At 41.3% G+C, this 140,437-nt stretch overlaps 10 protein-coding genes and 2 long non-coding RNA genes across 18 annotated transcripts in view; 9 read left to right on the top strand and 3 right to left on the bottom strand.

Moving 5' to 3' along the window:
* gli3 (GLI family zinc finger 3) overlaps positions 1-9,455 on the bottom strand; it is a 104,067-nt gene extending 94,612 nt beyond the window's left edge. The window contains exon 1 of the mRNA XM_030398642.1: positions 8,982-9,455. The gene's annotated coding sequence lies outside the window, so the exon portion shown is untranslated. The remainder of the gene's footprint in view (positions 1-8,981) is intronic.
* An 18,406-nt stretch (positions 9,456-27,861) lies between these two features.
* cry-dash (cryptochrome DASH) lies at positions 27,862-34,490 on the top strand. The gene is made up of 14 exons (XM_030399073.1): positions 27,862-28,207; positions 29,084-29,256; positions 29,678-29,771; positions 29,898-30,028; positions 30,152-30,300; positions 31,017-31,105; positions 31,194-31,267; positions 31,369-31,458; positions 31,833-31,912; positions 32,012-32,071; positions 32,182-32,339; positions 32,507-32,626; positions 32,804-32,980; positions 33,901-34,490. The coding sequence occupies exons 1-14, from the start codon at positions 28,010-28,012 to the stop codon at positions 34,006-34,008; spliced, it is 1,701 nt and encodes a 566-aa protein (XP_030254933.1). The 5' UTR covers positions 27,862-28,009; the 3' UTR covers positions 34,009-34,490.
* Positions 34,491-35,801: 1,311 nt separating this feature from the next.
* myd88 (MYD88 innate immune signal transduction adaptor) lies at positions 35,802-41,195 on the top strand. The gene is made up of 5 exons (XM_030399037.1): positions 35,802-36,303; positions 37,659-37,790; positions 38,773-38,947; positions 39,684-39,775; positions 39,881-41,195. The coding sequence occupies exons 1-5, from the start codon at positions 35,991-35,993 to the stop codon at positions 40,033-40,035; spliced, it is 867 nt and encodes a 288-aa protein (XP_030254897.1). The 5' UTR covers positions 35,802-35,990; the 3' UTR covers positions 40,036-41,195.
* A 1,109-nt stretch (positions 41,196-42,304) lies between these two features.
* On the top strand, positions 42,305-86,815 carry oxsr1b (oxidative stress responsive kinase 1b). Of its 4 annotated transcripts, none has more exons than XM_030398552.1 (19): positions 42,305-42,835; positions 52,640-52,752; positions 59,420-59,528; positions 66,858-66,999; positions 74,048-74,103; positions 74,361-74,470; positions 74,981-75,082; positions 75,215-75,348; positions 75,477-75,525; positions 76,649-76,714; positions 76,803-76,925; positions 77,104-77,181; positions 79,809-79,844; positions 81,299-81,472; positions 81,579-81,634; positions 81,789-81,841; positions 82,148-82,216; positions 82,352-82,416; positions 83,679-86,815. In XM_030398552.1, exons 1-19 carry the CDS (start codon positions 42,766-42,768, stop codon positions 83,751-83,753), a joined length of 1,680 nt encoding a protein of 559 aa, XP_030254412.1. In that variant the 5' UTR covers positions 42,305-42,765; the 3' UTR covers positions 83,754-86,815. The 4 variants fall into 4 exon arrangements, with proteins under 4 accessions (XP_030254412.1, XP_030254411.1, XP_030254414.1 ...); XM_030398551.1 differs by having other exon boundaries at positions 42,306-42,835; positions 81,296-81,472; XM_030398554.1 differs by lacking the exon at positions 77,104-77,181 and having other exon boundaries at positions 42,313-42,835.
* On the bottom strand, positions 56,243-65,986 carry LOC115570176 (uncharacterized). Its single transcript, XR_003981714.1, has 3 exons — positions 65,900-65,986; positions 61,501-61,598; positions 56,243-56,866 (listed from the first exon to the last, which is right to left on the bottom strand). It is a non-coding gene; the product is annotated as an uncharacterized LOC115570176 (long non-coding RNA).
* Positions 86,816-90,128: 3,313 nt separating the features above from the next.
* LOC115569603 (solute carrier family 22 member 13-like) lies at positions 90,129-96,958 on the top strand. 2 transcript variants are annotated; one of them, XM_030397607.1, is made up of 10 exons: positions 90,136-90,591; positions 91,949-92,052; positions 92,180-92,334; positions 93,105-93,276; positions 93,368-93,488; positions 93,593-93,687; positions 93,774-93,988; positions 94,786-94,894; positions 94,986-95,180; positions 95,270-96,958. In XM_030397607.1, exons 1-10 carry the CDS (start codon positions 90,217-90,219, stop codon positions 95,334-95,336), a joined length of 1,608 nt encoding a protein of 535 aa, XP_030253467.1. In that variant the 5' UTR covers positions 90,136-90,216; the 3' UTR covers positions 95,337-96,958. The 2 variants fall into 2 exon arrangements, with proteins under 2 accessions (XP_030253468.1, XP_030253467.1); XM_030397608.1 differs by lacking the exon at positions 95,270-96,958 and having other exon boundaries at positions 90,129-90,591; positions 94,786-94,899; positions 94,986-95,080.
* Positions 96,959-99,218: 2,260 nt separating this feature from the next.
* LOC115569657 (solute carrier family 22 member 13-like) lies at positions 99,219-104,026 on the top strand. The gene is made up of 10 exons (XM_030397686.1): positions 99,219-99,593; positions 99,716-99,819; positions 100,223-100,377; positions 100,700-100,871; positions 100,995-101,115; positions 101,195-101,289; positions 101,483-101,697; positions 101,816-101,924; positions 102,574-102,768; positions 103,155-104,026. The coding sequence occupies exons 1-10, from the start codon at positions 99,219-99,221 to the stop codon at positions 103,222-103,224; spliced, it is 1,611 nt and encodes a 536-aa protein (XP_030253546.1). The 3' UTR covers positions 103,225-104,026.
* Positions 104,027-104,599: 573 nt separating this feature from the next.
* On the top strand, positions 104,600-110,921 carry LOC115569656 (solute carrier family 22 member 13-like). 3 transcript variants are annotated; one of them, XM_030397684.1, is made up of 10 exons: positions 104,602-105,407; positions 106,879-106,982; positions 107,458-107,612; positions 107,763-107,934; positions 108,029-108,149; positions 108,864-108,958; positions 109,114-109,328; positions 109,428-109,536; positions 109,633-109,827; positions 109,949-110,921. In XM_030397684.1, the coding sequence occupies exons 1-10, from the start codon at positions 105,033-105,035 to the stop codon at positions 110,016-110,018; spliced, it is 1,611 nt and encodes a 536-aa protein (XP_030253544.1). In that variant the 5' UTR covers positions 104,602-105,032; the 3' UTR covers positions 110,019-110,921. The 3 variants fall into 3 exon arrangements, with proteins under 3 accessions (XP_030253542.1, XP_030253544.1, XP_030253545.1); XM_030397682.1 differs by having other exon boundaries at positions 104,600-105,407; positions 109,114-109,536; XM_030397685.1 differs by lacking the exon at positions 108,864-108,958 and having other exon boundaries at positions 109,247-109,328.
* A 95-nt stretch (positions 110,922-111,016) lies between these two features.
* On the top strand, positions 111,017-114,891 carry LOC115570301 (solute carrier family 22 member 13-like). The gene is made up of 10 exons (XM_030398782.1): positions 111,017-111,391; positions 111,535-111,638; positions 111,860-112,014; positions 112,438-112,609; positions 112,724-112,844; positions 112,924-113,018; positions 113,165-113,379; positions 113,495-113,603; positions 114,327-114,524; positions 114,616-114,891. Exons 1-10 carry the CDS (start codon positions 111,017-111,019, stop codon positions 114,695-114,697), a joined length of 1,626 nt encoding a protein of 541 aa, XP_030254642.1. The 3' UTR covers positions 114,698-114,891.
* Positions 114,892-115,002: 111 nt separating this feature from the next.
* On the top strand, positions 115,003-120,320 carry LOC115569718 (solute carrier family 22 member 13-like). The gene is made up of 13 exons (XM_030397771.1): positions 115,003-115,081; positions 115,436-115,506; positions 115,607-115,838; positions 115,940-116,383; positions 116,539-116,642; positions 116,956-117,110; positions 117,511-117,682; positions 117,798-117,918; positions 118,000-118,094; positions 118,237-118,451; positions 118,567-118,675; positions 119,697-119,894; positions 119,986-120,320. The coding sequence occupies exons 4-13, from the start codon at positions 116,009-116,011 to the stop codon at positions 120,065-120,067; spliced, it is 1,626 nt and encodes a 541-aa protein (XP_030253631.1). The 5' UTR covers positions 115,003-115,081; positions 115,436-115,506; positions 115,607-115,838; positions 115,940-116,008; the 3' UTR covers positions 120,068-120,320.
* Positions 120,321-120,901: 581 nt separating this feature from the next.
* Positions 120,902-123,275, top strand: LOC115569719 (uncharacterized). Its single transcript, XR_003981616.1, has 3 exons — positions 120,902-121,314; positions 121,856-122,053; positions 122,145-123,275. It is a non-coding gene; the product is annotated as an uncharacterized LOC115569719 (long non-coding RNA).
* A 3,237-nt stretch (positions 123,276-126,512) lies between these two features.
* On the bottom strand, positions 126,513-137,764 carry LOC115570490 (xin actin-binding repeat-containing protein 1). Its single transcript, XM_030399102.1, has 9 exons — positions 137,624-137,764; positions 137,128-137,347; positions 136,522-136,567; positions 136,058-136,417; positions 135,620-135,644; positions 135,412-135,489; positions 133,000-133,136; positions 132,010-132,057; positions 126,513-131,623 (listed from the first exon to the last, which is right to left on the bottom strand). Exons 2-9 carry the CDS (start codon positions 137,253-137,255, stop codon positions 126,773-126,775), a joined length of 5,673 nt encoding a protein of 1,890 aa, XP_030254962.1. The 5' UTR covers positions 137,256-137,347; positions 137,624-137,764; the 3' UTR covers positions 126,513-126,772.
* Positions 137,765-140,437: the final 2,673 nt, after the last annotated feature.

Raw genomic sequence — 140,437 nt, 5'->3', positions numbered from 1 at the left:
CTTATAGAGTAGTATGGAGATATACGGCAGCAGAGGAGATCAAAGACAGCTGAAGCTCAGAGGGAGTCCCGGAGACTTCCAGCTCCCTGACGGCTCTCCCAGCGGCAGCGTCGGGAGACAACTCTCTCCCTTCACTTTCATATCAGCCACAGAGCCCTCCCATCCCTCTGCGCTCCACACACACACACACACACACACACACACACACACACACACACAGGCAGTCTCTGAGGATTTGCTGCCAAACCTGCACCCCAACCAGATAGACACACACGAACACACGAACACACACACTCATGCTGTTGCTCATCAGAAACCAGTGCATCAAAAAACACACAGCTGAATATTTCGGTTGGGGGTTTTGAAAGGCTGAGTTGGGAAAGAAAACCCAGAGTGAGGGAAAGTCTCACGCAACTCGAATACCAGGACGAGATCACGCCACACGCACAACACTGGAAACGAGACGCCGTAAAGCTCAACGACGCTAAAAAGAAAAAAAAAACAACTTCCCGTGAACTCCAAAGGGCGCAGTCACAAAATGGCCCCCTGAAAATCCCCGGCATTAAGAGCAAGAACAAGACTGTCATTAGACGAGGCGGCCCCCCTCAGGCCCGCCGACTTGATCGCGAAGGAAAGCCAAACATCTGGGTGTATTTACCCGTTTCAGCTGTTTGCAACCCCGCCTCGAATAAATCTGGGAGCCGCAACGCCATCGCTCAGGACAGCTCTTAAACAAACACGCTCACTGCTCACCGCCACGCTCCAGCATCCCAACCAGGAGTCGTGGGGGCCTGGGCTAACGCATGCAGGGGGAAATAAATTTGCGAAGAGGAGGAGGAGGAGGAGAGGGAGGAGGAGGAGGCCTTAATTGGAGCATTTGACGGGTGCCTGGGGTTAATTGGGAAGCATGGAGAGCAGCTGGCTCCACGGTGGAAGTTGAGACAGGGATAATAAGTTCACCCTTTGCAGGAGAGACAGTTAGTGATGAATCAGATCAGAGGGAACAGTGTACAGTGTAATCATCCTCACATCTCCCCTCCTCCTCCACCACCACCACCATCACCCCCCCTTTGCTCTCCTGACAAGCAGAGACAACCTGGCTCCCAGCTACGCAATCTGGCACCTATCACACAGGACTGGCAGTCGCGGGGAGGAGGAGACGGTTCACACACACTCTCTCTCTCTCCTCTCTCTCTCTCCACCCCGAGAGTTCATTCAGCTAATCAACTCGCGCGCACAATCATTCCTACCTCTAGGACACGGAACCCAGTTTATCAGTTCGCCCGGTCGATGTATGTAAATCTCCCCCAACAATGTGTGTACTAATGGCTTATTACCCTGCGTTAGCCGGTTTGCATTGATCTCTATGCCAGAGGGAGACGGTGGGGGAACTGGAGCAGTGTGCTGCTCATATGTACCGAGCAGGACTATAATCACATCCCAGCTTGTTTCAATAAAGGCAACATTAACATAAACCATCTCAAACACACTAAAACCTTCACCCCCACTCTGTCCGTGCAAGAAAAAGAGGAGAGAAGAAGAAGAAGGAGGCGAAGAAGAAGAAGAAAAACTTTCCTGGATTACAGGCTAATTAAGGCCAGATGGGATGGGTCTGCGTAACTTTCTCTGAAGTGTTTGGATTGTGTTTGTCTCCTCGGATTATGACGGCAACGAAAAAAAAAAAAGAAGAGACTTTTTCCAAAGGAGCAAAGAAAGCGATTCTCTCCGGAAAACTGGTAGCTGGTATGGGGGGGGGGGGGGGGTTTAGGTTTACGCCGTGCTCAGTTCGCTGGTTGCTGGGAGGGTCGGCTGAGGGAGCCCAGGTAGAGTCATAGGCAGTAATGGGAGGAGACAGCGACTTAGAGCGCCACACAAAAGCCAGGCTTTATAAATAATTCCAAAAGCTAACAGCATCCCTTGTATGTGTGAATGTGTGAAATACATTCACACATGAATGCACACACACACACACACACACATGCACACACACACACACACGGAGCTTGCCACCAGGGGGGAATAGGTTATTCACACTGCTCCACTGGGGCTGTTATGAGTCTGACCTGCCTGGATTGGTTAAAAAAAAAAAAAAATCAAAAATGGGGCGAATATCTTTCTTGCATAAAATGAAAACAAGAAAAAAGAAAAATGTAAAAAAAAAAAAAAAAAAAAAGACAAAAAATCAGCAACACACACACACACACTCACATTTACACACTCACACACTCACTCACTCATAATGCAGGGCAGCAAAGCACACCGGAGACCTGTCTTGTAAATCTCTTTGTGAAAGCAGCTTTGGGGGGTAGACAGGGGCTTACACACTGAGCCCTGAGGTAGAGCTACAGACTCCACTCCCTCTAACCCCCCCATGGTCTTTCTCCCTCTCCCACACACATGCTCGGCGCTCCCGTCTTCCCTCTTCCTCACTTTTTCCGTCTACCCTCCTTTCCTCACCTTCTCCTTCTCCTTCTCCCCTCCCCTCCCCTTCCTCCCCTCTCCGTCCCGGCCCGGGCTCCGGAGCACTGGTCCTTTAGCCCCCGCAGGCTCCCGTGGCGTTGCAGTGACTAATGTCCTGCCTTTGCTCAGACAATGAGTTTGAGAACTGAGCCGGGAAAGTGTTGAGGAGGGGAAAAAGACTCCGGCACCTTTGACAAATGGAACCCTTCGCACTCCCGTGCCCACTGAGGGAGGCTTTACAATGTCGCGCTCCACGCTTCGCGTCCTCCGAGGGGACGGCTGCAACCAGCCAGGCCGCATCTGGGGGGAACATAATGAATTCTTTGGGAAGTCTAACCTGGCTTTTTCTTCATGAATAAGATATATTTCCAAAGCATGTCGACCCCTCTTAATAAAAACACCAGTCTGGCAGGAATAGCCAAAGCCGTTTTAGGGGCCCCATGTACACGTTAATATTTCTGTTTCTCTATAAATTTTCTCGGGCCCGGCTTCTTTTTTTTTTCCAGGCCTGTCACCGCGAGGCCCGGCCCCCGCGTTCTCCCTGGAAGGTGGAGCAGGGCCGCGATGACAAACTGTCATTAAAAGCGGCTGGAGTCCCTCTCTTTCAAGGAACTCGAAAAAACTCTTGGATGCTACCCTCCTACCCTGCCCCCCCCATGCAACCCCTGAAAGGAACCGGGCTTTGTCTGAGGAGCAAAGGAGAGAGGAACCCCCCCACCCCCCCAACCCACCCCTTCAACCCTTACCTCCCCCCCTCTCCTCCTCCTCCTCCTCCTCCTCCTCCCCCCCGAACCCTGTTCCTCACTCCCTGCGGAGTATTGTTAAAACACAGCCCCCTCTCTTCTCGGCGGCCCGGGCTCTTAAAACAGCGTGCTTTGCATGAGAAAAAACGATTAGTCTTCAAATGCTGCGCTGTCAAAGGAGGGCTCTTTCAGGTTGGGGCAGAAATTTGCTCAGATAGTAGAGTTCCCCCTTTTGTTTTCTCCGGGATGAGGCATGATTAGAGCCGGGCTCCGTTAGCATTCATTGCAGAGGAGAACACACTAGAGGGGTTTATACGGGATGCCCTACCTCCTCCTCCTCCTTTTTCCAACTTGCCCCCAAGTCCGCATCAGACGGAAATGAAGGAGCAAAGTGGGGGAAGAGCTACTCATCTAAACATGTTTGGAGAGGAGAGAGAATGTCTGGCTCTGTGCTTCATTCAGGTATTAACCTTGGGATTTCCATTTTGACATTCAAACAATAGACCCCTCCTTGACCTCCACTCCAGGATGCGGCAAGACTTTCGGGGATAACTCCCCACTGAAAGACAACTGCGAGCAGCATGGGACCGCAAACACACGGGGTCCGCATTGGCATGACAATGCATAACTTAATCAAAGTTGTGAGGGCAGGGGTTTTTTTTGTTTGTTTAGAGAGTGCAGTTAATAGTGTAGTTTTTTTTTCTTCTTCTTCCTCCTCCTCCGTGCGCCTGACTCATGGCTTCACACACCGAGAGGCAGGGGTAAGTGACAGATCATTGTTCACAGCGAGCGGCCGGCTCATCCGTCCCCCCAATCACCTCCCCGGACGAGAAAGCACAGACCCCCTCACGGATGCCACAACCGGCTCCCATCAAAGCTGACACAATGCCACATCTGCAATAACAGCCGACCCCGGGCCCCCGCGGGAAACTGTTTGTCTTTAGGCGCTCAACTTTTACACACAAGCTCACGAGCAAATGGGGCCCCGGAGCGAAGCACTTCACCTCTTGCTGCTATACTTCACACCGCAGACTTAAAGACATTTTTACGGCGGCTACAGCAAACAGAGGAGGGGACGAGCGGCGCCCACATGCAGGCGTGACCTGTCCTGTTCCTCCTCAAGTATGTGAGAAAAGAAAACGCACACTCTGGCACCCGAACCGGCACCAAAATCTACCTTTTTAATCACATTTTCACCCTTTTTTTTCCCCCCCCTCCTTCTCTTTTCTCGCCAGTGCCTCTCAGTCGGCCAGACTAATTGTCAGGTCCAGTCTGAGTTTCCAACAGGCCACAGCCACGGAAAACAGACCGGCCCTCCCCTCAGCCCCCTCGCTAAGGCAACTTGAGCTCCCACTTTTTTTCTTCTTCTTCTTCTTCTTCTTCCTCATTTCTTCAGACAAATGAGAAGAAAGTTGCTTCCACAGAGAGGAAAAAAAAAAAAAATTGGAGAGAGAAGTGCGAATGAGCGTGTACATGCATGCAAGTGTGGTGAGGTGTGCGACTGTCAGAATGCTGTTTGCGCAAAAGCCCCGAGTGTCTTCGGATTCCTGCATGTGTGTAATATACATATCTGAAATTACAGCACGATACCATCGAGTCTCACACCCTCTCCGTCACCACTCCGCCCCCCCCCACCCACCCACCCTTCGCCCCGTACGCACGCCTTATCCAAAGACATCACCCCGGCTTGAAAGGTGCCTTTAGCAGGCTCCTTGAAGCGGGGAGCGGGGGTCCCGCTCTGGGACAATGATGGTGGAGGTGGAGGGGGGGAGCCGGGGGAGCAGGAACACATAGCATATTAAATCTGCTGGCGGAGCTGGGTCGTCCGCGCGGAGAGCCAGAGAGCCAGATCTGAGGCATGCCCTGAAGGGATGGCTGGGCCTGGGGATTAGGAGGCCAAGGAGAAGCCCTCGCACACCCGAAGACCCCTTCTTGTCTCCGCTCGCACGCAAATGCATCCAGACGTTTTGACGCTTCTCAGGTTCGCCATCTCGGCCCAACTTTTTTTCCTTTTTTTCGCAGCGCTCCCTATCCGAGCCACGCAAAAACCTGCAACCGTCACGCGCACACACACACACACATTTCCACCAGCTTTTTTTTTTTCTTTCTTTTTCCCCCCCTCAATCACTACCTCTGTCTGACTTGTCCTCCTTTCTTTCCCCCACTGTGTCTGTTTCATTTGATGTCAGCATATCAAAGTAGCAAATCATCAAAGTGAGAGATTTTCTTTTTTCGGGGGCCATCGAGTCAAACTGCGGCTGGTTGTGTGCGAAAAAGGGGGGGGGGAAGCAACTGCTAATCAAATTATACAGGGGGAATTACTCCAAACTTTCAGCGGTCATGTGGTTATACTGTGGATTCAAAAAAGAAAAACTTCCTATTTACACCTCACCAAAAAAAAAAAAAACTGCAAGACACACAAGCTGAAGGCTGCAAAATAAACTCAAATTCTGGTTATCTTAAGGAAAATCAACTTCCTCACGCCTAACCCTCGTTCCAACATAACATGTGGCACCTCTTTGAAAGGGGTGCCGGGTCGCGGCGTTAGCACAACAACGCAGCTCATTAGGGCTCCTGCATACAGGCCTGATAACAGGTATTATTCCTGCGGGGCGCGAGAGGCCCGAGGACACAGAACCTGCCTTTAGCTGTGGATGCAGAGGAGGAGGAGGAGGAGGGGGGGCATACCTCAAAAAAAGCTAATAGCATGTCATCTCCCTGCATTAACATGACAGCCACTATTCTGCCGGGGGTCGCCGGGGGTCACGGTGGGTGGGGGTGTGTGTGCTGCACAGGGGCCAGTGTTGCAATGCATATATATTTTTTGTTTTACTTAAAGGAGTGTTTCGAAAAAGTTGAGATAAAGCGGCACGCTGCTGCTTCTCCTATCTGACGGACAGACTCCTGCAGAGTTATCCGCCCTGCTCCTCACGCGTGGAGCTGAGGAGGCAGAGGGAGAGCGGCGGTGATACATCTTTGCTGGCTACAGTAAGCGGAGTGGCTCTGAGCGGTGCATCTCATTCCAGCAGATTAGCATCTTAAACACTGCTGCATTCATCACCGCTGCTGCATCATAATGAGGCAAAGTGGTGCTGCTTTCTTTTTATTTTGGGGGGGGGGGGAGAAAGGTGCACCTGTTTGACATCAGGATCCCTCCTGCTAGCGTGTTTTACGCTAATATAATAATAACAAGTGTTCTCATTTAATATTCATGCACTTTTTTTTTCACTGCATAGTGATTTTCCCCACAATAAAAAGCTGTTTTAGGTTTTATAACATATCCATTTATTTATTAAATGCACTGACATCCACATGGTGTGTAAAAACAGGAATTAAAGAAACAAACTACTTAATTTTAAGAGATTTTTCTATACATTTTAAAATCCACACTTTGATTTAATCAGACTTGATCAAACGCTTGTATAAAAGAAATCGGATGTTTGTAAATTAAGGCAGATGGCTTCATAATTTTGACCTCAATTAATAAATATAATGAAGGAATCAGATGATATTTTTAATTATAAGGTTTATTTTTAAATGATTAAGCCACAAAAGGCAAAACATGTAGGGGAAAATGTGCAGCTCCATTTGTTTTATCTCAGCAAATATGGCTGCAATTACAAATAATTCCCATGGTGTGATTTTAAAAAATATAAAATATTAAGGCCCTGAAATCTGAGATGTTAAAGGCCTGTCCGTCTGCTCGTTATATTCCACGTTAACTGAGCTGAATCGTTGACATGACAGTGATTAATCTCCCTCTCGCAGGCCCTGTGAAATGTTATTCTGTTATTATAAATAAAATAGAGGACATATTAAATGACTTTTTTCATTTTATTGGACAAACCTAGCCAAGACCTCTGCAAAAAACTCTGCTCAAAAGCCAAATCCACATCCTCTGATGACTGATGGACGAGCCTCATAAAAAAACAGCTAAAAGGAGATTTTTATCTGCGCGAACTTGCGCTGTTAAACATCTCAGTCGGTGTGTTTTAGCTCGCTGCTCCGTCTCAAGGCGGCCCAGACCTCCGTTAATAATTTGCCAAGTGTCAAAAAAAAAAAAAAAAAAAGGAGGATTTGAGCTGCACCGCATGGCTGAGCACCTCGGACCCTCGTCGTCTTGTGTGAAACCGGAGAGCAGACAAGCAGATAAAATGTGGAACAGCTGGCGAGGACAGGAGGGAAAGTTTCAAACAAATATCCGCACATGTGGAGGCTCGAGGGTGTGTGTGTGTGTGTGTGAGGGGGGGGGGGCTCCTGAACCGTTTTCATGTCCCCGGACCCCCAAAAAAGAAACACACACACTTCTGTTGGAGGGATTTTTTTTTTCCCAGCCTGAACAACTCCATGTGAGTTTGTTTCTCTCCCGGTGTGTGTGTGTGTGTGTTTGGATTTTATTTTCCACCTCTCAAATTAGCCCTTCTCTTCTATTTTGACTCGTGATAAATCCGGTGAATTCCGCTCAACTAAAACTACAGTGACTGTACGCTATTTCTAATTTTTTTGCTCGGGGCCCCATAAAACTCCCCACGAGGACCCCTGCGGAGCCACAGACCCCACTGTAATGGGCTTAAATTTCTCTGAGCACATGCACATGCCTTCAAACACGCTCTGATGTACCCTCAAACACACTTTCTTTTTTCCCCCCCTTTTCCAGGTTAAGCACATAATCATTTAAAAACCTTTCCCCCATGCAAATCAAATTTCCAGATTAAAACACTGACACTTAATTAAAAAAAAAAAAAAGTGCACCAGGAACACAAGGAACTGTAAAAAAAAAAAAAAGAACTGCCATTTTCATCTGTTTAAATGCAAAGTGTTATTTTTTGTGATGCAATTATTTCTTGTGTGCATAAGAAAAAGGCCTCAAATTGATTTTTAAGGCTTGGAAATATCAAATGAATCATAAACAAAACAAAACATGAAACATGTGACGTTCGTGCTGTGAGGTGGTTGCTCAAATCAAATATCTCTACATGCCAGAGGTCAAGGGTCAGCCACAGGGAAAACATAATGTAAAAAGCATGCCCGTGCGTGTAAAACCTTTGCTGCACAAATCAATAACACACACTTGAAATATGATCACACGTGCACACAAATATGCATCTCCAGCTCCCTCCCTCCCTCCCTCCCTCCTCACCCCCCCACCCCAAAAGAAAAAACTTTGCAAAGTTCATAAAGTTTTGTTTTTTTTCCTATTCAAAACTCCCATTAGAATTACACGTGTTTTTATCTGTAGTACACCAAAGAGCCAAAGAGCCAAAAAAAAACCTAGTTTCTTATTACAACTTCAAAACTAGTTTTTTTTTTAAAAATGCACATCTGTCTGTCGGTGTTAAGTGTAAGTGTGCCATCCCGGGTTGTTTCTTCTTCTTCTCCTTCTTACAACCAACACTTATTTCACAGAGAATAAATCACACCCAGGCCAAAGTGTTACACACACTCTGCTGCCTCTCTTTTTTTTTCTTTCTTTCCCGTGGCTGTTTTGGAGATCCCAGCTCGAAGCCTTTTTTTTTTTCTTTTTTCTTTTTTCTTTCTTCTTCTTTCTCCAAATAGCTGCTTTTTTCATACCAGTGTTCGACTCCATGTCTACATCTAAACTTTGTATGAAACACGCATCGTTCCTCCTGAAACGTGAAACCCTCTCCAAAGTCTGACCGCCTCCTCCTCCTCCTCAGCTGCCCCCCCCCCCTCCAAAAAAAAAAAAACTTTTTAAAAAAGACAAATACGCGCAAAAGACGCACAGAAAAAACAAACCAAAACTGCGTGTTCACTTACTTGTTTCTGGGTTGATTCCCCTCCACTTCTTTGAAAGTCTTGACAGGGAATTCAAAATAAAAATAATAATGAAAAAAGAAGTGATGCGTCTTCTTTCTTCGTCCTCTTCTCCTCGCTAAGTTGCAGATGTGCCTCTCTGGAGTTGCCTGGGACTTTTTTTTTTTTTTTTTTTTTCTTTTACGCTGCAACTCCAACTCCAAAACGGCGCTGCCAGAGTTTTTCCTCTCGCCTGTCTTTCTCCTCCTCCTCCTTCTCACAGTTTGCTGTGTTCAACCACCGCCGGACCAACACCATCAGCCTGCCCCGGTGATATCTGCCGACCCGCAGACGCGCGTGTTTAAAAAAAAAAACCCAAGCCCGACAGAAGCGTCAGAGAAGCGCATGGAGAGTTGTTATTACATTTAGTGCGCTTATTTCGAGGAGAAGAGAGAGAGGGCGAAGTGTGGGACTCCAGCTGCTCCTTCCCTCGCTTGACTCCTCCCTTCGGATTTGCTCCCTCCTTTACTCACTGCCTCCCTCCTTTTTTTTTTTTTTTTTTCCTGATTTTGTGTACCCCCCCCTTTTCTTTCTCTCTGTCTTCTCCCCCCTCTTCTCTTCCTCCTTTTCCTTATTTATTTAACATATTTGGAAACTTTTATCCTGGTTTGTCTCACCATTCGTGCAGCACGAGTTTAATCACCTTTTTATTCCTCACAGGCCTCGTAGGAGGCACATGAGGAAGTGACCCAAGTTATTAAAAAAATTGGAAAAATGTGTCTTCAGTGACAAGAAAGTTAGATTTTGTATCATTTTTGGCATCATTTTCCCGTTTGTCACTTTGTTACGAGTGTCTGAATGAGGTGTTGCAGCCGGTGAACCACACCGTGGACTCTGCCGGGACTTACAAGACTTTTTGTCTTCACCCTCCGAAGCTGCATCCCTGCAGTGCAGCCTCATTTAGTTTTATTTACAAGTTTAAAGGGGCACTATGTACGTTTTTGGAGAAGAAATTCCAACGTAAAATTTTAATATTCATGACGCGAATGAGCCGATGACACGATCTCAAATATTCATCGTGTCCGTAGGTGAATAAACAGGCTGTTCTCGGAGGAAAACGAGGTCCTGAGCACCGTTTGAGGCTGGAAAAGGTGGCAGGGTCCGCCACACGTAAACAAAGTAAAACAGTATGAAACTGTGTTGTCCTTTAAGGTCAGTTTGTTTATTCGGTTTATTCAGTCGTGAAAACAAATAGTTTGTTTATTTTGTTTGTTAAGGCTTAAAAAAACTACACAGTGCACCTTTAAAGTTCAGCTCCTCATACGTTACGTAAATACCTCTGTGTAAACCTACTAGACACATTTAACATTAGATTCAGCACAATGTCATCCTGAACAACAAATTACGAAGTGATTAATTTCTTCATTGATTAACCTGTTGATCATTGTCTTCATTAACTGATCAGTTCTTTGGTCTATAAATTGGTGAAAAAGTCCAAGATGACGTCCTCAAATGTGTCAGTCCGTCTGAGGTGCTGTCACGATATCCGATTTTCACTACACTATAATCAATATCGACAATGATATTGCTTCAAGACATGAAAACGAATAATGCCATCTGTGAAGTCCAGCTTTGACTTTGTTCACTGTGTGTTTTGTCTCTTTGTGAGCAAATCAATTACACTAAAAATGGGAGTGTAGGGAGGTGAAGAGAGTCTGTAACTGTGCAAAAAGATGGAAAAGTGAACCAGATGAACAAAAGATTCACAAGGCAATTATATATCACCGGCCTGTCTGTTATTTACATGATGATAATTTTATATCATATCACAACACTTCTTTCCACCACCCAAAGATATTCGGTTTAGTATCATAGAAGATGAAAGAAAAAATCCACATTTAATAAACTGGAATCTGAGATTTTCTGTCTTTTATTCCATTAAAAAAAATGACCCAAACTTATAAACTGATAATCCAAATAGTTAGAATGAATTTAATAGCTGACAACTCATCGATTAATCAGTTCATCGTTGCCAATCTGGTTTGAATAATTACCGCCAACAAACAAAAAACAATCACATCAAATGAAACATAATAATTAGCTCGCAAGAGTCGCACTGACCAACAGACATGTGGATTTGTTCTTTAATTATGAGTGTTAGCGTAATTGAATTCGGCAGCGATCCTCTCGGATCCAGGTATTTCACGCAGCTCCTCAATTATCCACCTTTATTTTTTCTTTTTTAATTTACATCATGGTGCAAATACGACTCCCATATTTGAAAACTTGTCGATTTTTATGAGAGCCGAAACAGTCCCCCGGGGGCTCAGCCTTCAGAGTGATACCTAATGCGGCGGCAAAGCAGAGGGGAAGCCTTCCTGTAGGGTTAGGTTATAATCAATATACATAATCAATATACAGGGAAATGATGTGGTAAGAGAGGTCTTTAGGGTGCTGTCACAATCAATGAAGAGGTGGGAGTTTGGAGAGCACGATCGCCCAGTTAATCGTTTTAAAACCAGGATTTGAATGTGTATGTGTGTGGCCGAGAGGTCAAGTCCATCAATGCCTGTGTGTGTTTATCCTGACACACACACACACACACACACACAACACACGATGAGCTGCGAATGTGTCGAATTAAATAATTTAAAGGAATTTTCAGCTTCAAAAAAAAGAAAAAAGAGATGTTTTAGAGGCAGTTTCCCGACGCTTATTACGCCAATAAAGTCTGCGCCGACTAATTAGCGCCTCGATCAATCGGAGGCTGAGATCTGCTGTCACGGCTGTCGATGCCTTTGTCGTCGATAAAGCTGTAAATGTTTGAATTTGTCAGAATGTGAGGACAGATTTTGGATGTAGAAGTTGGGGGCGACCGTGAGGAGTCATTGAGCGACCGTTTTAAATATCCCACTGTCTCTGTTTGTCGATAAATCCACAGATGCATAATCAGTTTCTGCATTTAACTGATCATAATCCATAACATGTCAAAATAAAAGCATGATGTTTTTTTACATCTGATGATTTAAAATAGAATACAGACGTAAAAATGTGGTTATGTGCAAAGAAAACAGGAATAAATCACGTGCACATCGATAGAAGAATATGAGCCGTGATATAAATCAGTGTCAGCTCGATGAAAACGCTCGTGTCCGCGACGACAGGAAGTCGGGGCCGGGAGAGAGGAGACAGTCAAAGGTGCTCTGTAAGACACGACTAATTCTCCTGTCAGTTTGTCAGGCGGTGCTCATCTGGCCCGGACTACACAGAGATAAAGTCCTTGTTATGAATCTCTCAAAGAGAATCCGAGGAACGTGGAGGTGGGGGTGAGGTGGGGGAGAACAAGAGGGTAAGGGAGGAGGGAAGGGGGGGGGTGCACATGGGCATCAGTAGGGTTAGCGGCTCCCGAAAGTATTTCATCAAAGGGGGCCAGGATCCTGGGGATTGAGATTCTGCCTGGAGGCAAGTAACCAATGGTCTCCCAAGAACATATTCCAGAGTAGGGCTCGCAGAGCCAAAGCACACATCAAAAGCACCTCTGTAGCCAAAGCGATTCTGGAGGAGGAAAAAAAGGGGTTCGGGTCCCTTCTTGGCCCCCTTTAAGCCCCAGATCTCACCCCAATTAAGAAGGAACTACTGTTTGTTCCAGACCCTGAGATCTACAGACAGGGAGGTGTACTCACCGAGGTACAGGCATGCTCACAAACACACACACACGAAAACCAATCGCAAGCACACACACACGCGCTCATGTATTGTCACTTTCCGACACAGCACACTCAACAATCTTGAGATGCCGAGCACTGACGATCACAGTCTACATCTTGTGCTTATTTATCAAAAAAAAAAAGAAGAAAAAAAAAAGAAATAACCGGCTGACGTTTCGGAGAGCGTTTCCAGCTTCGGCCGTGATCTCACTGAGCTGATATGTGAGTGCTCAGCGTGTCCACGTATGTTACACGAGCTTACAGTAAATCAATACTTGGCAGATTGTTGTGTAGGCATTTGGATTTTTGCCTTTAATTCTCTCGCCCGCCGGACAGATGTCACTGTGAAATGGATATGGCGGAATAAGCATATTATATCCACACAGATGTGACCGCTGGAAATGCACTGGCTGCACGAAACAGAGGAACGACAGAGGGTCCTGTGTTGTTCGCTGCAGAGCGGCAGCAGTTTGAGATAAAGGAACATTTGAAGTGTCCTCAGTGAGTATAAAGTATCAACACCACTGTATGAAAATACTCTGAGAGTCCGGCAATCATATCTGAAGCAGGCGTACGAAAGTTAAAGCCGGAAAATGTACTTTGAGTATCAAAAGGAAGAGCTGTGAGTGTTTTTTTTCAACTGAATCTAGACTTTATCACATTTCTATTTTCTGTAAGCAGCCTTTTAAAAGCATCAATGTGGAGATAATTGTGACTTTTGCATTAAATTGTGTTACATTTCATGAAACGATCACAGGTCAGACAAATGTAGAGAAGAGTTGGAAGTCCAACACTTGAGTCAACGTACTTGGTTACTTACTACCACTCAAATAGAAACTACATTCCAGTCTCTTAAGGCGGCTTTAAACTTCTTAGATTGCATTTTAAATCATCAGATAACAGTGGGAACGGAAATCCAAATATTCTAATGGGTCACTCCGGCTGAACTGTAACAAAACATTACGCATTTGGAACGAAAATTTCTACCAAATAAAGAAATTCCCTTTATGCAAACCGTATAACAGTATTTTTACATACGTTCTCCAAAACTGGCAATAAATAAGTTAATAAGTTATTGTCAGTCAGATTGCACAATGTAAGAGCTGAAGAATAATAATACCATCAGTGTATAGATTAGTTACGCCGGGCACAAAAATCCCCCGGGAAGATAAAGGCTGACTGGCGATCCAGTGGCATCATTTCTATCTGCTCTCACGTCTACGTAACGTATGAATGACCTCAGAGTTTGTCCTGTGTTGTTGGTTGTAACTCTGAGGAAATCACAAATGATCCAGTTGTCTTTGCAATAATAATACTTACTGGAAATGCCAGGGGGGGAAAGACATCTGTTTTCACTGTAAATATGAATTTGTAATTGTTATTATCTTCTGGATTATTAATAGTAATAAGGATGAGACTTTCTGGTGGCCGTTTAACTGCAAATTTTCCGGTTAGTCATCCGAACTTGGACCTTTGAATCATGCTATTAACCCCTCTGAGCCTCCATGTTTCCTGTCTGTCTCATAATCTGTTACCATTTAATGAAAGAAAAAGGGGGCGAATAATCCAGAAAGTGCAGTAAATCTTAAAAAATGTATCAAGACACTGTTAACAACAATATTCCACTCAGCTCACCTGTATCGGCGTGGAGACTGATACTGTATCTTAAAACTTGGGCTAATAAAAACAATGTTTTTATGCATTTTAAGCTCGATGCCTCGAAGGGTTTCATCTGTATTTTGGGTGAATGGACCCTTTAAGTTGTGCACTAGAAGGGAAAAACGCTTTTAGTCGTAACATGGACACAGCGTGGAGTCGACCATGCTACGAGGTGTGCCGTTGCTTGGAACATTCAAGCCGCACGTCAATATCTGTTTCCAGTTTCTGAACAACCTCACTTCATATTCAATTAAATGTTTCCATGCGCGTGACGTCAAAGTGGGCAAGTCGCGCGCCAAATTCTTTGCCGACTTTCTGAGCTGATATTTCTGAATATTTCGACGCCACGTCGATGAGTTATCAGTCAAAATGCTGTCCGTATTCATTGTGTTCTTCTAAATCACACATTTCAAATTAATGGATTCCAAGATGGCTCTAACAAAAGTCCGTCTACATGCAGCTTTTTCATGATGATCGTCGCTGTATCTCCAAAATGTCAACTTTTCATGAGTGAAGATAAACAAACCCCATTGTTCTGCCACGTTTTCCGACTAATAAATAGTTTCTTTGACTCGTGAAGTTACGGAATTTTCTTCGGATGCGGCAACAATAAGCCACCAAACAACTTGCCAGGGGATCCATGTTTCCCGTCTGCGTCTACACCCTGTCTTGAGAGGGCCCCGTAGCATTTTCTCCACTCTTAGTCTTCGGGCCGACAAGTGTTAAGTGTGCTCAAACAAGTGACTGCAGCCACCTGACACTGGGCCTGATTGCCAAACAAACATACCACAAAGGAGAGCTTCAGTGACCTCTGGTCTGATGTCAGGAGTGTATCAGAGCGTTATCCATCCTTAGCGCTCAGAAAGTCAACCTCTCCGACTCCCTTCTGTTGTTTCTCCTTTTTTCCTCACACGTACCTGTACACACTTGTACATTCAGGACACTAAACCCCACACTCCCCTCCCCTCCTCTCCTCTCCTCTCCTCCCCGACATGCCTCCCCCCCCACCCCCATCCTGCCGGAGGTATCGGGTGGCTTGAGTGGGGCCCATTAGTGCGAATGACTGATAAGACTCTCAGCCTCCCAATAATCGGGGGAAAAAAGGGATATTTGCAGTTATTTTGAATCTGTCAGAAATAATAAACGCCAAACTATATCCACTTGGGCTATTTAAGCAATTTCCCCACGATAACATCCCGTGGGGATTTCATGTGGAATCCAAATGACGACATAATAAAAAAAAAAAAAGAAAAAAACACGACGCCTGCACCGCCTTATCAGGGCCGGATTAAAAGGGAATAATGAAACAGAGAGGGGTTTTGGGAGCCTTGTGTGGTATGAATATGATTATCTAATGGACTCCAATGGAAAGGCATGTTAATTCCACTTTAACGCGAGACCTTTCCCAGACTATCTCCTGCCCCTGGCTCCTCCTCAGACCCCCTCCTCCCTCCTTCACCCCCGTTTTCTCTGCGTCCGTCTCCCCTTCCTTTAAGTTTGAATAATCGTTCTGCTTTTTTTTCTCCGCACAGAAGTCATTATGCCCCGCCGTCTATCTCTGTGTATGAACGTGAGCATGGGAGAGTGATAAATCCAAACCCCCTCGTCTGTCACCCTCTCTTTTTCTCCCCGGTCTTGATTGGAGCGCGTTGGCCTCATAACTTTCAGACAAAAGCACTCTAGGCAATTATCAATATTCAGATTTTTCTTCTTTTTTTTTTTTTTCTCGCACAGAGATCATTGTTGCTTGAAGAATGTGGGTCACTCACACAAACTCGAATCAAAGTTTCTGAGCAGCCAGTTGAAAATCATATTACATGGTCTGATGCCGGGCTTTAACAAGGCCTCAGCGTTTGAATGCCGAGACGCTTTGAACATGTGCGTTTATTTATTTGTCCACTTGTTTAATAATTTTTTATTTGAAAGTTTGCTAAATAATTATTATTTCTAAAAGTGAAATACGTCAAATATCGCGCTTACATGACAAGTATATGAGCTGAGTTTCATGCTGAGAGGTGGAGGTGACGGTGGGAGCGGTTCAACATTTGTAAGCGTGACGCCGCTGGACAAATTTTAAGGAGGCGTCTGCACATTTCCCAATGTTAACAGTAATGAAACCACATTTTTTTGACGAGACGTTTGGAACTTTTCAAGCCACGTTACTAGTAGTAACTGGCAATAACTTCGGATCTACATTTGTGTTCCTGGGAACAAAACCAGATATTTTTATTCAGAGACAAGGAATTTTTAAACTGTATTAATGTTAATGTTTCAGGTGAGGTGTCAGGACATTTCCAGCCATGTTAGGGTTAGGGTTAGGGTAATGGCCTTACCCAGCTGTGTTAGTAATTACAAAACCGAATACTTTTGACGAGGCACTGGGACTTGTTTCAGCCATGTTTGTGTCAACAAAACTGGATTCTTTTGGTGAGATGTCGGGACATTTTCCACCTTAATAGTAGCAATGAAACTGGATAATTTTGACAAAATAAATGTATTTTTTCCAGCCTTATTCCGGATAACAAAGCCGGCTCTTTCTGAGGACACATCAGGCTTTTTTTGTCCATGTTAGTGATTACAGAACTGGGTATTTTTTACTAGAAATCGGAACATTGTCCGGTAATGTTAGTTATCGCAAATGTGGATATTTTTGGTGAGACATCGCAACATTTTCCATTCGTTATTGAGGCAATAAAACCAGACTTTTATTCATAAGACATCCGCACATTTTCCTTTCATGTTAGTAACACAAAACATAAAATATTTGACAAGAAACAGGACATTTCCAGCCATGTTAAAGGCAATAAAACTGACTTTTTAATTATAATTTTTTTATGACAAAGAGGAACATATTCCAGTCGTATTAGTAACAACTAAAGTTAATAATTCTGACGAGATATCGGGATATTTACAGTTGTGTTTGTGGTAACAGAACCTGATATTTGTGACGAGATATCAGGAAGATTTCCAGGCTTGTTTGGTGACGCAGAACTGGGTAAGTCAAAATCTTTTCCTAACCCTAACCAATTGGTTTATGTGCCTCAACCTAACACGATCATTAGCACAGCGTTGTCACAACATACAACAGGAAAATGTAAACAAAATAAATGTGGAGTTGCACCATAAAGACACTGAAAGTTTTAGCATATATGTGGGTTGAATTAACTCGCATCAGTGATACTTTGTTGATTTTTAAGTTGTCTAATCTAGATTAAAACGGATGCGTTCTACAGTAATGAATGTACGTGACAAGGCGTACAGCATGTTTACCTGAAGCTGTTGCACCTTTGTTTCAAGGGCAAACTACCCCTCCAAAAAAAAAAAAAGCCGTCCAACACAAAATAAAGATTTAAGTCATGTGCAGGCTTTGCTGTCAAGAATCTGTAAAGATGTTGTCAGACACACATCACTTGTGCGTGTTTTTCGGAATAGGTCTGGACTGATTAAAAACACCTCTCCTTTTGATCAACAAGAGAAAAGGTCCCTGACCAATTCAGGCCCGGAGTGGGGGGTCATCATTAGGCCCATTAGGACCGATAAGACTCCTTGAGCCGAGGAGTCAAGTCCGTTCTCATCTAGCGAAGGCGCCGAGCAGTATTGTGGATCAGCGCACACATCCTGAGAGCAGACTGAGCTCCCACAGGACTCAGTTAAAAAAAAGAGAAAGCATCAATATTTCATCAAACTACTCTCTCTTTCTGGTCCAGATCAAAGCCTCGACTCCCACAGTCCTACAGGTAGAGATGGCTCTTTTGTTTTCGCTCCTCAGGTAGAGCAGCAGTCAGACTCTGTTCGCTTTTGGAAAAACCCTTGCAACGCTCAGCCCATCCATCTCGCAGCTTACCGACTCGCGCTTGGAAGAGGAGGTAAAGGGAAGGGTGGAGAGCGCGAGGGTGAAAACATGTTCCAGAGATGTCCAGAGACTGAACTTCTTGGCCCTGTAGCGCTGTATTGTTTCCTGTTCTGTGTTTTCTAGGTTGGCCTCGCAGTGAGAGAAATGGTGAAAGCAAAAGGTGTCGAACTAGCGCTGCCCACTTTACTCCTCACTTATGTCTGGATCTTCATCATTACCGCTGTTTTATGAGCATTTAAAAGATCCCGTCACGTCAGGGGTCGTCCAGGGCTTGACGAAAATATCAACATTAAATCCTCATAAGAAATAAAACATGAACATACACCTAGAATCCACCAGAGTGAAAGCAAAAAGAGGAAAATACACAAATTATTCCCTAAATTATTCAAAAGTTTAAGACCGAATCACACGTTGGTTTACAATTCACAGCTTGTTTCCCAGTTGGCTAGAAAAAGCAAGTTTTTTAAAAGCCAGTTTAACTAAGTTGGGTCCTTCAACACACATGTTGACTGACCAATTTTAAGAAATGCAAGGTAGGCAAAACTTCAAATAAACACTAGTGATTTAATAACAACAATTGACAATGTGGAAAAACCCAAAGTAGCCTAATTGTTTGAAAAAATAGCTAGATTAATGGCAACATACGTTATAGTGTTATCTCCCAAAAGTCCACTGTTGCAGCAGCTGTTTGGTAAAGTCCAGAGCTGTGGAATTAAAAATGTTTCAGTCACTTATTTCATTTAAATGAAGCAGATTAAATTATTTTATTATTTCATCAGACAGAATTTCAGCACCAGGAGCTTTTAAACATCTTGGAGGCACAGTATCTGCAGTGTGCGATCTATTTACACAGCTGAAATGTGTGTTCAAAGTTAGTGATATTAAGCCTTTGTATTTACACTATTAGCCACAGCTGATTTTTTGAGAAATCTTGAAAAAGTTCTGCTGTGAACAATGGGAAAACAACACTCCTCATAAGACTCGCATCGTCACTGGAGGAGCACATCTGGCCCACTGGCGCTTATTTCATTATACCGCTAATTAGGGGAATCCGACGTGATTACTAACATTATGCTGACCATTTAATCCGCAACATAACTACCTTATTTACCACCAAATCCATCAAGAGGCCTGTATTCACGGATGAGCTCACCTAGACGGTCTTCGGAGTAAACACTGAGAAAAATGAGGTTAACGTTTTGTTTGGTGGTCTGTTATTTTAAGACGATTTCCAAGAAAGTGAGTGATATTTAACTTTAAATATTTGGGAAAGGTTCCTAGAGATTTGGCGCCGATAAAAGTGGAAAACAGAACTCCAGTTAAATGCTCATATAGTTTTAGTCTGTAGGCAGCAGAACAATAACTTTGTCTTTATTGCTCCTTTGTCATTAAATGGGCACTATGTTGTTATGGAGAAGGAATTACAACTCAGAATTCTAATATATTATTGAGGTAATAATATCTATTTTGTTTCCCATGACTGAATAAACAAGCTGTTCTCAGAGGAAAATAAGGTCCAAAGAACACTTTTTGAAGCTAGAACGCTGGCAGGGTCCGCCACATATAAACAAAGCAAGCCAGTATGAAATTGTGTCAATGACGATCTTTCTCTTTCTGATTAAAACCTCTCCACAAGGTCATTTGTACCTTTTAATACCAAATAGGAACTAAACACATTTCTGCAAATTATGATCTGCATGTGATCCCCCATGTCCCCTTGATTGTGTCGCTACAAAGACTCCTCTCTTTTAATCCACCCTGAAGTGTTCGCGTTTCCCTGCATGGGCTTTGTGTTTGTCATTTGTGTAAACGTGTTTCCTGCCTCCCCTCTCTACATCAACCATTTTTTTTTTCTCTGTCGTCTCCCCCCCGCCGACCGAACACGCCAAAGCCTCTCCTCCTCTCATCATCAGCGTCAATCTGTGGCTGTCACTCGGAGCCGGACAGTGACTAACGACACTCCCAGTCAGTCAAACACTTATCACCGCACAGGTAACACACAGGCCTGGAAATGACTGACATGAAATGGAAACGTCTCTCATTCTGTGGGCCCCGGAGCTGAAGTGAAATATTAGCTGGGGGAGAGATGGCGGATGATAAGAGGGCTCCCTGTTTGGGGCTGAAATTGTGGAGGTCCAAGTTCCATTACATTTCTTTCTTTGCAGCCGAGGAGAGGCACGAAGATCCTGCCTGCCCGGATAAAGGATCCATTTTCCCTTCTCGTATGCACCATTTTCCTCGCAACACGCTAGAAATTTGCCAATGAGCCGCATTGTAACTTTTTCACGAGGAGCTATTTATGACTTGTTGTAGTAGTAAATGCTGCTCGTAGCCGGTGGGGCATTGCTGAGACATAAGCCACCGTCCCCGAGGGTTTTTCTGTAGCCCACAGAACCAGATCACAGGCCAGCTGAAACCAGACTGCAGCCCGCTCAATGTCAATGGGTCACATATGCTTACACTGTCTCTCCTATTACTCACAGACTCCGGCACGTCCTCCCTTTATTTTCTCTCACACATCTCCTTCATGCACACACGCACACAATTCCCCCTGTGCAGAAAGATGGATGGGATGTTCCCAAACCACAGGTGCTGCTCCACTTGTGAGTCTTTCGCATTCTTCACCACCACACACTCCAGAACCAGCTCAGTTTTGTACTTTTTTTTTTTTTTGCTGTTTTCCCCAGTGGTGATTACCATTGTACTTCAGTTGCGGGATAATGAGGAGCGTGGAATATTAGCGACGCGCCGCGCGATCAATCTGCTTGTCTATTAGCAGCTCTTTGGGAGTGAGGCTCGAGACACAAACCTCACGAACTTGGTGTCCAACGCTGCTCCCCGAGACGCGGCCTCCCGTCCAGACCGCCACTAGATGGGGTCAGTTTTTCATTTTCCAACTTGAGCGTTTGCTGGCAACTCTGCCTGAAACTTAAAGAGCACAGGTTGAATCTGGTGTGCAGGCTGCGCCACCTTGTGGTGGATGTTACCAGTTGCCCTTTTTTAAAGAAAATCATACACTGTGTGTTTTAACAAGCTGTTTCTCCAGACAGTAAAACACATGATAACACAATTACTCAGTAGTTTTACTCCTTGAGGAATTGTGGATGACTCACTCTGAACTTAAGTACATCAATTTCCATTTCCGTTTTACTTCCAATCCACTATATTTTGGGGGAACAAACAGGCATGTCGGTGGTGGTGGTTTCAGGCTGTGGGGCTGTTTTGCTGCTATAAAGAAAGTAAATTCAATAATGAAGAAGGAGGATTATGCCCAAATTCTTCAGGAAAATGATTAATGGATTGACTTTGGTACACACACTCATAGATCACTACATTAGGTACACATGTACAATCTAATGTCTAAATTCTACTTTTATGAAGCTTATACACTTCGTATACACTGTTAGAAAGCTAACAATTGTACTTTTGAATATTGAAGAAATACCTTTTGCCACTCATTTAAGAAAAGGTATGTAGATGAGATGGACCAAACTGTATGTGTACATATAGATTGTTTTTACATTAATATAAATCTAGGTTTATGTTGAGAAAAGCATCCTATCAAGACACTGTTTTGGTGAAAACTGTCTTTTAAATGTTTTACAGCCCTTTATATTTTGAGTTATTTCTATATTTTACTCATGTATATATTTAGGGATCTGTTTCATAGGCATACTTATTTATGTAATGTGCATATGTATGTATATGATATTAAGTTACATAGCATTCCATGTGGAGACAAATAAAACAAGATGATTAATGGATTGACGTTGGTACACACACTCATAGATCACTTCATTAGGTACACATGTACAATCTAATGTCAATCAACTCAACATAAATTGAATATAACAAAAAATTCTACTATTATGAAGCTTCAACATTTTGTATACACTGTTAGATACCTATGAATTGTACTTAAAAACACCTTTTGTTACTACTTTAATAAAAGGTATGTACATGTAGAGATGTCACCTGTCCCGTTTTTCCCAGAATTGTTCTTTTTTTTCAACAGCTCCACAACAAACATAACATGATAAGATATTAGAAACATTTTCTTATTTAAGACTGATCAGAATATCACGTCACTGACCTCCTCATGCAATTCCCATGAGCGTGATTGACTCAGAATCAGAATCAGAATCAGAATTCCTTTATTGGTCCTGCAAACCGGGAGATCTTCGTTTCACAACAGCCTAATCAATAAACATTAATAAAAGTACAAAATAAACAATATATAATAAAAAGGTAAGAAATAGATTCTTACATACATAATATGTACTCTTTTTATCTTAACTTTTGACAAGAGAAGTTACAGTAAATATGATTTGGGGACTCAAACTCAGGATAAAGCAAATTGTCTGAACACAGAACTCCTACTCTACTGACTGAGCTAAACAGCTTTGAATGGCTGGAGAATCCTCTGGTTGAAATGAGGTAAACCACCTCAAATAAATCCAGCCCACAGATTTTCTGACGAATCCAGGTGGTGCGTGCCAAAGGGGGCAGTCTTGCTCGTTTCCCGCTTGAAATTAGCGCATTTCCCTCCAAAATGTCAGATGTGTATAATAATGGCTGACTGATCGTCACTCTGTTTGGAGCAGCTCTTCTCTGAAGACACGAACACGGTGAGAAACTGTTCTGTACGAATCTGCTTTTTGTGTCCAGTTACCTGCTCAGTACAGGTGTATTCATGTCTGTGTGGGAGGTGTACAGATAGTTAATACTTATTGATCTAAGGTAATAAGTCCAGGTGATGTTCCTTCATATAACAGCAGCTCCACATATTAACTACCTTCATGCGCTGTCTAAGCCCAGTAAGTTCTAAAATGTGCGGGTTAAAATGGAGCCAGTCTCCCTCTAATGTCGGTGAGAATTGTTTCGACCTCAAATGTTTCTGAAATAACTCTGAACAGAAGCTGAAGACATCTCATTTAACAGTTAACTGTCAGGTAAATTCAGCTGGAACATAATCCTTTAATTACAGCCAATGAAATCTGTGATGGACATTGTGTTTTGTTCCATGCACCAAACTCCATTGTGATTTTGGTCGGTTTTATCTCTGCCATGTTAATTACATAAATAATGCACAGTTAACTAAACTTTGGCCACTATCTAAAAACAAAACGGTAGTTTGGGTAAAGTCGGCATGAAGTCTTTTTAAAATGTATTTATTATTTAGAACGGCATGAAAGCTGTTTAGCTAATGTTATACTGGTCAGTGTAAGTGATTGGTTGTGTTATGTCAGCTAGCTAACTTAAAAGTTGTTGCAGATGCACTGCAGGTTTGGGAAACACATTAGCAGCAGCTCAGCTGCCTTCATTAACGGGTACTGACACTATAACGAGCTTATAAAGACGTCTGAGTCATTTAATCGTCGTGTTTTTACAGCCAGGTTTGCATGTTAGCTAACGTGTGTGTCTGTTGGAGAGTGTTAGCATAACTTGTCAATACTAGCATTGTTACAGATGAATATCTGAGGACAGCACCGTTAGCTAACAGGCTCCAAGTGTTGTGTGTAATAATGTCTCAGTATGTTAGTATGTCAGCATCTAGAAGGTCATTTTGAGCAGCTAAAGCAGTGTATACATACAATATGCAGCCTCATTGTAGCCTGCACAGAATGGATTTAGTGTGTTTGTCTCAGTTCTGGTATACTGTGTTATTTAAATCACTGCACTGACTCCCTGTGTGTCAAAAGATAGACTTTAAAATCATGTTACTTGTCTATAAAGCACTAAATGTTCTCAGGATTTAATACATTTGGTTTACTTTTGGTCTACCTTTAAAAAACACATTTATGAAATCAGATTATAGTAGATTTTACAGTGCAGAGTGATGTGAGACTCCTAAAGTGATGTCATGCACATGGTTACAGACTGCTATACCATTCTTTATTATGAAATTATAATCCTGTAAGAAATACCCCTTTTGCCAGATGTGTTTGTAATCTAATCTGATTTTTACTGCTATAATCAGAATATATATATATACGCAAACACACACACACACACACACATATGCATGTAGTCATTATGTTATATTAAAGTACTTCCTCCTCTCTCCAGGTGAACAGTGGGACTTGTCTTCAGCTTCAGGTGGAACAGCTCTGACCTGTATGGTGATCAGACCCGGAGAGGAGAGACACCTGGAAAGTGTGAGATGTATCAGTTGCTGTTCATTAATACTCTAAAATCAGTAAATGATTCTCGAGGGTAGTCGAGTTTCATTAACAGGTCGTTGAATACCGACAGTTTGGGTTGGTAGAAGCCACTATAGTGTCTCTGTTCGGACACGGCTCTTTAAATTTAGTAGTATTTTAAATGTTTTTTGTTTACTGAGAGGAAATATAAACAGTATGTCTGTTTAGAACACCTGCATTTATTTGATTTCATTTATATATAATATAAATGATATAATCATATTTTATTTAACATGTATATCTACACTGTTCAGCCACAATATTAAAACAGCTGACAAGTGAAGTGAGCATTGGTCATCTTGTTACAATCAAATGTTCTGCTGGGAAACTTTGAGTTCTGTCATTTCTGTGGATCCTCTTTGACAAACACCAGTCACCCAAACACCGTTCAGACCAACTACACCCGCTCATGGCAAAGAACCCAAGATGTCAAACTGGCCTCCTCATTCTCCAGATCCCAATCCAATTGAGCATCTATTGGATGCGTCAGAACCAACTCCCATCCACGTTGGGGCCCCCGTGGATCGTTCTTGGCTCTGACTGCATCCAGTGGAAGCTCAGGTGGATTGAGATCTGGGGAATCTGGAGGCCAGGTTGACGCCTTGAGCTCTTTCCCACGTTCCTCGGGTCGTTTCTGAGCAGTTTTTGCAGCGTTGCAGGCGCGTTGTCCTGCTGGGGGCGCACTGCCATCAAGGAGTGCTGCTGCCATGAGGGAGTGTACTCGGTCTGCAGCTGTGTTTGGGTGACTGGTGTTTGTCAAAGAGACATCCACATGAATGCTAGGACTCATGGTTTCACAGCCAAACATGGCATTGGAACAAAATGATCCATGTTATTAATTTCAACTGTCACTCGTTCTAATGTTGTCGCTCTCAGTGTATACATATTTAAATACTTTATTAATTAGATCAAATAAATGCATTTAGGCACTGTAACCAGACTTGTTTATTTTTCCTCTCAGTAAAACAAAACCTGTAAATGTTCAAATTTACTTCCAAATTAATTAAAACTCCATGTAAATAAATTATGAAAAGTGATTTCAGGTTAAATACAACTGAGTTAGGGACTCAAACCTCATCAAAAATAGACCCAGGTCTAGGACAAACAACTACCACCAAAACAAAACCTCCACACACAAACAAAACCTCCAAAAACAATAAAAACCTGCACAGACACAGAAACCTCTAAAAAAACGAACACTCAAAAACCCCTTAAACAAACAAAAACCTCTAAAAACCAACACACAAAACCTCTAAAAACCAACACACAAAACCTCTAAAAACCAACACACAAAATCCCTAAAAACAAACAAAAACCTCTAAAAACCAACACACAAAACCTCTAAAAACCAACACACAAAACCCCTAAAAACAAACAAAAACCCCTAAAAACAAACACAAAACCTCTAAAAACAAACACACAAAATCCCTAAAAACTAACAAAAACCCCTAAAAACAAACACAAAACCTCTAAAAACAAACAAACACAAAACCTCCATAAAGAGACATCAAACTACCACTGCTCCTCTTCCTCTTCCTGCAGGTGACGGACGAGCAGCTAAGACAAATAAAACGAGTTGCCACAGGACCTGAAGCAGGAAAACTGAGTATCCGTCTTCTGATGAAACTCCTTCAGGTCGTGCAGTTGTTTGTTGACTCTGGTTTTACCTGCTCAGACAGTGAGCACTGTTGTCTTTGCTGGTTATTAACATAATAAAACCTTTTTTTGAATTACACTCTATTGTGGTTTTTATCGATTTTTAAAGAACGTGTTGAGTCTTTTGATGGAGTCCACTGTCTCCTCTCAGTGGCATTTTCAAAGCTTTAACTATATTTGATGTATACATTTTCTTTCTGTAATGGAGAGCAGGGCTTCCATTACCTTCATTAGCTATTCCTATTCTGGGAATGACCGATTTAGAAACCATGTGTTGTATAATGTCTGAGTAAGTTAGCCTCTCTCCATCTCTTATCACATGAATGAATGCTAACAGCAGCTCTGTGAGAGGTTTATAACGTTTTACCAGCAGCTGATATGAAATATACCTAAAGTGCTGCCTGTGACATCACCAAGCAGACAGATAAAAGAGCAGCTACAGTAGTTTATATGATCATTATGCAGCCTCATTGTTACCTGCACTTTAAAATCATATAACTTGTCTGTAAAGCACTAAATGCTCTCAGGACTGAACACATTTGGTTTACTTGTACGGGGATCGGGAGGGTTGTTTAAAATGTTTGTTCTGATACAGTTACTTATTTAAAAATAGGCAGTAATGTAATTGAAGTAAAACTGTCTACTCATCTAATTCATAACTGTTCACTGTGTATTTCAAATAAGTACATTCATTTAATGCATTTTTTTATCTGTAGCTTATTATATTAGCTTTTTTTTCCGTTCTGTCTTTCAGATGCTGTTTTAATGTCTTAACGTTTTAGTTTTGATTACTTTCTATGTCTCTGAATGGATCTCTGAATGAGGCTTTATTTGACTGGAGGTTTTTACATGTCAACCTTGTTTTAAACCAAGTACTTATTAATATAAAATAGAAAACGGAACCTGAAATAAATCCAAAAGGCCTTGTAGTCAGGATAGTTCACAGGCTCCTCAGCTGCACCAGTAATGGTCAGATTCTTCTCTGAATGCTTTTTTTCCAGACTCACTTCACCTGTTTGTTTTCAGCTAATTCAGTCTGATCCTAAATATGCTCTCTGAACTTTAAATAATAATGTTCATGTTTTTAATGTGATCACAGCAAAGGAAAAAGTGCGTGTGCGTCTTGTGGTTTTACTCTATGAACAATTTGAACTTACAGAAACAATATGGTCCTCACACAGATAGTGCTCGGGCCCTAATAATACAAAAAATAAATGAAAGTCTGTCAATTTGATATTTTAATTTGGTCCTTGGATGTAGCAGCAGTACCCAATCACTAACACACTAACGTTACAGCCGATCAAGTGGAGAGCAGTCAGGGGAAGAGAAAATGACAGTTGCAGCAAAAAGTTATCTCTGTGTTAGTTTGACAAACAGGAGTTGAGGTAATTGGTAAGTTCTTGTCTTGTGATCTGATTTCCAGGTTGTTTTTTGCTGTTTCTTATGATTTTGCATGTTTAGATTTCGGGTCTTTGACTTTATGGTCCTCCAAGGCCCACTTTCTGTTTCGTGCAGCTAAAGGACACAAATGAGAACAGGGATGGTTGAGAATAAGCTGCTGATTTTGGAAATGTTGTATAAATCCGTATGATTAAAGCCTGACCAGAACTGGACTTTTGAGGCCAGTACCAATATTGAGATTTGTTTGTTTATATCAGTAAATTTTTTAAACATTAACAGTCTTGATACAAATACCTTAGACTTTATCCAGGCTAGTAGCAGGACTATGAACAGCAATATTAGTCTGTCAGCTAGTTGAGTGTCCTTGTTTTCCACAAATCCAGGGTGGGCCTATGTACATGTGATGGACCTAAAGTGGTTAGTGTGTGTTTGTGTACATATAGATTGTTTTTACATTAATAAAGATCTGGGTTTATTTCGTTTTAAAAGAGCAGTTTTGGCGAAAACTGTCTCTTAAATGCTTTACAGCCTGAGGCAGCTGTTGGCTGTTAGACAACCACGTTACACAAGCTGATGTTTGGTAACAGCCTGGCTGGAAACGTGACGGACCCACCGGCTCCACAGACGGGAGGACGCTGCTGGCTGACACACAGGACCGTCGATGTTTCTCGTACAACTACTGCTCCTTCATCATTAAAAACAGCAACCATGTCTACCGCCCGCACAGTTATCTGTTTACTAAGAAACGACTTACGCCTCCACGACAACGAGGTACGACTGCATTTTATATTTAACGTGACGAATCCATTTAGTTATGAAATACGACGCTTTTTTTTAACTGTAAAACACCTATTAAATGTACAAGTTAACTTGTTTGTTTACCTTACGTGTGGTATTTGTTTTGATATTGCCACTGCGAGGACATTTGCACCACATTATGTGTGTTAGCTGCTAGCATCACGCTAGTTTTGTTTTGCTAGCAGCAACTACAATGTTACTTCCTGTTTGTTTTACTCCTTCAGAGTAAAAGCCTCCTCTTTAAAGTTATGTTCACAAAAAGAAATAATTGAAATTAGTCACACAAACGGACCAAGTTATCAGTCATAATGTCTTTCATGATCTCTCTTTTTTATGTGTAGGCACTCAATGAGCCATTCTGTAGAGTAACATTAGTGAAAATACTCGGTTTCCGGTTGCGTTTTTCAAAATAAAAGACCGATTTTTCCAGATACAATCCTTTTAAGGCAATGTGTATTTGAATTTGCAAGTAAGATTTATTGAATTATGGGATGAGTTTTTCTTTGAATCAAGTGTAGATCAGAGTATTGAGGCTTATTTCCAATCTAGAAAAAGGCAATAATGCAACATCTTGCTCTCTAAAAAATAAACCAAAGAAGAACAAAATGCATGTGCATACTTGTAGTGACCTTTTAAGCATCAAATTACACATCATCACCAAATGTAATAGTATGTGTTTTCAACCCTACCTGGTGTGGTTAGCAGTTTGCAGCAGCCAATGTTTGTAGTTCCAAAACAACATGCTCATAGAACCAAATGTGCTAAATATTCACTGCCACTGTAAACATGACACGACTTTTCCTAAGAGATGATGTTATGTATGACCCGTACTGTTTTTGTCGCCTGCAGCTTTTCCACTGGGCTGAAAGAAATGCAGAGTACATTGTCCCACTGTACTGCTTCGACCCCAGACATTATGTGGGAACGCGCAACTACAACCTGCCAAAGACTGGGCCTTTCCGCCTGCGCTTCTTAATGGACAGTGTCAGAGACCTCAGAAACACACTACTCAACAAGGGCAGGTAACTAAACTGTTGTTTGTCGCCTGGTCTTCCTGTATATCACCTTAATTGGTGTGTTTTACATTGCGATAGTGTGGACTTTCTCCACAGCCCGGCTCTGTCCATAGAAACATAATCTATTTATAAGCTTTGAAAGTAACCACCAACTTATGTATAGTGTTTGTGTTACACGTGGTGCAGAATTGGTCCTCAGCTTTCTAGGAATTAACCAATACATATGTAACAAGATCAGGACTCACCTGGGCTAACAGGAGGTTATGTTCACATTAACATTGGTGCTGCATACACTGGTTCCCATCATTATTTCTGCTCAGCAGGGGGGAAGTTATCAGCTCTCTACGCAGGATACTGCTGACATCATGTTTTTCTTTTTCACTTTTGTGTGTGTGTGTGTGTGTGTGTGTGTGTGTGTGTGTGTCAGCAACCTCGTGGTGAGACAGGGTAAGCCAGAGGATGTAGTGGCTGCTCTCATCAAGCAACTGGGCTCTGTCAGCACTGTGGCTTTCCATGAAGAGGTGGCTGAGGACACTTTCACTTATTGTCACTGCTTTATTATATTGTCCTGTGTTTTTAAAAAATAAATTAATAATTTAAAATTAAATTGTTTAAAATAATTTAAAATGTTTTCCCTAATGTTTAAGATAACTTCTGAGGAACTGAATGTCGAGAAAAGTGTGAAGGATGTCTGTGCACAGATGAACGTCAAAGTTCACACCTGCTGGGGATCTACACTGTACCACAGAGACGATCTTCCATTTCACCACATGTCCAGGTGACCAAACATCCAATTTCTGCTGGACATCCTGTCTTTTCTTTATTCTGCAATCTTATGAGAAATAAATGGGAAGAATTGAGTACTCGGAATATCCTCTAACCTTTCCTCCTGGTTTGTTAGGCTGCCTGATGTGTACACTCAGTTCAGGAAGGCAGTGGAGACCCAGAGCGAGGTGAGGCCTGTGTTCCCAACCCCTGAGCAGCTAAAGCCTCTTCCTCAAGGGCTGGAGGAAGGAGCCATTCCTACAGCAGAGGACCTGCAACAGACAGGTGAATTATGTCTGTGCACTTCGACAAAATTAATTTTCACTTGCGAGGACCGGTGTTTCATGTTTCATTTTATATGGCTGCCTTTTATAGACTAAATCAAGAAGATAAACCCATGACTCCAGCATCTGTTCCTACATTCAGTCAAAATCACAGTACAATTACTAATCAGATTGATTGATACATTTATTGATTCTAACATGTAAAACGAAACAATCAGAAAAAAAAAGCTTTCTAAAAAGTAGTCAAGCACAACAAAATTAAAACGTAATGGACTGTGAACCTTTTCAGCTAATGCAATAAAGAAACTCTCTCTTTGGGTCTTTTTTGTTGGGTAATTTTCTTAACTTGCAATTTCATAACAGGGCATCTGCAAAATTAATTCCACGAGTAGTGTAATAAAGTTACAAATCAGTGGGACAGATGTCTGCACATTTATTTTCTGTGCTTATTAAATTGATTTTCACTTAATGTCTTTACATGCTGTTAGCAAATAGGAAGCTCATAACACTCATTTAATGCAGCGCGTCTATTGAGTAAATCCATTCTGCTGCTACTTTGACATTTCAATAGACAAATGAAAAAAGATTTCCTCATTAAGTGCCAGTCAGGTGCAGTTTCCAGGTATGCCATAAAGCTTTTATGATTCAGTGTGTCTTCACTGTACATCAGGGAGTGTTTAACATGACTGAGATGCGTCTTTTGTTTTATTGTAACAGAGCCTGTGGCTGATCCTCGCTCAGCTTTTCCCTGCAGTGGTGGTGAAAGTCAGGCTCTGGCTAGAATCAAACACTATTTCTGGGACACTGTGAGTACAACTCCCTTGAGATATGGTCATGTGTTATCAACATTATACTGCAGGTGTCTTAAATACACAGTATGTGTCTGTTTTGTAGGATGCAGTTGCTACTTATAAAGAGACTCGTAATGGCTTGATTGGTGTGGATTATTCTACTAAATTTGCACCTTGGTGAGTGATCGTTTCCTCTGCTGGTGAACGTGTACTAGAGTAGAATTTTCCTTGCAAGTAATTCCTATTAATATATCTGTAACCGTGCTTTACTTCCACAGGCTGGCAATGGGTTGCATTTCACCCAGATATATTTATCATCAGATCCAGCAGTATGAGAAGGAGCGCACAGCCAATCAGAGCACGTACTGGTGAGTCTGGAGTTAGAAAGGACCGCCTTGCTAGCTTCTAACAGTGTTCTGTGGACATTATTTTCCTTTGAGGAAGGCTAATTTAATCAGTTTTGGAAATTATAAATATCTCCTTTATTATTACCTTATCATTTCAAATATTACCTCTTAGGGTTTCTGAATTTATTTTCCATGACTACACAGTGCCCCTTTAAATGTGCGAGACACAAAACAATAGATGCTGTATAATAGTTGTATACTGTGTCTAATATTAGAAGGATGATCAGTTTTCAATGGAAATTAAATACATTCTATCATAGGCCACTATTTATTCACAATTCACTTTCATAATATACATTTGTCTTCACTTTCTGATCTTCATTGCTGTTGTCCAGGGTCATTTTTGAACTTTTGTGGAGGGATTACTTCAAGTTTGTAGCTGTCAAATACGGAGACAGACTGTTTCAGATTGAAGGTAAAATCAGCTCAAGTTATTAACAAATGTACTTTGAAAAAAAAACAAAAAAAAAAACAATAAAAAATAAATGTAAAGATAATTGTAATTGTATCCCAGGACTTCAGGAAAAATCAATTCCATGGAAAAAGGACATGAAGCTGTTCGATGCGTGGAAAGGTTTGCAGCATTTCCTTTCCTCTCATTGTCCACAGAATACACTAAGTATAAGAGGTGCATTTAAAGTCTTTTGAATTATAGCTGAAATTATTTTTCTTTTATAATTACAGAGGGACGAACAGGAGTGCCCTTTGTGGATGCCAACATGAGAGAGGTGGCAATGACGGGCTTCATGTCCAACAGGGGGCGGCAAAACGTTGCTAGCTTCCTCACTAAAGATCTGGGCCTGGATTGGAGGATGGGAGCCGAGTGGTTCGAACACCTCCTGGTATGTATTGAAGGCCTGGTTATAAATCAGTTCATATCAAATCATTTAATGCATTTTTTAATGATCAAGATTTCTTTGAATAGCAGAATAACATGTTTTAGTCTTTTTTTTATTTATATGCAAAGATGACACCGCTTCCCCTCATTATTTTAACATTTCCTCCAAAGATCGACCATGATGTCTGCAGCAACTATGGCAACTGGCTGTACAGCGCTGGGATAGGAAACGACCCCAGAGAGAACAGGAAGTTCAACATGATCAAGCAAGGCCTCGACTATGACAATAACGTACGTTTGAAAAGACGAAGATGCACAGATTGTTAGTTCCTTCCTAGTTATCTGTGGGTTGCCCATGGCTTGTGTTCATGATGGCGCTGCTGTCACATGATGGTAATGAAACTAAAACTGTAAGAGTGAAAGTTCAGTTATTGAGTAATCCCTCGGTTGCCCTCGCATCTGCTTCAGGGTGACTATGTGCGGCAGTGGGTTCCTGAGCTGCAGGGGATCAAGGGAGCTGACGTGCACTCGCCATGGACCCTCAGCTCTGCCGCGCTGTCTCATGCTCAGGTGACCCTTGGTGAGACCTACCCAACCCCCATCGTCATGGCCCCCGAATGGAGCAGACATGTTAACAAGAAACCGGTGGGTCTTTGAGAAAAAGGGAAGTGGATGGTTTGATATATTTTTTTAAACCCTGATGACTACAAACAAAGGTGGTGGAATTTAAGAAAGAGCAGTTACTGCTGCACTGAAACTAAGAACACTTTCTGAGGTACTTCTGCTTAACTTAAGTATTTCTATTTTGGTTATTTTTTTCAACTCCACTACATTTATTTGACAGATAGATTACTATTTTTAAGTTTCAGATTTGGTTAAACAACAGATGAGACGCCCTAAAATTATAATGTTTTGGTAAATATATTATATAAATATATGGTAGATATTTTTAGCTTGTTTTGGCCCTGACAAAAAAAGAGAGATTTTTAGCAGATCCAGAGAAGAGAGATTTTTCTCTCAATGTCAGAGGTCAAATCATGCAGTATTTCACAACAAATTTGATTACACAAACTTTGATAACAATTTGTGAATTATTAGCCTGTGAATCATCTCACGTGACCCACCCAGATTTTAAAAAAAGGCAACACCTTGTCCAGCTACAACAGTGAAATACTACTTAAATATTAATGCATACCCATTGACAGTCTAACAATGTAATTATATAATTACATGAGTTACACAGTAACATGTGACATTCTTCGCGGAACAAAGTTTTACTGAATTTTACCAAGAAGTCTTCCTTATTTTATATCTGACAGAGCCATCACTCACCCTATTAAAACGCACTGTACTATCAACATTATTTTAAAGCTGATATTTTAAGGTAAAAAAGTTGCACAACGTTGCTTTAAATTTTGAATGCAGGACCTTGCATGGCAAACAAATATGTTTTCCACCACTGCCAAGCAACAGTGGTTTTAATTTTAAATGGAAAGGCCGTGTTGCCACACTTATGTCTTATAAACCATCACAGTAAGGTCAATTCTTTATTTGGTGTTTTCCAGAGTGGCGCAGGGCCTTCCCCCAGAGGGAAGAGGGGTCCATCTCACACACCCAAGCAGCATCGCGACAGAGGCATCGATTTCTACTTCTCCAAGGGCAAACAACAGTGATTTGTAAACACTTGACATGTGAAGAGATGCTCAGGGGACGGAAGCTGAAATGATTCCAAACATGGACTGTTGCTGTAAAATCTGGTTTGCACACTGACGTGTGAAGTTGATTTGAGGAAATGTATGGTTCTATTTGAATATTTCAATTAACCGATCTGTTCTCTAGAAAAGTAGACCTCATAAACGCCTTTCATGAAGTCATTTCTGTTTCCTGTTGCTGCAGTGACTCTGAAAACCCACACTGTGGTTTTTGTTTTGAGCAGTGAATTGATAACAAGGGATGTTGTTGTCCTCTGATGTTTCTATGCAGATTGTTTTTCTTATTTTCTTACGTCTTTGGATATTTTGCGATTATTTTCCATTCATTTTCAGAGTTTGCCTTTTTGTTTCCCGTTGAAAAATAAAAACTTATAAATCGAAGACTTTACGTCATGCAGTTTTGTTACGCAATGCAGTAAATAAAACCTTTTTCAGTTTCAGAATTGATACTGATGTCTTGATTTTAGTTTTCCATTCTACAGTTACCAATACAATATAGGATATCTATAAATTGATCAATGTTAAAGTTGTAGAGTTAGAATAACTAAGCTCCACCCGTAAAGACGGACTAGTGAGATGAGTCTCCGTGTTCGGTGTGATGATCTTTGATGTTGCCGACAACTTCTGTAGTCACATTTAGCCACTTGTTAGCAACCGCTGTTAGACACTTTTGTGTTTTATAATTCACTTGTGGGTCATTTAATTATGGATTTTCATAATCATTAAAAAAACTCACAAACTATCATTATGACCAGTTTGAATACTAAATACAAAATTGACATCACCGTTTCCCCCCCCGGACGGGCATCACGCCTACAATACCCACAATGCAGCGCACTCCTGAGTGACATCACTAGAGGCAGTTAATCAGATTACATGCATCTGGATCCCCAAAATGCTTAACATTACCTTTAATTTTCACATATGCAGCAGTGCTCTCCAAGACCTGTAAACACACTGTAATGTGTAGAATTAGTGGACTCGCCCGTTAAATAGGTTGTTATCAAAATGATGGAGGACTTGGAAAAAGCTTTCACGGGGGTGTTTACGAGGAAAAGGGAACTAATTCTATTGTTGGCCAACATTTTCTCATGATGCCAACTGCTGGCAGCCAATTCACGCAAGTAAAAAATAGGGGTGGGCGAATTGATCCAAATATCGATAGTATCGATACCAAGGTGAGTATTGGTATCGGATCGATACCAGCGTGATGAGATCAATATTTTTTTTGTAGTTTCTCTTCCACAAATTCAGCAAATCACTTGTATTTCTTCACAGAGTTTGTGTGATCGCAGCGTCTCTCTCAGTCCTTATGCACAGTGCTCCTCTCCACCTCTCTCTCTCCGCTCACTCAGGTTCACTCTGAAGTATGAATATGGCCGAATATAATAACCCTCTTGTGTATCTGTTGAAGGAACATTAGTATTCCTATTTAGGCAACATGCAGATTATAGGTTATAGATTTAATTATGTTAAATATAATTTTCTTATTCGGCTAAAATCTTTGTCCTGTGTTTTATTATTATCATAATCATGATCAGCTAATTAAAGGCAAAAGTACAAAATCATTCAATGATCAGGAATTTTCAAGTAAAAAGTATCGGTATCAGTATCGGTATCAGCAATACTGGCCCTGTAATTACATGGTATCGGATCGATACCAAACTTTGCAGTATCGCCCACCCTCAGTAAAAAAATAACTTTAATCAACAGCAAGCTAACTTTTTTCCCCTTACAGTGGTGTCAGGCGGTGAACAGGACGCCTCCTCCGGCTGTGGGTGGGTGTGTGTGACGCAGAGCAGACCGTTGCACACATCACTTCCTTGTTCTCCGTAGTCAGGTAACTCTGAAGACACTCGCGACTGTCAAATCTGTCGCGACACAAAACATGTTTTAACCGGAGCTCTGACATTTCATGGAAGTCTCCGGAAGACTTTCCCAACATGGCGAGCTGCTCGGAGTCCCAGGTGGACCTGGATACCATCCCTCTCGTCGCGCTCAACATGAGCCTGAGGAAAAAGTTGGGACTGTATCTGAACCCCAGGAACATGGTGGCCGCGGACTGGATGGCCGTGGCGGAGACCATGGGCTTCACCTACCTGGAGATTAAGAACTACGAGGCGTCCAAAAGCCCCACGGAGACGGTGCTGGAGGACTGGCGGGCCCGCAACAAGGACGCGACCGTCGGGAAGCTGCTGTCCATCCTGGAGGAGGTGGAGAGGAAAGACATAGTGGAGGACCTGCGACCTCTGATAGGTGAGTTGGCCCCAACTGAGATTTTGTCTTTGTTTACTTGTTTGCGTCATTTCAGTGGTGCAAGTTTGTAATATTCACTCATATTGTAACTTCCGCTTTGTCCCCCCGTGCTCCAGGAAATGATTCAGGTGCCTGGACCACAGTGTACATGTACACATGAGTCACAATACATTATGTCCAAACGTTGTTTTTAGTCATGTGAACATACTCACGAGACCTTAAAGGGGAGCTATGTAGTTCTACAATATTAATGAGGTAATAACACAAACTCAGAAATGTATACTTTTTTCCAAAATTGAGTAAACAAGTTGTTCTCGGAGGAAATTAAGGTCTCAAGAACACTGTTTGAAGCTATAAAGGTGGCAGGGTCCGCCACATATAAACAACTGCATGTCACGGCTGAGACTATTTGCTGGAAAATAACCGATCACACCCGTTATATTAAGTATGTGTTCGTGAATGTGTCAGTCTTGGCATTTCATACATAACCCCAACCTGCTGAGTAGGGTTAAATCCGATATGGGACATTACAGATAACATTCTTAAAGTTGTCTTCTTATTTTGACCATGTTAAACTTCTACTGTGTGTGTGTGTGTGTGTGTGTGTGTGTGTTCATGCCCATTTCCACCTAAAACACACTGGATATTCGAGCCATCTTTTTCCCAAACACTGGTGTTGCCGCTGCAGAGTCCAGAGATTATACGCCAGGGTCCTTCTTTCGAGTAACATGTTGTTTTAGGGGCAATTTACTGCCTGAATAAATCCAGTTATGCCAGAGCTCTTTTGGAGGGGATTAATCAGCATTATGAGGCTTTTAACCTACGTCCCTTACAGAAAAATGGGGAGAAAGACTTGAAGTCTAATTTGCTGTGTAACATGGTCAATAACACGTTGTTTGAACCAGTCTGGATTGAATCCACAGGTTAAAGGGGCCACTGTGTAGTTTTGGAGAAGAAATTCAAACTCAGAATTGTAATATTTACAGTATTAATGAGGTAATAATACAAACTCAGAAACATTTATTTTTTTTCCATAACTGAATAGACAAGCTGTGGCAGGGTCCGCCAAATATAAACAATTGTGTTGTCCTTTAAGGTCAGTTTGTTCATTTGGTTTATTCTGTCATGAAAACGGAGAGATGTTGTTTATTTAAATTGTTTTCAGCATGACAAAAATCAGTCAGTGAACATCTTTCTCCTCTGATTAAAATGTCTTCTCCAAAACTACGTAATGCTCCCTTAAGTTAAAACTTGACGTAACTGTAACATATCCCTCAAGTTACTGTGTGCACACTTATGTATTTATGTCTTGTTTGCACTTACACATCTTTTCTTTTCTTTGTTTTTGGCACTAGATGAGAACGTCAAGAAGTATTGTGAGAGTCTGAAGAAGAAGGCAGAGCCCCCGGTCCAGGTTGCCGAGGTTGACAGCTGTCTCCCCGTCGTTCCGGAGAGGGTCGGCATCACCCTGGAGGACGACCCTGAAGGTCCATATGTGTGCAACCTGTACTTTTTTCTTGTTTTGAAGAGAATGTATCAGTAGGACGCAGGGCCAAAGGTTAAACACGCATTGATTTTGTTAATATACATATACCAAAAAAAAATCTGCATTCTGTCCCCTGTCAGTGTTATATAAGAGGAACTTCTGCATGACACAACTTATCATTTCATCTCTAAATTAGTTGTATAAGATTGTTCCAGTTGGTGTGGAAAGGCTGCGTTTTGCCTCTAGATTTATCTCACAGCTGTGCCTTCAGGTTACTTTTCATATTAACATTTTACACACACAGCTATCGTCAGAAACAGTAAAACAGAATAAAATATGATGACGTGCCCAGCAGTATATACAGTCGTTGAATTTATCTACGCACCAACTATAACAGTAACTGTAACAGTAAAATGCCAATTAGATGTTAATAAAACTGACATCAAAATGTCATGTGATATGCATGATAAAGCCTGAATGTGGCCATTTAACATAAACGCTGATGGCGTCATTTAAAAAAATATGTATATTTTACAGCCATTGCACTGTGCAAATAATCTGAGTTAAAGTAATTATTCCAAATTAAGCTTGTAACAAATCGCTAACTTGCACTATCAAACCACACTTTGAGCTGTCGTGTTAGAACAAACAAGACGAGACAAAAATGCACCATATGCTGTATTCTGTCAAGTCAAACTTGCTATTGTGCAAGATCACTTTCTGTGGTAAATTATCGCACAGGAAAAGCTCCAGTCCGTCTATTAATCTGACGAGTCATCTGCAGCTCTAATCACATGTCTGCGCTGCTGCACCGTTGCACTTCCCTGCACAGCTTTGGGTTCCCATCATTAATGCTTATGATGCTCTTCCGTGGAATACTAAATTTATTGCACGTCCTGGGTTACAAGCTGTTGCGCAATACAGGCCTTGCAATGAAAAGTTCAGCTGTGTTACTGACATTGATCTCACTGAATTGAATGCAGCCCCGGAGCTGTTCGATGCCTTCATCTGCTACTGCCAGAGTGACTTTGAGTTCGTCCACGAGATGATCCGTGAGCTGGAGCAGACGGAGTACAAGCTGAAACTGTGCGTGTTCGACAGAGACGTGCTGCCGGGCTCCTGCGTGTGGACCATCACCAGTGAACTCATTGAGAAGAGGTGGGATGTCCACTCGTGCTAACCATGTCGAGGTTTACTGTGTCGATGTGTGGTTTTTTTTTTTTTTTTACTTTTGAGGAAAAGTTCATCCAAAAAAGTGGAAAAGTCGGGTGAAGTTTCAGAGTCCACAAACAAATTTGCAGTAGTCTCCTAAAGTACTGAAGGAGATGGAGACTTGTTTTCAATTTTATTTAAACAACCCCCCAAAAACACCTTAACCCAAGTCTGGAAGCCCTGAGACCCCAAACTGATTAGAAAAGATGTTATTTACATTCTTCTTATGCCAAAATCGTCCCTGTAGCTGCTGAGCTAAGAGCGTCACTTTGCACCTCTTCCGAAGTGAATGCATGAGCTCGACCCCTCACCGAGGCCAGGGTATGGAGCACTTCTGTATTTTTTTAAAAACAAATTTTATGTATTTTATTTTTATCTTTGATTTTTCTCATTTTAGTGCAGACTTATCCCTTAAACCCTCAGAAGATCAGTACAAACACATAGGGCAGAAGTTGTGGCTCTATAAATAATCTGTGTGGACACAAAGATTGAAATTGGAAAGTACCAAGGTACAGAAAAACATGAAAGTTTCAGTTATGGCAGAAAGCTCAACTATGAGTGTAAATGTAGATATAGAAAGCCACTTGAAAGAATGTTTGTTCTATCAGACCACACATCCTCAAATCTCCCCTCATTTCTATCTCTCAGACTTTGCATCTGTAACATGTGTCCGTGTGTGCAGGTGTAAGAGGATGGTGGTGGTGATCTCTGATGAATATCTTGACAGCGACGCCTGTGACTTTCAGACCAAGTTTGCTCTCAGCCTTTGTCCCGGCAAGTTGCATTTGTACATCCTCTTTCTCTCTGACATACAGTCTGTGCAATCTGTGCATGCTTGTAATATACATTTTTTTTGTTTTCTTATTCATGCTGTCACAGGAGCACGAAATAAACGTCTCATTCCAGTGAAGTACAAGCCGATGAAAAAGCCGTTCCCCAGCATCCTGCGCTTCCTCACCCTCTGCGACTACACCCGGCCTTGCACCAAGAGCTGGTTCTGGGTACGGCTGGCCAGAGCTCTCTCACAGCCATGATCTCGGACCGGGCTGTTAGCGGTGTTTTAAACGTGCCTTTTTATTCCATCAAAAGGAAATATTGAACAATGGGGCAATGTTACAGTTAATGTGTGCGCTATTGCTTGTTATCTATGACAAAGTTACCATTGACTGTGTGAATACAGCTCATATTGCTATGCAACCGGTGGCGTTTCCAGTGATGATCACATCATGATTTCTGAGCAGCATCATTGCGAAACTCGCGCTGCACAGTGATTGGAAATATCAGCAAAGTTCTCACTGCACAAATCCATTACTATGTTATTAAAATGTCAAGAGTGACATAGTATGTGCCTGTGTTTTCTAAATAGATAGATAGATAGATAGATAGATAGATAGATAGATAGATAGATAGATACTTTATTTATCCCGAGGGAAATTCAAGTGTCCAGTAGCATACGAAATACAAAACATACATTAGACATACATTAAGCATACATTAAACTAAACTTAAAAACCCTAACCTTAAGAATAAAATAAAAAATAGAATAAAAGATAAAATATAAAGTATTATATACATATATAATATATAAAAAGAACAGTAGCTGCAGTACACAGTGCAGTATGGTAGACTATGGTAAATATTTGCAGTGTATTGGAGAAAGAGGATCTGTTTGCATTTCAGGCAGTGTACTAAGTGTCAGATAAAGCTGTTTTTTGCGTGCTGGTCACTTCCTCTTATGAGATAGCCTCTGTCAGATTGAAGCTAAAGAGGAAGAGACGTTGCGATTGTGATACTTCCACTTCTGAACATTTTAATTTTACTGACTGCTGACACCTGCTTTACTCTCACACTTTCTTGATATGTCACCACGATGTCAAACGCTTGATTTTGTATTTTTGATATGGTCTTTTTGAAACAGTTTTACAAAATGTGGACTTATTCCATCATGAACGAATGCTCTGAATATTAATTCCTCAAAATAAATGTAATACTTTTTTTCAATTGCAGTATTCTTTTATTCAAGAAAGTATGTATCAAATCAACTTCATTTATATAGCCCAAAATCACAATCCCATTGCCTCAGTTGCCTTTACAAACTGTACAGTGAACGATATCTTCTGTACTTAGAGCACCCATCACTGTACATATTGCACCTGTTGTCTTGTAAATAAATTGAACTTGAACACTGAACTTACACCGTGTTTGGGTGTCGGTTATTTATGTTAGGCTCGGCTCCCTAGACCGAGCGTAACACCCTCAAATAGAGTGAGGAAAAACTTGCCATGTTGAGAAACACATGCTTTTAAATGAAAAAGAAAAAGATTGCTCTCCCAGGATGAACAGTCATGGACTCGATTGTGCATGTTAAGAACAGAACAACAAAAATCCCAATTTACAAATTGCAAATGCAATTTTACAGATTATCTGATACAAATGACAGTTGACTGAGACCGCTGTGGCCCCGCCATGTTGTGCCTGAGCCGTTGCAACCTGGATGAGGGCAGGCCGTGCAAGATAATAAGCAGTAAAACAGAACAGATCAGAGTAAAGAGGCATCACATATTATAGAAATACAGATATAAGGAGATCAGTCAAACAGAGGAGAGCAATGATCCAGTGGAGCCCAGGGTATGAAAATCCGTATGAGCCAGGAGAGGTAGATGGTCCCAGGGGTCAGTGGTCCATAAGAAGGAAGCCTGAATGAAAAGTGAAGAGGAGGAGGAGGAGGAGGAGGAAAAGGAAGCTATATAGAGAGAGAAAGACATAACTTGAAGCTCAGTTAAACCAAACTCGAGAAAGCGCAGTATGTTCTGCTCCGCAGCAGGTGTCGCGTTTGTGCAAGTCCTGCATGTTGCAAAATGCACCAGAAGCGGCCCAGTGCATTTTCCTACTTGACACATGTGCATCCAATCAAAGGGCGGCGTACGTGGTACCGACCAATCAGATGACAGGATGTTCTTGGAGCAGCACGCCTCTTTTCATACACTTTAAAGTTGTGATACTTCTTGCCCTGAGTACGGTCTGTCAGGCAGCACATCCCAGCCTATTTTTATTCTGAGAGCATGCTCTGTCAAACAGTCTTCTCTGTGCGAGTTGTAGCTGGGAGTGAAACGTGCTAATCCGAATAAATAATGAGGTTTGTGTGGTCTATGAGAAGCGCGAATGTCTGCGCCTGTAAGGCAGAAGTCTGGGTGTTAAAACACTCTTACACAGCAGTCCGCCATTAAAAGAGTGGCGGAAATCAAAGGCTGGTCCGATTTACTCAATATTTAAACATTCATTGTCGTGACTTTTGTGAACAATTTAAACAAATTACCATGCAAAAAATTTATTTGAGAACAGATTATGGTTTTGTGTTGCTAACGTCCTAAATAACGGGCTAGTGTTGCCACATTTGCAGCATATTTAACCACCATAATTAGCCACCGACGAGTCAAGATAGTGATTTCCTCTTTACTGATCTATCGTGAACACTCCGGGGAATAATCAAAGATTTTATACACGTATGTGCATAGTGCGATCTGACGTCCCACACTCAACATGTCCGCCGGGAGGGTCCACATTTGCTCAGCAGGAATGCGGTAGGCGGGGCTGCTAGGCTAGTGTAAAACTTTGGGAATGACAGGAGTGCTGCAGGATTCGCAAAGAAGGGGGAAGTGTCGCCCTTGTTGGTCCTGTTTGGATTACTTTGACTTCTTTTTACGCGCAGCCTTTGGATTCAACATCTTCCTCCAGATAGCACGGCCCGAGCAGACTCCTCAGCCATGTCGGAGGACCCGTGCTCCCAACCCTGGTCCATCAACAAAGATGATTATGAGCTACACGAGGTGATTGGTATGTGATCCCCCGGCTTGTTTAGATCAATGTATGTGTTGCCCCGACAGCCTGACAATGGGAGCCCACCCTAAAGAAAGAAAGGCTCGCCCACAGCTAAACACAGCGTTAAAACATCTCAAGTGTGAAGCGAGAAGAAGGCATCTTCTTTCAGTTGAGCTAGGTCGAGTTCACCGCTTTTGGCAACTTGGCGATCCCGGCCGGGCGGTGTTGTGACTCGGAGTCGGTGGAATGCTTAGCGAGAGCGGTTACCCCCCGTCCGCTGGGGCTACGCCGGAGTCGAAAACGAGCGTTGTAACGTTAACGTTACTGTCTAGTCAGGCTGTGACTATTTGCTGGAAAATAACCGCTTTCACTTAGCGCTCTTTATTTTTGCGAACAGCTAGCTTAATACTTTGTTAAATGTACTCTGGAAAAAGGGCGTTGTACCTGTAAAATTACCAGAATATTAAGTATGTATTAGTGAAATGTGTCAGTGTTGGTATTTCATACATAACCCCAACCTGCAGAGTAGGTTTAAATCAAATGTGGCATTACAAACAACATATTCCTGAAGTTGGCTTCTTATTTGGGGAAGAAACTGCTTTGTAATTGCTAAAACCAGGTTAAACTTGTACTCTGTGTGTGTGTGTGTGTGTATGTGTGTGTGTGTGCTCACGCCCATTTCCACCTAAAACACACTGGATATTCGAGCAAACTTTTTTTTTCCAAAACACTGCTGTTGCCGCTGCAGAGTCCAGAGATTATACTTCACGGTCCCTCTCGGAGTAGCATTATTGTTTTGGGGGCAATTTACTGCCTGAATTAATCCAGTTATGCCAGAGCTCTTTTGGAGGGGATTAATCAGCATTATGAGGCTTCTAACACAAGTCCGTCACAGGAAAATGGGGAGAAAGTCTTTTCATAATTTGCTGGGTAACATTGTCAATAACACATTGTTTGAGCCAGTCTGGGTCAAATCCACGAGTTAAAGGGGCCACTGTGTAGTTTTTGACAAGACAGTCGGACTCGGTTAATATCTGCAATATTGATGCGTTAGTTATACAAACTCAGAAATATTTAGTTTTTTTCCCCAGAACTGAATAAACAAGGAAAATAAGGTCCCCAGCTCCAGAGTTCGAAGCTAGAAAGGTGGCAGGGTCCGCCAAATATAAACAAATCCAAACAGTATGAAACTGTGTTGTCCTTTTTTAGGGTCAGTTTATTTATCCAGGTAGAAAACGAAGAGAGTTTGTTTATTTCGGTGAAGATCTTTCTCTTCTGATTAAGATGTCTTCACAGTGCACCTTTTTATTGTTTTCAGTCTAGAGACGTTCTCTTTAAAAACACAATACTTGCTTTGTATGTACACCCACCTTTTCGCTATCAAACCCCTCCAGTGTGTTTGACAGGAGGTTTTGTTTTTTTCCTGTGCAGTATCAAGCCTTTCTGACCCCTGAGGACGGCTCACCGGTTAGGAATGACAGCTTTTACTTGTGAACTTCTGAAATGTCCCACCCCGCAAATAGCTGACCCCGTCCTACCTTCGCCTGACTTTGTTAAGGCTGAGCATATGAAGGGAGTGTGCAACACATAAGCAAAGTATTGTTCCCTGAAAATCAGTCAGTTTGTGCCTCTGGTTTGCTTTACCTAAGCAGTGCGTGCTTCCTCCACAGGGGACCTGTGTGTTTATAGAGGGTCCATTCTGCACGCCCTAAATTGACCTTTTTGTGTATTTTTAAAAAGTCCCAGGTTTAACTTTAACCCCATTTCTACATTTCCTCCCTCAGTTTCCTGGAAAATGTGATCTGGGGCACCCCGCAAGATGGCACCCAGCAATTTAGCATGCACGCAGAGATAAAGCCCCTCTTGTATAGGAACCAGTTCTGTTGCATTTTTCAGCTTAATGTTTGACACTAATTGTCAGCGTAGATTCAAAACTGGTAAGGCTATTCCCAGGTTGGACTGCAGCGTGCTTACTTGTGGCGAGGGATCATGATTATCAACTTAGCTTTGGAAGTGAATTGTGCCCTTAGCCTAGTTTCTTCCCCTCATTTTCCCCTGATTACCAGCAGCGCTCTTGATTCTGAAGCAGTCGGTCTACCTTGTGTTTCATCTAAATTAGCAGAACCCTCTGTGTGTGCCTGTATTTCCAGGCTCCTGGTGAGCACAAGGTAAACAAGACATAGTCTCCTGTTTGGCATCTGCTTCTGTTCATAATAATCCTCGCCAACAGTCCTGTGCAGCTTTCTCTCTGCTCCCTCAGACAGTCTTTGCTTGATTATGACCAACACAACTTTTTTTTTTTTTTAAAAAGCTGAGCTTTAGGTCTGAGTTTTTGCAATTTCCTCTGTCAGGCCCGCTAGATCAGTGATTGGATAAAAAACGTCCACTTTCCATGAGGGAACATTGGGGCTTTCATTATAAATGAATACACAGAAGAGCTCTGGCTGTTCTTATCATGTAGACAGGGGATCACACTCAATTGGAGTCACTTCCTCATAGCAATTCACTCAAGTTACCATCTTGACCTTTGCTGTCAGGATTTCCAGGAACATATTGCCCGTTCCTTAATAGCAGTAGAGAACGTACCTTACTCTAACCCGTGAGATAGAAGCCTCAATGCGGAGGATTTGGTCACTTAAATTGGCAAATAAAATGCTTGAGCTTTAAAGCGTGGGGTCATGTTTGGATGGCATACTCTCGAGGTTGCACAATCGGCCAGGGGGTGGGCTGTGGCGGTGTTATGTAGTGTGTATTCAAGGAGGGGTGTGGGTAAACACAAATGCAGTTTTGAGGACTGCAAATAATTACAGGCCACCGTTTGTGCAAGAAAAGTTCATATAAAAGTAGACGTTGTTTTTAATTCCGATCTTTTTCTGATTGCAGCGGCAGGTAGCTGGTGCGTTGTGGGACTGAAGTTCTAATTGCTTTAAGGCGTCGCTGATTTAATCAAAAGAGTGGGTTTTATTAGCTTGGCAATTTTCCTCACAGCCAGTTAATATAGCACCGTGACGTACGGAACAGCACCCGCACACAGACTGGTAGAAAATGATAAAGAGAGCAGTGAGAGTCGATGTTTTCCCAGGACAATCAATGTATAAGCGGTATGTATTGAATAGTAGGCCAATTATTGTCTTGATTAGTCACGTCAGGAAGTGGTGAAAGATTCTGTCAAATTGCTTGTTTTGTTCGCGCTTCAAAACACGACAAAAGAATGACCTTAAAGGTGCAACATGTAAGAATTTGCCACCTGTGGAGTTCATACGCAATTAGAATAGAGGGAAGCATACCGCTAACTGCTGCTAGCTGTACCATAGCTGGGTTAGCTCAGTTTGCAATTCAGCTAGCTGTTCAGACTTGGAGCTTGAGGAGTTTTAGCGTTTACATTGCAACACAGGAGCTCTCTACCAGGCCGGGTTGGGGCTAGCTCATTAGCGTGCCAATTTGATTACATATCTCTGCAACACAATACATAAGTATCATGATGTCAAAACCGCTAATTATGTAGCTTCTGCACTTTCAACAGAAACTCCTACATATTGCCTACATATTGCCTACATGTTTAGAAACCTCACCAACCTAGCTAAACTGCTACTACAGGTTTCCCTGCCTCAGGAGAAACTGACTGTGGAGATACTGTATGAACTGTTTCCTGCCAGAGAGATGTTTTCTGCAGCTCTTATGCGCAGCTGGAAGGTTGGTGTTGTGAGGATGGCCCTGCATACCCAGAACGCCCGGCAGAGCTATTGTTTTGGTAACTTCCCCAGGGAAAGAGGACTTGTTATTACATGGTTCACACCCACTCCTATCCACCAAACATTGGATCATACTGGACAGTGCCCATAGGAAAAAAAAAAAGTAGTCCAGCTCGCTCTCTCATTTTGGATCAGACTTTGGATCATTCGTATTGGCAAATCTGGACTGGAAACTTTTCTGCTCTCACTGTTTGTATCCACCGGCAACCATGTTTCCTCCCTGTTCCTCGTCCTGCACTCAAACATCGGTATGATTATGTCCTAGGAAACTCATCACAATGGAAAGCAACCCCCCCCCCCCACCACATGCTAGCAATTCTCTGATTTAATGTCAACCTCAATGTTTAGGCCACGTTAATTAAACCTAATTAAAAGTAGGTTTTCTAGTCATGTCACTTGTCATTGTACCTTTTTAAAGAATGTGAGGAATGTCAGCAAGGTATGCAGAGATAAATGTAATCAAAGATGACTTACATGAGGAATCAAGCTGGTCTGGTGAGTGTGTGAAAAGCAAACCGAGAGCTGCTGCCTACTCCATTAAGAGACCAATTCAAAGCCAAGCTAATCTGATAAGATAATATTGTACTGGGCGCCACTATGTGATTTTTTTTTTTTTTTTGCAGTTAAAAAAAGATCTACAGCAGTGAATATTTTGCCAGTTTTGTGACATGTTTTCACCTTTTTCATCAGGAAAGTGTCGACACATCAGCGTCGGGTTTATTTCCAATCTGTTTTTCACATGCGAGAATTTTGTCCTGGTGTTCTGGTGCATAAAAAACCAAGATAAAAAAGCTAGTACTGGAAGTCGAGAAGCAATAGGAAAAAATATACATTTGAAATGTATTACCAGCTCTTTAAAGCTGCAATATGTAACCATTTTAAGCAGCGGGCCTTAAAACCTCTTTTAACACTCCCCTGGATGTCCAGCTAGCTGCACTGCTAACTCAGCTAACAAAGAAACAGTAGCTACAGTCATGGATGTATAAACAGCACACAGTAAGCAGCCATTTGGAGTGAAGTGCTGTCTCTTAAGTGTTGGAAGTATGAAGTCAACAGGTGGCCAATTCGTCCATCTGCACCTTTTAATAAAACCTTGAGAATTAAAAGATACCTCTTGGTATCTAAACGGTCTTTGAGCCAGCCGGAATCATTTTAATCAAAGTGTAATGATCTTTGTTGAAGTCGGAAGTAGACCTTTTAAATTATTGACTATTATGCTGTCCTGTTTGTTTAACAACACTTCATAGAGACGCGCCAGAAAACGAGAAAACGCAAACATTCCATACTTGCATGTCAGCTCGAGCAAACATAGCTCCCAGGTTGATGACAAGAGGCCCTCACTGGATTATTTAGGCTTAAACACTTCGCTGCCAAGAAAAAACACTGTGGTCAGGCGTGTCCCATTCACACCGCACCAAGTTATAGTATAAAAATGCTCATAAAGTCTTCCATGCCAAGCTGCGTTTGTTTTGTGGAAACATGCTTACAGAAAACACTCAAAGATCAGGATTGTTTTGTCAATGTTTCCCCCGCAGGAGTGGTCAAGTAGTTTGACCCTGTCTCCTGCTTTTTTCCTGCCCTTACATAAAGAGCTGTAACATATTGAGGCACATGGAGTCTATTAACTAAACAAGATGGCCAATAATTTCATGAAAATGTAATATTCCTTAGCCTTAGCTAAGATTTGTTGTGTTAAAACAGTGTTTTTTTACTTCTTCTTCTTCTTCTCGATGCTTCGCTTGTTCAGTGAATGAAAGCAATTTGGCTATCAGGTCATTTATCAGCATTGATCAGTTTCCCAATATCAGACTGATAATCTATAGTCTGATATTTGCATCCCAAATATTGATGTTAACATCAATGTAAGGAAATTAAGTCTAAACAAAATCACATTTTAACAATTACAGAGTGAAATTGAAACCGACATCTAAACGCACAATAAAGGGACGTCTTGATATTTGTGAAACTCGACTGTATGTGACGGGAAGAAGATGCAAAGAGGGAAAAAAAGCGATCAGACATGGGAACACAAATGGAAATCAACAAGCCAGAACAGCTGTTTGTCCCTCGGCCACGTCAACACGCCGCATTTTCAGCTGACAGTCGCATCATCTTCATTTGATTTCGCCTAATGTGGTAACTTAATATATAGATTTGATTTAGCCGTCCGCTTTTCCAGAACACGCTCAGCGGTGTTGTTGTTGAGCGTTCGGAAATATAAAATACAGACCTGAGAGCTCAAAAAGTTTGATTTGTATTTATAAAGAGCGAACTCTTCCCTCTCGTACCGTTCACCCGTTGATTAATTAATTTAACAAAAATGGGGAAAACACCCCCTGCTTGATATGCAGCCTTTATGTCTGTGCCAGACTGTTTAGCAGATTAGATGTTGGCCTGACTTTTTTTTCCTTTTTTTTTTCAAAGCCCTGACGCTCGCTGCAGTGCTTGGCTTTGTGAGGATGGCTCTTTTGTATGCTTCCTCTCATTCTGAAAGAGGTGGGCGGCGACGGTGTTGTCAGTGAGGACGACAGAGATTTGACGTTGGGTGGCTCGTTTTGATAATATCAGATGCTTTTTGTGACTTGCGTCTGTATTTAATGACTCATAATAAGGTCTCCATTTTTTTTTTTTCTTTCTTGTGGAAACCTCGCCGCTGATTACCGGTACAGATGATGACGGTAATGGCTTGCATCATGGAATAATTGCTCATTTTGCAGGTTTGGCTCGAACCTCAAAGGCCCTGTGAAATATTGAATAATCATGTAAGCGGATGCAAATAGTAGAGACATGACTACCTTGGGCAGAATAAGCTTGTGCTAAGCTTGCAAGAGCATCGGGTCTGTGATAACTCAAGGTCCCAACTCGCTGGTACATTGGTCTTCCTCTTCTTCTACTTCTTCCTTAATGACTTGCAGAACCTTGCTGCCCCTTGACCTTGCCCGCTTCAAACCCAACAATCTCCCCGAAGCACACATGCTCTCCAGCTTGTCTGGCCACCCCTGACGACTGGCTGTTTGTTTGCTCGGAGAATTTACACTCCGATGTGTACAGGGCAACTGGGCTCCCTGAGGGCCAGCAAAGGGCCGAGCCCCCCCGTCACTGGCCGGCCTCCAGAGGTTTGTTTGGTATTGCTGCTGCTGGCCGTGGTGGTGTTTGGAGAGGGCTCGGGGATATATTTAAAGAGCTGGTCAGCCGCTATGCTTTGAGCAATGACGGAGTGGTCTGTGATTAGTTGGATGCTGGAGAGTTGAGCAAGGCCAGCTAGGCATTATCAGAGGTTGCCAGTCAATAGATGGCACACACAGTGCATTCATGATGGATGAGGTGGCCACCACTGTTTGTCAATTATAGGAAATTACGAGGTAATTGCCATTTTATTGGATTAACTTAAAAAGTAAGAGTTTGTTTTTGGGGTTTTATTGTTTGTTTTTACAGCTGTTGTGTAGAGCTGGACCTTGAAATAATAAAGAGAATTCTTTTCTTTAGGTTACTTTGCGACACACAATATATATCTACGTTTTGAAATCTCCTCAAAGCACTTCACGAATATTCGAACTGGACATCATAATCAATTATCACAATGTTTTTGACCTAATAACTTGAATGTAAATGTACATTTTTGCAACAATATTGTAAGGATGACCAGGTACTTTCTCAAACATCGTGAGATTTTTTGATGAATAACAATCAGTAATATGTATATAACGACTAAGTGGATAAAGGCAAGTTGGAGAACAAGTTGAACACTCTTTTAGGAAATTACAGCACTTTACCATAATCCATCCTTTTAATCCTTTTAAAATCAGGAATAGACAACACCCATGCCAGATAACGATATAATGGCATGCGAAATCTGGGACGATTTATAGTCTCATGTCACGATAACGATGTATATATCGATGTATTGCCCGCCCTTAGTGCCCCAAATTACAAAGACTTTTTTTTAATTTATCTATAGCTGCAGATCCATCCAATCAAATATTGTTATCGGCTTCTGATCCTGATATAATTGACTCATCGGATCTGGAATGATGTCACCGATCCCGATTCCATATTGTGATGTTTTATATCCGCCTGGCGGATGGAGCTGGTAGACGAGGATGCTAATGTTATTCAAGGCTCGACATTAACTCTTGCCCGGGTCATCAGAAGTGTTCTGGCGTGTGGAATGCCTGATGTAGTTGTCTGATCAGGCAGTATATAGAAAAGTTCTCTGAACTTTTTAGCTAATTGCTGGTCCACAGGGGCTCTGGTACATTGTATCCCTTTCAGAAGCTTTGCAATCCAGCTTCGAACTCCGGTGTCTTTTTGGAGACTTTGTAAAATATACGAGATAAGTCCAATGATAAATCCAACAGTAAATGTCTTCTGTGAAATAAGCTTTCCCCCCTTTTTTCAAACTTTATTAGCACAAAGTAATATTCAAACAGTAACATAAATGTCAGTCTTATAGCACCTTACAGTGGTTGGAGGACCCCATCGCATAGCTCAAAGACTTTACTGAATGCACTAACAGGAACATCTGTTGATAAGGACTTTATTCATTTCTGCATAAACCAGTAAACCAGTCAAAACAATAAAGAAATATCCCGAATCCAAAACCCTGCAGCACAGTTTGAATGTCACAGAGCCAGAGAAACATAAAGCTTTCAGACTGGATGTGAATATTTCAATAATAAAAATACCTTCCACGAAATCTCTCTCCAGTTGCTAGTTGGAGCAATATTGAATAGGTTTTATTCTCTGCATCTCTCTTTTACCCTGAAGTTATAATTATCTTAAATAAAAAATGGTTAAATAAAAAGCGGTCACGTCTTCAGGGACAGCTTTACTTTTTAATTAAAATCAGTGAACTTTTTTTTTAATTTATTTTTTTTAATATAGCCTTTTTTTTAAACCTCCATACACTTTTGGCTCAATGAAAACTGCAAACAAAGAGCACTTTGTTGATATTTGGGCATAGCTAGGATGAGGGAGGTTAGGAAAAGCTTACTGGAGGGCGAACCGACTCACCTCTCACTCCTTCACTCACCGGGGCCTGTTGCCAGTGGAGAACGCGCTCCCGGCATTACTCAGCATCACGTATACCCCGGAGATCTTGTGGAAACAACCGCGTGTGCGTGAAAGGCGTCAAATAAGAGCACTGAGGGGGCAGTGAAATGACCTCCCACGATGCAGGAACAACAGGCGTACCTCTCCTGGGGGGGATTTTTACAAGCTTTCGCCCCGTCTATCACGCATGATTCCAGCTAAAGATTAGCCCACTGTTGTAGGATTCAAGCTTTAACCAGATTGTAATCTATGTGTGGTTTGCTTCCACATCAAAACAGTACTTGTGGTGGTATAAACTCCAACTGTTGCTGCGAGGGTTCGTGGAGTTTACTGAAAAGTCTTGAAAGCATGGAAAATGAAGATGACTCACTCTTTTAGCACAAATTTCATTTCAGTGCGTATATTCCGTATGTACAGTACGTGACAAATAAAGCTTTGCATCCTTGAATCATCCTCGTTTTAGAATGATTGTCATTTTCTGAATTACAGTATTTGGTAAAGAATGATTTCTAGTTTTTAATGACCAGTGAACTTAATCTGTAAATGGTACTGAAGATATATGTGATAAACGCTGGCTCCCTCTGGCATGAAACCCCTTTAAAAGCCCCCTGGGGGATGCACCTCGTTCAGCAGAGTCACTGACCCCAATCAGACTTGCTTCATCAGGCAGGATTTGGGAAAGCTGATTCATAATTGATGGGCAGACAGTTAAGCCGTACCAAAGAGAAATCGGATGAACTGTCACAGCAGAGCTGTACCTAGCCGCTTTGAACTCAGGGGGATTTTTTTTAGGTGTATTAAGCTGTTTTTTAGGTGCTATTAAGCTTTGAGTTGAAAAGACAGGGAAACAATATCAATATTCCTGTGCAGCCTAAGGATGTGAATATAACCCGAGATGAAAGTGCCAAAGTTGGGTTCTTCCAAAACACTGAGAGCCTCATACAGCCTGAGACGACTAATATTGTACTGAATCACAATCAAAGAGATAACATGTTGTTTTCCTGTCTGCTTATAGGGAGTGGGGCCACAGCAGTGGTTCAAGCAGCCTACTGTTTACCACGCAAGGAGAAGGTGGCCATCAAACGCATCAACCTAGAGAAGTGCCAGACCAGTATGGATGAACTGCTGGTAAGCCACACACAACACTTTTAATCAAATCTATGTAACCTATGTATAGTTATTATAACCTTTTCAGAGGACTTTCGTTCATTTTCTGAATTTCACTTTCTAAGGGTGTTTGTGTGAATTTTTCAGGGAATATTGCTTCGATCTTGATGAAAAAAACCCTGTGTATATTATTTTTGTGTCCAATGAAATGCTGCTGTAAATGCCAATCAATATCTACGACAAGTCCCCCTTTAGCGGCATGTTTTTAGTGGAAACGCATCAACATGCACAAGCAAAAAAGCGCTCAATTTGCCATTGCATAAACACATTTTAAACGGCATGTAAAAGACCCTGAAAATGAAACTTTGCTGTACCTCTGTGGTTCTTACTATTAGTAGCACTGACAACATGCTCGCGCACTTTCTCTTGTTCCCCTGCCGGAGCTCAGCCTGCCAGGTGCTTTCAACCCAACATTTCCCCAGAGGCCTTTTTAACCTCCTTTTTTTTATTAGGGCTGCACAGTTAGCCGCAATGTTACTGAAATTGCAGTGTGGCCAAGAGCAATATCCAAATTGCAGAAGCTTTTTTTTTGACAATGGCAAAATGTGTACAAAACAGCATTGTAATGAAGAACTGTTGCACGATGAAGTTTTTCTGTTCGGTACAGACCTGAACAAATGTCACATCGTCATGATTCAATTGTGGTTTTAAAGCCCAGACGATACGCGACTGATATTTAGTGCCAATGTAAGGGCGTGATAATGGATAGTGATGAATCGGCTACACACACAAAACAAAAAGATATGTACAGAAACAGAATCTGACACTGACAGTAAACTTTAGAATGCATTTATTTATTCACTGTATTTACTACCTGACAAAAGCTTGATGCTGAAATGCTTCAGAGTTTGTTTTTGAGGTAAGCATGCCGCGACAATAAACGGATTTTATTCGTTCATAACTTGAAGAATACCTTTAAGTTTTCTTGTGATTTTGGAGTCCAGGAAGCGCTCCTACCCTTTAATTTTTTAATTTTACCAATGAGCTTTACTGTGTAAAATGCGGCCTTGGAATTTCATGATTACAAATTACCCGAAACATCTTTTTTCTCCTGACCTTGTTACTTTTTATTGCGCAATCAATGGGAGCTCTCTAACAGCACGAGATGGCATTCAGAGCTTTGTCTTTGCACTCGGCGCGTGTGGACGGAGTTAGTTCCACCTCTGCTTTTCATTACTCGTTTTCTCCGAGCCCTCCCCCAATCTCGCCTGTCACTTCAAACACTATCGTGGTTGTTCTCTGAAGGAGGACTCCACTTACTGCCAGGAAACTATTAGACCACCGTGGGACATCTTCCTGACGGCAGCATTGTGCCGTTATACCCTCAATGCAATCTCGCACCGCAGCCTCCACATCCCTTGCCGTATGACGTGCGCCCGATGATTTAGCTCTAGAGTTTGAAGGATTGTGTCGAACTCCTCCTTGCGCACAAAGATGATCAGGTGCTCGTCAGCTGCTTATGTTCCTACCTTGAGTTTGTCAAATCATTTTTTTTTTTTTTATTTGTCGGTTAATTTACAGCAGACATCCAATTTCACTGAGAAATGAGCTGTTGTTAACTTGAAACTGGAGAGTGAATGATGGATTTTTCCAGTCCTCTCTCCTAATTCTCGTCCAAAGGTCTGTGAAAGAAACCCGTGGGAAATGAATATTGTGTAAGCTTGTAAGTGTGCATGGAAGATCGTCGCTAGAGATAGCTGGCAGGTTTCTCACTACTCCCCCCGCAATACTAAACCAAGGAGGAACCTCTACCCGCCCCACTCCGCCCCGTGATTTCTGGAGGATGAATCAGGGGAATGTTGCTCCGTGATTCTCGGAGCAGGCGGTCACATGGAATACAGCGAGGTCGGATTTCCTGCCTGTGTCCCCCCCCCCGCTCATTCCCAATTCCACAGCCCGCTGGGTACCCGTTTAAACGTTAAGGAAGCATTAAATTGAACCCAGATTGATCCTCTAAGGAAGAAGCTTTTAAAAGAGGATTCCACAGGTTTTTAAAGAAGCCCGCAGGTCTTCAGTCTCACCTGCGAAGCTCTTTTAATGCGAGGAAAAGCAGTAATCTGTCATGAGGCGGTATGTTGTAGTTATTCCTGGCACAGCGGTTTGACGGACAGGCGCTTTTGAGTGACTTGAGCTCGATCAAATGGGGAGGAGGTTTGTTTACAATTCACACGCGACGCGCTTGCGTGATCACATAATTGTTAGAACTATAGGGGGTACTTATTTATGGCCACGTACTGACAGAGTGTTCCTGTGTGGTAATGCAGCAAAATACTAGTCAATTTTATGCTACCTGTTGAGAGTGTTGGTGTGAAATAGTTGCGTCTAGGGCTGCAACTCATGAGTATTTTCATCGTCGATTAAACTGTCAGCTGTTTTCTCAATTGATCGATTGGTTGCCTGGTTTATAAAGTATCAGAAAATGGTGGAAAATGTAAACGGTGTGTCCCAAAGCCCAAGACGACGCCCTTAAATGTCTTGTTTTGTCCAGAAATGAAAGATATTCAGTTAACTGTCACACAGGAGTAGAGAAGCCAAAGAAAACCTCACATTTAAAAGCTTTTAACTTAAGAAAAATTACTATGCAGGGCTCCAGGGTCAGATTAAAAAATGTATACAAATATTTTTCAGCAAAGCTTGGTGTCCAGATAGTTGCCTTCGACATATTTTTTAGGCAAATAGATTTAGTTCTAGCAACTTCTAGTACAGGAAGTCTGCATCGAGCTGTAGGAAGTGATTCAGAGGTACAATGGTGTCCTCAGCATTAACATCACATTTTTGTACGTTCCCCCCCCAATCGGCAGTGTCTCTGTTCCTCAATAGTTTCTGTCTATGTGTGTGTGTGTGTGTGTGTGTGTGTGTGTGTGTGTGTGTGTGTGTGCGCATGCTGCAGTGAGATTGGGTCACAGTGAGTGTGTGTTAGGCTCTGAGTAACTGATGGTGACGTAACATTGCCTCCATAGTGGCTCCTCTGTGCGTCTGCCATCAGCGCGATTCTGTGGCACCAGTTTGTGACCCAGCACTGTATTCGCTCGATGACAATAGGTCATTTATTTATTTTTTTTGCTCAGTTTCAAGGTCCGCAGACACTCCAAATACAGCAAAGATCAGGCCCCGATATGGAAAGTTGCAAATAATGAGGTTTGTTTCGTGGAGGATGCGTGAGGAGGCTTAACCTGCTTTGCTGTTCAGCTTGGATTCTGCAGAGTGTCAACAAAGATTTGTAGGCCCTATCACAAGACGGAAAGGTCAGCTTCAGTTTTGTATATCAGATAAACTAAAGTGACCTCACTCGTGTCACAGTGAACGCCCTTGTCTTACTCAGTTCACTTTTTTTTTGGGGGGGGGGGGGGGGGGGGGTTAAAACAGGAATTTGAGTTGACGTGTTGAGGAAATATGAATCAAAGGTTACAGACTCTATAAACCAATGTGATATCCATTAGGACGAGAACGACAGTTTTATTAGACGAGTGGAACGAGGGGGATGGAGTGGCCAGTCTGATGTTTCTATTGATCTGAACTTTTGGCCCACCACTGGTGCTGGTTTTCCACAAAACATTGTCCTTAATGGAAGTTAACCATCTCATGACATAGGAGAGAACATATGTCAACTTTTTCACATGTACAGTTTTGTTAAACCGGTGATTTTAATGAAATAATCATTAAAAAACTAAAATAGAGTAGTATAAATGTGACTTTATTTCCCCTTCTTCTAAACCTTAACTGTTCATTTAAAAGAATCCCTTCTGATGGATGCTATACAGCTAACTCGTGCAAAAGCAGAGGGGAGGGAGAATACGCTATGCTAATGGTATGCAGCTTGTGAAAGTGACACAGATGGTCATCATTAAAAGTCTCTCACGACGATGTCCTACGCAGCCAACCAGAAGTGCTTCCTCTGATGTCATCTGCGTCTTGTACATGAAAAGGGGAAATCTAATCAGCGGCTGGTGAAAACCACTTGTGCTGCAGGCGTCTTTGTTCGTGGCGGCAGACAGGTGTGTCTCTTGCGGTCTGCAGGTCGGGATGAATAGGAGTGCTCTGTGTTCGGCTGCGGCTGTGGCGCGATGACCTCATCCTAAAACAAAGGCAAAAGAGAGACATTTTGGAAGGCTTTTTATCATATCCCTAAAATCTTCGGTAGATGGTGACAGAATAGTTGAATTGTTTGTGAAGGCATTTATTAAGTAGAAATGGGACATATTTGTTGGTTTGAAGACATCACTTTGGTCTCATGGAACCTGTAGATGGTACTTTTTCTTAGAGCCTGACCAATACTGGACTTTTGGGTCTGATAGTGATATGAGAGAAGGTATGGATACAACCGTTAATATTCCTGTATAGACTAGAATATGCACACAAAGACACATTTTTGCAATGATCCTTCAAATGTTGGCTGAGCTTCCAATGAGCAAGTGTTATAAGCATGTGACGTTATCAGTGGTCGAATGAAGCTTGATTTCATACAGGATAAGTTCCATGAAGTGCATGCTCGATGTGCGTCTACATGAATGGCTCTGACGGGGAGATTGCACGGCGCTTGCGTACATCATCGGGCACTTAAGAATATCTCTTGTTTTCCTGTCAGCACTGAGATGTCCTGCAGAAGCATTTTTTTTTCCGAAGCAGATTTCCTCAAATGTGAGGGGTTGCTCATTGGAGGTCACACAGAAAGAAGTCGTATGAATGGCGCGGAGTGATGAGAACATTTGCTGCAGCATAGGTTTACAGTGACCTAATCCCCACAACAAAGAGTCCCTCTGATTCACACATTGTCTATTGGAAAAGGATGGGAAAACCTGCCAACTGCCAGAGCACGATATCCTCCCTGTTATCCCATTGTTTTTCTTTTCTGGGGGTTACCCTGGCCCACAGAGCTGCGGTGACCTGCCTCTTCCACTGTACTGAGAACAGAGGGGAGGGGGCTGGAGGGTAGCAGCCAGCAGGCTGTATCATTATTGTTCTCTCTCAGCCTGTAGTATCCAGAGAAAGAATGATAGGGGAGACAACCCACTGAGCTCGCTGTCTGGCTCGACAGACTGGAAGTTATTAGACTGTAGTTTAGAGGTGTTGGAGTGTGTGTGGGCTCACCTGTTGGTCGCCGGCACTCTTACTTTTGTCCTCCACGGATCTGTGTGCGTTTAAACATGTCTGCGCCTGTCACAGTCTAATGACTCTGCTTCATACACAGCCTGCATCCACCCTTGTTCTGACTCATTTCATGTTTTAACCCCGTTTTGTCGAGTGCTCTAGTCTCTCTCTCGGCCCGAGGCACTCTCTGAAGGCCACGGGCTCGATAGTGATGACTCCACATCTACCGCCGCTAATGCACATCGCGTCGGCTAAGCATTTATGCTGATGGAACATCAGGCTTTGATTGCTTACTTTTTGACCCACGAGCGATTATTGATTGAGGCCTTTAACAAACGGTCTCAGCTCGAGTGTTAAGGTTTCTCAGCTGACAGGCACTAACTGCACCTGTCATAGGACGACACTCAATCACTACTGTATATAACACTCTGAAATTTGGGGGAAATACAGTCGTTTGTGGTGGAAACCCATAATTGGATGAGAAGGTCGATATTGATTTCACCTCTGTGAATCCAATACAGAGATACTGCTGGCCTGGCACAACATGGCTTAGCACAAAGACTGGAGGGAAAGAGGCAGAAAATGCTCGCCCAGGTCCATCAATAACATATTATCTCTGCACTGAATGCTCACAGCAATAATTTGCAGATTTATCAGTAATAATTAACGATAGTTAGTCGCAGCCCTGCCCTTGATTCTCGTTTCTGTTCGATATTTGTCGGGTTTATACGTAATAATAGCAACAGGCGCAGAGATTCTCTGCAGTGATGGGAGGCTCCAGTAACAGGTTCACTCGCTTGTCAGCTGGTTCAATTGCAGAAACAGAAGCAGTGGTCCCAACTCTGAAGTCAGCTCGATTTTCTTTTCCTTAGGAAGCTTGTCTATCCTCAAATGACTTCACGACTGGTGCTGAAGTGATGGATTAGACTTCTGTGCCAGCATTACCTCAGCTCTCCTGCTTTCCAAATGCGCACACACACACACACTCGCACACAGACAGAGAGCTTTACAGCTGTATAAAGGGCTGAGCGCCGGCTGTTTTTCGCTTTTGCATGGATATGCATTATATTGACCTAACCTATTTCTCCTCTGACTACTGACGTCATCAAGATCTTAAGTATCGCACTAAATTTCAAGAATAGCTGCGGCATCAAAGGTGTTTATTGTGAGCCCGCTCAGTTTATTTCTATCAGGCTTTTATCATACCTTTTTGTGTGGAGGCCAAATGAGCACATTTGGCTGCCGGGCGCTGTGTGTTTTGCATGAAAACATAAGGAAAGTGTATTGTGTGTTTCACAGTTTATCTCACTTCCACCACAACTGTTAACGGCTCAAAAAATGGTTGTTTTGCCTGCTTCTTGAGAGGAAAGCCATTAATAAGAAAACACTGTCTCTCATTTAAAACTTTATTTCTAATCCACAGCTCCGTTAGGTTGATTGCAAATCAAGAGCTAGAATGGCATTAGGTCATTTTAATGTCTTGTACAATTCTGATTAAATGAAAGCAATCTCAGTGTTTTGTTTTTTTTTCCTCTAACAGAAAGAGATTCAGGCCATGAGCCAGTGCCACCACCCCAACATCGTGTCTTACTACACCTCCTTCGTGGTAAAGGATGAGCTGTGGCTGGTCATGAAGCTGCTCAGTGGTGGTAAGTGCAAGTCTCCACCACGGCTCTCTTTCCTCCACCATCCATCCAATCTCTTAAAAAGAATTTAATGAGCAGGATTTATGTCGCAGTGCGCAAACTGGTGATGAATATGTATATATATTTCTGGCCATAAAGGTGTAACTTGTAATTTTATGGCCAGAATTCAAAGGTAGCTCCAAAAGCACAGCAGGCAGCATATTACCGGAGTAAACGACAACTGCGGCTTTTTGCTGGCTATCCTTTGCCGAAGCTAGCTTCAATTAGCCAACTAGCTCATGGTTCAGTTAGCTGTAGAGCTGGAGGCTCTAGAGTATGCAGCTAGCTTGTTAGCATGCCAGCTTCATAGGACATCTCTGCAACACAGTACGTAGACGTCTTTGACAAAAGGTCAACACTGTTGTTTCTTCACACTGTTGACAATTTTAATTCATTTTTTGAATGTTTTAAACTCAAATTCTGGCAAAATCTTACAAATTACTCTTATAAAGTCATATGTGAAGGGTCCAGAATTGTTAACAGTGCCCCTCGAGATGAGAGACGGACCAGTAGGAAGAACTGGGCTCCTTACTGCAAGTGATGTTAACTGTGATTGTAGGGAATGTGACAGCACTGATCCTCATTGTGTCCCACGTGAGCTGCAGCTCTTTCCGGGCTTTGACTCACTGCAGTGCAGGAGCTAATGACAGGGCAGAGGTAATAACAGCCTGCAGGCCGGCGTCATGGCACCCATTTGGCAGTGCTGCAATTAACTAGTGAGAGGAGCATGAAGAGGAGGCCACCAAGGAGAGGAAGACCTCAAAATACAACATCTGCTTCTGATTGTTGTGTTTAATTTTTGCATGTTCACCCGCCACATCAAGTGTTGGTGTCTAATAGAGCATTTGGATCGGCCTTGTGAGGGTGAAGAACTGTGAGGGCAGCATCTAGCTGAAGGCGTCCAATGCCAAGCATGACAAGCAAGAAGCAGTGGGCTCCTTTGACTCAGCCTCAAGTAATGGTCTTCTGTTTACAAAGAGGCAAAAAGCTGCCACTCGTCTCTCTCCAACTCCTGCTTTCAGTCTTACTCACTTAATTATACAAGCACACGGATACATCCACACAATAAACATTTCTCCCAGTTTCTACCCTCCCTTGTTCCCCTCCGACTCCCCCTCTGTAAACAACGTCCCACTGTAACGGATAGTGCCCAGGTGGCATGCCTGGCTCCCTTGGAGACACTCGAGTCATGAGCCGCTTGGCAGCCGCCTGGCAGCTGGGCCCGGGGTCACGGTGCCCGCCAAGCGACGCTTTAGCAAGCGGCCAGCCTCCCAGCAGGAGCAGACCCCGCTTAAGATGGTCTCTCGCATGTTCCCCCTTATCCTAGTTAAACAGGAGGCCCTTGATGTTGAGTTTTATTGTGCAGAGTAATTAAGTGATGGCCGTGGCGACGTCTGCCATGTAGACAGACCTCAAATGAGCTCGGGTTTATAGAGCATCACTCCGCAGGGCAGAGCATACCAACCCAGAAAGGCCAACCCCTGTCTGCTCCTCTGGGCTGACGGAGCACAAGAAACCCTCCACCCTCCGACTCCATCCTGTCTCGGTCCTCCCGCTGTTGAAAGACTGATAACAGATCGACAGTTGATCTGACAAAGCGCTGACATGCCTTTATCCACAGTTTTTGTCAGTGACGTGCTTTCTGGTGAAGCAGCAGGGTACATGTCTACAGGTCTCCTTCTCTGAAAGAGAAGAATGTAGTTCGACCTCATAGCAAGCAGTGTTTTCACATTTGCTCCAGATGGCCTTCATATAGACCAATTCCAGACAGCGCCTCTACCATAGAGAGCTTAGCCTTTTGCAGAATAATTGGACAACAATCTACAGATGTTTCCAAAAGCAATCTTTGAACACATGTTGAATGCCTTGTCACTGTTATTGTGGTATATACCAATTTAGGGGTTAGGTGAGTGGTTGGGTTAGCACGTATACTCACGCTGCATTGGCAGAGTAATTCCCAACCAGGCAGACCCTAGGGCGGATTTCAGCAGTTGCCAAGAGGTACGTGGGAAGATTGTGGAGTAGTTCAGCTTACTTGGAGAAAAAGAAATAATTATGATTTGAAGAAAAATGGAACAGGCCTCCCACTGACCTCAGTTTGCTACAAGAGCTTAACACCACATGTAGTGATTTAGAATAAGTGAAAACGAGCAGGCAGAAAAGCCCAAATGAATCATTAAAAGAAACACATAAATGGTTGGAGTATCTATCTTCTGGCAGTGGTAGAAGTATGAATACGTTGATCACAAAGTCTTTCACAGTATTAAATCTGCATAATTCACAGATCACGCACGTCTGTGCATACATGGACAATGCAACAGCGCAACTCACTTTACACGCTCACAAATTTGGGAAATTGCCATGGGCGTTTTCCCAAATTCTTCTTACATTTTATGGACTATATGATTAATTGAAGCCTGACGGGTGGTGTCAGTGAAGTGATCAGCAGGGTAAATCAGAAAAAGATATTTAGGAACCTCTGCACTGTTGATTCTAATGGCATACAGTATGTCTTGTGTCTTGTTCCACTGGCAGACACCACTCTGGAACACCCCTCTTGTTTTATGTTCTTGGTTAGGTGCCATTCTGATGGTAGTATGCCACGTATTTTCACCTGGCTTGTGGCCCGTTTAAAAACGGTATGTCTTCCACTGCCACGTACCATTGGCATACTCCCTTCTGCTAACAGCGACTTACCTCTAATACTCAGCATATGGCACTGAAACATGCCATCACCCACTTTATGATCTTCATGTCGCTCAATCAAAAAAAGGCCAACATTGCTTTCACAGAAGACTTGAACATGATTGGATTAAAAGTCTCACATATCTGTCACTGTTGAACTCTTGCATTCCAGTTGTGCACATTAGCAGTCATACATTCCTTAAGAAGCAGTGCAATTAAATTAGTCTCAGTACAGTGACCCTATTATAGACCTCGTATATTGTTTATTCAAGTGGGCAGAACTCTCAAGTCTTCAATCGAGACCGCCCTCCTCCCTGCCAAATCCGTTCAAGGCTAAACTTGTAGCTGAGTGTTGAGGTTGGTACGCAGCAGGCACAGCGATTTTCAGGAAATTCCTGTTCTGAATGTGACATGTGAACAACTGTTTCATTAGAGCGCCGCAGACACCGCTCAGCGACTGAATTCACATCGCAGAGACATCCACTGAAAAACCCACTGGGACAGAATATGAGTCATGCCAAAGCAAGCAGAGGAATGTGTTCCCAGGAGATTAGTGTGCGCAGCCTTCACCGACCTGCAGACGCTGCTGCCGAGCTCAATCGAATGCCACACCGAGTGGAATCCAGCTAAAGGCAGACTGTTATTGACTGGCTGAATTTTGCATATGAAAAGAGTCTGTCAAGTTTGGAGCCAGTGGATTTGTCACGTCATGATGTGGCCCTCAGCAACGGGCAAAATGCTGACAGGGATGCCTTGATGGCGGCTCCAGGTTCACATGACAAAGACAATGAGATTTAAGTGTGCAAAATTACCTTTGTTCACTTTTGTATTTAATCTTTCACCCTAATTTTAATGAAGGTTTCGATGAAGTCCAACAATCATCTCTTTTCTTACCTTACTTCTACGCCACCTATCCCTCTGCAGAGCCCCTCCCATGCCCCGCCCTCCCTCTGCCCTCCCAACTCTGCTTGGCATTCCCTATCGGCCTTTAGCACAGTTGGCACCAGATCTCATCGCCTTCGTCCGCTTCCCCCTCCTCCCTCCTCGCTTCTTTTTACTCTCTCATCCTCTCCCAGAGTCCCTAACCTCCCGATCTGACCAGGAGAACAGAAATACTGGAAAAGTAATGTTTCTGGATGAAGAAGGGTTAAGTAGCTAGGTTTAAAGTCCTGGCTTTTACACCTTCACGAGTTTTGTTTGGAATCCTGAGCGAGTGAGGGAGAGATTTGGCTAATCCAGCATAAAACGGAAATGATGACTTGACATTTTCATGAGATTTGCATGCTTTACAGTGCACCGCACTGTCGAGACTTAATTTATTCCCTGTGATTTGTATAAAGCTCCCTCTGTGGGCTTGGACAGGTGCAGTTGAACGTGGCCAACAGGTGTCATTTGTCTGGAAAGCCGTAGTCTTTCCCATGCAAAACGAACCTTTTAGAGTGTTATCATGTCAGTCAGTGTCAGTACGTTGAAACAACCTAACGAGGCATGAAAGTTCAATCCGATGACTTTGAAAGAGGCTGACAAGGCTGGCATTTAGTGATCCTCTACAGCCTACATCATGCTGCGAGTGATCTGGAAAAGTTCTCCCTTTATCTTGGCTAACTTTGTCTTTTACCCCAAAGGAAAGGTTTGACATTTCGGGAAGTAAGGTTATTTGCCGCCTTGCCAAGAGCTGGGCTGCGTGTGTGTCTAGTTCAGCACATAGTGTTTTACATTTTGGTTTTTGGACCAATTAAACCAACAAGATTGAATTAATTAGTGAGCTTTAGGGGTGCTGGGAGGCTGATATTGTTACCTGTGAAAAGAGCCAGGCTTACTGTTTCCTCTTGTGTTTATGCTAAGCTAAGTTAGCCAGCTGCTGGTGGTAGATCAGGACTCAACAATAAGGGTTGCCCGCTTTCCCGGGGCAAGTAAAATCTTGCAACCTCACTTGCCCGAACAGGCGAGTGCTAAAAAATAATTAAACACATTGTTCTCCAGGGATGATGATGGAAGTAGCTAAGGAGTGAACCTTCTTGCTTCCTATTCATCTATAGTTGCCCATCAGACACTCACGAAGAAATGGCATCAGGTGAAGAATTTTATAAGCTAAAGAGCAAGTATACGTGAATTATCCTAATTAATTAACACACTCTTTGTAGTAATTTGATAACCGCTAATACAATACAACAATTTGTTTAGGGACTGATAAGAAATGGCTTGGGGCAGGTAGGTTTCTGATTCACTAGCCCAGTCAGGCAATGTTGAACCCTGTAGCTTAGAAGTTATCCACTACGTATAAACATCAGTACTGATCTTTTCAGTTAATGCTTTGCAAGAAGGTGAATGATTGAATTTCTAAAAAAGGTCTATCAATTCCTTCACATTGTCTATAAAGTGAGGCCATAACGTTTTATATCAAGTTGAGCAAGCGGGGATGATTTCCTACTTTGTCACCTTCTCATGTAGTCACACCTGTTAGCTCGTTAGCACTACATCTCTCCCTCTCTAGGACTTGGCTCTATTCACTCACCCCCCTCTCCCTCATTGTCACCTGTCACTACCTGTCACTTCCTCTCCGCCATACAGCCATCTCAGACTACAAGATGAACCTCATGCTGAGCGCAGAAGCGCTGAGGGAGGAGGGAGCCGTGTGGGGGGGAACAGACGAGGAGAAAAAAAAACTCAAACAGCCTTTTCTCAATGAGCTTCAAAGAGCTGTCACATCAGAGAGGCGAGGCTGCTCTCTTCTTACGCTCTTCCCCTCGCTCCTTGCCAATCCACTCGCTTGCATATACACTCGCTATCTCACACACTCAAGACACACATCCAGGCTGCTTTTCCCTGCCTCACCCTCGTCTCTCCTCTCTTTGAATGGGTTTGTCTCTTTTCCTCGCTGCTGAATCACATTTTCTGCCGCTGCACCGTCACTGCACGAAGAACCCGTTGAACTCACTGTCTCTCCCCTGCTCGCTCTCCCTACTCTGCCTCTCCCGCCTCGCTGTGTCTAAGACTCACTGCAATATCACGTCCGCTCTCAGGTGGCCTGTCATGGTCAGCTCCGCTGGGTAATGCAGTTCACGACCGAGTGCTGCTGCAGGCGAGGACGCCCTGAAGTGATTGAGCAAATAAATATCTTTGCACCCGAAGCTTGGCACAGTTGCTAAAACGCTATCAATTTAGTCGTGGGATTGTGTCATGGACAGCGTTTCGGGACCTTGAAAAGGCCATTTCCAGCTTTTGTTCGCATGTGCCGCTGTGTGTGTGCGTGGCTGAGGGTGTGTGTGACAGACAGTGTGGCAGTGCGATGTTTGTGTATCACTGCAGCACAATGCAGCTTGTCAGGCAAGTGGCATTCTTTTTTTTTTCGTCTCTGCTTTGTCCCCATTCACCAGTGTTGCCCAATTTTCTGTCATACCGAATGCAAATACTGAACCTCTTTTCAGAGCGATGTTCTTTATTCTTTGGAAAAGTGGCACAAAGGAAATCATACACTGACAGCAGTCTGACTTTTCATCCAGACCGCTCCTTTTATTCAGCAGGAGCCAGGCTGAGGGAGACCTGCCTGGTCAGTGAGCAGAGCAACACTAATTCTCCTTTCAGCCTGGGCGACTAATGACAAAGCAACAGTTTGACTTATAACCTCAAACGTTACCGTGCACACTTACCTTTCATTCAGATCTCTGGCCAAAGGTGCATGCAACCTAGAATAGGACTCGCATACAGTGTGTTACTGTCGAACTGCAGAGACTGTAATGATGATGTCATCGAGTCCAGTCCTGGAGCTGCTCTATAGACGTTAAGTAAGGACATGACTCCGACAGTAGCCATGGTGATTTTAACTGGGCACATTTTCTGCGGTGAGCTCAACATCCAAGTGAAGCTCATTTGGAAGGAAAAGCTCAAACAAAAATCCCGTGAGCCAAAAAAAAAATCGATCTAATTCAACGTTAATGGACCAAGTCCAAAAAAATGTCCCCCAAGGACATCATGAATCCAAGTGTTGCTGCTAAGACAGCTGTTTATGTTTGTAGATACTGTCTTGAGTTTTTATTATGATAGATAACACAACATGAATTCTCTTTATAGGCGGATTTACCCTTTGGAGAATGCACGATAATGACTGTTCTGGTTTGCCTCGCTCCACCATTGGTTTGTTTTGCCATGGGCAATTTTAAAGGTCAAAGGACTTTATCTTCACACAACTGAGCCATTTGTTTTTTCCCTCAATAAAATCCATCTTCCTGGAACTGGAGAGAGATCTTTGTGCACCCACAATCTAATTTAACCAAACAATATGAAATTACACTCAAACTATCTTGACTGATCATCTGCCAATCCACCAGGAAGTATATGTTTTCATAAATTCAGTCTGGTTTACAGTAGGATTAACCAATGATAAAGGCTAGCCCGAGGTGACTTTCTCATTGATCATCAGTGAAGACCAGAAACAAGAAAATGTATTTACGCAGCCATTTTTTAAAGAGAACGACTGCTGGATAGTTTTAATATCTGCCTGACATCGATGTTGACGATCACAAACGTAGTTTTTAACAAAGAACAACGAGGCATGACATTGTAAGTTGTTTTTCTAATCAACCATTTTCTTTTGCTGTTATTGTCCAGGCTCCGTGCTGGACGTGATCAAGCATATCATCTCGCGAGGCGAACACAAGACGGGCGTCCTGGACGAGCCCAGCATAGCCACCGTGCTGAAAGACGTGCTCGAGGGCCTGGAGTACTTACACAAGAACGGACAGATCCACAGGTAACAGGAGCTCGGTATTATCATATAATAAGGTCACTGGACTTCTCATTTCTACAAGGCACAGAGGCTTTGTTCCACTTCACCTTGAGGGTTTATGGAGCAGAAACTTCTTGTATACAGTACATTATAGAAACTTAATGCATATGGTTTTCACACTATGGAATAGAATCCTGCACATTAGATCAATTATTTGGTTAAATGAGCATTTTATTGAGGAATTGACCCTTTGAACAAACGCTTCATATCCCTAAAATCAGTACAGCCTAAGCTAAAACGTGATGTAGGCCAATCAACAATAATAACAGACAAAAGTAATGAAATTGTGTCATAAATAATACAAATCTGACATTTCACGTAATATAAACATAAAGCATATTGATCGAAAAGATTGAGACATGAACTAAATAATTCTTAACACTCCACAACTAATTTGAACAATGTCATTATTTTTGTTTTTGAGATATCCACTGGTATTTTTGCTTATTGTATAATAGGAGAACTGCTATTTTTCTCTATCTCAGTCTGATAGCTAGCAACCTGCCTCTCAGCTCCTATAAGGCGGGTTTGCGTCACTTTTTGCAACAAGCATCACGTGATGTCATGCCTTCATTACGCCTGTACAACGTGACTAGGCAGAAGATGAAAATGTTGGATTCCTGTTGCAAAAATAATGAATGTTTTAGCCATTAGGGTTTTAATTTTAGATCAATGAACAGTATCGTGTAAACCACCATCTCCTGGTGAGTGCATTGCTGTCTGTTATACTATATTACAGTGGATAATTGTATTATCATGCGCCCCTTTTCAGTTTTTGGCACCTGTTGCCTTCATTCCCTCCCTGTTTTTTCAAATAACGTCATCTCCGTCAATCAGTTTCATGCAAAGTTCATTGCCTGGAAGTGATTAGTATTCTTCAACGGACTAGACACGTGACTGTAACAAGGAAATGGCATTTTCAGACAGCCACTCGGCTCACTAAAGGTCAGCGGTGTCATTTAGATCTATATAGAGACAAGGCAGCATACTTCCCCAATGGGACTGCGACAAGTCTTCCAGAAGAACAGGCAGTAATGATGTGTTTATGGCTCATGAAGAAGACAGTCCACTCAGTTGCTGTATTAAGTATTATTTTCAAAGCTGCGAACAAGTCCCCGCCTCCACCGACTTTAAGTTTAAACTACTGCAAGAAACCTGTGAATGCACCACCACTTCCTGACTGATAATCTTTAAGAATTACTTGTATGAATATGCATTAGAGGAATGTGTCGATGGCAGTTTTTGCGTGCCACAGGAAATGTGATCCCCGAAAGCTCTCTTTCTAAGCCAGTTCAAGACCCGGCTAAGTCCCAGCATTCACTCTGTTACATTGAGCCCAGCCGACACGCCGGCTGTAGAAGCCACCACACCGACTCCTGATTATTTAATGTTCATTTACTCACTTCTTCATACATCATCTCCTCTTTCCTGCTGGCATACGTATTACCCAGGACAGGCTGCGTGTGTAAATAATGCATGGCTTTTTTCGGCTTGGTTAAGTGCTCGGAAGCTTTCGGAGCAGCATGCCAATGAGAAACAGAGAGAGAGCGAGAGGCTTGATTGAAGGATGAGGGATGTTATTTTTTTTTTTTTTTAATTCAGCATCAGCTCATTAACCAGCTCGTTAGAGGGCGCCTGTGTCCTATAGAAAGTATAGGTGGAGATGTGAGGAATTAGCGGAAAACACTGTTTGAATTACTGTGTTAACTCACAAGGAAAATCCACTGCGGTGAACCTCTGCTGCAGCGTTTAAGGATCCACTTTCAGCATAATGTGACAGGGTTATCTGTCATTGCAAGAGAGAGGGGAATGTTTTCCCCCGCTGAAACCTTCTTTCAACTCTCTGCCCTGTCTTAAGAGGATCATTAGCTCATTCATTCATCACTTCTGTCCACCCAAGGGCTCTGAGGTGTGACTCGTGAAAAAGAAAGTGTGAGGTATCGAAGTATGCCCCCCCCCCCCCCCCCGGCTGCAGAAAATCCATGACACGGTGAGAGTAGAGAGGCCGTGTTCATGTTAATCGGCGTCTGCTGATGTAAACGCATGCGTACGGTCGAGAGTTCCTCCTGTGTAAGCTGGATCATATGAGTCAGAGCCTCGGGGCGAGGGGTGATGGGGAGAGTCAAGGGGGTGAGGCTTGACAAGAGGGAGAAAGTGTCACCTGATACGTTCCATCCAGCCCAGGAAGGCAGAAAAGCAATTAGAGTCTCGCGGGCCGGGCTGTAGCCTCGTCCGGAGACATTTACCACAAGACGGCGAAGTGCTCCACCTCCACGTTCACAGCAGCTCGGAGAGTCGGTGATTCAGAGGTGGCACTTGTCCTCTAACTTGCGCAGCAGGTAGACATCAAATCAGCCTGTTCGCCTTCCCTCATCTCTGAATCCTCACATGTCTTCAGAGGGTACACGCCTTGGAAATTACTTGACATGCGTTTTTTTAAATGATCAGGTAATGGCTGCAGTAATGCTTCCTCTGGGGGCGGAGAGTCTCTTGCTGTGGATTAAAGGGAAATTGACAAAATAAAGACATAAAAATTGATTTGGAAAAATAGACGAGATTGAAATTCAGCGGCACGGAGAAAAGCAATCAAAGTAGCGGAGCAAAGGGAAGGTATTTTGATGGTCACGGAGGGCACAGTTAAAAGAGGGGGGAGGTATTTCATAAACCCTCTTTTACGGCCCTGTTAGGGGGACTGTGAGCCCGGCACCGGGATGTGATGTCATCGGAGGTGACCCGGTGGAGCTGGAAGGTGCGAGAGCTGCCAGATGAGAATGATAAATCTTCCTGACAGTTTCATACCGTAGTTGTGACCAACCGGCTACTGCCTGGGTATCATTTCAGTAGGTCATAAATATCAGGAGACCACACATATCTCGTTCATTTTTCTATAACTTTTGGTTGTCTAACACATTCTAGTTTCTGGCTATAACGTGCTTTAACACATAGTAGGTGAGCACAGTCCACCCACTAATGTAACATAGGGTTGGATGGCTAGCAGGAGTTCGGACTTGAACTGCGGGTTGGCATTTTTCCTCTCGCTTACAGCGTTTCATTGAACTTGCATGGTGCATTGTGTCACCACCTCCTCCCACCTCCTCCTCCTCCTCCTCCTCTTCCTCTCCTGTGAATGTTAATGACTGTCTGCACTCTGCAGCCTTTTTCTCACAGCTTTACAATATGCTGCAGCGAGCCACAGTTTCCACGTTTCTTGAATGAGCGCGAGAGAGACTCAATCAGACGGCCTTGATCTCTCTTTGTGAGGGATGCAGCTTCAGGGCTCGTCTTTTATTATAGAGTAGTGCGTCGCATTGAAAATTCAACCTTAGAAGAGCATTGTTTTGAAATCACAAATGAAAACTAATCTCGTGAAAACTAATCTCGTGAAAACAGCGTGCGACGTCATTCAGAGATGTTTTTAGAAAATGAATAATGAAAGAACTAACAACATCGTGGCCTTAATTATTCTGATGAATTGCTTTGAGCTTGTCATTCATTATCTCTTTGAACCGACAACAACTCTGAAAGAAAAAGGGATAAAAATGAATTGAATATCTTAATTATTAGATTGAAGGCCGTGAAATGTGGCTGATTTTTGGAGGCCAATATTCAGCATTTTTGTGAATATGTGTCTGTGCTTTTTTTGGGGGGGGGGTATAATGGCACTCACTCAATGCCCCGCCGACAACACTATCTTATCGTTTACAAAAAGAACAGCCTTCAACACTGACAACTCCAAGGTTACTAAAGTTTTCAACTAAATATAGAGTGGAAGTATAAAGAAGCAGAATCTCAAAAACACTAAAGTAAAGTACTTCAAAATTACACTTAAAGGTGCAATATGTAAGATTTTTGTTTAAAAAAATGATGATTTAGCTAAATTAATTAGCAGAATTTGAAGTTTTGACCATATGTGGTACCGACCCGGTGCTCTGAGCTGCCAGTTCGGACACAGTCGACCAATGGGACCGCTAACTTCACGGCTGGCTGAGCTTACTAGCTAACTGTAGCTACAGTTGGCAGCAGTTTGCAATAACTCTGATGATATGCTATTTGTTTGAATTGGATGCATGGATAAATCTTACATATTACGCCTTTAAATACATTTCTTCAGTAAATTGGACTTTGTTACATTCCATCACTGGTTATATTTAACTGAAAATGTATATTGGTGACAAATATTGGCTACTGATCACCTTGATTAGTACTAATCGCACCATCTTTGCCCCAAAAGGTGCATTTCAACCAAAAATGAACTGGTTCTTGACTGAGAGAGAGAGCAGGTTCCCAGCTCGAAGACAAACATATCAGGTTTCTCTTGATCTGACATGCAGACCAGAGCGGGCTTATTATATTCTACAGCTCGTTAAGCATTCTGAATCGCCCTCCATTGGTCTAATGGCGCTTCTTTGATTACACCAATTCCTCTCAAAGCTGGTGGAAGAGCTTTGACTTTGGTCATCCTGCCACTTTTCATCCATCGCTGTCTTCAGATTGAAAGCTTTGGTTAACGACCAGATACCTGCAAAGCTAACACGCTGATCTTGGCGTTTAACGCGGCAAACATTACACCTGCTAAACATTAGTTGTAAGCATGGGCTGTTTGTCTTGTTAAACATTGATTGTCACTATCCAAAATCCTGCTTGTAGCTCAGCGTAAACTCTCCATTCGATTTTTTTTTTTTTCTTCAACAAGCACAGGTCTGCTCTCTGGCATGTTTCCAACTGTAGAAGCACAATGCTCTCTCACAGTCTTTCCTCTTGGGGAAAATGTGAGAAGTGAGACGATGCGTTCGCAGGTCTTGTGACACGGCGGCAGTGGTTGATTGGCCTAGACTGAACCCACAGTACCTCATTAAAAATACAGTAAGGCTAAACCCTGAATCAACTGGAGCCACTGAGGGGGGACGGTGGTTGTGTAAAAGAGGAAAAAGTATTTTGGGATCCTCCCAGACTTGCCTTTCAGCCTCAGGTGGTCCACTCCTCGCCGCCCCTCAGACCCTTAAAAAAGCAACATCTCACATTACTAGATGTAAATCATCACTGTTGTCGGCACGAACGCGCGAGGATGAGCGCGTCCTCCGCTTAAGCAGAAGTAGCGAGTGCAAGAAACTGGACTGCGCCGTGACCTCGTATCACCTAGCTGTTATGTGAGTGCAGCAAAGTGACAGGACGCGGCGGAGAGCCGCGGAGCACAGACGTCTGCACGGCGGCAGGCATTTCCAACGGTTGTTTTTCAGAAGCCGCCTGCAAAGGCTGTCATGTCCGCTTTCCATCCGCCCGCTCCCTTCATATGCAGCCTCCCCAGTGTGGCAGTTATGTAATTGAACTCGTCTAGACACAAGTGAACATCAAAAGTTTTGCCACATGCAGCACACAGACGGCTCTCTCTGCCCGAGCTGATTAGCGAAAACACACAGTCGGGGAGGAGGCTTGGATACAGAGCGCTCACACCCCGTCCTGTTTCCCCTCTGGATGGTTTTATTACCCCAGCAGTCAGTTTGCCCTGCAGCGGGAATCCCCATCTTTGCTTTCAGCCAGTGGTCCTTGCTAATATGTCACATATGCTGCATTCCTCCCCGTGTGGCTCACTGTTTGCCACTCCCTGCTCCCCTGTCACTATGAGATCTGTTGTCTGTGTGGTATTTTACTGGAGCACTCTTAGCGAAAGAGGCCTCTCCACTGAAGTATTCAACGGCGTTTGAACACACGTCTGAACTGTGACCTGCGAACTCTTGAGTCCCTTCAGCACATTGTGTGTCTCGAGTAGCCGGCTCATTAAGATTTGTAGTTGCGGGGAGAGGGGAGTGCTTAAGCCAAACTGCCGAGTCCACCTCCTTAGCTTTGAGAAGCAGGGGGGGGGCCTCAGGAAAGAATCCAGGAAGCCCCTAGGTGATGCAGGGAAAGTTTAAACATGTGGGCATGCTTCAGCGGTATTCTTGTTTGTTAAGCACTAGAATCTTTTCCAGTGTCTGCAGCATTTGGCCCCCCGCGTGTCTGCCATTTGGCATGTGTTTTTAGTCTATATGGACTGAATTATAACCCGAATAAAACGAGCCTTTGTCTCTTGGAAGCTGTGTTATGTCGCATCTCCAAAGCCAGCGCTCCAAAGGCCGGTCTATTTTTGCCCTCATTGAGACCAATTTGTTGCTGGAATGATCCAACAGCATTCATCTCTCTGCTGAAGCTTTTTACTCCACTGCCCCCATCTGGTCGCAAGCTGAACTGCGCGGCTGTTGAGACTGCATCTCTTTTGAGTCATGTGTCCGGCTGTCAGAACAGCATAAAGATCCGTCTCAGGGTAATCTGCGCAGATCTGTTAGAAGTTGTTCAAGGTGGTGTAACGGCTGACAAAGTCCGGCGCCGTAGCGCTTTGCGTGTTCTTTGTCCTGTCGAGCCCTCTCCCATTATCCTCTTCAAAATGTGAGAGTCTGGACGGCAGACAGAGCGGACCCTTCTGTGACATCCTCGCTTTTTTTTTTATTTTCTCGCCTTTCACTTGACCCTTCGACTTAACATCTGAAAGTCTGTTGCCATGGCGACTCTGTCTGGCTGGTGAGGTGGCAGTATTCGGCATGTGTGGCAGCCTGCGTGCGTGGAGGCAGACGGGCAGCCAGACAGCTGTCCCTGCTGAATCCTCTTATCGCCACCAGGGGAGGCTGAACAGGGATGAACAAATTAACTACAGACTGTGCGAGTCTGTGTGTGTGTGTGTGTGTGTGTGTGTGTGTAATAAAGTCTAAGAAGATGGAAACCCAAAGCGGTAGAAAGATGAAAGCTTTTCAAGCCTGTTTTTTCTTTTTTTTTTTTTTGCAAAATGTCTCAAATTGAGCTCTTTCTGACACATGAAGCAGAGGTGTTAAGCTTGCGTTGAGTCTGGGGGTGGAAGGTTTCGGTAAACATGAATTGGCCAATTAATAACTGTAATTATTGTAATTTCAAACGTCATTGTTTGACAGTTCCTGTTTGAGAAGTAACTGTGTGATGTACAAATTCTTTGTCTTTTCTTCCGCAGAGATCTCAAGGCTGGAAACATTCTCCTCGGGGATGATGGCTCAGTGCAAATTGCAGGTATTTAGCCCCGAGGCAACATCACCTTTCAGCACCCGTCTCTAGCGGCCCAGATTAGGTGTGAAGGAGGAGCTGTGCTGTAACCTCATTTACCCCTGATAGACCGCCAGCTCTGCTCCCGTGTCTCGGCGTATTTGTGCACAGGAGGGCTTCGTCTGCCGAGGAAGATGAGCTTTCCTGACAATAACACCGGTGACGTACTGCGTCACGTCCCTTTTGTGCGTGTTTTTCTAATTATCTCCCCTCTCTCTCTTCAGACTTCGGCGTCAGTGCCTTTCTCGCCACAGGTGGTGACATCACTCGAAATAAAGTGCGCAAGACGTTCGTGGGAACGCCATGCTGGATGGCCCCGGAGGTTATGGAGCAGGTTGGTTGTCATGCCAGGAAGTAACCATGACGACAGAAAACGCATGAGACACACTTTTATCTCCGAAGGGGGAAATAAAACAGACGTTTAGTTATCAGCCATTTTTTTCTTTTCATTTTTGTGCTGGCACTGTTTTAGAAATGCCAGGCCTGCAGCCACAGCTCATCATCTCTACTATGACTAAGCACTCAGCTAGCGTATAATAGACTGTAGTGCCTAAGCTTGCACACTCATTGAAGAGAATTAGGGCCACTGTAAAAAATTATTTGAGTTCTGACTATTTGTCCATAATTCAGATGTTTCTTTTTATTCTGATTTTAAAGTCAGAATTCTGAGTTAAAAGTCAGAAAGGTGAAAAAAAAAAAATAAGTCTGAACTATTATCTTTTAATAGATATATCCTCGTCCCACAAACTATGCTTTCTTCTGTCCACTCCCAGAGGTAAGCAGTCCTGTCACGACCACAGTTGTGAGGATCTGTTAAAGCTTAATACGATTTCCTCTTCCGCAGGTGAGGGGTTACGATTTCAAAGCAGATATTTGGAGTTTTGGGATCACGGCCATTGAGCTCGCCACAGGGGCCGCACCTTATCACAAATACCCGCCAATGAAGGTGAGAGAAGTGCTGAGCGATCGAACCGATCCGGAAATGTGTGGTTAATGACACAGAACAAATACAAAGTCAGTTCCTCTGACCGTGCTGTGGATACAACCTTTGACCGGATGTGTTGTTGTGCGTCTGCAGGTCTTGATGCTGACGCTGCAGAACGACCCGCCTGCCCTGGAGACGGGCATCACAGACAAGGAGATGGTTAAGAAATATGGCAAATCCTTCAGGAAGATGATCTCCCTGTGTCTACAGAAGGACCCGGAGAAAAGGTGTTTGAAATGACCGAGTGAATGAGTGAATTGGCTTCGCTAGTTTTTTTTCTTTGCTTTTTCTATTTTTGGGAGTGTAAAAGCTCAAAAGAAAATAACTCATTTATTGTCACTCTGCTGTTTTTTAGGCCAACATCTTCCGAGTTGTTGAAGCATAAATTCTTTCAGAAAGCAAAGGTAGGTGCTAAATCAGCTACACAATGAGTCAGCGACACCTCGGTGTCTGGCTGATGAGTAAAGGTCTGAGCCGGCAGACGGGATCAGAGTGAATGACCTCAGTTTTATCTCTTTTTAAAATGAATGTGCTCTTTGTGACTTGTTTTGGTTTGGATGTTTATAGCTCTAGAACTGATTGAATGAGGTTTTAAATGCAGGAAAAAGAGGTCAAACATAACGCATCAAGAAAATAAATCAATGACGTCTCTCCTCCTGAAGTGTTTGTGTGAGTCATGCTACTTCTCACTTGGCTCAACTTGTCAGTGTGTCTGACCCAAGCTGAGGCCATTGCAGCATTCCTCTCATTATTGACCGTGCAGAGCTGTCTCTAACAAAAGGCAGGGATAAGCAGTCTAACTCCAGCCTCCGGCTGCCCGGTACCCTAGCAACTAAAACAACAAAAGTGTTGGTTCAGCATGTCGCAGCGCCTAAACCCAACCTGGTCGGTTTGCTGGACGTGACCCTGGTCAGCACTGAGACCTGCAGTACTCTGTTTGTACAGCAGAGGGCATGCATTATCATAAATACAACTCACAGACACGTCTGTAACGCTGTGATCCTGACCTCTCACTGAAGTCACATAGTGCAGAAACAAGTGATGGGGCGGCGGAGTGGCTGAGACACAATTCACCCTGTTATAAGACACTGTAAAATGATTTTAAAGCTGTTATTTTAAGGTAAAAAGTTACATAATGTTGTCTTAAATGAAAAGCATGCAATGAATCGACCATCAGAGGGAGACTCGCGTGACCTGGTAGCCAGGACGCAAACACACAGTCACCACTTTGAGCAGAGCTCGTGTCCGATGACCTGAAAGGCCCAATGAACCAGTGCAGGGTCAGCAGCTCACTGGTATAGAATAAAGGGGAACTAAGTTGTGTGAGGCTCAGAAAGTAAATGGATTCTGAATTCATTCTAACTTTGACAGAAAGTCAGTTCAGTGGAAAGTCTTTGTTTCAAAAAAGCACATTATGGGTCACAGGTCAGTTTCTGTATATTGTAAGACTTAATCAGGTAACAGAATAAACAGTGAAAGAGGAATTTTGTGATTTTTGTGACAGTTATTTCTTCCCTCTCATGACAGACCCACGAGTATTTACATGAGAGGTTACTCCAGAGGGCGCCAACAATAACAGAGAGGTCGAAAAGGGTAAGGCTGCATTTTTTTTTTTTACATCTACAATTTGCACTTTTTGTGCCAAGAAGATGAGCTCAGTTTGGAGCGCATGTGTCGCCAGGTACGCCGAGTGCCGGGTTCCAGCGGTCGGCTGCATAAGACGGAGGACGGCGAATGGGAATGGAGCGACGACGAGCTGGATGAAGAAAGCGAAGAGGGCAAAGCAGCGGTCGCCGCCTTAAGGGTGAGCGGAGGCTGCGGCTCGCTTCTCTTCCCCTCACATTACACTCCACATGTTTTGTCTTTTAATGGCTGTGCGATGTTTAAAATGTCATTCTGATGTTCTGTGCAGTAGCATATCTGTCCAGTGTCTGTCCACTGAGTCTCCCCCCTGTGTGTGTATGTTCTGTCCGACGGCCAAGGAGCAGCAGGTGAAGCCTGTTGGCGCCACCAGGCGACAAGTGCGCTTCTCCCTCCCACTCGAGCTGCCTGCGTCCAGGGTTGTTCACTTGCCCCCACAATACAGATGGCGTTCCCCTAACAAGGAAGGACTCTCTCTGCTCACGTTAGCTAGAAAAAGGCAGGAAAGAGTCTGTAGGGAGACGAGCAGGTGAAGCGAGGGCGGTAGGAAAAAAAACGTGTGAATCCTTTTTGGTTAAATGTGGATTCACTTTAGAGGACTTGGATAAAATTCAAGTTCCTTATCCTAAAAGTTCCTACAGAGTAAATCTGCACACAGATAAGCTTTTATTCAGCCAGATAGCACTTCTTTGTTCTCGCATTATATAACTTGTATATAAACTAATCCATCAGAAGATAACGAGTAATTACAGGAGGAAGTTATGCAAGTGGTTTGTTGACGGGAAAGGTGCACGCTGCAGATCACATGCACGTAGAATTTGACCCGAAAGGTCAATCCTGTCGGGGCCAATTAGCCAGTACAGTGAGAGTCTTTTCTAAACCGTGGAATGTTTCGTGTCTCGTGGGAAGGGAAGCGAATGTGTGGTTTTTTTAAATGAAAACTGGCTTGTGTTCAAGTAAAGGTCGCTTCATACCCTCGTCTCCCAGTTCATGTCACAGATTTTCTTGAAAAAAATCAATGTTGAAACATGATTTTCATTTTTTTATTTTGGCCCTCTGAGCTAAATTTCAGCAGTTTGTTATTCTTTCTGTGTGTATTCTAAACCTCAGCAGTTGCTCACTTTTCACCGGATTGGGTTGAAAAATGAGAGAGAGGGAAACTTGACAACATGTATTCATTTAGATAGCTGTTGCTGAGCGGTTACTGTACTCAAATTAATAACAGGAAGTCTTTTTTTTTTTTTACCTGAACAAAGAGTGTCATTTTCAGAAATTCATATCTCTACTAGTTTAGACTTAATTGCATCCAAACTTTGGTTCTGTGTAGCACTGATGTTTTAGTAGTTCTTTGGCCCAGAATACATGATAAATATAAATATAAACTTCAGGGCCATATTTTAATTTCCTTGAAACTTTCTATGTGAAAGTGTTAAAATTGTATAAATAAAACAAAAAAATCAAAGATGTGAAATTACTCCTCCATCGTTAATTTTTCATACTTTTCACTGACTGTAATGTTACATTTAGTGGTGATATTTTGCTCAGAGGGCCAAACTTAAAGTGTTTAAGAGGACAGCTGTAGGATTTTGTCCCATGAATTTAATCAAGGTTTTAACACGTTTTTTTTTATTTGATTCTGGAGAAAATCCATGACACAAACTGGGGAAAGTTCTGACCCATAACCAGGTTTGAGTGTTTCATACATAACTGTATCATATTTTAGAGTGTGAAATTGTAAAAAATCACCGTTGACAGGTTTATAAATTCTGATACATGCAGAGGGAGGGTTTTGTTCTGAGAGAGCAGTGATTAGCTTGATTAAAGAAGTGAGAGTTATCTTTCCTGGAAGCCATCTGTATTTCCTTTTCTCTTCCTTAAACCCTTTTTTTTTATACTGACCAAATCACATTTAATCAATACGAGGCAAATTACTTATCAAACAGAACTAAAAGTGATTTTTCAATTAGAGCACTAATAATGACCATCAAGGGATTCAAATTTGACGATGTCTGCTGCTTTGATGCCGCTTTACCGGCCACTTGTTGGCAAACTGAACTTCAAATTCATAAATCGGCACTATCGGATGTTATATATCTGAAAACTCTCATGAGCTGACGCATGTTTGTTTCTCGTCTGAGTACCTCGTGTAACGTCTGTGTGCTTCAGAGACTAATCCGCCCCCCTCAGCCTGAATCGGACGGCAGATTCCTGAGCTGATGTGATTTCTGACATCAGCTCAGACGCCGCGTCACGTCCTCTCAGCCAAGTCAGTTTGCCTTCATCTGGGCCCGCAAGGCTTCAGTCTGACTCTCCATGTTCCGTGGAGTTGGTTTAAACTCTTTATTTTATTTTTCGCGTGTGACTTTCTCCTGATTTTTGTATTCACTTCTTCTGCTTCTCTGCCTTTCAAATTTCAAATTTCAAATTTCAAACTAAAACCTGAACTGCAGGTGTAGAATATGTATTTTCACTCGTTTACAACTCAGTTACCAGCACATTTCATGATATATTCAGTGACATAGAGACATTTCTAGAAGTTTAACAGAGAATTTCTATATAGATCAGACGGGACGGGAGTTTTTTTATTTTTTTTTATTTTTAGAAATTCCATTGAATTAAATACATGACAAATCAGTGCATTTCACCACATTGATGCAAACATCCTTTAAATCAAATATTCCCATTAATCAGGCCTCACACAACCAGAGATATTAATAGTATAGCTACATGGCACTGCACTCATATCAGCACCAGTTAGTGAAGTGGCGCATCAGGTAGTATACATGAAGTATTATTTGCGTTTCATATCTCTAATGATGCTACTGTATTCACCTTAAAGGAGATAACGATAAGCTGAGCCGACCGATATACGAGGAACGTAAACGAGTGAGCTGTTTTCAATCTGTTCACCCTCTCCTGCTTTCTGTGTGTTCTTTGCATCCACGCGTGCTTGTCTTTTGCTTTTGCTTTTGCTTTTGCTAAAGCTGCCACAGCGATGTATCCTTTCTTCTCTGAGTCTCATCTCCCACTGTCTGTTTTTGAACAGTCGCCCAGAGTGAAGGAGGGATCGCAGAATTCGGAGGTGAGTTTCAAACCTTTATTCACAGTTGGATGTACTTTACGCACTGGGATCACGGGTTTATACATTTTTCAGAGTGGTGACTGTGTGCAGCACAGGAGGCTGTTGTAAGTGGTGGTTTGAACACCGTCACTACAGACTGATGTTTTTTTTTTCGATTCATATCAATTCTGAATATTTAAAACTGTCAGAATACTGATCTGTACCAGCTGGGGAATAAACCTGAAGAATCTCAGACAGCAGAGTCTCAGGTGACAGGAAAACACTTGGCAATATTGTGGAGTAGTTTAATAAAAAGTACTCAAAAGTCATACGTGAGTAAAAGTGAAGATATCTTGTTAAAAAATATTACCCCTATGAATAGTACTTGAGTAAAAGTCTGAAAGTATCTGATATTAAATTTACCAGAGTATCAAAAGTAATGTTCTGGCAGTAAAAGTATAAATGTGCTGAAATACCAGAAGTACAAGTTTAAGTAAATTAGACATGCGTGTATCTATCTATCTATCTATAAATATAAATATAAATATAAATATAAATATAAATATAAATATAAATATATATATATATATATATATATATATATATATATATATATATATATATATATATATATATATATATATATATATATATATATATATATGGCTCCAATATTCTGTATTTTCCTGATTGTCTGCATCAGTAGGGTTGTTTTTGTGTTTTCTTTTTTTAAATAATCTGATATGCCAATTGGGGGGAAAAAAATTACAACTGTTCTCAGGCTCAGAATGTAATCTGCAAAGTAACTTGTTAATAAGGTTATTAAATAAACATATTTGACTAAAACGTACAGTATTTTCCTCCAAAATGAAGTACAGTGAAAATATGACCTAGCAGAAAATGGTTAAGTACAAGTTCCTCAAAATTGTACAACACTTGAGTAGATATACTGAGTTGTTCCATCACTTTAGATGCTCAACACAGTACACACGCCTTGTTACATTTATCTTTTAATAGGAACATTATTATATATTTTATTCCCTCAGTGTTGTGTCAGTGTTCTCCCTGTATCATTCTAGTATCATGGCTAAACTTTTACAGACCGACGTGATGGAGTCTGTGTTAATAAATGGTGTCCATGTTTGGATTTAATATGTTTTGATTGTTTATGTCTGTAGTTCAGCAGATGAAATATAGATTTTGATACGTGTTTATTTATTCATGAGATTGGTACAAAGACACCTTTAAAATCTTACTGTTTTCAGATTTAATATCTTGATTTTAAAACAACAGTCAGCTGCATACTTTGGCATAAAACAGAAAGTCTCAACACGTCACTCTTACTGTGTGTTTTCGCTTAAAACATTATTATATATAAATCTCAATCCAGTGCTAAAATGTAACATAAAAGAAACATTTGTTTATGTTAAACACTGAAGAAGTTGATTGTTGAAGTTGATGTCTTCCTCCAGCAGGTTTTCCAGACTCCTGAGCCTTTACTCCAGCCCGTGGCTGCAGGTCAGGCAGAACTACCTCAGGCTGCAGGCCTGGTCCCGCTGCAGCCCACACCAGTCAACACTCAATCCCCCGCAGCCCAGGCTACGTCCCCCACACCGGGCGTACCCGCTGCTTCTGCTGTTCTCACACAGGTCCGCCATCATCATCAACACAAAGTGGCTCTCTCCTGATTTTTTATGACGTTAATCCCTCTGTTCCTGTAGCTCTATTCAGTTGTTTTCATCTGTGTGTGGACAGGCTCTAGCTGTCTCAGGAGATGTCAAGGCTCCCATTAGTTTGGTATTAAGGTTAAGGTAAGTTTCACATGAAAAATCAGTAAACCAGCCCGTTTCTGTTTGCCTGACATCTTTGTTTTTAACATGCGTTTACAATTACAGTCTTTCATCCAGTCATTTTTACTGACGATAACCTTTTTCGACGTGTCTGTCTTTTCTTTTATCCCCTCAGAAATTCGAAGAAGGAGCTAAACGACATCCGTTTTGAATTCATGCCAGGGAGAGGTAAGAGAAGTTTTATATTAAATGACTATCAATCACAGCAACACCTCAGTTTCATGGTGTCCCATTTCAGGTAATCAGTAATAAAAACCGACAGAATCGTGTTTGGTTAAACTTTTTTTTCTTCGGTGGTCGGCGTCTCGTGACAGCAACCAAAATAAACTCTTTTAAATCGGAGCCAACAGCTCATTTTAACATTAATCACTTGCGGCCACACACCAGAATAGTAAGAGAAAACAGAGGTTAAGAACCAGAGTGTTTTGGACAATATAACACTGCACAACTCTTTCATCTTTTTATGTTTTTCAGACACAGCAGACGGAGTGTCCCAGGAGCTCGTGTCAGCAGGCCTGGTGGACGGGAGGGACTTAGTAATAGGTCAGTGATTTATAAAAAAAGAAACACATTCCTCTGCCTCTCATCACTATATAATGTATTCCCTCTCTTTCTGTACACACACGTACATATTTCTTATTTTCTTTCACCGGACTGACACGTTGTCTCTCTTTCCAGTTGCTGCAAATTTGCAGAAAATAGTAGACGAGCCTCAAGCCAATAAAAATGTCACTTTCAAACTGGTGAGTGCTGCACCTTCATCTGGATCAACAGGAGTAGCTTCTTTATTTTTTTTTTAAGAAATCTCTGATATACTTTTTCTTTACGTTGTGTATTTATTGGCTGTAAATGAAAAAAGGCAGAATTTTGGAATCTTTGACTTACCAGAGCTGTTAGTGAGGAACATCTATTCATTAGTAACCGTTCAGCCCCGGTCACGCAAGATTAGGGAAGCTATGGAGCAGAGAAAAAATGTCTGAACGAGTTGTTCTGATTTCTGCTGAGGCCGACTCTTTCTCTTGAAATTAACCATTATAGGCTAATAACACATCATAATGCCCGATGGTTCAATGCTCTAACAGGCTTTAAAGGAAACAACTTGACATCTGGCGACCTCCATCCTCAACAAATTCACAACTTGTTATAAAAACAGTTAACTACATGCACAAAAAATGTTGCAGGCAGTAGGCCGATTTACATCCACCTGTTTTTTTATCTGCAATCTGCAATCTCACCACTAGAGGCCACTAAATCCTCAACGCCGGACCCTTTAAACATACACAGAAGCTTCAGCTCCACCTAAATGGGAAATTTTCTGATTTTCAACCAGCTTTTTATCACTACAATGTTGGTAGTTTGTGCAAATGAACAATGTTAAACCCCCGCAACAAAGAGCTTAGCTGGATCTCTCTCTTTTGTATCAATAGAGCGGCGCCTCACCAAACTCCCATCGTACTGTCAAAAACTAGGCCGTGTTGATAAATTACAAACCAAGATTCTGTTACTGCTCATTTCAAGAAAAACATACTTAAGTGTCTCACTGGCTTCTGTTTCAAAACGGACTCGGAGCCTTAACCGAGCACCGCCCAACTCACAGTACGTCCCCTCAGCAGGAGTGTTTCTCAGTCCAGTGCAGTGCAGTGCATTCTGGTTGTTGTAGGATTTCCACCTTTTGAGCCAAAAGTAAATACCACAGCCCCTTTTCTCAGTTTTCTCTGGTCATGTAGCACCAATTTAATAAATATCAAGGGTCATCATCAAAGTCAAGAAATACTTCTTTAAGAGACTAGATACGTCGGCACCAACTAACTAATACTTCTGTCGACGAACCAACTCCTAATATTCAGACTCTCCCACCAGTTTTCGGAAGATTTGGTCAAAAATTGGCAACACTTGGATGGAAGACTGGTTATTGTTAATGTGACACCTGATGCAATGCAGTCATTATAATGTCTCACTGCTCACTTCTTTTTTTCATCTTCCCTCTGTTTTTTTTTGTTTGCAGGCTTCTGGAATTGAGGGATCTGAAATACCAGACGACGTCAAGTTGATGGGCTTTGCTCAGCTCAGCATTAGTTAAACTGTTGTTCTACCTGGGACCGTGACTTGCCTAAAAAATGTGAAAATTAAAAAAAAAAAAAAATAGTTTAATGCATTTTTTCCTTTTTTCTTTCTATGGCTGTAAAGAAACCACTACTGCCAAAGAAAACAGTACCGTTTTGTCACCCATAGGATTATACGACGACGCCTCTCGTTGAATTGGGTGGTTCGGCTGAAGCATCAGAGCGTACGGTATAAGAATCACTCAAAAAGAAAAAAAAAAGTTTACAGCATATATGTAGAAGGATGCAAGTATCTACAACAAACAGTTTTCATTTCTCATTCTGGTCTCCCTCATTCTGTTATTCTGTTATTTCTCTCTAATATGTGATGCATTTGCACAATCTGAACTAACGCCCTTGAATCCTGAATAGTGTAACAATGCCTTATATTCATCAGAACTACTGAATGCACGTTTTTGGGGAAGTCCCCCCTTGTTACCATATGGAGCATTATGTTGTCTGAAATGCACAGATGTGGTTTCAGTTGCCTGTTTGAAACTTTTTTTACTTAGTTTTCAGAGGAGGTAATAAACATTTTCTCCCCATCAAATGTTGACACGACAATTTCTTAGGATGTGAACACTCCCAACATCAATAATCTTTATTATCGTCAACAAATCGGCCTGAAAAGACCAAAACGAGCACTACTTTCTGTCACTCCTTCACCGTCTATGGCGCTCAGTCTTGGGCCTGTTCGTCCACATGAGAGCCGCAAATCTTTAAAAAAATGTATCACAAATATTTCGTTTCTCTCTTTCTGTGTTCTCCTTTTTAAAGGTGCAATGCCTTAGAATTGGCCACCTGTCAAATCCATACCTGAAAACAAATAGTGGGCTGCATATCACCAGAGTAACCGCTAATTAGTGCTAACTGTAGCAGCCCTTAGCTTGTTAGCTCAGTGAGCCGTGCAGCTAGCGATTTGGAATTAAGAGCACAGGACCAGGGGATTGTTGGTGTTTACACCGCTAACAAAACACCTTTCTACTGGCACCAGGCTAGCTGGTTAGCATGCTAACCTCAGTAAATGTTATTTGATAAAAAATTATATTTTTTTGGGTAATTTTTTTTTTATGTTTCTAATTAAGAAATCTCACATATTGCTGCTTTAAGCATTGACGCAACCTGCATTATAAGGATGGAAACAGATAAGGGTGAGGCGATTTAATCAACTAGTTTTTTTAAATGACTACACATAAATCAATTGTGCAGCACTTCAGTGTGCGAGATGATTCCGACTCTCCCTTCATTCTTGCCTTTGAGTTGCCACGGTGTACCTCGAAAACTGATGTAGCGTGAAATCAGAGCGTTAATAGTACCGATACATTGGAATTCGTCAAAGTAAGAAAGTTTGACAAGCAGCTGAAACCACACGTGTTGTATAAGCAGATGTGTCTGTCTGTGGGTATTTAGTTTTGTGTCTGTTTGGAATGTTTTGAATCAGTTTCTCAAATTCTTAAAGGATACAAAAAAAAAAAGACTTAAGTGCATTTTTTTTTTTTTTTTTCGTTTTATGTGGATGAAACATAAGTACTTGATTTAACCTCTAGTGTGTAAATAATGACATTTGGCTTTTGATTTGTTTTTATACTGGGTGTTTCACTCTTGGCCTTTTCTTTTTCTGTCCTATGACACGATTGTGGGTTGTAGCGCTGCGTGAAGGAAGACGACGACGACGACACTGCAAATTTAGCTTTTGAATTCTCTCATTCTGCAGGACATACTGTGGCTTACCGTATGTCGTGTATGACGCTCATTTACCTTGACTCATTACGCTTTACTCTCTTCTGTTTTGCCTTCATGAATTTAGAATATATTTTACTAGGGAGCCACAGCTGCCCTGACGCCTGTCCACCTTAAATCTCCCCCCACATTCGATTCAATTTGTCTCCAACTCTTTAAAAAAAAAAAAAGCATATTGGAGGCCGTTTACAGCACTTACTTTAAGCAACAACTGAAGTCATACAGCTGCTTTAGAACATACTTTTTTTTTTTTAAAACGGCTATAATGAAGATTTTTACATCCTTTTGGTACAGCCAGCTATGATTGTAGACACTTTTGGAACGATTTGGAAATGTGATTTTGGATTTCGATGTCTCATCCTTTTTCGAACACACTCTGGATGTTTTTATACTGAATGTGCGTCTGGCAGACGACGAGGCAGCGGCAAGGTTTCATCTCGCCCTCCGCTCTAATGTGTGTAGATCTGGAAAAAAAGGTTTTACTGTTTAAATTGGTGATGTGAAAATGTCCTAAGATGCCATATTGAATGAAAAACAAATGAACTCTTTTTTTTTCTTTTTTTTTTGCTTGCGGATAAAATGTTACGAGGAAATCTTTGTATTTTGACTTTAAAACATGTTAAATTTTACGCTAGCCTTAAATTGAAAACGACCAAGTGTATTTCCATTTTTTTTTTGACATAATGTCAAGGTTTTGATTCAGATTTTCAGTGTCTTTGAAATGTAGTTCTTGTTACACGTGAAGATACGTGAAATAAAGATATACAGGTGTGTCGACCCTGTGTTCTCCTGAAAAAGGGGGTGCGACAAAGTCAGCAACCCTACGTTACTCTCAAAACTGCAGTATTTCGTGCCATTCTCCTGCTTTAAGTCTGCAGCTGACGGCAGACAAGGGCAGGATAGGTGTGTGTGAGCCCTGAGAGGTGTGTGTGTGTGTGTGTGTCGATGTGTGTGTATGCGTGTGTTGTGTAGATTGAGCCATGCTTCTGACGAGCCTGAAGATCTTTGTGGCTTTGTTTCTCATCATCTCTCCAGCAGTCTCCTTCTGTCCGGCTTACTTGTAGTCTTAACAAAGCTGTAGCAACTGAACAAGATGACAGGCAAAAAAAAATAAAAAAAATACTTTTTTGTCCTGGCAATAACTCATCAAGGCTGTAATATATTTGAATTTTCCACCTGTTTTCATTTGTTTTGTTTTTTTCATTCTTTCATTTTCTCTTTTTTTTTTGGTCGTTTTGGAGTTCAAAGCATGTTTCTCTTGATTATTTTTAATCAATAAAGAATGAGCATATCAGCCATCTCCCGGCGCTTTCTGTTTCTCTGTGTGCCGTACCATTACTTGTCATTTTGAGTTACAGAAATTTAATGATGTCATCAGAACGAGTCACCTGTATTTGTGTCTGGAGCGACTTAAGTGGCAGGGCCGTGCAGAAACTTATCGAGGGGCGGGGGGCAAAAGTTTAGAGGGGGAACTGGAGCTGCAGCGATTGGTTGATCAGAAAAATATGAAGTGCGTACTGTTCTGATGATCGATTGTTCGTTTCAATCATTTTTCAAACAAACAGCTTCTTCAATGTAATGATTTGACGCTTTTGTTTGACATAAAAGGCTTCATTTGTAAAATATGGCCACAATTTGAAGGTAGCTCCAGAAACATCTACAGGGGGGCAGCTGTTTGATAGCTATCCTTGGCTCGCTAGCTACCGTTAGCTAATAAGCTCATGGCTCAGTCAGCGGCCCTAGAGTTTATTTTTAATTTAATAAACTAGAAGCTGGTGTATGTCTTCCAGCTGAACGTGTAGACAAGACAGGACAGGTCAGCGCTAGCTTGTTAGCATGCTAATCTCAACAGACATCTCTGCGACACATTAACCGTCTTACTAATGACGTCATTGTTGATAATTTTAATTCATTTTTCAAATTAAAATTCTGGCCAATTAAAATATGGCCTCCTTTAAGATTGCAAATGAAGAGACTTACAAGAGAACAATGCAAAGTAACACATTTTATGGAGAAAGGATGTTATTCTGTTCTCCAAACTAGCCAAGCAACCGGAGAAAGATTTTCCTTTTATTTAACAAAGCCACGGCAGCTACAGCCACTTCTAAACTTACCTTGCTTAACTGATGCATGACTTAAAATGGTCAGTATGTAATGCTTTTACTCAGATATGTCTTACCCCACTTTGCTGATCCAAAATCTGCCCTTAATTAATTATTTCTATTGCTGTAACTACATAAGGTTGTTAAGTATTTATATTAACATGCCGTTTGACTGTTTGTGTGACCGTGCGTAAGCCAAGAAAAATGTGATAAATGTTGAAACGGTAACACTTTAAAATAAGGCACATGACGTATTGATAATCAATAAATCAATCATTTGTTATCCCTAAAAAAGGTTAAGATTCTCAGATTCAAGGACTTTATAGTAGATGATGATGAGTTACTAGACAACAGTCTTGGAGATGATTATTTGTGAAGTGACATACTGACCACTTTCCTCCTGAGTTGTTCATCAACTATGAACCAGACGCTCAGTGGCACAAACTGGTAACGACTCATTAATTACTAATGACTTAACTGTTAACTACTTGTTTTTGGCCCATCATCGCACCAGACTGTTATCCAGTAACTTCTCATGATCTATATAGTCACTGGCTTCAGCAGTTATTCATTAACGATTTAATAAGCAGTCATTCTGGATGAATTCCTCACTCTTTCATGGGGAACTACTTACATTTTTGTTTACCTCAGTGTAACGTACTAGTGTCAGTGTTATGTACTATAAGGTCATGTAACACAAAGAAACAGTAAATGGAACTGAACACCATAAACTAAAGGGCACTTTGGACATGAGGGTCAAGGGGCAGATGCTCCACCCTCCCTCTGCAGTTTTGACTTTATATAACTATATTTACACTCTGTGGTCTGTGTGTTAATCCTTATTTCATTGCCTGTTTGCAGACTGCTCTCGCTGCAGTCAGGTTTATTGGCCTCGCTATCTTTTAGGTGTGATTACAATTATCGCTTTATGACCCCTTTCCCTCGAAGCAAGTTTTATGTTGTCGTCTGATTTCCGAACATCAATGCAGCACTCCAGCCGTTTAGTGCGGCACTTTCATAAAGCTGAGGGACTTTTAAGAGGCAGTCTTTCAAAAATGGTCAAAATCAGTGAAGCAGAGAGATGGATATTCTCCCTTTTAGTCCCTAGTATTACAACAAACTTCTTAACATCTTATAAATGCACATGTATTTTGATCTCTACTGTATGTCCAAAGTTGATGACCCTGATGACATCACAAAAGGGTTACTATCAGGGGAAGTACGACTCAACCCATGACACATAAATTGATCTACATGTGTTAAAAGCCCCCGAAAAATTAAGAAAGGAAATATTGTGCTTTTCATTTTTTCATTGGAAAGATTATAAGCTTAATTTCTGTTTCTTTTGGAGTTTGTGGGTTGAGTTTGCTCAGAGTTGATCGCTCGCAGACCAACTGAGCGCCTGATTGGTGCATGCAAGTGTGACATCACTGTGTTCCAACTGAGCATCTGCCCACTACAAACCTGTCAGAGAAATAAAAAAAAAAATATAGAAGTAGCTCATGTGAAATGAGGTGGTTGAGAAAAAAATGCATCAAGGGCGCTTTGACAAAATTAAGTTTAAAGGTGCATTACGTAGTTTTGGGCAAGACAAAGATCTTCAGTGACTGATTTATTTTTATGCCTAAACCAACTAGTTAAACAAACTCTCTTTGTTTTCATGACTGAATAAACTGAATAAACAAACTGACCTGAAAGGACAACACATACTGTTATATGTGGCGGACCCTGCCACCTTTCCAGCTTCAAACAAGGTTCTAGGGACCTTATTTTCCTCTGAGAACAGCTCGTGGAGTTTAAATGTTGATCTCTGGAAAAGAAGGAGAAAAAATATTGTATCAACTGATGGATGACAAACGTTTCCTATTTTATTAACTTACCATACGTTTCCTGTATTTCATGAGACTTTCATGAGGCCCTGAAGTGCAATTTCTTCTGAAACCGATGAAACCAGTAAAGATCGACTCCTGCCCTCTTTTCCTTCTGAATTCTGAGAGGATGTTGACAGTTTCGCTCACATCACATGAACTGAAGCTCAGCTGGTTTTTCCCTTGCTCAGATCTCTAACTGACCACTTTTTACAGTGTACTCTTGACAAACATGAGACATGAATAACACTGGGCTGCATCTTCCGCTTAAAAGACTATTATGTGGTTGTGCCTGGTTCTGGTACCGTGGCTGTTGAAAGTAACATACAGCCAGGACCTTTTGTATAAGGCACATTATGTTCCTCAAAATGTTGTGTTTTGCGCCTCAGGGACACCGTATATGAAGGATTTCTGGCTCCTCTTGTTTGTGACCATTCAGAGAGGAGCCTGAGGCTGAACTTTGGAGAGATAAGTCCTTGAATTCCCCCCCAATTGAGCAAACTACCTATTGTAATGAGGCCTTTGCGCACCCACAGCTACACGTCAGCTTCAGCCTGAGGTGTCCTGACAAGTCACATTTAAATGCCTGTGCAGTGTGTTTGTTATAAATGTGGCAGCAGCATGAAAGTGCTGTCATTGCCAGTTTAAACATTAACCTGCAGGACAACAGTCGAGTTCACTGGCAGCAGCTGGACTGTCTCGCTCATTCAGAGCACAAATCGAATGTCAATATGAGCAACTTCGGACAGATTCTGAAGGAGATCGGGGAGTTTGGTTGGTTTCAGAAACGTTTGGTGGCTGCATTATGCTTCCCCAGCATGTTTGTAGCCTTTGATGTGATTGGTCAGGTGTTTACAGGGATGAGCTTCCCACATAACTGCAACACTGACTGGATCTTGGAGCGTGGGCCAAACCTGACTGATGACAGACAAAGAAATCTCACCCTCCCCGTGAACAAGGATGGAAGGTTTGAAAGCTGTAAAATGTTCACACCTGTGGATTTGGATTTGGAAACCATTGAAGCTTATGGGATTAATACAACAACTGGATGCATAAATGGATCAGATTTTGAGGCACCCACAGGTGCTTCCAGCATTTTAACACAGGTAAGAGACACTTGTTTGTACCCCCAAAGAGCAACACACCTAACTCTTCCACTAAATGTATTTCTAACTTCTTGATATTTATTTAAGGTTATTTTGTGTTATTGTTCAGACAAACAAGAGGTTGTTGTTACTGGTTACAACAGGTTAGTTGTTATTTGCCCTCTGCCAACAAATGTGAAGCTCCTCATCAAGAAGCCTGCTTAGAAGCTAATGTTTGAACAAAATTTGAACTTTGACCCTCGGATCTGCAAACCCACTTTTGTCATACATTAAGTTCCCCTCTTTGGGTATTCATGGACTGACATTTCTGGTTCTAGTTTGAAGGTTAAAGGACAAGTTCACCCAAAGTCATTATCTTCTTAACCTCGTGTGGTGTTGACCGCAGAACCTTTCTCGAGCTTCACAGTGAACCAGGGTTTCAGTATTATTTTAAAGAAATGAAGTACTGTAGATGGACACTAATTTTAATGTTAATAAATACATTGATTTTAAAAAAGACAGTATTTGCACTCTCGATTCATGGTCGAGCTGAGGTACCCACTCCAGAGGCATCATGAGCCAAGGCTATTAGCTTAGCAGCTGCAATGAAGTCTCTGGAAGCCAAGAGATCCTACATTTATTTGAAATCTTTATTTACACTCTTTTTGAAGTTCCAATCTTCACTTTAGCTGCTAAGCTAAACGATTTAGCAGAAAACACGTCTTGTCCTAGGGTGAAAGCTTGCGGACCCACACTGTATAAGGTGCGTGCTGATATTTAAGCTTGGCAGCTACAGATATTTAGGCTTTGACCACTTCCTCATGCGTCAGCAACTGAAAAGACAATAGACGGTAAAAATCGGGGGACATCAGGCTGTAACCCATTAGCTTCTGTCAGACAGCAGCTAACATTAGCATTTGATGGTGTTACAGAAAGGCGTGAATTCATTCTGAAACATCAACGCACATCTTGGACCCATTTATATAAACCTGGAAGTGAATCACGCCGGATGTAATCAAATGGTAATGTAGCCAGGACATAGGTGAATGCTAACGTTAGCTAATGGTTTATCAACATGTTACCGTATACTGTCCAGTTTTTCACTATCCATCCTCTTCTCAGTTTCTGATCTATTGGGATTTGGGGAGAAGCTTATCGGGAGCAATTTGTCAGATTACCAACATTTTGACTTCTTGCAACCAGGAACACATCATCCAAGCATTTGAGCTTTTCCCCACTGACCACTCAGGGCTTCCATAGAATCCTGTGCAGCACTTTGTACTTTTAAAGTTGTCTGTACTGTATTTGTTGAGTACAACCTCAGCAGCAGAACAGTTCCTGCAGTTCTAGTTTCTAAAGTTTCCCTCCCTGTTATCAGTTCGACCTGGTGTGTGACAGAAGCAATCTGATCGAAGCATCTCAGTCCATCTACATGGCCGGTCTTCTGGTTGGTGCAATGGTGTTGGGGCCGATGGCTGACAGGTAGACATACGCTCCCATCCTAACCCCATCAACATGATGCTGGTGACTCTAAACCATGTGATTTGAATCTTTCCATCTAAAATGACGTACATTTTTAGATTTAACAGCTCTTCTCTCCTCTTCGTAGGTTCGGTCGTCGCTTTGTGGTGCTGCTCTCACTCCTCCTCATGCTGGTGTTCGGTGTCAGTTCTGCTTTCTCACCCAACATCTACGTTTACATCGCTCTAAAATTTTCAAGCGGGATCTCCGTTTCAGGCATTATTGCGAATGCATTTGTGATAGGTGCGTTAAATTTTCACGACTGAAACTCCTGAACTTGAACCTTTGGTTGTCTGGACGTCCGAATAATCCATCTACATACCATTCTTTCCCTGTTATTGCATTAAACCCGTTACCAATTGACTCTCATTTAAATTTTCCAAGAACAAGGCCTTTTGTTTTAAGGCGGTGTGATTTACTGTCTTTTCCCCAGATTGAGAGGAAAAACGCAGTTCTACTTTATAGTTTCATTTCAAATCAATACTAAGCGTTTCAGTTTCACAAGTTCCACGTCAATGGCTGACAAGTTGCAAGTTGCCAACGTTGGATCTCACATTGGTGACTATTGCCGTGTTGCATTTCAGATGTTCATTCATCCAACTTTTGCATTACAGAAGCATACACAAATTTGAAGGTCCAGTGTGTAGGATTTAGGCAGCCCGATAAACAACCATGTGCATCAACTGAAAGCAGTTTGGCAACTTATTGTCTTTTTTTAACTACAGACTGAGCGGGTCGTCTTATAACGGAGTCATCAATGTTTCACTACTGTGTTTCTACAGTAGCTCAGGGCGGACAAACCAAACACTTACTCTAGAGGGCCTTTTGTGTTTTTTTGCGCATTTTGCTGTCATTGTAGAGGAGAGTGAGATGAGGTGTGTTCATTTGGTTGCAGCGTGCATCCTCACCACTACTGATGTTACTGAATCCTACACACTGGAACTCAAATGGGAAGGTATAAGTAAAGCAAAAGCAGAAATAATGATATTTCTCTCTGTGTCATTGCTGTGAAGGTGGAGAGTGGAGTGACTCCTCCAAGTTTGCCCTCTGCACCATTATCTGCCACTCCTTCTTCCCTCTCGGACTGATGGTGTTGTCTGGCCTCGCCTATGTCATCCGCGACTGGAGGATTCTGCAGCTGGTGCTCTTCAGCCCGCTTGTTCTTGTCATTGGAAGCTTTTACTGGTCAGCAGAAACTCCAATTCGATATGTTACATCTCCATTTTAGCCTTAAAATAAAAAAAGACTACAAGGTTTTGATCTGTGTCTCGATCAGGATTCTTCCCGAGTCAGCTCGCTGGCTCATCACTCAGGGCAAAAAGGATGTGGCCATAAAGGAGATCCGGAGGGCAGCTAAGGTGAATGGGAGGAAGGTCCCTGAAGAACTGCTCGACAAGGTCAGATACACCAGACACATTTAGGCTTTAAGTAAAATCAAACACATTTAAGTTCTGACATAAATGTACTGTCAATCTAAAGAAAAGTCACCTACATTTTTTAGCTGGAGGTGGAGGGAACATCCAAAAGGGGAAACATGCTGGACCTCTTCAGGATACCATATCTTAGGAAACGTGCTCTCATAATGAGCTACATCTGGTGAGTATTTTTCACGACCACAAAAACATCTCTGGCAAAATATCTTTACGGCTGCACTCAAGATATTTCTTCCGCTCTGCTGACAGGTTTGGAACAAGTCTGATGTACTACGGCCTGAGCCTGAATGTTGGAAACTTCGGTCTGGATATCTACCTCACACAGTTCATCTTTGGCGTTGTAGAAGTACCTGCACGTCTGGGCTCTTTGCCTTTTCTCCAGACCTTTGGGAGGAAAATATGTCAAACAGTGGTCCTGCTGTTTGGAGGTTGTGCTTGTCTTGTGATACTTGCAGTTCCAAAAGGTACTTTATTGTATATAACAATGGGAGTTGTAATCTGTCTTGATCATATCTTTTACCTGATTTACTACTTTGCTTTAAGAACTTTACTACCATTATTTGCCTTGTGAGCCTTCCTACATCCAAAGTAGGGGTGTCCAGCACAGTCGCCAGGATATTATATTGGCAGTTTACATTTCTGCAAACCACAGTAACGTCCAAGGTAGAGATTTGAACCAAGCGTGGTGTATCGCGTTTATATTATTTGTTCGTTAGCCACCTTTCTCAGCAGGAGGTGAAAGGGGAAGGTGATGGCGTTATAACAAGCCAACACAGCTGCCAAACGGCCGACTGGATTTCCACCATTGGATATTTTTAAAGTGCCTTGGAGGCATTTCCATCCGTGTTTTGTGGCATCAAAACCAGGTGTTTTGCAGGGAAAACTTCCATTCGTTTTTTGCCGGCTACTTTTCATGGGAGGCTGGACCATTTCCACCCGTGATAGTGGCGACCAAAACAGGTGAACATAAACCATAGCGTAAGTGCATTGTGACAAAAGAGAGGAAATAAGACCTAAACAAACATTATGCCGCAACATAAAGAGACGTCCAGTTTGAACTTGCCTGTGGTTTCGCAGAAATGTGCTCGGTTCAGTTTATTCCCAGCGATGTGGGTTGCAGTGTCACAGATTATACTCTAAATCAAAAATTTATCAAAGTGAGCATTCATTTAATGATTACTGAAAACATTCATCCAAACGGATTGTCCAACCTGAGACACGCATTGCATTCTGACACCTGTTTAATGTATTTGTCCATCAGACCTTCCTGTCGTGATTACAGTCATAGCTGTGGTGGGGAAATTTGCTGCCACTGCCAGTTTCTCCACAGTCTATGTTTACACTGCAGAACTGTATCCTACCACTCTAAGGTAAGGTAGGTAATGTCCCAGGAGTAAAACATCAAATTATTATAATAACATGTTAAGTGATTGCTCATCGGTCCATTGTCCACACTGGCAGGCAGAACGGTGTAGGTCTAAACTCCATGTTGGCTCGTGTGGCCGGCATCCTCGCTCCTCTGATCAGGCTCCTGGACGTCTACCATTACGCCATCCCCATGATCATATATGGTGTCGTCCCCATTGCTGCTGGCGGTTTGTGTTTGCTGTTGCCTGAGACCCGCAATGTAGAACTCCAGGACCACGCTGAACCCACGTGAGTTGACGAACCCTTTCACAACAGTGGATCACTTCCAAGAAACTCAAAGCAATTCTGCAAATGAATCTTCTTGTTTTTAATTTCAGGAATCCAGACAACAAGGATGCTGAGATGGTGTCCTCCAATAATTCAGGGAAGAGCACAAAAATGTAACTCATAATGTTTTAATGAAGAAGAGTGCAGTTACATGAATCCAAAAAGATAATTTTTTTTTTAACTTAATTTTGTTAGAAAATAGTCTCACCATGACAGAAGTAGTAGACTTGGAGAACTGAGATTTGTTTTTACAGTTTATTAAATTATGTATATGTATATTTGGACTTTTTATGGAATGTATTTCCTCTCTATGTATTTAAAATGCTGCAAGTCAGCTGTACTGCATGATGGAAGATGTGACTAAGCAGACATTTTCACTCTTAGCTGTTTGACCTGCAAATTTTGCACAACTGTAATGTTGCTGGCACAGGTAAAGTTAGCAACTAGCTGGTACACAAAGTTGAGGAAAAAAGCAAAATATTTGTCTCGAGTATTGTTGGATTGGATGTATGTGTATTCCAGGGATGGAAATGAACTTTTTTGTCCACCTGCCACTGTGGCTGGTAAATTCTAAAATCTACCAGCCACTCAACATTTTTACCAGCCACTTTTATGTACAGTACAATGCCTAAAACCCATTTTTCTTGTACAAGACATGCACATAGTATTTCCCAATCAGTACTTCTTACCAGAGTTGATTATTCATTAATTATACTATAGGCTACCAATGACTGATTACAGGGGTAAAACTATCCAAGGGTCATCTACTAGGTCGTGAAATAACGGGAAATGAAGTCTGAATAAACAAAGTGGTTCAAAATGAAGGTTAGATGGTTAGAAATCTATATCAATATCTCCCTGCAACTATCTAACTAACTAACCAGCCATACTGGACCCACACACATTTTTTTGGCAGAAATATATAAATATCTCTTCATTAAATGTATATATTAGGAATCGAGGAAAATATCAACACTTAAAGAGAAAATATCACACTTATAACACTTTGAACAAAAAGCAGAGAGATCAAATAGCCAACGTGGCGGAAAGTAGGTCATTTGGGGCAAAAATTATTAATTAAATTAAGTTAATTATTATCAGTGGGGCAAAGGCAAATCCAGTGTCTATGATGTACTATAACAACACCAAGTATGGGGTGGACCTCCTGGACCAGATGGCGAGGGCGTGCCCTGTCAAAGGCGGTACGCGAAGATGGCAAACTTGTTAAACTGTACATGTTGGTGTTATTTCGTTTTTTTAAAAAATATCATGACACAATGAATGCATTCATCACTCAATTGGGTATTTACATGAGAGATTATAAAGTTTAAAATCTAGTAATCAAAATAACCGCTTACGGTTGTTCTAGTAATGTTGGAATTCACTAGCAGTGTTGGACCCTTCTGAAGTCCAGCTGACACTTTGGTCCAATCAGAAACATATAATTTGACCGGATCTAACTCTTGGGTAGTGTAAAGCACACCGTTATGCCATAACCAAGATATCGATCATTGAGATTAATTGGATCAGATCTGACTGGAATGAACCCGTCACAGTGGCTGGTAAACTGATTCAATTCACCCGCCAGCACACCAATTCACCCACATTTGGTGGGTGGCGTGTGCTAATTTCCATCCCTGGTGTATTCACATGTAAGATGTGTAATGTTCCTGCCGTGGAGTTTTGCTCCATGTGGCAAAGAAAACACCAAAAGAAAGATTAAAGATTGTTGCTTTTAACTTTGTTGGCTTTATTTATCTGTTTGAAAATGTCTTATTAGTCCAATGTTATTACCAATGTTAAATATATTAACCTTTTTTGGTGCTATTTGCATGCATCAGTCATCAGACTGAGCATCTGATTGCCTTTCAGAGTGTATATATATATATATATATATATATATATATATATATATATATATATATATATATATATATATATATATATATTATGTTGTTTTATGTGTTTTTTGTTATCTATACATTTAACCAAAGGACTGCCTGCATATATATATGTGAGGAAAGCACTGCATTATTTCAATTCCCTTGCAGCCTGGATTTTACATACAACCGCTGAAGCATCTCAATAAATTCTTTGGGAAATCCATATTCACGTGCAACAGCCCATAAACACTCCCATCAGAATCCGAAAAAAAAAAGTTTCGTCCCACACTATAAATATGTTGTTTTGCTGTTGTAAAATACATTCAGTGTGATGAATTTTATTTTCCATTTAATGCCATTTATTGTGGTGATATACGTTTAATTAAATTGCAACAAGCACTGCTACCTATTAAAGCCTGAATACCAAATATTTACCCAAGTATTTACCTTGAAATTATTACAGAAGTCATCAATTAGTGAATGAGTCCTGATGAGTGTCCTGTGAGTTTTACAGGCAGAATGGTGTAGGTATAAACTCAGTGTGTGCTCGTATGACGGACAGATGGTTCTGTTTATTAAACCCGCTCCCATTCCCAACATAAAATAATTAGGTTTTTTTTTTTTTAGTTTATTAGTTTATTATATCGAAGACAATCCAAATTAATTAACTGCATCAACAACAGTAAAAAGGGGCAGCTTTAGCCAACATGGCTAATATCCTGCTGTAGTCCCCGGCCAGATGACAATAGGCACCCTAAAAAACAAAACAAAAAAACAAAAACAATATATTACAGCACACTGATTAAAAGAGAGCATTAGGACAGCTAGGATAGAAGATAAATCAATGATGATAGGATAAGATAAGATAAGATAAGATAAGATAAGATAAGATAAGATAAGATAAGAAAGGATAAGATAAGATAAGAGAAAACAGTGAAACATCAGCACAATCATGCAAAGACAACACATAATCAAAGCATACAGAAACAGCACAAAATATAAGCACACATCAGCACATACAATCACATTCAGGAGTGCAGACAGACATCACACACTGTAGACAGGCAGCATCCATGATGCAGATAACACACAGCCATATGTTAGTATGTGCAGGTGTAACTGTCGACTAGCTATGTTTTTAACTTGGCTGTAAAAGTGGAGTATGTATGTGTATCTTTGATATGGGTGGGAAGTGAGTTCCAATTATGTATTGCTTTAACAGAGAATGATAACTGGCCAAATGTACTTTTCTTTTGTGGGATTGATAAGTCACCACGTGTGGTGCTTCTAGTGATCTGAACAGTGCTGCGTTGGTTTATGAGTGAGTTCAGTGGAGGGGGAGCTAAACCATGCAGGATTTTAAAGACCAGACAGATGTTCCTATATTTTATGACATCTTCCCAACTCAGAAGCTTGTGTTTGTGTAGGATGGTACAATAATGTGAGCTGTTCGGTTTCTGATCCAAGACTTTAAGGGTTTGTTTGTACAGGGTTTCCAATGGCTTCAGTGTAGAGGCATTGGTTTGTCCCCAGCTTGTGAGGCAGAATGTTAGATGGGCCATGACCATGTGCATCTATATAAGGAACAGATGCAGCAGCTAAGGTAAAACCAGGTGATCCAAATAGGGTACAAAAGGGCATGATTGACTTAATCTTTATTGCTGTTAGTTTGAAGCTTTATGTGTGTAGATGTTAGCTGGCTGAATGTACATACTGTTGAACATGTGATTTTTATTTATTGTTTAATTTCTGTCTTCAATAAAAGGCTCATCGTTGTAATGTTGTTTTTACCAAAGTGCTATTTGATTAAAGTCAAATTTAGCTGAGCTGAGTTATCATTTGTTTTTATCAGTGCTCATTTTATTGCGGTGTTTATAGTTTTACAAGTAGGGGAAGTTATAAATTATTGTTGTTGTTGCCGACTAAAACATTGAAGCCAAATAAAATATGATCGGCATATGGCACGCTTGGATTGTTTGTGGTTAAAGATTACTTGGCAAGGTCAGACATTTGCATCAATGTTGCAGTGTCAACTGTTGCCAAACAGACCTGGGCGCATTCATTACTCAGACCACACTTTGATAGGGAAGCACTGCATATTCAGCCACATGTCAATATGAGTAACTTCGGGCAAATCCTGAAGCAGGTTGGGGAGTTTGGTTTGTTTCAGAAATGTTTATTGGCGGCATTATGCATCCCAAGCATGTTTGGTGGTTTTGATGTGATTGGTCAGGTGTTTACCGGCATGAGCTTCCCACATCACTGCAACACTGACTGGATCTTGGAGCGTGGGCCCAACCTGACTGCTGAGAGACAAAGAAATCTCACCCTCCCTGTGAACAAGGATGGAAGGTTTGAAAGCTGTAAAATGTTCACTCCTGTGGATTTGGATTTGGAAACCATTGAAGCATATGGGATTAATAGTACAACTGGATGCATAGATGGATGGGTCTACGAGGCACCTGAAGGTGCTTCCGGCATTGTGACAGAGGTAAGCAAGAAAACACCACAAGGGCTCTATGTATTGATCCTGTAAACGCTTCCTATGGCTCTTGAGTCTTTTTTTTTTATGAATTCCTTTCCGATCTCCTGTCACCTTCCTTCTCTCCTCAGTTTGATCTGGTTTGTGACAAGAGTGGTCTGATTGAAGTAGCACAGTCCATCTACATGGCAGGTTATATGGTTGGAGCACTGGTGCACGGAGCCCTTTCGGACAGGTTAGGACCAATAAGACATGCACTCCCACCTTAAATATCAGTGATATCAATCTGTGTAAGACTTAAAGAGGCTTTGATTTGACAGTAGCTCCTATCCTATGCTGATTACTCTTTGTTTTACACACAACACAAAGTGTTTTATTTAACCAGAAGGAAAGGGGTGCAGGACTTGGACACTAAATATATTTATGGGAAGGAGCGTAAAGAGGGATGGATCAACAATGAGCCAACAATGGCGCCACCTAGAACACCTAAATACATGACAGTTACTGCTCTAGATAAACCATACGAGAAATCAACTGTAAAGTCTAATCCCCTGTATGAGAAGCAAAAAGTGAATAATAAGCAGGATGTGTGAGTTCTCTTTAACACAAAACAAATTATTTTTCTCCCTTCTTTGTAGGTTTGGGCGACGCTTTGCAATCCTACTTGCCCTCTGTGTCACACTGTCGTTTGGTGTGGGTGCTGCATTCTCCCCAAACATCTATGTTTACATGGTCCTAAAATTTTTCTCTGGGACTTCAGCAAGTGTCATTATAATGATCACATCTGTGTTGGGTAGGTACACTGTTCATCTGTTGACTAAAGTGAGATTGTATACAGCAGTAGAAGTACAAAAATAAGATCACAGAGAGGCTGGTGCTGAGCTTTATTAAAGCCAAAGTTACTGATTGATGGGGGCAACTTCCTTCTTTGATCAACCCAAACATGTTTCCACTGTCAGTGCAACTGGTTCACTTCAACTCTGCCACTGCAGTAATGGTGGCATTTTAAACATGCAGTATAAATCTGCTTGAGAATTAGTCTATGGGGTAAGACAGCACTGTACTATACACAGTAATAGGTGAATATGTTCATAAAATCCGTATTTGTTATACAGGAGTGGAGTGGACTAGTCCCTCTAAGGCTGCCCTTTGCACAACACTCATCATTATATTCTTTGCCGTCGGACTGATGCTGTTGTCTGGTGTCGCGTATTTAATCCCTAACTGGAGGATCCTGCTGCTGGTGCTCACCAGCCCGCTTGTCCTTCTTCTGGGATTCTTTTACTGGTCAGTAGTCTATCAGACCATAATACTTCGACAAGTTCATGAGGTGCTATTTGCCAAAAAGAATACAGCTATAATTGTAACTTCAAAATCATACTGTCTGAATTCAAACCTGTGTTTCGATAGGTTTCTCCCAGAGTCACCTCGCTGGCTCATTACCCAAGGCAGGAAGGAAGAGGCACTAAAGGAGCTTCGTAGGGCAGCCAGGGTGAATGGGAGGATGGTCCCAGAAGATCTGCTAGATAAGGTGAGCTGCATCACACTCACTTTGAATAAAACATAACAAGATGTAAACATTTTCTGAAACAGAGTTTTAACTTTTTCAGTTGGAGATGGAGGGTACATCTGAGAAAAGAAACATGTTCGATGTCCTCCGAATACCGTATTTGAGAAAACGTACCTTCGTAATGGGCTTTAACTGGTTTGTCCTCTTTAATTGCAATAAATGTTTATGTCACTGTCTTTTTTAGTCAGGGAGTCACAGTAGATGAGATACATCAATCATTTTTAGCAATTACAATGCAACAGCTCTAACAGTTCACAGTTGTCCCAATTATCCTTTTTTTATATAAGTAGTCGGAAAACTAAACATATTTCTCCAACTCTGTCATCAGGTTTTCAACAAGTCTGCTATATTATGGACTGAGCCTGAATGCTGAAGGTTTTGGTCTGAATCTCTACCTCACACAGTTCATCTTTGGTTTCATCGAAATTCCTGGAATGTTGAGTTGTTTATTTTTTATGCAGCACTTTGGAAGGAAAATATGTCAAGCATTCTATCTCTTCTTTGGGGGTGCTGCATGCCTTGTGATCCTCGCTATCCCAAATGGTACTTCCAAGACTTTGCCGTTGTTTTTTGTGTTGTTTTTATCTGGAGACATTTGTTACAGCTGTGATGATAGTATGGCATTTATCTGACAGATAAATAAATATTATTTATCCAACAGACCTTCCAGTGGTGGTCACAGCTATAGCTGTACTGGGAAAATTTGCTGCGCCTGCCTCTTTCACCACAGCCTACATTTATACTGCAGAGTTATACCCAACCATTTTAAGGTAATGTCAATCCTGATGCTTGCTGCACATGATTATTATGTAAAAGCAAACATTGTGACTGTTAAAACAATGATCTTTTTTTTAACATTGAGCTTGGTATATTTGTCTGTTTCATCTTGAAGCCAAAATGTATCCAAGTCCTTTTTGTGCCTAAACCTAACCAAGTCCTTTTTGTACATTAACCTAACCAAGTTGTTTTTGTGCCTAAACCTAACCAAGTTGTTTTTGTGCCTAAACCAAAACTGCGGCCATTTGACAACATTAATAACATACCAAAAGTCATAACATGTCATTATATGTAAATATAGATTGATAGCAAAATTCTATATATGTATGTATGTATGTATGATTTGGTCAGCTAAACAGAAACTCTGGGAACTCCTACAGTAATAAGATTTTTCTGACATCTATTGACTGCAGTGAGTTTGTGGTTTGATTAATGGTTTACAGGCTAATTATGTGTAAACAGTGATTACTGACTGTGGCTAATCATCAATCTAAGTATCCTAAAATCTTATATTAGGCATACAGCCAGTATTCTTATACAAACAATGATTACACTGCAATTTGTGGGCTGTAATCTAAAGTGTTAACTAAATCCTTCCAATAAGTGTACAGTTTCTTAAGAGTCCATCGTATCTTCTTGCAGGCAGAATGGTGTAGGTGTAAACTCCATGTGTGCTCGTGTGGCGGGCATCCTAGCGCCACTTATCCGGCTCCTGGAGGTCTATCATTCCACCATCCCCATGCTCATATATGGCATCATGCCCGTCGCTGCTGGGTGTTTCTGTTTTCTTCTGCCTGAAACCCTCAATGTTGAACTTCAAGACCACACTGAGCTGAAGTAAGCTGAGTATAAAATGCTATATTTGAAGAAAATATCCTTGCTGGAATAAGAACAGCAACAAACTGTGTTCACATCATTGTTGGTTTTTAATGCAGTGTCACCAGAGGCATTTAGATTTCTGATTGCAGATTTCTCTGGGTTCAAATTCAAAATAAGTATATGTAAATATACAAAAAAGTATAAGTTTATCAATTTGAACATAATTTACTTTGTCTTTGTGCTACATTAAACTGAATATAGCTCGAAAACGGTTTAGCTTACCATTGCGTTTGGTATTTATTTTAATTTACCCAGCATTCAGCTTTTTTGGAATCAAGGTTTCAAGTGTAAATTATTCTGTATTATAATACTTTACTTACATACTTTTTTGTTTTTGATTGTAGGAAAGCAGTGAATGGATCTACACCAGACAGATTAAGTCCTGAAGAAATTACTGAAGAGGACAAATTGTAATTCAATCTGAAATATTCAAAAGTTCAGTTTCTCCTTTGTCTTTTTTATTATCAGGTAGCAAAGATGTCGACTACAGTTTATGTAGGTTTAACTACAGATTAAGATGTAGAAATAAAACTGATGAGTAATTTTTTTACTATTATTATTATAGGATTTTTGAGTCACAATTTGTTTGAGTTTTTCACGCATTTCATACCTGTAAGTTTATTGGAAATTGATTTATTCACACAAATGCTTCTTTTCGTAAGTCAAATGGATTCATGTTCCATTCTCAACCAACTAGCAACAACATCAAAACCACTGGCAGATGAAGTGAATAACATTGGGGTGGGGTGGTCTGCTTGGCGTTTTGCTGGGGAGCTGTATGCATCACCATGAATTCCAGGCTCCAAAGTCTCCCAATAGAACATTGGATGGTACCGAGATGATCAATGTTAATCACTTCACCTCTCAGGGGTTTTAAAATTGTGGCTGATGGATGCATGTTTACCTGTCATATCATAGAGTGACAGAGCAGCTAAAGTAAAAGCAAAGTTTGCAAAAGATCCTTGATAAGAGCAGGGATCGTGACCTGGCCGACTGTCAGATCTGACAACAAAGTCCGAAAGAGCATGTCTGACTAGACCTTTATTGCCATTTTGTTTGAAGCTCTATGTGTACTGCTGTTTGTTGCATACATACTGTTGAACACTGGATTTTATTTGTTGTTTTATATGTCTAGTCTATCTGCACTATGAAGGTCATTATGAATGGTGTTGTGTTAAAAGTGCTACATCAATAAAGTTAAATTTGCCAGAGCTCAGTTATTGTCACTGTCTGTATTACTGCTTATTTCATTGTTTTGTTTAAAGTTAAACAGAGTGGAAGCTTACAATTTAGTGCTGTTGTCATTGATTACAAAATGAAGTAAATTAACCGTTAGCTGCCATATCACATTAGTGTGATTGTAGGAGGGACAACGCCATCTAGGGGAATTTCACCCACCAAAACTCTCAGTAATTTCAATCTCTTAGGAACTAAATGACACACAGGTTCAAAACCACACTACACCAGAGATGTGTTTCCGATAAAGAAATAAAGAGTTCTAAAAAAGACAATTTGCACCTTTACAATGGCAGGTCAAATACTACTACATTTAAAAACTTGACTTGCTTTTGTGGCTTTTGCAATTGGTTCAACCGTTCTGGGCCACTGTAATCTGTAAAATGTGCATGAGTAAACTGGAAAGGATATGTGCATGGTTAAAAATAGCAAAGGGGCAGAGCAACTGCAAGTCAGCGACAGCTGGGGCTGGTTCTCAGCTGGTTCTATTTTGTTTTTGCATATGTGCAGTGTTTTGATGTTATTATGTTAAGAGAAGCTAGGTTGAAAGTAGATTGGACAGCTAGCATGTAAGGGAGTTCCCCAGTGGATATAAGGCGATGCTCTCTACTCCAGGGTTCATTGTCTGTGTTCACGTATCAGCCTTGGTTTGCTGGAGCTGACTCTACCTGTCTTTGGGTTTTATTTCCTTTTGAGGTATTGTCTTCAACCCTTTTGAACTATATGACTAAGTGTTGTCGAAGACCAGTTTTTTTCTGCAACCTCATAAAGATATAACGCTGAACAGTCCCGCCCAATAATAATGGTCGCTAGTGAATGATTAGACCCAGTTGTGACAATGTAATGGGCTGGAGAGGAAGGAGTTAAAATATTGCAACTTCTGGTTAAAGATTAATTAGGAAGATTATCGCACACAGAATGGGGCTTATTAGTACTTAACACTGACCTTAACAGTCGAAGCGCTACAAATTCAACCAGCTGTCGATATGAGCAACTTCGGGCAGATCCTAAAGGAGGTTGGGGAGTTTGGTTTGTTTCAGAAACGTTTAGTGGCTGCATTATGCATCCCTTGCATATTTAGTTCCTTTGACTTGATTGGTCAGGTGTTTACCGGCATGATCTTCCCACATCACTGCAACACTGACTGGATCTTGGAGCATGGGCCCAACCTGACTGATGAGAGACAAAGAAATCTCACCCTCCCTGTGAACAAGGACGGAAGGTTTGAGAGCTGTAAAATGTTCACACCTCTGGATTTGGATTTGGAAACCATTGAAGCGTATGGGATTAACAGCACAACTGGATGCATAGATGGATGGGACTACGAGGCACCAGAAGGTGCTTCCAGCATCGTGACAGAGGTAAGAAAGGAAAAACTTCAGGGTCCCATGTCCAGGTCCAGATGCCATCCTATCAGGACCTGGACTTAGGCTTGATAAAATGCTGATAATAAGTTTTTCCAGTTGAGACAGAGCTTTTAATCAAAAATGTTCAAAAACAGGCTGTCTCATATGTCCCTAGAGTGTTGTGATTATTAAAAGGCAGCACAGAAATCACAGAAAATACAGGCAGCTTTCTGCACTATCAACATCATTAAAACAAACTATCGCCCCACCTACACACGTGTTTGAGGCTGGCCCTCACACCATTCCAGCCTGTCCAGGAGTGGGACATAAGAGGGAGAGAAAGACTTCTCACTTGTTAAGCTGTTTGTTTATTTTAAAGTATGAAAATATTCAGATATGAAAAAACGAGTTAGAAATAAAGAAAAGAGAAAGCACACACACTTTTTATAAAAGCTCTCTGTAATGTGTTTTATTTTACATTTCAGCCCCTATTTTACTATAAAAGCATACAGAAGATGTATTTATCGTACTTATTTGGAATAAATAAAGAAATAAAGAAATGCACTTAACAGTCAGTTGTTGACTACATGAAGACATCGATACAGCTACTAGGCTACTTCAGTATTCTGTAGATGGCACTGAATTGTATTTTGAGTTAGACATTATGATGTTCCAGACCTTCGCATCAGGAAATTTGAATGGAATTCTCCTGATATAGACCCTAAAGGTCCAAATTCTTTGTCACACAGTCCCTCAGTTGTGTGTATTGATCCTGTAAATCCTTGCTATGGCTCTCAATTCTTTCTCTAATCTTTCCCATTCTCGTTTACATGTACATTTAGGGCATTTATCAGACGTTTTTGTCCAAAGCGATTTACAGTAATTCACAGTGCAGAATTTGATCTGGGGCCCCCCTCCCACCACCGCAGAGTCACCTGTGCTTGACATTTATTGACACAAATGTCACACTATAATGTTACATTATAAATTGTATTAATACAATGACAGATTATGAACTACTGTCCCCCTGGGTACGACCCGTTGAGAACTCTAATTCAGGTTCATTCAGAGGAACTCCATCCAAAATCCATCCTTGCTTTGTCTATGCACGCGAGGTGTCTAGTTTATGCACATGACTCAAATGCTGGCAGACACAACAGTTGTAGGCAGGTAAATTGATCATGAAATCAGAATCATCTTGCCACTGGTGGGCAAGGGGCCCCAAGCAGCCGCTTAGTTTGCTTATGCCTCGGGCCGGCTCTGGTAATTCATACATAGATTCATACACTGATGGCAGTGACTGCCATGCAAGGTGCCAACAGCACATCAGGAGCAGTTTAGGGTTCAGTATCTTGCCTGAGGACACTTTGACATGCAGACCAGGGGAATCAAACCAGTGACCCTCTGATAATAAGACGCTGGCTCTACCCCTGAGCCACAGGCGCCCCTCCTTTCTCCTCCCTTAATATTCATTTTCTCTTCTCAGTTTGATCTGGTTTGTGACAAGAGTGGTTTCGTTGAGGCATCACAGTCCATCTACATGGCAGGTTGTCTGGTTGGAGCGCTGTCGTACGGGGCAATTTCTGACAGGTAAGAGCCAATAATACATTCACTCCTGTCCAATGTCTCATTCTTTGTAAGAATATTTAGGTTACACAGCAGCCGTTACACTAATTACTAATTATGTATAAGATTTGGTGATATAACCAGCTAAAGGGGAGGTCTCCTTAGAAAGTCGAAATAAAAAGCTTTGAAATCAGGATGGAAATCAAAAAGGAAAGTAGTGCAAAACTCGGTCGAAAAAATAGAAATAACAAGGATAGACATACAGTACAGAGAGGTTAACCAACAATGATGACAATATTACATTCTCTGTCCCTAAAACACACTTAGATGCATAAACGCTTGGGTCTATGGACAAACCACGAAATGGAAATCTACTGCAAAAATAACCCCATAAATGACAAACAAAGAGTGAATGATAAACAATACATATGTGCTGTATGTGTAGATTCAATCTGCAGCCTTTAACACAAAACAAATGCTTTTTTTTCTTTGTTTTTAGATTTGGGCGACGCTTTGCAACCCTTCTCTGCCTCTCTGTCTTACTGTTGTGTGGTGTGGGTGCTGCGTTCTCACCAAACATCTACGTTTACATGATCCTAAAATTTTTCTGTGGGACTTCAGCAGGTGTCTGCATGATGAACGCCACTGTGTTGGGTAGGTACACTGTTCATCTGTGACTAAAGACAGATTTTATACAGCTGTAGAAGTGCCAAAAATATGATTTTTAAGAACATAATTTAACACGTTAAAAATTCTAAATTGGTGAATATTGTGATGAACATGTAATCCACATCTGTCATACAGGATTGGAGTGGACTAATCCTTCTAAGGCTGCTCTTTGCGCACAGATCATCATTACTTTCTTTCCTGTTGGAATGATGCTGTTGTGTGGTATTGCATATTTAATCAACGACTGGAGGATCCTGCAGATGGTGCTCTTCAGCCCCCTTGTCCTTGTCCTGGGATTCTTTTACTGGTCAGCATAACATATATTGATATGTTCATGCTATTTGTCAAAAAACATTGTAGGGAAGTAATTGTAACATCTCTGGTTTTAAATGTTCTGAAAGGTTTCTCCCAGAGTCAGCTCGCTGGCTCATGACCCATGGAAGGAAGGATGAAGCAATAAAGGAACTTCGGAGGGCAGCCAGGGTGAATAAGAGGATGGTCCATGATGATCTGCTAAACGAGGTTAACTGCATCAAACACATTTTGGCCCAATCCCATTTTCAAATTACATCCTTACCCCTCGTTTTTCGAGTGAACCCCTTGCCCCTCTGAACAGAGTTACAAGGGGTAGTGGTTGAAATCTCCCCTATGAAATGAGACAACCCTTCAACCCCATGGATATCATATTCAAATCTGGATACAGTGTTGGAGAAGGAGCTCTGTTCATTCCTGCGCATAAAACCCAAATGGCTCTACTTCCTGGCTTTAAAATTATCTGGTTCTTGTGTGTTTCCAAATTTTACTGGACCGAATGGCTCAGATTAGGGCAGTCAAAAAGGTGATTTTGTGGGACGCTCAATAAATTTATCCAACGTTTAACAGCCACTTCTTTCACAATGTAAGCGTATTGTTAAAAGTTTTTTCGGGCCCCAGTGCACCACGTGATATTGTAATTACACAGTTTTGCCACAATAGAAGATGGCTTCAAAACCTCGTGCTCTTCCTGGGGGCTTGATCAACATAAGTCTGGGTTTGAAGTATACATCTGAAAACACATACCCAACCCCTATATCCCTACAGGAATCAGGAAACCCTACCCCTAGATGTGAACATGCAAAACGGAGGGGTAGGGCTAAGTGGTAAGGCCAAGGGCAGGAACTGGGACTTGGCATTTGAGTCAATATATAGTTAACCTCTCTCTGACACCTGTACATTTTCTCCCTTTTTACTATTCAGTTGGAGATGGAAGATACACCTGAAAAAAGAAACATGTTTGACATCTTCCGAATACCGTATTTGAGAAAACGTACCCTCATAATGGGCTTTAACTGGTTTGTCTTCTTTAATTGATGTAACTGCTCATACTTGTTCTCTCTTAGTCTGTGAATCACTAGTATAATAGTGTAATAATCAATGGCACATTTGTCCCAATAATACTGTTTTTAAGTTATAGCTAAACTCATGTGGTCTCTTCCACTCTGCCCAGGTTTTCAACAAGTCTGCTATATTACGGACTAACCCTGAATACTGGTGGTTTTGGCCTGAATCTCTACCTCACACAGTTCATCTTTGGAGTTGTTGAAATTCCTGCAATCTTGAGCTGTTTGTTTTTGATGCAGCACATTGGAAGGAAGATACCTCAAGCAGGCTTTCTGTTCTTTGGGGGTGTTACTTGCTTCATGGTCCTTGCCATCCCTAAAGGTACTTTTAAAACCTTTGTCATGTTTTTTTGTTTGTTTTTTTGTTACAAAGCTTGTAATTTCTTAAGTGTGTATCTGACATGTATTATGTGTTCCATAGATCTTCCAGTGGTGGTCACAATCATTGCCTCACTGGGGAAATATTTTTCCACTGCCTCATTCAGCACACTCTACGTTTACACTACAGAGTTATACCCAACCATTTTAAGGTAATGTTACTCTTTATGCTGCTGCTCATGATTATTACATAGAAATCTTGGTACCATTCATAAGTGTTAATATAAGTCCATTCTCCTTCATTGCAGGCATAATGGTGTAGGTGTAAACGCCATGTGTTCTCGTATGGGGGGCGTCTTCTCTCCACTAATCCGGCTCCTGGAGGTCTACCATTACACCATCCCCATGCTAATATATGGCATCGCCCCCGTTGTAGCTGGTGGTTTCTGTTTGCTTCTGCCTGAAACCCTCAATGTTGAACTTCAAGACCACACTGAGCTGAAGTGAGCATATAAATGCTGGAAAAAACATTTTACATTTGCACTGATACAATGTATTGACAATAATTGTGTCTGACAATACTTTGTATTTTTTATTATTATTTTTCCTTAATTTTGATTTTAGGAAACCGGTGGATGGATCTACGGGGAACAGATACAGTTCTGAAGAAATCGCTGAACAGCACAAACTGTAATTTATAATAAAATCATCATCAGAAATTCAAAATTTCTAATCTGTTGTCTGGTCTGACAGCTGTTAACTACAATTAAGCTAAACCAACTTTAAAATAAATCATTTCAACTTTCTTTAATTATCTCCCCACCAAGTTACTGTTGCCTAAGAAGTTATCTTTTTTTATCTGTATGTATGTTGGTTGGTTGGTCTGTCAACGTGTTTTCACAAAAATTACTGAACATTGTGCAATAAAATAAAGGTCATAGTAGTAGAGTTGATTTTCATACTGCTTTTTAAAAAACACATTATTTTTCATATATTGTGCACTGCTGCAGAACCCTTTTCACACTGTGTCTTGAACCTTCAATCTTTGGTAAAATGCACATGCGCATTACTTAACAGGCAGGATGTAGCCAATCAGAGGCAGAGTAGGGCGGGTCATGGGGAGCAAGCCAGTGTAATCCAAAATTACGCTGGTACAGCTGGTAACTATGGCTGTACAATGTACAACCGTACACGTTCGAACTCGATTCTGATACCGAAACACAAGAATATCAACTGAATAACCTTCACAACCAAGACTGGAGCAGGATGTTTCAGAGTGGTGAGTTAATATTTTGTATAGAGTTGTTGTTGTTAGTTGTTTGTTTTAAGTGCATTTTATGACTGCTGATTTTGTAGAAATTGATGCATTCACAAATTGCCAACATGTGATTTATATACCTTGTTCAATGTATCCTTATTTATGCCAATTTTACTTACGTTAACTTACATTTCACTGCTGGTGTTATTGCTTTGTTGAATGTTTACAATATATGAAAGCTAAAAGCAAAAGTGTGCTTGGTTAATGTTTATGTATGTTGGTTAAAGATTACTTACCAAGATCAGATAAATGACTCAAATAAAATAATAAATAAAATGACTTATTACTTTCTTACAGTTTATAACCTGGGCTGATACATACTGAACGCTTCACTTTCTTGAGGACACACACTAAACATTCAGCCACATGTCGATATGAGCAACTTTGGGCAGATCCTAAAGGAGGTCGGAGAGTTTGGTTTATTTCAGAAACGTTTAGTTGCTGCATTGTGCATTTGCAGCATCTTTTCTGCTTTTAACACAATTGGTCAGGTGTACACAGCAGTTAGCTTCAAACATCACTGCAACACTCACTGGATCTTGGAGCGTGGGACCAACCTGACTGATGAGAGACAAAGAAATCTCACCCTCCCTGTGAACAAGGATGGAAGGTTTGAAAGCTGTAAAATGTTCACACCTGTGGATTTGGATTTAGAAATCATTGAAGCATATGGGATTAACAGCACAACTGGCTGCATAGATGGATGGGACTACAAAGCACCTGAAGGTGCTTCCAGCATTGTGACAGAGGTAAGCAAGCACCTCAGGATTCCTACTAAACTTCTAAGTCCTCAGGGTATGAATCATTGCTCAGTTGTGTGTATTGGTCCTGTAAACCCTTCTTTGATAGATCCCTTTCGGTTCTACTCCTGTTACCTGCCTTTTCTTCTCAGTTTGATCTTGTTTGTGACAAGAGTGGTTTTGTTGAGGCATCACAGTCCATCTACATGGCAGGTGTTCTGGTTGGAGCGCTGGTCTTCGGGGCAGTTTCTGACAGGTTTGGTTTTACAGTAGATGTTATGCCAGAAGTTTAACATTTAACAGAAAGGGAAATTATTTTAAGACTTGCCAAATAAATGTATCAGGATGGACACATAGTACAGAGGGACTGATTAACTAATGATGCCATCATGGTGGCAAACAAACAATGATTGATTAACAATATACATATATCGATGAATTCCCTTTGAAAAAACGTTTTTTCTCCCTTGTCTGCAGGTTTGGACGACGCATAACAATCCTACTCACCCTCATTTTACTTCTGTTGTTTGGTGTGGGTACTGCGTTCACACCAAACATCTATGTCTACATGGTCCTGAATTTTTTTTGCGGGGCTACAGGAGGTGTCATTTTAATCAACACATCTGTGATGGGTAGGAACACTGTTCATCTCTGAAAAGACACCCAAATTGTATTGAGTAGTTGAAATGTACAAAATAGAAAAAGAGGCCATTGTTGGGTAATGTCCAACTTACTGGTCTGATTTCCTTTGAGATCAATCTAAACATCCCTTCTTTCACTGTCAGCACAAATGGTTCAGTACAACTCTGCCACAACAGTAAATATGGCATTAAAGGTCCTATTTGTCGAATACTGAGAAATTGGGATAGTGGCCGCCCCGACCTACAATTCCAATGTGTCAGCATTTGACGAGTTGGGAATAAGACTCAAATATCAACTCTTCTTACAAATAGCATCTTTAAAACACTGGTGAATGAGTGTATGGTGATAGGAAAGCACTTTAATGTATGGATTAATAGGTAATTGTGTTTATGATATCTACATCTGTCACACAGGGGTGGAGTGGACTGGTCCATCTAAGAATGCTCTTTGCACATGGATGATTCTTACACTTTTTTCTGTTGGACTGATGCTGTTGTCTGGTATTGCATACTTAATTCTCAACTGGAGGATCCTGCAGCTTGTGCTCTTCAGCCCTGTTGTCCTACTTGTGGGATTCCATTACTGGTCAGTAGTCCATCTGACCATTTTGATTTTAAACATCATCAAGTACAACTTGACAAACACATTGTGGCAAAGTTTTAATTATAACATCTCTGATTTTAAACCTCTGCTGAAAAGGTTCCTCCCAGAGTCGGCACGTTGGCTCATGGCCCGTGGCAGGAAAGAAGAGGCACTAAACTTGCTTCAGAGGGCAGCCAGGGTGAATGGCAGGACGATCCCAGATGATCTGCAAGACATGGTGAGCTGCATCACATTGATTAAAAATATAGTCAATCTCTTTATGATATGTGATCATTTTCTGGGAACTTCTTTTTCAGTGTGAGATGGAGGGTACATCTGAAAGAAGAAACGTGTTGGACCTCTTCTGGATTTCATATTTGAGAAAACGCACTCTCCTAGTGGGCTTTAACTGGTGTGCTTTTTCAATCGTTATAAATGTTTATGATAGTGTTCAGCAATGATATGTCATAGCTACGGCGCTAACAGTACACTCTAACCCAATGATACTGTTGCTGAGTAGTAGCAAATCTGAATGTTTCTCTCCAACTGTGTTACCAGGTTTTCATCAAGTCTGGTATATTATGGACTGAGCCTGAATGTTCGTGGTTTTGGTCTGAATCTCTTCCTCACGCAGTTCATCTTTGGTCTTATTGAAATTCCTGCAAACCTAAGCGCTTTGGTTTTGAATCAACATTTTGGAAGGAGAACATGTCAATCAGGCTACTTGCTCTTTGGAGGTGCTGCTTGCCTCTTGATCCCTGCTATTCCAAATGGTAATTTCAAAACCTTGGACATGGTCATACATTTTTTTTTTTAAACTGAGGTTTGAATTCTTAAGTGTATATTTGCCATATATCTGTAAATGTTTTTCAAATATATTACTAACAGATCTTCCAGTGGTGTCTACAACCATAGCTGTAATGGGAAAATTTGCTGGAACTGCCTCTTTCACCACAGCTTACATTTACACTTCAGAACTATACCCAACTGTTTTAAGGTAATATCAGTCTTTCTAATGTAACAGATTACATAAATGACTTATTACAAGCATATCAATCATTTTCTAAATGTTTGCTATAATCAGTCGTGTGTGAGCGAGTCCCATTTTTAATGATTGATACATGATGTGCACATAACTCCATTTCACCAAGAACGCTAGCCATGATAGTTGGCATTAGCTACATAACATGTGATGGGTGGAATTAGCCAATGTTGAAAGCTCAGCATTCTTTTTGCACTTCAGCCTCCCTTTTAATAACTGACATCAACATTTATTCACACAGAAAAAGCTAATGATTGATCCAGACAACATAAGAAAAGATCTGAGGCACTCGAGGGTAATTACCCTCTTGAGTGCCTCAGATCTTTTCTTATAAGTTCTACTTGGATCCCTAAACTGAAGAGCACCAGAGGGACACCTTTTTCTAAACCCAAGCAGCACTCCATGCATTTTGGGGGTTTTTTGATTGAAGATTGATCTGGACAACTTCAGTTTACAGCCTGTATAGCAACTACACTATATCTACAGTAAATAAAAAGGGGGGCTACTGTAATCATGAAATACTCATTAATTTGTGTGTTTTTATGAGTGTGTGTGTGTTTGTGTATGTTTGTGTGTTTATATACTTTTGAATTACTATTATTTGTGGACTGTAATTTATGTAATTACTGAAATTATTACAATAAGTGTGATTTTAGTTTCCATTGTACTTTCTTGCAGGCAGAATGGTGTTAGTATTAGCTCAGCGTGTGCTCGTTTGGCGGGCTTCCTCGCTCCCCTGTTCCGGCTCCTGGATGTTTACCATTACAGCATCCCCATGCTGATATATGGCATCTCCCCCTTAATTGCTGGGGGTTTGTGTTGGCTACTGCCTGAAACCCTCAATGTTCAACTTAAAGAACACTCTACTGAGCTGAAGTGAGCTGAGTATAAATATCAGATTAACTTTGCTGACTGGGTTGAGTATAATAATTGTATATTAAAAGACTTTTTATGTTTTTGATTTTAGAAAACCAATGAATGAATCGACGTGGAACAGACACAGTGCTGAACAACTCACTCAAGAGCTGGAGTTTGAAACTAAATCATGATCAAGAGTTCAAAGTTTATTTTGTTTCTTATCTATTTTCAGGTAAAAAAGGGTGTCAAGTACAGTCTTTGCTTTTTTAACCATAATTTTACAATTAAGTTATCAAACTCTTGAGTAGTAAAGGTTAAAAAAAAATGAAGCATTTTTTAAATTTCATTGTAAAGTCTTGTTTTAGTTGTTTTTAGTGCATTATATTACTGCCATTATTGTAGATATATATGTATTCAAAAAAGATTCTCAAATAAAAACTTGTTTTTTTCCAAAAATTTGTTTACGTGCATCCATTTCAGAGACAGAGTAGCTAAAGTAAAAGCAAAGTTAACTAAATTAGATCTGGCAAGAAGGGCATGACTGACCTCACCTATGTTGCTGTTTGTTTGAAGCTGTAAGTGTAGGTTTGGTTTAGTTTCTAGCAGTACTATTGTGTAAGACTTGCTATCTTTTTATGGTATGGACTGAATTTCATAAGGGTATCAGAGACAGACAGGACATCTGAAGTAAAGGCAAAGTTAATTAGATCCTTGAGCAGAATAAGGTCTAAAAGGGCATGACTGACTTCTCCTTTGTTACTGTTTGTTTGAAGCTGTATGTGTGGTTGCTAGTTGGCTGCATTCACATATTATTGAGCATGTGATTTCTATATATTGTTTAATTTATCCTAATTTATTCTAATTTTACTTATGTTAACTTACATTTAACTGCTCTTGTTATTGCTTTGTTGAACGTTTACAACATATAGAATCTGTCACAACCTGGCTCCATGGCTGTGCCAAAGTAGGGAGACAAGCACGAGCTGGCTACTAGCAAGCGGTATTTATTGGTCTCACAAGCATTAATCAACCAAGGAAAACGCGTAAGGATCAGTATCATTAATGAACGCATGTATGGGTGTGTGACAATGTATGTGCAGAGCAAAAGAAACAAGGAAAACGTGCTGCCATCAGGTCTGCCGGTGAGCCGAGATCAGTCCCCCAGAGAGACTGTCCGCAGAATGAGTAAGGTCTTTATACGCAAAGCACCCTGGCCCAGGTGTTACTCATGCAGCTGACGACCCTCCATTCAGCACCTGCAAAACACAACCCAGAAGAAACAGGGACACCTAGTGCCTGGGTGAAGGGATCGTCACAAAGCTAAAAGGAAAAGTGTGCTTGTTTAATGTTTATGAATGATGGTTAAAGATTACTTACCAAGTTCAGATTGATGCAACTATAGTGTCAGACTTCCTTTTTTACTCACAACTTAGAAACCTGGGCTGACACACCGAACGCTGCACTTTCTTGAGGACGCACTAAACATTCAGCCACATGTCGATATGAGCAACTTCGGGCAGATCCTAAAGGAGGTTGGAGAGTTTGGTTTATTTCAGAAACGTTTAGTAGCTGCATTGTGCATTTGCAGCATCTTTGCTGCTTTTAACACAATTGGTCAGGTGTATACAGCTGTTGGCTTCCCACATCACTGCAACACTGACTGGATCTTGGAGCATGAGCCCAACCTGACTAATGAGAGACAAAGAAATCTCACCCTCCCTATGAACAAGGATGGAAAGTTTGAAAGCTGTAAAATGTTCACACCTGTGGATTTGGTTTTGCAAACCATTGAAGCATATGGGATTAACAGCACAACTGGATGCATAGATGGATGGGACTACGAGGCACCTGAAGGTGCTTCCAGCATCGTGACAGAGGTAAGAAAGGAAAAACCACAGGGTTCCGACTAATCTTCTAAATCCTCAGGGTCTAAATCATTGCTCACACCCTTAGTTGTGTGTATTGATCCTGTAAACCCTTCTTTGGTTGATTCCTTTCTGTTCTACTCCTGTTACCTGCCTTTTCTTCTCAGTTTGACCTTGTTTGTGACAAGAGTGGTTTTGTTGAGGCATCACAGTCCATCTACATGGCAGGTGTTCTGGTTGGAGCGCTGGTCTTCGGGGCAGTTTCTGACAGGTTGGGACCAACGACATGTCCACTACCACCTCCTGTCCAATTTCAGTGATAGATCTCATTCTTTGTAAAACATTGGATTTTGGTTTGGAAGTAGCTAAATGCTAATAAGTTTGAAAACAAGACCTTGAAGTTTAACATTTAACAGAAAGGGAAATTAGTTTAAGACTTGCCAAATAAATGTATCTATATGAACAGTACAGAGGGATTGACTAACTAATGATGCCATCATGGTGGCAAACAAACAATGATTGATTAACAATAAACATATCTTTGAATTCACTCTGAACAAATGTCTTTTCTCCCCTGTCTGCAGGTTTGGACGACGCATAACAATCCTACTCACCCTCATTTTACTTCTGTTGTTTGGTGCGGGTACTGCGTTCACACCAAACATCCATGTCTACATGGTCCTGAAATTTTTTTGTGGGGCTACAGGAGGCGTCATTTTAATCAACACATCTGTGATGGGTAGGAACATTGTTCATCTCTGAAAAGACACCTACATTTTATTGAATAGTCGAAATGTAGAAAATAGAAAAAGAGTCCATTCTTGGGTTATGTCCAACTTACTGATCTGATTTCCTTTGAGATCAATCTAAACATCCCTTCTTTCACTGTCAGCACAAATAGTTCAGTTCAACTCTGCCACAACAGTAAAGTTGGCATTAAAGGTCCTATTTGTCAAATACTGATAAATTGGGAGGGTGGCTGCCCCGACCTACAATTCCAATGTGTCAGAATTTGACGAGTTGGGAATAAGACTCAAATATGAACTTTTCTTTGGTGAATGAGTGTATGGTGATAGCAAGCACATTAATCTATAAAGTAATAGGTAATTGTGTTTATGATATCAACATCTGTCACACAGGGGTGGAGTGGACTGGTCCGTCTAAGAATGCTCTTTGCACATGGATGATTCTTACACTCTTTTCTACTGGACTGATGCTGTTGTCTGGTATTGCATACTTAATTCTCAACTGGAGGATCCTGCAGCTTGTGCTCTTCAGCCCTGTTGTCCTACTTGTGGGATTCCATTACTGGTCAGTAGTCCATCTGACCATTTTTATTTTAAACATCACCAAGTGCAACTTGACAAATACATTGTGGCAAAGTTTTAATTATAACATCTCTGATTTTGAACCTCTGCTGAAAAAGGTTCCTCCCAGAGTCGGCACGTTGGCTCATGGCCCGTGGCAGGAAAGAAGAGGCACTAAACTTGCTTCAGAGGGCAGCCAGGGTGAATGGCAGGACGATCCCAGATGATCTGCAAGACATGGTGAGCTGCATCACATTGATTGAAAATATAGTCAATCTCTCTATGACATGTGATCATTTTCTTGGAACTTTTTTTTAACAGTGTGAGATGGAGGGTACATCTGAAAGAGGAAACGTGTTGGACCTCTTCCGGATTTCATATTTGAGAAAACGCACTCTCCTAGTGGGCTTTAACTGGTATGCTTTTTCAGTCGTTACAAACGTAATAGTGTTCAGCAATGATATGTCATAGCTACGGCGCTAACAGTACACTCTAACCCAATGATACTGTTGCTGAGTAGTAGTAAATCTGAATGTTTCCCTCCAACTGTGTTACCAGGTTTTCATCAAGTCTGGTATATTATGGACTGAGCCTGAATGTTCGTGGTTTTGGTCTGAATCTCTTCCTCACGCAGTTCATCTTTGGTCTTATTGAAATTCCTGCAAACCTAAGCGCTTTGGTTTTAAATCAACATTTTGGAAGGAGAACGTGTCAATCAGGCTACTTGCTCTTTGGAGGTGCTGCTTGCCTCTTGATCCCTGCTATTCCAAATGGTAATTTCAAAACCTTGGACATGGTCATACATTTTTTTTTTTAAACTGAGGTTTGAATTCTTAAGTGTATATTTGCCATATATCTGTAAATGTTTTTCAAATATATTACTAACAGATCTTCCAGTGGTGTCTACAACCATAGCTGTAATGGGAAAATTTGCTGGAACTGCCTCTTTCACCACGGCCTACATTTACACTCCAGAACTATACCCAACCGTTTTAAGGTAATATCAGTCTTTCTAATGTAACATGATTACATAAATGACTTATTACAAGCATATCAATCATTTTCTAAATATTAGCTATAATCAAGTGTGTGAGTGAGTCCCATTTTGAGTGATTGATACATGATGTGCACATAACTACATTTCACTAAGAACGTTAGCCATGATAGTTGGAATTAGCTAATGTTAGCAATGATAGCTGACAATAGCTAACGTTCAACCACTCACACACCGGTTTCTTAGTGGAGCCGCACTGCTTTTATAACCCAGCTGGAGGACATCATATGTCTCCTAGATTCTACTCTAGTCATATATCATTATTCCACATTAGCAGCACCTTACATTTTGTGGATTTGAGTACAAAATTAGGTTAATTGTCAAAACATATTTGGACAATATGTTATATGAAAAGATATGAAATATCATAAAAAAAATATCAAAAGACACTGGAGGGGGGATTTAATGTCTCCTGATGGCACTTGAAAGCTCAGCATCCTTTTTGCACTTCAGCCTCCCTTTAAATAACTGACATCAACATTTATTCACACAGAAAAAGCCAATGATTGATCCGGACTACTTTAGTTTACAGCCTATATAGCAACTACACTATATCTACTGTATATAAAAAGGGGGGCTACTTTAATTATGAAATACTTATTAATTTGTGTGTTTTTATGAGTGTGTGTGTATGTGTGTGTGTTTATATACTTTTTTTTTCCCAAGTATTTTTTTGGGCCTTTTGGCTTGAATAGATAGGACAGCTGAAGACTTGGACAGGAAACAGGATTAGAGAGGGGGAGTGACACGCAGCAAAGGGACCCGGGCCGGGAGTCAAACCCGGGTCCTCTGCAGCGAGGACAAAGCCTCTGTATATGGGACACCCGCTCTACCTACTGAGATAAATTGCGCCCAAGTGTTTATATACTTTTGAATTACTCTATTATATGTGAACTGTATTTTATGTCATTACCGATATTATTACAATAAGTGTGATTGTAGTTTCCATTGTACTTTCTTACAGGCAGAATGGTGTTAGTATTAGCTCAGCTTGTGCTCGTGTGGCGGGCTTCCTCGCTCCCCTGTTCCGGCTCCTGGATGTTTACCATTACAGCATCCCCATGCTGATATATGGCATCTCCCCCTTAATTGCTGGGGGTTTGTGTTGGCTACTGCCTGAAACCCTCAATGTTCAACTTCAAGAACACACTACTGAGCTGAAGTGAGCTGAGTATGAATATCAGATGAACTTTGTTGACTGGGTTGGGTATATTAATTGTATATCAAAATACTTTTTATGCTTTTGATTTTAGAAAACCGGTGAATGAATCTACGTGGAACAGACGCAGTGCTGAACAACTCACTCAAGAACTGGAAGTTGAAATGAAATCATAATCATTTTATCAATCAATATTATCAGGTATCAAATGGTGTCAAGTACAATCTTTGCTTTTTTTAACCACAATTTTACAATGAAGTAATCAAACTTGTGAGTAGTAAAGGTTAAAAAATGAAAATGGTGAAACGTTTTTTAAATTTAATTTTGAAGTCTTGTTTTAGTTGTTTTAGTGCATTATATAACTGCCAGTATTGTAGAAATTGATGTATTCACAAATGGTTCTCAAATAAAAACTTGTTTTGGACCAAACATGTATTTACGTGCATCCATAACAGAGACAGAGTAGCTAAAGTAAAAGTAAAGACTGACCTCACCTATGTTGCTGTTTGTTTGAGGCTGTGTGTGTAAGTTTAGTTTAGTTGCAGCAGTACCATTGTGTAAGACTTGCTATCTTTTTATGGTTCGGACTGAATTTCATAAGGGTATCAGAGACAGATAGGACATCTAAGGTAATGGCAAGGTTAATTAGGTCCTTAGGCAGAATAAGGTCTAAAAGGGCATGACTGACTCTTCCTTTGTTGCTGTTTGTTTGAAGCTGTATGTGTGGTTGCTAGTTGGCTGCATTCACATACTGTTGTACATGTGATTTCTATATATTGTTTAATTTATCCTAATTTATGCTAATTTTACTTACGTTAACTTACATTTAACTGCTCGTGTTATTGCTTTGTTGAATGCTTACAACATATGGAAGCTTGTGCTTGGTTAATGTTTATGAATGTTGGTTAAAGATTACTTACCAAGATCAGATAAATTCAAATAAAGTAACAGGCTTATTAATTTTTTACTCAGAACTTATAAACCTGGGCTGACACATACTGAACGCTACACTTCCATGATGACGCATTAAACATTCAACCACATGTCAATATGAGCAACTTCGGGCAGATACTAAAGGAGGTTGGAGAGTTTGGTTTATTTCAGAAACGTTTAGTCACTGCATTATGCATTTGCAGCATCTTTGCTGCTTTTAATGCGACAGGTCAGGTGTATATAGCTATTAGCTTCCAACATCAACTGCAACAATGACTGGATCTTGGAGCATGGGCCCAACCTGACTGATGAGAGACAAAGAAATCTCACCCTCCCTGTGATGGAAGGAAGGTTTGAAAGCTGTAAAATGTTCACACCTGTGGATTTGGATTTGCCAACCATTGAAGCATATGGGATTAACAGCACAACTAGATGCATAGATGGATGGGACTACGAGGCACCTGAAGGTGCTTCCAGCATCGTGACAGAGGTAAGAAAGGAAAAACCTCAGGGTTCCGACTAATCTTCTAAATCCTCAGGGTCTAAATCATTGCTCATTGCAGCCTTTCTACCGCTACTCATAATGATTACATAAATGACTTATTACAAGCATATCAATCATTTTCTATCATATTTTTATCATCACTCGGAGACTCAGCATTCTTTTTCCACTTCAGCCTCCCTTTTTATAACTGACGTCAACATTTATTCACACAGAGAAAGGTAATGATCGATATATGACAAACATATCAATGCCAAGTCAGTTCAAGGTTTTGCTGTCAATGGCGAATTTTAATGTCATTAAAATGCTGTTCTAGCATGAACTAGCAACTACTCTATGCCTACAGTAAATACATAAAACAGGCCTACTGTGCTCTGTAATTATGAAATACTCATTTATTTGTGAGTGTGTGTGTGTGTGTGGTGTGTGTTTATATACTCTTTAATTACTCTGTTATTTGCCGACTGTGATTTAACTCATTACCAAGTCATTACAATAAGTGTGATTGTTCCATTGTACTTTCTTGCAGGCAGAATGGTGTTAGTCTTAACTCAGCTTGTGCTCGTGTGGCGGGCTTCCTCGCTCCCCTGTCCCGGCTCCTGGACGTTTACCATTACAGCATCCCCATGCTGATTTATGGCATCTGCCCCTTAATTGCTGGGGGTTTGTGTTGGCTCCTGCCTGAAACCTTCAATGTTCAACTTCAAGAACACACTACTGAGCTGAAGTGAGCTGAGTATAAATATCAAATCAACTTTGATGACCGGGTTGAGTATAATAATTGTATATTAAAATACTTTTTACGTTTTTGATTTTAGAAAACCGGTGAATGAATCTACGTGGAACAGACACAGTGCTGAAGAAATCACTCAAGAGCTGGAATTTGAAATCAAATTATAATCAAGAGTTCAAAGTTTGTTCCTTATCTATTATAGGGTATAAAATGGTGTCAATTACAGTCTTCGCTTTTTTAACTGCATTTTTTCAATGAAGTAATCAAACTCTTGAGTAATGAATGTTGCAACATTTTAAAGTGTTTTTTGAATTTCATTGTAAAGTGTTGTTTTAGTTGTTTTTCAGAGACAGAGTAGCTAAGATAAAAGAAAAGTTAACTGAAGTAGATCTGGTAAAATAGCATCCAAAGAGGCATGACCGACCTCACTTTTGCTGCTGTTCATTTGAAGCTGTATGTGTAGGTTTTAGTGGGCTTGTAGCAGTCCCATTGTGTAAGCAATCTTTTTATGTCATCAGCTGAATTTAAAAAGCCCTCTGGACTGATTGTGGTGGATTCAGATCACCTATGTGTAGGGTTGGAAGACTGACTGACCTAATCAATGAGTGGAAGCAACTTGGGGTATTCCCCTCCCAGCCAATCTGGGTGTGACAACACCCTTTTGTGAAGGCTTAAGTGAAGTGGGGAATGGCACCCAGGTTGGACTCACACCCGTTCAGAATCTGTCCCTGGCACACTGCAGATCTCATCTCGATATATTGCCAGCCAGAAACTCTGGTCTATTTAGGCCAGAGATTTCCTTGCTACACCCTTTTATTCTAGTTCAGGGAAATTTGAATTTTTCTTCAGCCAAGTTGAGTGACCACAAAAGTCACCAGTCAACTAGGCTACCTTGCATCAGGGCCATCCTTATTTGGGTAAAAGTTGCTTGCATTACAAGTAGCCGGACACCTGCTGTCTTTCTTTTGGTTGTCTATATTTGGTATATCTTACCACTCCCCTTGAAACCCAAGCCCCTATACACTTTCATATTTTTATGTAGGTTGGGGCTGGTTTGTAAGCATTTTACTGCCAGTACCACTACAGGCTGCATGTACATCCTGTTGAACATGTGATTTGTAACTCATTGCTCTCATTCTCTTGTCTGTCTGCATGAAGCTCATTGTATGAATGCTGCTGTTTTTAAGGTTCCGTATCAATAAAATTTGCAACATTGTTTCATTGTAATACTAATTTATTTGCCAAATGTACTTTGACTGGCACACCTTTTGGAATTTGCTTGGTTTAAAGATGAATTTAATTGCATTGAATAGAACTAAATGAGAACAAATAATGTGATAAACAACTTTTAATAATTGAATATGTACATATTTATCAAAATGAAAATAATTACATATAAAGAGTAATAATAGTAATAATAAAATTAGTGACAATAATGATAATAATAAGAATAATACAAAATATAGATAATATAAACGTAATAACATTACACAACAATGCATGCCTGTATGAAATTCATTGTTACAAGAATGTTGTGTCAGGTTCTCGGTATCAGTTAGAAATGTTGCAGACCATGGGAAGACCTTTTGGAATGAAGTTCATGAGCACAACAAAGCACAAAATACAGGCCAAGTGAATAGGCTTCTTTGTTATTATCTGTATTGACATAACTATCCCAATGCATTCTTCAATTTGACCATTAAACGTGTACTATTCAGTTTTGGAAAAGAAATTCAAGCTCAGAAAAGTCTTGGAAAAAGTCATCCATTGAACCACTCTAGGGTCAATGGATGGATTCTTTTCTTCTTTTTTTTTATGGTGGTTACTCAGAAGGGCCTGGTTTTGTAAAGATCAGTGTTGGTGCTCGTTACTCAAAAAAGTAATATATTACACATTACTCTCAAAAATAGTAATGCCTTACATGACATGACTACTCCCTGAAGAAAGCAATTAGTTACATTACTCATTACATTCTTGCTACTTGCTAAATAAAATTGCCTGAAGACCCCCCGCTGCGTAAAGCCAATTTTGACAGTTGGAGATACAAGCACAACTTTGAATTTGTTGAACGTAACGAAAATAACTTGACTGTAAGGTGCACACTACCTCAAACTTAAAGAAGCACCTACAGAGACAGCATGCACATACAAAGCTTGTTGCTAAGGAACCGTGGAGCAACATGAATGAGACACCAAGCAATCAGCCAAAACTTTTAACTTTCTTCAAAATCTAAGATGAATATGCTTGTTGCCTCGTACATAGTAGGGCAAGTCATGCGACTTCAGGCAAGTCGCATGCAGCAGCATGTTCTGCTTGTGTTGTTGATGCTGCCATTGTTATCCCATCTCCCCTTGCGGGTGGCGACTAACCAATCATAGATGGTGAATGATACCTCGTGCCAAACCTCAACCAATCACTGTTCCATTGTTGACAGCCTCTGATTTCTTAAAATCATTAATGATTTTAAGAAATCCTTAATGCTAATGGAAGTGCCAAGATGATGCTCTGCTTCTGTTTAGTCTGTGTGGTCTGTTTTCTTTCTTTCTTTATTTTTTATTTCTCCATATTTGTACATGTGTTTACATTTTTCATGTTGATTGAAAAACTTAGACTTAAAAAACTGAAAAAAAAAATAGTAATACAAACTTAGATTTATTTTCGTTGATATACAGTACTTCCATAAATGAATAAGCACACAGTCCCCAGAGTGTAATTCGGTCCCCAGAATGCTGCATGAAGCTGGAATGGTGGTTACTTAGATGACATCATCGTCTTTACACTGCCCATAACATTAAGGATTTCTTAAAATCATTAATGATTTTAAGAAATCCTTAATGCTAATGGCAGTGTAAAGATGATGCCCTGCTTCTGTTAAGTCTGTGTGGTCTGTTTACTTTCTTTCTTTTTTTTATTTCTCCATATTTTTACATTTTTCATGTTGATTGAAAAACTAAATAAAAACTTTAATAACAGAACAAAATATACAATAATACAAACTTAGAATTGTTTTCGTTGATATACAGTGCTTCCATAAATGAATAAGCACACAGTCCTCAGAGTGTAATTCGGTCCCCAGAATGCTGCATGAAGCTAGAATGGTGGTTACTTAGAAGGGCACGGTTTTATTCAGTTTCTTCAATTGTGTAAATTAATGAATGAAGATTTTTCTCTTTTAATCAGAAAATCTACTCCCTAAAACTACACAGTGGACCTTTTAATTAACTATGTTCAGTAAAATGTTTTTTTTCTTTTGATTCTTCTGTTATCCCAGTTAAAATCACATTTACAAACCAATTTGTATCCACAAGTAAAGACAATTAAAACTTGTTTACCGTAATTATTTGTTTGATAAAAAGCAGAAGACAATTGAATTATCAAAGTATCAAACTTACAGTATGAGTTGTCTTACAATTATTAAACAATCATTGCATTTACATTATTGATTTCCTATCTTTTATCATACGAACACACTTCTTTGATTTGGACAGCAGTTGGCTGTTGCGTAGCGCCTTGAACATATCTTCAAGAGGAGTTTTTCTCTGATGTCACAGTCAGCTGAGTACAGAAACAGAACACAGTTTTAACAGCAAGACACCTTTGAATAAGTTATCATTAATAAAACGAGAGAGAAAAGGAGTTGCCTGCTGGTACTCACATTGAAACTGATTATTTATGCATCAGACTCATTGGACATGATGTCAGCAGTATTCCTCAGAAGCCATCGGTTTTTGTGTTGAACATGTCCAAACCCCTCATCATAATTCCCTTTTCTTCTGAACAGTTGTTGGTAGTGAAATATGCAGTAGAATTCCCCATGTAAAGGTGTGTAATTGTACATGCTACAAAAGAGCACAATTTGTCAGTTACAGCACAAATTTAGGACTACATTTGGTTATAGAGTGCAGCTCATTTAGAGTTTACTGTATTAACACATTCCAAAATGAATCATACTGTATATATTTCATATTGTTTGGTTTTGCATTTGTAAATCATCCTTCAAAAGTTCATAGCTCACATCAGATTTTTCTGTTGTGTTTTTTACTTGTCATACCAGGAAGCAATTCAGCAATTAACGGTGTTACGACTTACACCTGTGTGTAACAAGTCCAATGTCTGCTCTGAGAAATGTCTATTCAAATTCGGTTTAACTTTACATTTGTCAAAGTAGAAGTCTGTAAAAAGCAAAAACTCTTATGTTTGGATCAATATGAACTGTATCAATGACAAAGTGATAAACAAAGAAATCAATTTTGGGAATTACTGATCAATATTACATTTGATTTTTTTCTGTATTTTAGTATCTCACCTCAACTTTTTCTTGCACTGTTTACAGCAGAAGCAAGTTTTGTGAAAAATGTATTTGTCTGCTGTGATTCTTTCCATCGGGTAAACCGGCTTCAAACAGGCTGAACACATCTCTTGACAGGCTGGTTGGAACTGATGAAAGAACATGAGACTGAACTTGGTTAAAGTAAAAAAAAGATACAATAAATACAAAACCGTGAATGTAAACCAATAAAGCATATTTAATATCAAATTCAAGTCAAAACAGTTTAGAGAATACAAGCAAAAGAAATCCTCAAACATCAGTAAGAAAATCTTAAAGAGCAATAATCCACATAAATCATATCAAATAAAATCATGTACAAAACAACTTTTTAAATCAGAATATGAAAACTAATAGGTAATAAACTGCGTCTGTCTGTGGATGAATTAAGGTTTCTGATTGATCGGCAGCCGAACTTCTGGGTAACTGGTGACCTGATACGTAGCTGGACTGACCACTGCTTGACCTTTTGATGTTGTTGTGTCCGATTGAGTGGTGACAACAGTGGAGGTTTTGGAAGAGAAAACCCGGTTTCCAAAGTTGTCACTCCTCTCGTAGTTCTCTGTGACTGTTTTGCTGCCAACAACACTGTTTCCCTCAGGGTCAGTCTGCACCTCGAGGACGCTGAGCTCTCGTTTAGGGTGTAGTGGGCTGTAAGAGGATTGTTTCTGACCTCCTTTTCTGGGATCCCCCTTTCTGTTTTGAGCAGGACTATTGCATGTCACGTTTTTTGTTGTCCGGAATTTTTCATCTCTCTTTGGGCTGTGCTGACATGTCGGGCAGATTGTGGTTGGAAGCAGCTCTGTTTTATCTGTCTTTCTAGCAGCTGACTGGATGGAGATGAAGGCCGGTGAAGATGGAGGACTTGCTCGCTGTGTCGCTGAGGCTACCTCCAAGCTTGCACTCTGGCTAACTGGCAGAGCTGTGTCTACCTGTGCTGTAGGCCTTTCCTGTGTCAGCATTGATTTCTTTCTGCTTGAGCCAACGCTAATTTTGCTAATATTACCAGAGGATTGGGTTTCTTGCACTGTACCTAAAGACTCTTTGAACAGGCACGATAAACCAGCAATGTCTGAGTCAGATTTCAAAGTAGAGACTGAATAAAGAGCCTTCTTTATGGCTCCTTCTATGTCCATGAGTCTGGCTAAAGTCTGTTCTTTCAGATTCATGATTTCCTCACTGGCTCGCTCAAGATCTCCAAAAACATGTGCCATTGAGGGTTTATTTTCAGTGCTGTCTCTTGTTAACAGCGTCCTCTCTTCTTTGTTTTCCACTTTGACCTGTTTGTGTTTCTTTTTGTCTGTGCTGACAACCCAGTCAGGGACATTCTCAAACACTGTCCTCAGAGACCTTACATCGACCTCGCTCGTGTCCTGTTCAATTTCCTCAACCCGACAGAGTATGCTCTGCAGCTCCTCCTGCTTTCGCAAGTTGTCAAAAATGTCCATGGCTGCTGTTATGTTCCCTCTCATGATCTCATCCATGTGAACTGACAGCCGCTGTCGGCGTTCATCCTCTGTCTCATTGCGTCCTTTCTTTTCCCTCATCTCAACCTTGCCTTCTTGTTTAGTTTCTTTCTCATGCCTGTCTTTGCTGTCAGCAGTTTGTCTACAGGTGTTGGTGTTATTGCACAATGGACCAGTTAGAATTTCTTGTGGTTGCTCAACATGTGTCAACATTGAGGAATTATTATATCCAGACATGTGGTTTGGATATTTGTTGTCCAGTTGAGCAATTTTTACTCTTTTTGGCTTTACGGGCGCATTTTTTGCTGCTTTCTTACCCCCAAATGTCTTACATTCTTGGTGAAAATCAACATGGCTTTCATCTGATTTACTCATATTCTCTTTGGTTGAGGATTTCTGGCTGCTTTTCTTGTCTGATGTGACATTTATCTCCTTTTGTCGATTAATGATAATCTTATCTGTGTTAGCTCTTTCCAAAGTGACTAGAGAACCTTGAACTTGATGCCTTACTTCATTTTCCTGAAACTCGGGCACAACTTCAACAGAAAGCTTATTTCTTAGAAGATTGACTGACTCAGTCCCTGAGTTTGCATTATTGTTAATCTTGATCAGGCCTTGTTCATCCTTACTTGACAATGATGTCATTGGCAATGGCTGAGGATTTTTTGGGGGTATCTCATGACTTTTTGCATTGGTTGATTGAATGTCACCCTGTTTCACTTTCAAATGCTCAGGTTTGGGTGGAATGGCTGGTTTTGGGCAAACAGACCTTCTGCCTCTCACTGAGATGGCAGTTGTTGCTGCTTTATTTTGGCCGACACTTTGGCTTGGGGGATCTGCAGATGCTACAGTCACTTGTCCTTTGGAGAGCTCTTGTCTTATTGGTGCTTCAGTTGATTCCGGTTCAGCCATGGGGCAAAATTCCTCTGTAGTGCACTTTTGAACAGATGCTTTGTCCACATTTTGTGGCATTTCTTTGTGAGGTTTTGAAGAGTTTCTGAATATCATGGCTGCTCTGAAATCTCCTCTACTGACATTGATGTTGGATTTCTCCAGGGAATTCAAAGCTGCCTGAAGTTTACCCTGAAGAACTACTTCCTCATCCTCCTGCTGTGTGTCTGTTGTCTCTGAGCTATGAACAGATGCCGTAGCAGGTTTCTGGACCACCTCTGTGCCTTTTTGACACATTTTGCTGCACATTTCAGGAGTTTGTACTTTTTCAGAATTGGTGTCTTCATCACATATCTCTGTGCTCTTAAATTCATGATCTGATTTATGTTCTGAGGTGATGTTGGAGGCGGTGCATGGGTCTTCTTTTTTGTTTGCATTTTCAGGAGGTGTTTGCCCTTGTGTTCTTGAGTGTCTGACATTGCCACCTGTACCTGAGACAATGGGTCCCTGTGAAGATTCTTGAACAAGTAAATTCTGTTTTTCTTGTGATGAGTGGTACAAGGCTTTGGCCTCGATTGTGGCCTGTTGGAGGCTATGTATTGCAGTTTGGAGGTTAGAGATCTCATAATTTCCATCATCCACTTCAATTATTTCAGCCCGATGGACTATGCCATCGTCCTGCATCTCAAGAAACGATTCTTGTGGTTCAACTGAAGATTTGCAAGCTTCTTTTTGTATTTGGGGACCACATTTGTCAAAGGTATTCTTCAGTTGCCCATGGGAGAATAACTCAACATTGCAATCTGTAGAGGACTTGCTCTTTCCACGTGGCTCATTATGGCCTGTGAATGTGCAAGAACTGGTGGTAGATTGGGCAAGATTTTTACAAACATTTAGCTTTGGTCCAACTGGTTTTTGATCTCCAGAGAACATGTTTTTCAGTTTCTTTACATCCACTGGGACCCAATCTGAAGCCTCAGCCTGATCATCTCTCTGCCCAGGATGAAGCTCCATCCCTTGTCCTGCCACATTTTGGTTAGGGGGGAGTTCTTGTTCCAGCTCTTCTGGCTCAACCTGAAGGCTTTTCAAATACTCCAAGTCTCCCTTTTCAATACAACTCTTAAACAGTTTTACATTCCCTGTTACTGTGATTTCAGGCCGTGTTAATCCTTGGCAGGTTTGGTCTTTTGACATATCTAGAAGGCAGCTAATGGTTGATTCAACAGCGCCTTTTCTTAGTCCATGATCGTCTGTTTTACTCACATTACCTCTGTCTGACTCTGGTTCCTCATGCTCTGCACCATTTGGAGCGCAGTAACTTTTCACATCTTCGTCATCAAAATAATTGTAGAGGGAGTAAACTATTACTTCAGCGCATCTGTTCATATCCTCCTGAATTATCATGCCTTTTCTCAGAGAGTTGTCTTGATTGAGAATATCTTCAACAACCTGAACAACATTGGCAGTTTTGAACTCTGTGTCCTGGTTGGTAGAGAACTGATGATGGTGCACGGGTACATTTACGACTGTCGCCTCCATTCTTCCTTTACTATCCTCCTTTAGGTAAGTGATCTGAGGCTTTCGGTTTGTGCGTGGCAGCAACTGGAGTATGAAGTTTTGTGCACCACCTTCAGCCACCTCATCGTATTTGATCTCAGGCCCACCCTCCGATAGTGTGAACTTTGCCTTTCTAGCTATCATCGTCTCATACACCTCAATAATTGAGCCGCCTGAATGGATGACATTAACGTGATAAAGGGAATTCAGTGTGTCCTTGATATTTTCCACCATTGTCTCAACCTCATCCTTATTCTGATGCCTGATCTTGTCAAAGGGCATCGATTCAAACAAATGCGCTCTGTTCTTGACATTGGCTATCGGATAGTCCTGAGCTGCCGCGCTGTCTTTGACTGGGCTTTGGGATTCGGATGTACGCATAAAGGAATGTTCTCTTTCTATGTTTGTTTGGATAAATGGATTGTTTTTTAAAAGAGCGGGACTCGTTTGGATTATTTCCTCAATTTTTTCTGGATCACAAAGGCTTGTAGGCTGATCCTCAAAACCTTCACCAGTAGAAAACTCTTCTCTATCAGGAACGTCACAGTCAGTGCTTTGTCCAATTATACCAGCACATGGTTCTTTTTTCTGGGGCAGATCTATCAAATCAAGACTTTTGGCACATGCATTACTTTTGTTTTTGCTGTGCAGATGCTCCTGTATTTGTTTTTGGACTGCCACAGGCTCATCCCCCGAAATAGATGCTTTTCCCCGGGGCTTAATACCTGGATTTAGAAGGGACGTGTTTACAGACTGACTCTCAAATAGCCTTCTGGTAGCCTGGACATCTATTCTTACCATGTCCTCCTCACACTCTGTGTTAGGATCTGGACAACAACCAAGTGTTTTTTCATCCTCCACTGTCTCTTTAACACTTTCACTAAATGGCCTCTCTTCATGCTCCTCAAATACAGCTGATATTTTACTGACATCGCCTCTTTCCACTTTTTCCTCTGCCATGTGTCTCTTGGGAATGTAAGGAGATACTTTGTCACTCAAGGAACAGTTCTCAAATATCAAACGTCTTGAAAGGACCTCTCCCTCGTATCCAGTTTCACCAGTTGTTGCCCCTGTCTCTGAGCTCAAAACCTCAGCAAGCTCCTCATCCACAACATCATCCAACATCTTCAGCTCTGGGTGAGTATGCTTCAGAAGCCTTCTCAGCTCACATTTCTGCCTCTGTTGGTATAACTTTTCTTTGGTGAGATGGGATGGCACTGCCTGTTGGAAGTGTGCCCCAGAGATGTTCTCTGACCCTGGCTGATTTCTTGTTGAAGGAGGCAGAGACAGGCCCTCTTTCCTCTGTTGGGAGTCTTCAGCCATCTTGGAGGAATAAAGGAACATTCTCATTGTTGAGTCCTTTGTAACAGAAATTAGCTATCCAGTGAAAAGCATGCTCCAGAGAATGCAGACATGCTCACAGCACTGACATTAACCGTCATCATGCCAGGCGATTTGGATTCCACATGCCAGGGGTCACTATGGGTTAGCTGAGCTCCAATACAACCAGGATATGTGACTGCAAATCCAACCACAGCGATAAATACGGAGTGGATGACATCTTGTATCTGTTTTCTTCTTTCCAGGAAAAAGCAAGCATTTGTTCTTGAGCCATATTACGTGATAGGGTGGAAGATGTTTATGTTATTTTGACAATGCAAACCCAGTGCACACTGTCATGCAAGATGTCTGTGAAAATTCTACCTTACCTTGCTTAGTTTGGCTTTTTTCCCAGTCTCAGGTGACTGCTCTTGTGCCTAAATGGGAACAATGAATATTTCAGGTCAGGGCAACCTGACCATAGATAACTACATTAACTAATAATCAAAGATAAGAAACTGCAGTGTGTAGCCGCCGGTGCCGATGTATGGTGGTCAGTGGCATCTAGCAGTGAGACTAGAACCAACTGGCTCATTCTAAGGTAATTAAACAGAATGATTCATAGTTTCAGGTGCAGCTGACAGGTGCATCCACACTGCTGGGAAGCAGCAGTGTATCATGAATAGAGAAAATGGTATCAGATTGATGCATTGCTATTTAGCCATTTTTGGAGGCCTTTTTTCCGACACTGGCATGGTATTGGAACAACCCATAACAAATCCTATGATGTAAACTGTTAGATGTAACTGTTCAAAAGCATTTACAGTTAATTTTCTTTGCCATGCTGTCCCAATAGTTGTTTCCCTGCATACCAGTGTTGTAGTCAAGACCATCTAAACCGGGACCGGTCAAGACCAGGGTGTATTGACATTGAAACAAGACCAATATTTCAAGGGTTGAGACCAAGTCAAGAGGAAGACTACGGCATCTGCATCCCTATCCTTAAAGTGATAGTCTTGAAATGAAATCCAGAGTACTCTTTGTCCAAGGCCGCTGTCTTTGACTGGGCTTTGGGATTCAGATGTACGCATAAAGGAATGTTCTCTTTCTATGTTTGTTTGGATAAATGGATTGTTTTTGAAAAGAGTAGGACTAATTTTGATTGTTTCCTCGTAAAAATTACGATTATTTTCCACTTAAAAATGTGATCAAATCCAAGATGAGACCTTTAAAATGTTGTCTTGAAACTGGTTTTGAATACAATAGTGAATACAAGCAAAACGTCTCTGAGATCATGCTCTTAAGATAGGGTTAGGGTAAGGCTAAACATATCCAGGACTGAAAAGGAGATGGCACACAGTGAGTAAACATATGTTTACCGTTTTTAAGAGTCCGTTTGTTGTATCCTGAGGTGCTGCCTTTGACAGAAAGAGAGCAGATATAGCTTTGACTGAGACAGACAGTTTCTCCTTGGATTGGATGTCTCTGAAATCTGCAATTGACCTCCTCTTGTCATCTGCAGAGACATCAGAAACAGAGATTTAATGTGTTGAATCTCTTGATGACACAAGTTATATTGTTAAAAAAAGTGCTTAATCAAACTTTTTTCTGGGATACAAATGTGCATCCAAAGGGTTCCAGGTTAAAGACAAAAGCGATCACTTTGTTTACTGATTATTTTTAGCCTTCAAAAAGGCAGCTGGTGTCCAATAATACACCATTTTTCTCTGACTGTCACACTATGTGGCTAAGACACCGTTTAGAGTCAACTTAGATAACACGCAGGTGACTTTAATGTTCTCATTCAAGTCAGTAAACTGTGTCTTAATACTAAGCAGTTCTGGTAACTCGGTTGCTGTGTGGTGGGGTTATAAATGTACCACTCCTGGTGGAGAGGGGCAGATATCTGACTCCACTGACACAGATACTGGTAGTTAAAAGGACAGGCAAGTCACTGCTGCGATAGTTGACTAAGCATAGATGAGCCAAACACGTCAACACACGTGTTTCAAAACAGACATTGTGATGTTAGAATAAAGCAAGAACTCTTCTGGAGGATTTTGTTAAATGTTGGCTGCAATATTTAGGTCATAACCAAGTTTCACCATCCTAATATTTAAAAAATGTACATAGCTGCTAAAACCATCAAAAGTATTTTATTTTCCCAAGATTACCGTATATATTATGCTATATGGGTTTCAAAGAAGAAGGGGAGTTTTTTCAAGTGCATGTGCAAGCCATATAACATGCGGGTTAGATTGCTTTCACTCAGCAGACACAGATTATTCTCTTTGCTTCATTTTTATCAAAATACAAATCTGTACTCACAGAAAACGAACAGTTCCCTCTTTCTTTTGACCTGCCTGTCTTCTTATTTGCTCTCATGTGTTCAGGTCTGATTTCCCGTCTAGCTGTGGTGCGTCTGCCACTCTCAGTCGCTCCCTCTCTCAGTTTCATTCCTGCCCTAGTGACAGCTGACCCTTTCACCCTCCCGCACTTATTCAGGACTCGCAGCACGGCGGCTATTTCTGTCCAGTTTCCGGAGTGGCCCTTACTATGCCTGCACCAGGTTGAGTCAATCATGGCTTCTTGCAGAGTCACTGTTGTTGATATTCATCTCTGTTTCACTTCTTCCCTTTCATCCATACCGTCCACAGCTTTGACCCGAGTCATAGCACTCAAGGGGGCTTTCTAGGGAATGTTGTTTTTGTAGTTACATGAGGGTTTAGACACTGAATTGGGCTAATATGAGAAGCTAAACACGTCTTTTTTTTTGGTTTGATATTGTGGTTGACCAAAAGCAGAATACAGAGAGGTATATGTTATTTGATACTAATTATAGTGAAGTATTTTTTTTTTAAAGCAGCTCAATTTGTCCTTGTCTTTGTTTCCTTGATGTATTTAATATTTTTGCATGTTCAGATGACCTGCTTGTGCACAACAGAGTGGACTCGAGTCACTCTCTACACAATTTGCAACTTGACTTAATCGGAAAAATTTACTTGAGACTCAACTTGGACATTTCATGTTTTCAGTTTAGTATTTTGTTTAAAAGTGATGGGTAGGGAAACGAGAGACAGAGACAGAGTTTGATTTTTGTTAGTCATTCAGTAACTATCCATTGTTCTGTGCACAATGCCTTTTAAATATTTCTTCTACTTTATATCATGGTATCTAATGTTATACTGCAAATCAAGGTGTATGGCCACGTCATGGCTTGATACAGCCTCATCACAACTTTTACATCAGCTGTTTTGTTCAGTCTTATCATCTTGTTCTTATCGTGAAAGTGTACACGTTGATTTGTACATGATTTTAGTATTGTCATATAGTTTATTACTGGGCTTTTTGCCATTTCTTTCAGTTAATATTGTGACGGCCCCTGCCTAACATAACCAATCTGATGCAGGTGTGGTTATGAACTACTGTGTTTTCCCATTTGTCCACAAGGGAACCAGAGGAGTGTATGATAGGAGGAGTGTAGGAGTGTATATATATATATATATATATATATATATATATATATATATATATATATATATATATATATATATATATATATATATATATATATATATATATATATATAGAGAGAGAGAGAGATATATAGATATATATATATATATACACACAATATAAATGTCAATAAAACGATTTAAAAAGATCTACTGATAACTGCTCAAGGGCGAGAAAAACAAATTTTCCCAGCTTTATTGGGCAGAGGTAGTAACAGATAGTGATCAGGTATACTGGGTAACAGAGCACTTTGATGAATGCTGTCCGGTACTCACCATCTTGAGAGGCAGCAATCTTTTCAAAATCGATACCCCCTATTGTTTTTCTTTCTCCTTCGGGGCCTGAAGCACCACCTAGAGAGAGAAAAATGCACTGTCACTCCTCCTCAGTAGACCTGTATCTGTCTGTGTCGGATGGCGGATTAAATAGAAACAAGTGAAATATGAGTTGAAAGTGAATCCGCCGAGTCACAAAATGATTGACAGGTATCTTCATACACAGACGAACACTAAATGACAAAGCAATGTAAGTTAAAAGGTGCAATACGTAAGAATTCTTGCTCAAAACATAAAAGGGGGCTGCACGTCACCAGTGTAACCGCTGACAGTAACTGTCATTAGCTAGTTAGCTCAGTTACACTGCTAGTTCAGGTTTGGCGCTGGACCACGGCTAGCTGGTTAGCATGCTAACTTCAGTAGATGACTCTGCAACAGTACATAGACGTTATAACATCAAAACTGCGATATCTTCACATTATGTTGATGCTGTTAGTTAATTTTCTAATGTGTAACACTTAAATTCTTGAATTTTTCCCCCTTAGATATGAGTAACTGATGTTTTTCTGATGCTTGTTTACAACAGTTATATTAGTAAAAGCAGGTTTACAAGCTAATATTTTGGATTCTTATCAAATCTATGTACCTTCTTGGTCTCACGATCCTTCTTCGCATCATCAACAGGAGCTTTAGCAGGAATTTGAGTCTTCACTTTCTCTGCAGGCCTCTCCACCTCTTCAGCCTCTCCGTTCATCACCGGCATGAAGTCTGCTGACTTGTAGGGTGATGTGCAACTCGAGGCTCTGAAACTGCTCTTCACGTTGTTTTGCGGGTTCGACTCGAACACAGCCTTCAGGGCCTCTATGGACACAGCGCTGGTATGAAGGCTCCCCACTGACTTACTGCGAGCCAAACCCTCCTTGGCTCTAGACCGTTCCTTCTCTTCGTTTCTCGATATCAGAACCTCCAGACAAATCTCTGGACTCTTCGAGAGAGACGGAGTCATCTGACAGCAAGAAAAAGAAGAAAAAGTGTGTTTTACGTGCAGATGTATTGGTTATTTTGTCATGTAAAGTCAGATTACTTTCTTTTAAATGTTTTCATACTTACCACAGTTTCTTGAATGGATGTGCTCACTTCCACTGTTGTTTGATACCTGTTTCATACACAAAAGCCATATTAAAGGGTAACTCCACCAATTTTGCACATTAAAGCGTGTGTACAGGCTTGGAGAGTACTATCCTGTATGTGAAAAATAGTATAAAACACTTGTGGCTCCAGAGGAAGCTGCATGTAATCTGATAGATTTCTTCCATTGTTGTCATTCAGTGGCCGAGTTGCATTGTGGGTAATGCAGTCATCCACTGGTCCACCACTGCACTCCTTGGACTTCTTTTAAAAAAAATAATGAAAAAGTTATCCAACAGAACCAGAGTTATCCCCATTTTTAATCCAAAACCTGATGCCTTCATTTCCCACACTGCAACTAGCCACTGAGTCACATCACTGGATGCAATTTATCTGATAACATCCAGCTTCCTCTGGAGCCACAAAAGGCTTTATACTACTCTTTTCACATATGCAATTGTACTCCCCACGACCTGTAAACACACTTTAATGTGTAAATCTGCAGCGTTACCCTTTAAAGTTATAGCACACTGTGTGTTTTAATTGTCACAGATGTACAATGAGTGAGGAAGATGATGTTTCCTTCACCTGGCAACCAGCTGGGACACAGACGTCGTCTTGCCCCGCAGCCCTGCCCCTGTCCAGGTGGGCTGGTCACATGACGAGCTGACACTCCTCAGTGACCGGGTGCGTCTCAGGTTGTTCTTCCATTCCATGACCAATGACGTCTCAGCAGCACAAAGTCTCCAAATAATCACCTAATGTACAGACACTCTCTGTAGAGGATCAGCAAACTGGATCTTGTAGTCTATTAAGTATTTAAACACAGCAAAACATACTGTTTTAATTATCATCTCCAACTCCAGAAGTGAGAATTTGATCTACTTGTAAAGCTTCACTTGTAGAAATCGAGTATTATAACATTGATGATTCACAGCTCTTAATCAATGAGATGAAGCAACAATTTTGAACAAAGTCACGCCATTTAAGTGTCATGCAGAATAATGCAATAATTACTCATAAAAAACAACGTTTCCTGAAGGTTATGGGCTATATAAAAGAAAATTCTGAGTAGAATCGTTACCTGACAGATGTCAGTCAGCGTCTGTTCCCCGTGACAATCAGAGGCACTTCCGCAGAATCACAAGACGGGCACAGGTTGCGAGCAAAGTCCCTTTTCTTCCTCATTACCTCATTTATGTGAAATGAGTTATGAAAATGTCTACGGTGGCAAACAACGGGACATAAATCGCCGGGACTCCGGTTATTGACACAGGCTGCATTTGCTTCTTTTATGTTGAAATGCAGAAACATTCCCCATTTGGATTCTGCATTCAACATCTTCAAGATAACATCGATATGATGCAGCTTTTGGTTTTTGCTTTGACAGCATTCTGTGTGGGTCGAGTTCTGAGAGACACTGATTAACTAATTTACAACATCAGGTCAGAGCAGATGACTGCTGGTAATGTACTGCTGTGCTGCCAAGAGCTGATGTACTGTAGATGTTCACAGTGTGTGTTGTTGAGTTTGTTCAGGAGAATTTCGAAGCAATACAGGGGAAATGTTTCATTATTTTAGAAAAACATGTCCATTGGAGTAATGATTAACAACTAAACATCTGTAAATGATCTCATGTAAGTACATGATTAGTGGAGACACAAGCCACAGTCCATGTTTTTAGCAATGCTTGACAAACGCGAACTGTTCAACTGTACAAACTAAGTTAACTGAAAACAAGGATCGGCATGTTTTTAGGCTTCCAAAGGTCCAAATATTGCTAGTGTTGGTTAAAGGCAGAACATTGTGCACATTTGGTTCACCCAAAAATGAAAACGTACTCATTATCCATGTGTTGCAGCTCACATAAGCAAATTAAGTAGATTGGAGCTTGTTAAGAAATTTAGAAAATAAAACAAAACATAAATTACTGTGATCCAAGTCTCCGGAAGCCCAAAGACCCTGAATTAATTTGAAAAAAGAAAATGTTATTTACACCCTTGGATAACAGCTACAGTGAAGAGTTTTGCTTTAAGGGGTGTACATACAGTCTTTTAAAAGTAATTTGAGATCTCAGTCCTTCCAGAGACATGTATTACACTGGACGAGCTGCATGGTGCCATGTTATGTCTTATTATCAGGTTGTTGTTTTTTTTGCATTTAAAGCAAATCCTCATCTACGTCAGTTGTTTAGGAGAACGCTGCAACGCTGTTTTGCTGTGAAGCTCCAGAAATGTTTTATGGATTAGAACTACCCTGAACTTTCCAGTGGCTAGAGAGTGAGTAAATAATGACTGAATTTTAATTTTTGAGTGAACTGTTCCTTTAAGGAACAGATAGGAATACTGGAATAGGATTGCATTATGAGTGTTACTTACCCTTGCAAGGTTAGGTACAAAACATCCTTGCAGCCTTAGTGTTTGAGTGTGTTGCTCAAGGACACTTGTAAAAACATCCTCACTTTCAGTTTTGTGCTCTTGATTGGTATCCCCGTTTTGTATTCAAAGAGCTCTTAACTAATAAATCATCACACCCAGAAACAAAGAAATGGCCATAAACAGATCATAAATCTGGCACACTGTACTGGAAATGTTTGAAGTTGCTTGACCGCAAAGAGCTGAAGATTCAAAACGCCATGGTTAGTGCAAACCCTCTTTAAAGTCTGTGCCCCACTTTGAACGGCCCATTCAAAATATCGCTCCACACTGCAGCACTGCAATTAAACAATTATTTTTTTTACTGCTTCTCTTAAAAGGTCCTTAGTTCTTAAATTAGATCTCAACTGGCTGGGGTTCAGGAGCCGGCAGCAGACAGCCAGCGGAGAAAACAAGTGTTGTGGAGGTTCGTCTCCACCCAGGAATTCCAAAACCTGCTGACCCTCTGGGATCAAGTGGGAGCAGCAGGAAGCTCTGCTCCCTCATGACCTCGCTGACCACACCGACCCCGACCAGGCTGCCCCTGACACATGCTGCAGCAGAACTGCAACAGCTAAGAAGTTAAACTGCAGATGAAATCAACTAAATACACATGATTTAGCTCTATGGGCCTCACACTGTAGATGTAATGATTATTTTGTTTCAGGCTGGTACTGCATAGTATAATCACAGCGCATACTGTGATGATAGGGGGGTTTCATAATAGTGCTATCTTGTGGTGAAATGGCTTCACTGCAGTAAAACCACCACTGAGGCCTGAACGAGGTCCACTGCACTGACACAAGAGCTAAGAGCTAAAAATAAAAAGTTAAATCAGGATCATTTGGGAATCTTCTTTGGAAAAGGTTGTCATTAAATCGACTGAACAACCCAGAAACTATTAACCATACGCTCTTCAAGCAGTTTTGAAAAGCACTGTAGCTCAGTGTATTAAGTTAAATGCTGATCTCAAAGCTGCATTGATTGGTTGTGACCACACGGGGGCAGCAGAACGAGCTGAAAACAACACTGATGTACTGTCACTTTATAAACATAAACATGCGTCTGGTTTCTCCATTCGGTTATGTGAAACATTGTTGTTCTCCAGATTTGAAATAAATACAGGGTTTTTTTATTTATTCATTTATCTTACAGGTCTGCAAATTCAATGGTACATCTGTGGTAATTAAGGTGTAACATGTTCAAAATGTCCTTGAAGTTAACGCGCAATTATCACAGTAATTACCTCAAAATGTATTGAAAACTGAAAAAAAAAGTAATCAGTTATATTCTGCTATTTTCCAATAAACAGTTAATAAACAGCCGGTAATTCCTTTAACACATCTCCAGGAAAAATGTTCCACCTGGTTTCTGCTTAACTTCTTTTGAATTCAGTCGTTGCATCTTCATTTAAAATATAGTTCAGCAGGTCAGTAAATTGAAGCTAACCCTGATTTCAGTAGATAAGTTATTTGCCTAAATGT

The sequence above is a fragment of the Sparus aurata genome, chromosome 19 (assembly GCF_900880675.1).
Source record: "Sparus aurata chromosome 19, fSpaAur1.1, whole genome shotgun sequence".
Taxonomy (NCBI): domain Eukaryota; kingdom Metazoa; phylum Chordata; class Actinopteri; order Spariformes; family Sparidae; genus Sparus; species Sparus aurata.
The sequence above is the reverse complement of the archived record's forward strand: the minus strand, read 5'-3'. Positions and strand labels throughout refer to the sequence as shown.

What these genes read in the sequence shown, in the direction of transcription:
- cry-dash (XM_030399073.1), top strand. Translation starts at nt 28,010, where the DNA reads ATGTTTGGTAACAGCCTGGCTGGAAACGTGACGGACCCACCGGCTCCA. An exon ending in AACACTATTTCTGGGACACT is followed by an intron (nt 31,106 to 31,193) that starts GTGAGTACAACT and finishes TCTGTTTTGTAG; the next exon opens with GATGCAGTTGCTACTTATAA. An exon ending in CAGACTGTTTCAGATTGAAG is followed by an intron (nt 31,913 to 32,011) that starts GTAAAATCAGCT and finishes ATTGTATCCCAG; the next exon opens with GACTTCAGGAAAAATCAATT.
- myd88 (XM_030399037.1), top strand. Translation starts at nt 35,991, where the DNA reads ATGGCGAGCTGCTCGGAGTCCCAGGTGGACCTGGATACCATCCCTCTC. An exon ending in CCTGGAGGACGACCCTGAAG is followed by an intron (nt 37,791 to 38,772) that starts GTCCATATGTGT and finishes AATTGAATGCAG; the next exon opens with CCCCGGAGCTGTTCGATGCC. An exon ending in TGCTCTCAGCCTTTGTCCCG is followed by an intron (nt 39,776 to 39,880) that starts GCAAGTTGCATT and finishes ATGCTGTCACAG; the next exon opens with GAGCACGAAATAAACGTCTC.
- oxsr1b (XM_030398551.1), top strand. Translation starts at nt 42,766, where the DNA reads ATGTCGGAGGACCCGTGCTCCCAACCCTGGTCCATCAACAAAGATGAT. An exon ending in TAACAGAGAGGTCGAAAAGG is followed by an intron (nt 76,715 to 76,802) that starts GTAAGGCTGCAT and finishes ATGTGTCGCCAG; the next exon opens with GTACGCCGAGTGCCGGGTTC. An exon ending in AGGGATCGCAGAATTCGGAG is followed by an intron (nt 79,845 to 81,295) that starts GTGAGTTTCAAA and finishes GTCTTCCTCCAG; the next exon opens with CAGGTTTTCCAGACTCCTGA.
- LOC115569603 (XM_030397607.1), top strand. Translation starts at nt 90,217, where the DNA reads ATGAGCAACTTCGGACAGATTCTGAAGGAGATCGGGGAGTTTGGTTGG. An exon ending in GTCATTGGAAGCTTTTACTG is followed by an intron (nt 93,277 to 93,367) that starts GTCAGCAGAAAC and finishes TGTCTCGATCAG; the next exon opens with GATTCTTCCCGAGTCAGCTC. An exon ending in CAGGACCACGCTGAACCCAC is followed by an intron (nt 95,181 to 95,269) that starts GTGAGTTGACGA and finishes TTTTAATTTCAG; the next exon opens with GAATCCAGACAACAAGGATG.
- LOC115569657 (XM_030397686.1), top strand. Translation starts at nt 99,219, where the DNA reads ATGAGTAACTTCGGGCAAATCCTGAAGCAGGTTGGGGAGTTTGGTTTG. An exon ending in CTTCCGGCATTGTGACAGAG is followed by an intron (nt 99,594 to 99,715) that starts GTAAGCAAGAAA and finishes TTCTCTCCTCAG; the next exon opens with TTTGATCTGGTTTGTGACAA. An exon ending in CAGAAGATCTGCTAGATAAG is followed by an intron (nt 101,116 to 101,194) that starts GTGAGCTGCATC and finishes TAACTTTTTCAG; the next exon opens with TTGGAGATGGAGGGTACATC.
- LOC115569656 (XM_030397682.1), top strand. Translation starts at nt 105,033, where the DNA reads ATGAGCAACTTCGGGCAGATCCTAAAGGAGGTTGGGGAGTTTGGTTTG. An exon ending in GATGAACGCCACTGTGTTGG is followed by an intron (nt 107,613 to 107,762) that starts GTAGGTACACTG and finishes TCTGTCATACAG; the next exon opens with GATTGGAGTGGACTAATCCT. An exon ending in TTATACCCAACCATTTTAAG is followed by an intron (nt 109,537 to 109,632) that starts GTAATGTTACTC and finishes CCTTCATTGCAG; the next exon opens with GCATAATGGTGTAGGTGTAA.
- LOC115570301 (XM_030398782.1), top strand. Translation starts at nt 111,017, where the DNA reads ATGAGCAACTTTGGGCAGATCCTAAAGGAGGTCGGAGAGTTTGGTTTA. An exon ending in CTATACCCAACTGTTTTAAG is followed by an intron (nt 113,604 to 114,326) that starts GTAATATCAGTC and finishes ACTTTCTTGCAG; the next exon opens with GCAGAATGGTGTTAGTATTA. An exon ending in GAACACTCTACTGAGCTGAA is followed by an intron (nt 114,525 to 114,615) that starts GTGAGCTGAGTA and finishes TTTTGATTTTAG; the next exon opens with AAAACCAATGAATGAATCGA.
- LOC115569718 (XM_030397771.1), top strand. Translation starts at nt 116,009, where the DNA reads ATGAGCAACTTCGGGCAGATCCTAAAGGAGGTTGGAGAGTTTGGTTTA. An exon ending in TTCGGGGCAGTTTCTGACAG is followed by an intron (nt 116,643 to 116,955) that starts GTTGGGACCAAC and finishes CCCTGTCTGCAG; the next exon opens with GTTTGGACGACGCATAACAA. An exon ending in GATCCCTGCTATTCCAAATG is followed by an intron (nt 118,452 to 118,566) that starts GTAATTTCAAAA and finishes TATTACTAACAG; the next exon opens with ATCTTCCAGTGGTGTCTACA.
- LOC115570490 (XM_030399102.1), bottom strand. Translation starts at nt 137,255, where the DNA reads ATGGAATGGAAGAACAACCTGAGACGCACCCGGTCACTGAGGAGTGTC. An exon ending in GTCTGTGTATGAAGATACCT is followed by an intron (nt 135,490 to 135,619) that starts GTCAATCATTTT and finishes TTCTCTCTCTAG; the next exon opens with GTGGTGCTTCAGGCCCCGAA. An exon ending in GATTGCTGCCTCTCAAGATG is followed by an intron (nt 133,137 to 135,411) that starts GTGAGTACCGGA and finishes ATGTCTCTGCAG; the next exon opens with ATGACAAGAGGAGGTCAATT.